Source organism: Falco cherrug, chromosome 12, assembly GCF_023634085.1.
Source record: "Falco cherrug isolate bFalChe1 chromosome 12, bFalChe1.pri, whole genome shotgun sequence".
NCBI classification, from domain to species: domain Eukaryota; kingdom Metazoa; phylum Chordata; class Aves; order Falconiformes; family Falconidae; genus Falco; species Falco cherrug.
Genome location: NC_073708.1, coordinates 18,387,729 through 18,507,872, shown reverse-complemented (window position 1 = coordinate 18,507,872; position 120,144 = coordinate 18,387,729). Strand labels below are relative to the sequence as shown.

At 43.0% G+C, this 120,144-nt stretch overlaps 1 protein-coding gene and 2 long non-coding RNA genes across 8 annotated transcripts in view; 2 read left to right on the top strand and 1 right to left on the bottom strand.

The window, feature by feature from the left end:
- Nucleotides 1-2,306: 2,306 nt before the first annotated feature.
- Nucleotides 2,307-75,430, top strand: LOC114017631 (uncharacterized). Its single transcript, XR_008734651.1, has 15 exons — nucleotides 2,307-2,849; nucleotides 5,194-5,321; nucleotides 12,417-12,518; nucleotides 13,195-13,285; nucleotides 13,367-13,647; nucleotides 17,561-17,760; nucleotides 22,203-22,244; nucleotides 23,430-23,485; nucleotides 24,810-24,976; nucleotides 26,655-26,802; nucleotides 28,366-28,485; nucleotides 29,379-29,619; nucleotides 35,650-35,807; nucleotides 67,752-67,887; nucleotides 68,650-75,430. It is a non-coding gene; the product is annotated as an uncharacterized LOC114017631 (long non-coding RNA).
- Nucleotides 75,431-93,456: 18,026 nt separating this feature from the next.
- On the top strand, nucleotides 93,457-110,215 carry LMO4 (LIM domain only 4). Its single transcript, XM_055724213.1, has 6 exons — nucleotides 93,457-93,940; nucleotides 95,166-95,319; nucleotides 97,574-97,812; nucleotides 104,695-104,791; nucleotides 105,148-105,303; nucleotides 109,449-110,215. The coding sequence occupies exons 3-6, from the start codon at nucleotides 97,577-97,579 to the stop codon at nucleotides 109,455-109,457; spliced, it is 498 nt and encodes a 165-aa protein (XP_055580188.1). The 5' UTR covers nucleotides 93,457-93,940; nucleotides 95,166-95,319; nucleotides 97,574-97,576; the 3' UTR covers nucleotides 109,458-110,215.
- Nucleotides 110,216-111,230: 1,015 nt separating this feature from the next.
- The window catches only part of LOC114017630 (uncharacterized), a 520,469-nt gene continuing 511,555 nt past the window's right edge, over nucleotides 111,231-120,144 (bottom strand). For all 6 annotated transcript variants that reach the window (XR_008734646.1, XR_008734645.1, XR_008734647.1 and 3 more), the window contains 5 exons: nucleotides 118,919-119,204; nucleotides 116,986-117,068; nucleotides 113,791-113,944; nucleotides 111,497-111,600; nucleotides 111,231-111,362 (listed from right to left, as the gene is read on the bottom strand). This is a non-coding gene — a long non-coding RNA (uncharacterized LOC114017630). The remainder of the gene's footprint in view (nucleotides 111,363-111,496; nucleotides 111,601-113,790; nucleotides 113,945-116,985; nucleotides 117,069-118,918; nucleotides 119,205-120,144) is intronic.

Genomic DNA, 120,144 nt, shown 5'->3' with positions numbered 1-120,144 from the left:
TGATAGAAATCAAATCCATGAAGAGTGGGAGAAAGCATCTTACGCTTAGATTATGTGGAACAAAAAATGTGTGCTTTTTTTGGTGTCCATTCAGAATGAGTTCACTGGCTCAGGCAGATTCCAGCCAGACATCTGTTAATACTAAAGGCTACTTCAGAGAGATGGTTGGAAAACTGAGGTTTACTTTTAGCAAAAATTGCCATAAATATTGCTTTTCCACAAAACTTTTCAACCAAGGGTTTGGTTTGGGTTGGTTTTTTTTACTTGAGACAAACTGGGAATTCTTCCCTTAAAAACAGAGCAAAACAGGAAAACACTGGTGCCCCCATCGCCCCAGCAAACGTTCTTTGTCAGTGCCCTTCTCTTTTTTTTTCCCCAAGTGTATGGAAAAATGTGTGAGAGTGTATGACAACTGTTCAGCCTCTCCCTTTTCTCAGCTGGCTCTGTGAGATAGTGTAATAGGTTTCATTCCTTCACAAGCCTTCCAAAGGGCAAGTCTTATCTTGCAGGTATTGTTGTAGGCCATGAGATCACGCTCCAATATGGAGTTTATCAAACTTGGTGTTTACTCAGGATCACCTTTGAGATCCTGGTGGCAATAGAGGTCCCTGTCCTGCATGTCAGTGGTAGTGCTTGCGTATTGTGCTGAATTAGTTTGTGCACGCTAGTGACTCTGTGTACAACAGCTTGGATACGTTTATCCAATGTATCTGACAAGTCACTTCATCTAGCAAGGTTATTTAACTTGTGTGGTTTTTTTGTTTTTAAATCTTTGTGCAGGACAAGTACCTGACAAGATGAGAATCAGGCTGCAATCAGCAGGTTTTATTAACTAAAGCTCTGCAGCCAGCTCATGTGTAACTTTGGTTCCATACCCCCTCTTCCCCAACTCACCCATCCAGGAATGTCCTCTCACATATATAGGTGCACATGTGTGTCTACACATAAATTGTCATAGTTCTCATCACTTGATCATACCGAGATAAATGGAGGGTGAATTACAAAGCCAAAAAGATTCAAAGGCAACTTTGGAAGCCAAGTTTGAAAACCTTGTCAGTAGTCAGAGGGAGCAAAGCATGCTCAGGCAGACACTTGAATGCGCTTTCAGAGCCCAGCTTCTTTGTGTATCTGAAATGGCCTCTCAGCATCTGCTGAGCAGTCCAGTTTGGCCTTCAGTCGAGGTTCGAGTACCTAGGAAGCAAATTTAAAAGAGGTTTCTGCAGTGGAAGATCCTAGTATTAAAGGTTATTGCTCCTTTAACAACAGTGTTTTCCAAGACAGTCATGTACCTTGTGACTGAGAGGAGGGAGAAGCCCTGATGTCATGGTTTATCACAGACTTTGAGAGAGTTGTTCAAATTTATTTTGGCATTTTATGTTCTGCTTACGTGCGTTGACTTCAACTCATTCTTTTTCTCATGTTTCTCATATGCACAAAAAATATGTGTTCAAAATCCAGAAGAATGTGCTTTTCTCTATAGCTGCATTGTAGACTCTCCCCCATGCCAATCTCATTTTGTTATCCAAATTCAAATAATGATTGATAAGCACAAGTCTTACTGTCTAGTTCCAAAGATACTGCAGAAGGAAATGGAGATCTGGGTATCGCAGCCATACAGGATATTCTCAAATTTCTAGGAGTCTGTGATATTCCATAGCTAAAAGCAATGCAAACTAAGTGTTGTGATAACAGTATTGGTTGTTTTTTCAAATGGGGAGCCTGAATTTAGCTATTTATGTTAATATGTATTTGTTTAATACATTGTCTATGGGTTGGTTTTTTCAGGTTAAGCAAGTATCAGTAACTTTCTAGGAAAGCAGAATATCTAGTTTTGGTGCCAAAGTATTCACATCCATCAACAGTTTGGCACCTGAGTTTGTAATTGTTGACTTTATTCTTTTAAAGCCACCTAGAAAATTGTTTTCTGTTGTTTCTTGTTATGAAAATACATTTCTAACAATTTTTTTAAAAATTGTTTCGTCTTCATATTCTCTTCCGTAATCACATCTGCAAGAAAAATGTGAGTTAGGAACATTAATCATTTGAGAGTCTTGTGTCTTAAGTCTTTGAAGACAAAGCGCTGCTTCTGCTGACTGTAGACTTTTTGCCCAGGGTGGTTTCCTCTTTCCATATAAATCAAAAAAAAAACCCCCATACTACTGTTCTTCCCAAATCAGGTGGGGGCAGGGGGAACCCTCAAGGAATAAATAGCTGTTTTTCATGTGATGCTGCTGCTATAAAAAAAAAAAAGCGCCATCAAAAAAAATCTTAGAAGATTTTTGAGAAACAATGTTTAAGCAACATAAATGAAAAGCAAACCCAAATTCCCCACCTGCCCAAGGCTGGGGCAAAACCCCACCCACATAACTTCAAAAACTGAAGGGATTCCACTCACCGAATGTCCCTTCACATTAGGAGTGTTTCTTAGTGTTCTGTGGATTGGTTTCTAGGCTCCAACTGCCAATACACCAGCTGTCTATAAATGCATCAAATAATAAGATTTATTAGCAACATTTGTTCATGTTTCAAATTCCTGTGAAGAATATGCAGGTGATAGGCAAAAATGGCTGCTGGCTGAACACTTGTCTGGCTGCCTTGAATGGCAGTAGGAAGGTTAGTTGTGGAATATTGGTGTCTGGTTCTAGGAACGATAACTTTCCAGTCTGTCAGATGACATACAGCGTAACTGAGAAGTTTAAGTAACTTCCCCACAGTTACTCATCAGAGACAGATGTTTTACCCTGCACATGTAAAGCAAGTAGACTAGCATAGATGGAGGAGGAGAATTCCTGCATTTTGCTGGCTTCTATCGTCATTATCTATCCAACAGAGAAAAGTCTTTCCATCAGGTAAGAGCTTTCTTTTCCTACTTGGGAGCACTATAGGTGCTTGTTCTTTGTAGATAACTTGGTGTAAGAGCTGCGTTAGTATTATTGCACGTAAATATTTTTATTGGCACATAAACCAATAGTGCTGCAGATCAAAAGGAAGCCTGTGTTGGTAAGCAGTATTGGCATGTGGCTGCCATAATATCTGATTATTACCAGATAGTATTGAATACAGTCCTCTTACCCTTTGCAATGTTTTCATTAGAAAATCTGGTACCGTTATTCTGTATCAGATGTAAGGCACTGAAACACAGGTGGGATTTGTCTGTCCTGAGAAACTGCATCTCCTGATCCTTCCTGCTGCCTCCATGCAGGCTCACCCCTTGCCCAGCTGCAGCGTGGGCCCTCTGGTGCTTCCGCAGGGATGCCCCGTGCAGGGGAGGGAACGGCCCAGCTGCATTCCCATTTCTGCTGGCAGCGAGAACATTGCTGCCAGCTGTTGGGTACAGCAAACAGGAACAGTTTTTAGGAACGAGGTCTTGCCTTGGTGGGTCTGCCTGCTGAGGTGCTTTGATATTGATTTGCGCTGAGATAACAACAAGACTGGGGTTTTCATTGCACTCCTAAGCCAGGAGTGCGGTGCCTGCAAATACAGCAGAGATGTTGGTATAGGTGAATGGCTTACAGCTACGCAAGAATGTTGTGGAGGAGCCAGGAATTCAGCTGAGACCTCCTGAGCCCCTGCAAGAGCTCCTCCTATGTCTCTTCGCTAGTCTTCCTATATAACTTTCTGCCTTGGCATGACTAATACTCCTAATTAATGCATGCTATCCTCTAGCATTTTAATGTAATTAAAAAATTCTTTATGTCTTAATATGGAATTTAATTTTTCTACTTGCCTGTCATGTTTCAGGCACTAGAAAGGGTCAAAGAACAGGTGTGAGGGTCTGGAGATCGCTGTATTTGCAGTACTGGCCATGAGTTATGAATCCCTCAAACTTGCTGTTGTTGGCTGAAGCCATATCAGGGTGCAAGATACTGTTCTTTGAGACTCCAAAATCAATTCTAGCCCCTGGAGTGGGAAATAAAGCAACACAGAGCAACTTTCTGAAAGTTTAAACTAACTCTTTTGACTCATTTGGAAAAGGGTCAGAACAGGAACAGCTGTCTGTGCTGGCAGTGTGACGGGATTAGAGTGCAGCAATTCCACCTGCTTTTGTCCTCCTAAGTCCAATTCTTGCTTCTGAGGTTTTGTGTGATTGGAGAAAAGGAATGACATGATTACCTTCTTCATTTGTCCACTATATTAACCGCTTTAAAAATTAAGGAGAAAAAGATCGGAAAAGGCGATCTGATTCTTTTAGACATCTGTAGCCATTGAGGACAGTGGCATTTCAGAGTCCTGTCTCGCGAATGCTTCAGATAGCCCTGTGGTGAAGTGATCAGTTGCAGGGGAGAACTGGGGAGGCACAAATAACATTGTATTATATAGAACTGACCCACTTGTGTTCCCAGACCAACAGCCCAGACTTTACTAATGTTTAACAGGGTAAAGACAGGTTTTTCGCTTCATTTTGAAAAAGAAAGCAAGCATATTCCCCTGCCCCAGCAAGGACTAGTCATACAAAACGAAAGCACAAGTACATTGGACTGAGATCATGCCAAAAAAAACCACTTTAATTTTCTTCTGTACATTCGGGCCTATGGTTAACTAAAAACATGCCCAAGAGCACCTGTGCCCTTGCCATGCTGTAATGCTCTCAAAAGGAATATTACCTTCCCCTACACTCTAAAGAAATACTGTTGGGCCATAAAAATGTGCCTGTGTAAGCTGAGGGCTGTAGCATCACATCTACTTTAGAGAGCAATTCCCCCAGAGCTTTCATTGCCTGCAGGACCAGTGCACACTTTTTGGGGCGCTGGGCCAGCAACACATTTAACCTCTGCCCAACCATTGCTGCAAAGGCCATTGTACTGTCCTCCCTGTCTCTGAGCACCCACACTGCGGTTTGTTTTTTGAATGGGAGACTTGCTCTCAGCCTCTGACAGCTCTGCCCATCTCCAGAGGGGCTGTGGGTGGGTGCCCTTCGCAGGGCAATAACTGCTTTAAGATTAACACGTGTCTCAGCGCTTGCTGCAATTATTTAGAAACCTGCATGTCAATTGACCCACGTGAAGCCAAAGAGCATATTACTAGGGGTGTGCTAACAGCACCAGTGCACTAAACCACAACTGACAGCCTGACCCAGCACTGTGCTTTAAGAGGGCAGGGCCACAAGCGTTGGAGTTGGAATTCTGCTTTAATTAGGCCATTACCTGACCTTCAAAGCTGTATTTTCTTCCTCCTCTGCATGCTACGCTGGAGGAAGGGCTGCTGGAGAAGACAGGAAGAGCCCTATCTGATCCTTATCGGGAGCGGACAAAAGCCATGCGTTGCCTTTTCCTTTTGACGTGTGCAATTAAGTTTGGCTTGTGTGGAAGAAACATGTCAAGGTAAACGGCTGTCTCTCTTTCCCCTTGCTGATCCCTGGCAAGGTCCATCACTTGCTGCTTACGTGAAAAGCTATTCAATCAGCTGTTGACAGTGGTATCCCTCTCATAAAACTTGCAGCATATCCTGATTATACACTACCGTGAGATCCCTTTGCCCAGGCAGCATATCACGTGGTGGCCTGTCACTACCGTTCGGCTGTTTTACAGGCTGAGTGCACTCCCACCTTCCTATAAAACTTTGTTTGAACCCAGGCATTTCTACATCTCTTTAACACCCACCCCACCCTTTCAAAAGAAGCTTTTTCCATTTTTATGTCTGGGGCACAGACATAGATATATCTGTGGTGCTCACCAGGAGCAGGCTGCTGTTGCCCCCACCCAAGCAATCCTCTCCCTGCCAGCCCAGCAGTGCCCCATGGCTCTGCCACCTCCTTTGGCCTCCCTGTCGAAGATGTCATGTGTCTCCTGTGTTTGCTGTGACATCTTGGTCTACTCGGGCAGAGATCTGTCCTAATGCGTTTACCTTCGGAAACTCAGTGGAATCAGTTTCTGCCCGGAACTGCTGCTGGCCGCTACCAGTGCTCAGCACACAAAGGGACAGACTCTCCATGGCTGCGTGTTGCAGGCAACTCTCATGGAAGGCAAAAGACCTGTTTAGTGTGTGTGTGTCCGTGTGTCCCCTAATGAATAGATACAAGAATTTTCTTTTTAAAGTTGAGTTCACTAGATTTAAGTAATGCTCTGCTTATGAGAAAGTCAAAAGCAAAGAAATCCAATGCAAATGCTAAGAGGGAGTTCACTTAATTCACCTTTTAGGCCAATTGCAACCACATTGCTGATAGGTTATGCCGAGGAAAGGCATCAGGCTCGCTCCGTATGCCTATCTCGGAAGCGTGTGCGTGCGTCTTTCCGGCACTGCTGGAGGGGTGGCCCCTTGCTGCTCGCAGTGTGAGCCACAGTCACAAGTCTCTGGTCATAGCCTTCATCTTGCTGCAGATTTCCTGCGCGGCCACGGGAAAGCTGTTTTAAACTCCTGCTATCATCTCCTTTGCTTTGACCAGGCATGCTGCTAATCCTTTTCCTTGTGAAGCTGAATGTGCATGAATACCGACGGTGTGGCAGGCCAGCGGCTGGGGGGGGCTCCGTCTGTCCCAGGGCTTGGCAGATAGCTTGTATTTGTCCCCATCTGGGTGCTGTACCTCGGCAAACAGTGATGCCAGTGCTCCCCAGTGCCATTTAGGACACAGTGGAGAACGTTCCAGGGAAAGATTTGTGAAAAGCTTCTTTGTTTATTTAATCACAGAAATTTGGGGTTTTTTTTCTCTGCGCAATATGTGAATGGGGATCGAGTAGCGGTTGGGCCCATCAGGGGACAGGTAATGTGTTAGAAAAGGAGGGATATTCAAAGATGAGGATAATGGAAACAGCACTGGATAATGACTGGATTTTTACAGTGCTGTTATATAGTTTTAAAAAAAGAAGTACTTAGCTCTGTTTTATAGAGGAAAATGGAGGCACGGCAAGATCCAGCGGCATCCCCAAGGGCACACAGGAAATTTTTTTTGTTGGCACTAACATACGAGTGATCTGGCCAACAACTAAGTGCTGCCGGAGAGCCGCGGGAGCGTGGCGGCCCAGGGGGACGGGGCCCGCTCCCACCCGCGCTTTGCCGGGTCCCCCGCGGCTGGCCAAGGGCAGGGGCAGCGCCAGGACCCCCGGCGGGGGGGGGGGGGGGGGCACCCGGGGTGCCGCCTGCCCCGGGGGTGGCGTGCATGCTGCTCGCCCGCCCCCCTCCCCTTGTTAGGAGGTGGCAATTGTCCAGGGACAGTGACGTGACCGGTAATCGCGGAGATCACTCTCGCCGTTGCCAAAGGGCCCGATCTTTGATCTGATGGCGCTCAGAGCTGAGCCTGGCGAAAGATAAGCCCTGAGCCGCGGAGTTCAGCCTGCATCGGCCCCCGAGCAGCTGGCGGAGGAGCGGCGGGGCCGGGCGAGCTCGGCGGGGCGAACACCGCGCCCGCCCCGCGCCCCTGCCCCTGCCCGCCGCTGGCTACCGAGCGCCCACCGACGCGGTAAGGGAGCGGGCGCCCTGACCGTAACCGCTTCGTTTCCTTTCGGGGCTCCGGTACGGCAACGGCGGGGGCGGAACCGCCGCGGGTTAGCGGGGCCGGGGCCTCGGGGCCGCCGCTGCGGAGCCGCCCGCCGTCACTAGATGGTGCCCGAGGAGCGGCGCGGCGCGGCCGCCCCCGCCCCGCCCGCCCGGCCCCGCCCGCCCGGCCCCGCCCGCCGGCCCGCCGCGGCCACGGGGGTGCGCGGTGCGCGCAGCGGGGGGGGCGGGAGCTCCCTCCGGGATCAATAGGGCCGTTGGTTTTTCTTTCCCGGGCTTAGCCCTTATTTGAAGCAAGGTGGCTTCTTTGGTGGCTAATTTTAGTGCTAAACTGAGCCTAATTATTATACCATAATGAAGGGCTGCTTTAAGTTAAATAATGACCCTTGCATTGTATTTATATGAATGAAGAATTAACCTTAAAAGGTTGCCCTTCTCAGAAAATGGATTGCACGCTCGGTTCTCTCTATTGATTAGTTTAGATATTTAAAGTGCTGCATTTTATCTCACCAGCCGCCCGGTAAATTTGTCATGATGATACTTAAAGGAGCAAATTGACGTTGTTTATGTTCCCAAACCTTTTTGGCATAGTTCTTGGCTTCTTATTGCACCTTTGAGCTATACAGCATTGTATGAAGGAACAGTGATAACCCTTCTGCTTAAATAAGCGTGACAGTATAACATCTCCATTCAGCTGAAACACGGATGAAAGGGATGCTGCAGTGCGAAATGTATATTACATTGCAGCTGATGGAGTGAGGTTAGCAGTCCTGAAGAGCTTTTCAAGAGGACTAGAGCCTTCCCATATCGAATGAAGGATGGGAGGGCTTGTCAGAATTTCTGTTCACTCCAAAAATCGGAGTTCATTTCTCCTTGGAGCTGCCAGATAACAGGAGCCATCCTAATAATTGCAAAGTACTTCAAAACTGGGTACTGTTAAGGATTTTGAATGTGACATGTGCAACTAAGCAAAAAGAGACGGCACATACACGTGTGTTCCTGTGTTATAGATTACGGAGGAAATAATAGGATGATGTAAAGTTTCTAAGTTAAATGTGGGCATCTGGCTTTCCTACTGAAGTTTTTAAACCTTTTAGCATTTTCTCCAAGAGGTATTGGGGAGTGGGAGTGGATTTTGTGCCATGATGCTGACAACAGCTGAAAATCACTCCTCTGCGTGCCATTACGGGAAGCACCGCTAGCCACGGCTGTGCCCCCTGAGGTGGGGTGTTTCCCCCACCGGTGCCCGGGGAGCAGCCTCAGCACTGCTCCCTGGCTTCCCATTTTTGGGGGGTGGGTGAGGGCTGTGTGGTGGCTCAGTGACCCGTGCAGGCTGTCCCCACCAGTGCCTCCCGTGGGGACCCAGGGAGCACAGATGTGGGTGCCCCATGTCAGGGAGCCGAAGCTTTGCAGGCACCTGCCAGGGGCTAGCTGCAGCAGCATCCCTGCTCGCCGTGCTGGGCTGGGGTCCAGCCACCCCCATCAGGCTGTACTACCCAACACATGTGAGGGGCAGCGAGCCTCCACCAAGGCAGCTGTTGCCACAGCTGTCAGTCTGTAGCGTGCTCCTTCCGTTACCCTCTCTGGTTTCTCAAGTTTGCAGATCTTCTTTTGGTCTCTGAGTGAGAAATTGCCACCCCTTTTCTAACCCCATATCCTGGCCGGCAGCAGGAATATGCACACCACTTGAATTCCCCAAACAAAATGGAAATGGAAAGTCTTCAGTTTAGTTGAAAAGAACAGCGAATTCTGCTCGCAATCTGTAATGCAATTAGCGTTATTTGACTTGGCAGCTTTCGGAGGGCCTGCGTGGGCTGCAGGCTGCGAGGGCCTGGAGTCAGCCTCCATCTAGGAAGCAGGACTTGGGAGGAACTCTCAGTAATTTTTACATCTGAAGTCTTTCAGTGTTTTTTCTCCCCTGTCTACTCTTCCCTCCACCCTCGGCGTTCGGATGCTGCAGCCGGTCCTTCTCCCCAGCTGGGAAGGGATGAAGTTGGCTGGTTGTCCAGCCCCTGCCCTCCTCCACACCCCCACCAGCCCCACAGGTGCCTGCATCCCCCCACCCAGCCAAAGAAAAATGATTTTGGGTCAGAACTCACTGAGCTGTCTGTGTTTCTGAGGCTAAATTGTTTCTTGCAAGGGAAATAGCATCAGCTCGGTGTATCTGGCTGCTAATTGCTTTAACTGGCTGAAAAGATTTCAGTCTGTTCTTGAACTGTTCATGCAAACTTAACAGAACAGCATTACCTTCAGATCCTTTCCTGTCTGCAGCCAGAACGTATGAACAAGTCTTTTGGTAAGAAAAGCAGCACAAAGTTTCAAGCTATGCTAGCAGAGGTTATGAGAGACAGGAAGTTATGGGCAAATTGATTTCACCACTGGGAAACTAGGGATTTTCCTCCTCCCTCCAAGTAATGACTGTAAAGCATGCTAATGCTATTCAACATTAGTGCATTAAAGTGTGGCCTTATTAATTCAAGACATAAAGGCAACAAAATAAGCTGTTAAATTTAAAATATAATACATATATAATGAGAAAAAAATGTGTGAAAGCTTTATTCAAATGAAAATGCAGAATTGTTTGAGCTGGTGAAGTATCTTTTGTGCTGAGTTATGAGCATATGTAATAGATTTAATTATTAATTTCTCCATTGTTCTATGCACACAGACAGGGTTCAAGGCATAGTCATTCTCTGGCTTTCATGGATCTAATTTGTATAATTATTGCCTGAATAAAGAATTGCTCTGATTCTTAGTTCACTTTTCTCCTCTCCTAAGTGCTACCTCACTGCTGCTTTCCAAAAGGAGAGCACCTGCCAGTTCTTCAAGAATCAGCTGATCACTTCCAGTGATGAGGCACGCTCCCAGTGACGTTCCTTTTCAAGCCTTTTTGTCTAAATGAATTATTGTGCATCCTTTTTAATTTTATTGAACAAATTACATTTGTCAAGGTCTAGCTTTGTAAATAAATAGCTAGAGACACATGGATGCATATTGCTGCTGTTCAAGGTCTCCTGTTCTATTTATGGAAGCCAGATGAATGTGAAACAAAAGAGAAACTTTTCTCTAAAAGCAATTATCTTTCTGCATTCCCATCAGTATAATTATATTGCAGGGAATTTTAAGAAGTCATACAAGTAGAATTGAATACTTAAAATCATGGCTGAATTGTTATGCAAAAGCTGAGCAGAGCATCTTGCCTCAATGCTAACAAAACACACCGTGGCTGGCTGTTCTCTTACACCTTTACACTGGAGATGTATGAGTATGTTCATCACAAAATAAGAACCTGAGATCCATGCTATACATATGAAAAGTATTTGTGCGAATAACTACTGAATTCCTCTCAGTTTTGAAGTGCTAATATTAATGGTTGAAATATTTTATCAGCCATTTAAAAAGTCACGGCCCTGCTCTGTGAGTATCCTTAATCATGAGTATTTTCTTTGACTTTGGAAAGACACATTGTGTTATTAAAATGGGGCATCTTCTTTTGTTATGGAAAGGTCTGCCCAGATAGTAAAAGGAGCAAGGCCCAAGAACACATAGCAAGCTCCAGGCTGCACTGATGGAAGAGTGTGGTGAAAATCATTATGTTGACCATGCTTAGAGAAAAACCATTATGACTTTTTAGGAAGCTGCAGTACCGGCACAGTTTGTAAAAGGTCACATTGTTTCAGAGGGGGAGTACAGAAGGTCTGCCAGGAGAGTAAGTTTTGTTTTGCCCATTGTTCCATCAAATTTTGAGAGCTTTTCTTGAAAATATAGTTGTATTTCCCCTTTAATTCATGGGGAAGATGCTGTCAGACCGCCAAAATAAGTATTATGGGCATGTTCTATGGGTGCTTTTACACTCCCATCAGAGCAGAAAGCTCAGCCAAAGCAGCTGCAGGGGTACTTCTTGAGGAGAAGCAAGACCACGCCTGGCTGAAAGCCTTCTTCCAAAGCAAAGGAAATGGGGGTCATGCAGCAGGGTTCTGTTACACCACAGTTAACCTCACAGCTACCACCTTCCTTTGCAGGGAGGTGCTATGGAAAGCTGAGGGTATGGAAGTGCAATTAGAAAACGTCAAACAGTCCTCATATAAGGAAGTGAAATAAAAGTGGCATGGGTTAAGTATATGATGTTTCCAGATTTGAATTTGTAACCTATATGTTTAAGTGTATATGTGCATTTAGTGCTAGAAGTAGACAGCCATATTCTTTCCAGCTAGATTTTTCCTCTTTACCTCCCTTCACTCCTGTTGTATCCAGGGTTGCTGTCTTTTTCCTTTGCTCTGCTGCCTCTTTTTCCCTCTTCCAGCCTTTCTCATGTCAAACAGGACCATGTAAATTAAACATTTTAAACTCAGCTATGAAGAAATGAGGTATTTAGCCTGACCTTGTCAAACAGCTTTAGCAAGTCAGGAAATGTTCATAACTCCCCGTGCCAGGGCAGATGGCTGCGCAAAGCTGCGCACTGAGAGATGCCCATCCCACACAGGACCGACGCTGTGCTGCACACCTATAGCAGCTCCAGCCCAATGTTTTCTTTTCTATGAAAGCCATTTTGACTACCATGTGTTTGCATTTATTTCCTTTCTGGCTCCGTACATGATTCATCCGCAGCAGGATGGAGGAGCCAGGGCAGAGCTGGGCCGCCCAGGAGCTCCTTTCCTCACTTCCCAACCCTGCTTTGGGCAGCTTTCTGGAAAGCAGTCGCACAGTGAGGTGCTGTTTTCCACGCTGCAGAAATTAACTCACCGTGCTCATGGCAGCTGGGCTCAATGTTGCTTTGCAGGGCAGGCACGCAAGGGCTATCCCCTTCCCATGCCTTGATGCAAAAGACCAAGATGCTTCTCCCTCTGTAAAGTGATAGAGGCAGCTTTTATTCACTCTGGCTTTGAACCTTGCCGTTCCCTATAGTTTACCCACAAAGCACACTGCCACAGGTCTGACGATCCTAGGTTTTAGTTCAATCCAAACCTAATCTTTTCTTCTTTTTCCAGAAGTCCCATTGGCGCCAGAGTTTTCTTGCATTCAGGCATGGGCAGGGTTACAGTAGACGGTTTCCTCTCGCTTCTTTCTGGGATCCTGTGCCAGGGCAGGAGGTATGTTTCCATCTGAGGATCCTCCCTGGGAAAGACTCTTATTTCATGGGGGGTTATGCCTGAACCATAATGGTATTTTAACTGACTTTTGTTTTTTAGTAAATTCTCCTCCCCTCTCCAATAATCTGCAAATCTGTTACCAATCAGAATATGATACGTATCCTCAGCCAGTTTCAATGGGGCTTATTTCTATTACATCTGGCAGTGTGTCCAGGGGGGGAGAAAAAAACCTCAACCAGAATTAGCTGCGCTGAAATCAGCTGAATTTTGGATGTGTTCAACCTTTTTGGCCAGACTTATTCCAGTTCATGAGAAGTAATTATCTCTTGAGCATCACATTAATATTAAAGATCCATAGGCATTAGCGTTTAGGCAATATACCTTCTTCCCAGCTCCAAAAAAAAAAAGTGGGATAATTGATGTGAACACTCTCCAAATGTGCATATGTCTTTATTTATGAATTCCAGTGTGGATTGTTTGGGAGGATAAGGCAGAATAAGGAAAAGCAGGCAAAAATGTTGAGAACTCTCATCTCCCTGGCCATTTCTGTTAGGAATAGTAATAATCTGCTGAAAATTAGTTGTGAAAGCTAACGTCATGTTAATAGCGTATGTTGCAAACACTAAATCCCTTCAACTGGTATTCTGATTTACACCTTTCCTGTTTCTTAAATTAGGGAATTCATGGTAGCTGGAGCCTGTGGCTGCCTGTGGCCAGGCTGGTTGCTGGAAAGCCAGGTTTGGACACTGATGGCTCCGCTTCCTAAGGTCGGTATGAAACTGCACCCCAGCTTCTGCCTACTGAAAGAAAAATTGCCCTCGGAGCACCCAGAATGCTGTCTCCTGCAGGGCGTCCATCAGCTGGCACACATTGGCTGTGGGGATGCTGGAGTGACCTGTCCCAGATGTGGAGGTGATGATGGCTGTGCTGTGTCCCAGGACATGGTGGCTGTACACATGGGAAACTGCAGCCTCAGGTGTTTGGATACCACTCGCATCCAAAGTGTGGCAGGACCCCACGAAGACAGCAGCGCTGCTGGCTGAGGGTTGGGCTTAAGCCACTGGGCACCCTGATGCTGACACACTCCTGTACCTTCCGTCATGACTGTGACACTTGCATCTATGCTCAGGTATGATTATGGGTACGCAGATGGTATTGCATAGCTGTAGATGGTATTGTATCACTCATCCTCCCACCGGCAGAAAATTTGATTACTCCACGCTAGCCAGCAATGTCATTACATTAAATAGAAGGGGAACTCTTTCCTTGCTGAATTTTTTATTGTGTTCAGCTTCACTCAGTAGGGGAAAACAAGTCTATAAAAGTGCCGCTAGCTTGTTTCAACTTCTGCACGTGCACCCACCTCATTTTCACACCCTGGCAAGGGGTGTCAGACACAGCCCGGCTGCCCAAGCAGTCCTGGACTGGCCCAATTTCCTGCAGAGTGCAGCGAAGGCCGTAGATATCAACTTCAAAGGTAAACAATTACCTTTTATTATCACACATGGCTTTAGCTCTACCAGTTTCAAATAGCACATAATCACAAGTCTGTGATAACATTTACTCCTGATGAGAGAAAATTCACCAAGTACTAAATTGCTGCTGAGATGACGGGAACATGAGCCAGGCAGGAATTAACTCCGATGATGAGTCAGCAGACGTTAATGTCTTGCACCATGCTGGAGACATCTGCTGAGCCGTCCACTGTTGAATCATCTTAAATATTTCTGTGTTATTACCCCTCCAGGAACAAGCATCGGAGAACTTTTGTGTCTGTGTTATATATGCATAAGCTATTTTAAAACAAATGTATGCAGGCACATAACAACTGTATGCATTTAGGTATGTAGGTAATTTTCAGCTACGGGAAGGATGAGCAACCAGCAACTATTTAAAGTAAAACATGCATGGAAATGCTAATAGCAATTGCCTACATTTGGTGTTTGGAAAGCAATAGCTTTGCTCAGTTGTGGCTCTGATGAGCCTGGGAGTGTGACCTCATGCCCATGCCATACACCCTGAACCTTCATGCAGACCGAGCTGGCCAAGCTCTCAAAGTAGGAGCTACAAGTTCACTAAGGACTCCCTGCGTATTGGAAATCAGTCCCTCCAGAACAGCTGCAGGGTGCTGTGTTCAAGTATATCATCACTTCGGCTTTTTCCAGTTTTTTCCCATATGCCCAGAATGTCAATATGTAGTTAGATAAATGTAGTAACAAGGCGCAATCAAGAGCATCAGATGAATTCGGTGGAGAGGGGCAAACGCCTTCTTAAATGAGATCCTTTTTCACTGGAGGCCCTGCAACTGTGCCGTCACATGCTGCCCTTCTGCAGGATCTTCAGCAGATGCTAAAGGCATATAACTGGGAGTGTGGAAGGACTGTACTCTGAACAACATAATCCTTGCACAATGGAAGAGGCAGAGCTTTTGTTTGATGCATTCAGCTTAACTGCTGCAAAACAACTCAGGTTGTTTTAAAGTACATTGTCTGTTCTGGCCTTAATTAATTTAAACTTTTGCATACATAGCTGCCAGATTGTATGCACATGAGAACTGCAGTAGTTCAGTGCGCATCATGCAAGGCTGCATTTTTTGAAACTCCAACTCTCTGAGGTCTGGAGGTCGAAAGTTAATTCTAGTGAGATGTGAGAGTTGTCCATGTCTGCCAAAAAAAATTGTTATTTCAGGCATTCTGCAGTCTGAGTGTCACCATTCCAACTCATGTTTTTAAGGTTTGCCCACCCGCTGAATTTTCAGATGCAACTTAAAAAGAACACCACCCAACCCACCGAATGTTTTGGAAAGCAGGGTGAAAGCAGGCTTAGCTGTTGCAGAGGGGAGGTGGGAAGCACAAGCTGACAGTGGAGCTGGTGCCCCACAGGGGTGGCTGTGGGTCAGTGGAACCAGAGACTCATGGTGCCCATCCTCCCTTTCCTTCTGTTCTCTTCCTTGCTGCCACTGATTGCCAGGGCTCAGCCTCTGCTCAGAGCAAGCCCATGGCTGCCTGCCATCTGATGGAGGTGCTTTGAGCCCATGTCCCCCTCTTCCCAGGGCCTGGGGTGGGCACAGGTGCCTGCCGGTCCCCACTAATGGACCTGAGGACCTCAGGACTTCTGAACAGGTTTGATGCTAGCTGCTTAAAATAGCTGAAAGGAAATGACATGAACATGCCCTGCACGCTGCGTTTTGCACTCAAACACTGCTTTTTCCAAAAATTAGCTCTAGCAACTCATCTTGACGTGCCCTAAAATAACAACTTAGTATTTAATGAACATTAAGGGGGAATTAAATTAACCTAAACAGTAGCTTGGTTTCAGACTTCTCAGTAGTGGCTGCATGAAAGTAAGGCAGTGTTTTTAGACCAAATAAGAAATCCATCCTTTGAGGATTGGTTTACAAGTCCTCCAGAATTTTCCATTAGGTTAATAACCAAGCGAAACGTCCTGGCGGGAACAATCACGTTCCCGCTACTGCCCAGTCATTAGAGTGCTGTGTCAGGAGGTTTCAAGTAAGTCGCAGTACTTTTCTTCTACTGTGGAAGTCTATGCGTCTCCATATTTATTTGAAAAGCTTTCTCCCATTTTCCTTCACATGCTGAATTTCTTGGGCACAGCGCATTAACTCTTCTTGAAGTACAAAATGGAGAATACAAGTGCCAGAACATTTTTGTCAATGGTTTCCAAACACTATGGAATTTCCTGCCCAGCTACATCAGATCAGCCAACAACTTTGTAATTGCTAAAAACAGCCTGTTGATTTTCCTCCCAAGTGTTTCAGCTGGCCTGGCTGAGCTTTCTCTTTTCCACTGTCTTGAGATGTTTCTCTCATTGTGCACTGTGCCGTATTTTTATGGTCAACATATCCTATAGCAAACAATTTCAGGCTGATGGCGGAAGGAGATTGGATTCAGGTTAGAGATTTGAGCCCGGGATGGGGAGCCAGGAATGCCTCAGTTCCTGGACCAGATCTGCCACTAAATCAGGAATCCACATAAAGCAAAGCCACATGATGAGCAATTGTACAATGATTTGATTTTCTGTGCAGAGGAGGAAGTGAGAGTTTCAATGCAGTTATCTCCCTGGCGTGCCTGCTGCAACCAAAGCCACAGCTACAGGTGGGCCATGAGTGGGGAGCAGGGAGCAGGTTCCCTTCAAGGGGAGGCTGAAATTTGGGAGGCTGCTGTCTAATTGGGGACCAGAAGTTTGCACCAGAGCAGTACTTGGACTGACATCTCAGTGGTAAATGCAAATAAATTAGTTAAGTACGCCTGTATGAAATTTTCCTGCTGAAAAATCCATTCTATAAAAGCATTTATACTGTATTCTTTATTGTCAGCTAATCCAGCCCAAACTCATTAAATGGCAGTGTGTGGGTTACTCGCTGTCAGTGAAATTATCAAAGGCATTTTTCAGCTGGTGCACCGGGAAAGCATGTGCTTCAATGCCAACTAAAACAATAACGAGGAAATGTTATGATCAGACTTGACCAAATGACCTTTCCCATTTTAGATTAGTTCTTAATTTCAGCACAAGGGTCATCCTGTGAGAATACTTACAATAAGTCACTGCTCACCTCTCACATGAAAAAGAAGTGACTTATTAGAAATCTCACTGTACTCATTGCAGTTAATGAGATGTGGAAAGCTTTATAATTTGATTTGCTGGACCATATGCTGTAAAGGGATACTGCTGATTTCATTCCTCCACATTTAATTTAAGCAGTATGCAATGGCTTCTTCGTATGGCTACTTATATAATAAAAATTAACTTGAAGTATAAAAAAAATACACCATTGTGGGGTTTATTACTCTGTGTGGTTGAGTTTCAAGTGTTTTTCATTGAAACATCTGTAAGTAATGTGTAGGTCTAATTTTAAATCCTGGCAAATATTTTCCATTTAACATTTGGTTTTACTGACAGGCTTGGAGCAGTGGTTTTCAGAGCTTGTCAGTAACAGATATGTATTTTCAAAGATAAACATTTTTTTAATTGAAGATAACTGTAATTCAATACCTGCTTTTCCTATCCTTCTTGTATTTTAGCGGTTGCAAGCAGCAACGCAGACACTCGTCCCGCCTCCCTGCAGCCCCCGGCCGTGGCAGCAGGACTGTGGCGGTGCAGGCTGTCCCTCATCTGGGGCCGCCTGGGGCCTGCACGGGCTCATCGTCCCAAGGGAATAAGATGACATCAGCGGGAGATCATGAACTCCCCGAGGATGTCCTCTTCAGGGATGTCCCTTCAGGTGTTTTGCCGGGGGTGGGTGCCGGCAAAGGGTGGGTTTGGGCCTCAGCCCCAGGTGCAGCTTGGCCGTGTGCCGCGCCTCAGCGGCACGCGCTCCGCTCTCAGGGCCAAGCGCGCTCGCTTGTACCGCGGTGGCTCACCGTCAAAGCTTTATTTCAGGTTATTTGATTTTTGGCTGCAGGCAAAATGAAACAGCTCAAACAGGCAGGCTGGCCTGCATAGCCCATAAAAGCGAAAACCAAGCTGACTCGTCAGTGCGCATGGCGCTGCCCGGCAAGGGCTTGCACACTCTGCTGGTTGTGGTGCTTCGTGCGAGAGCTTTAGCCGTGGCTGGGCTAAAGGCAGTGCTAGAAATACCCGGTGTGAGGCAATGAAAGGTCAGCTTGGAAGTCAAATATTAATTTCAAAATGAAGTCCTGGAAGGATGGAATTGCCAGGGAGTCACTTGTTTTACCTGAAAGAAATGCCACAGCATTACTTGCAATTAATGCCAGTGTCCACAAGCTCTAAAAATGAGGACTGTGTGTGTTTTAAACTAACCAATTGGTTAAATTTGAGATCAGGCCAAGAAATCTTGTGAAGTTGCTGCCCATGGGGGAGCATGCTGAGGGAGGCCGTGGGCCTGTGACACGGCCAGGCTGCAGCAGCTACAGAGGCACCATTTTGTAAGGTGCACAGCAAAGGGACAGCACTTGTTTGTGTCCTTCTCGCTCCGCCTCTCCCTCCCTCTACTCTTTACTGTTTCCTCACCATGATTTTAAAAAACATGTTGAATTCTACTTTCAGTGAGAAATAACAATAGTACGCTATTTCCTTTAGACCCAGACTGTCATCTTGTTGGGACCCTGAACTGCAGTAGCAGCTGGGTTCGGGTGCAGGGGGACTAGCTGTGGCGAGGGCCCATGGCTGCCAGGCACTGCGGCAGGCAGCAGCAGCACAGGGACCGCGGCTCTCTGGCTCTGCCAAACTCCCAGGGGAGTGTCAGCATTACCTGATTTTAACAGCTTTACATTTAGAGAGACAAACACGTCTTTGCTACCAAAGACAACCTGTTTCTTTATAATTTGAGCAGTGCCTTTAATGCTTCGTGATGGTTTGTGGTGTGGGTTCAGCGGCCGAAGTAAAGCTGTGGGCTCCAGCCAGCCCTCTGCGCGTCTCGGGTCTGAGTCTCCTTGGTGGGGACCCTGCCAGGGATCAAATCACAGGCCCTTCATGCACGGACCTCCGGAATAAAAAAAATAATAACAAAATCAGGTTTCAATTTTAATGCGTCCCTGTTTTCTTTCATCAGAAGTTTTGAAATGCTGCTGAGGAGGTTAGTGATAGTCATAATCTCAACCACAGTGATTTCTCATAAACATTGAGAGAAACTGCAGCTTTACTGAATATAGCGTCTGTTTTAAATGGCTGGTGGTTCACTTGTTTTTAATATGAGTACAAGCACAGAGGCAAGTAAAATCTAATGAAAGTGCTTAGAAGATTTTGTTTTGATACCCCACAGCAGCCCTGGTTTATACTGAAGGGGGAAAAGATTTCTTTGTAGCCAGGCCTGCAGAAGCCAGAAATTTAATCTTGCTCCACAACTTATTTTATTGCATTTTTAATTTTCTCTTGCATTACCCTGACCCTTTTCTATAGCTTTTGACGCCTGGTGCTTAATTACTTATCATTAGCAATGTACATGGGGGCCTTCCTGCATATTTATAAATGTGATCATTAGTACATGGGAAGACAAAGACTTCTTTAAGACCATCATTAGTTATTCTGTTTTCATAGAAATGTTCATTAGAGAAACTACCCACCTGGTTAAATAATTATAATTAAGAACTGGTAATCTCCTTTGCATTTTTAACTTGATCTTCAGGACGTGTGTTCATAGCTAAAGGAGCCTTGTTTGGCCATCTTACTGTCATGTCTTTTGATTTGAATTGTCAAGCAGATTTAAATGCTGTGTTTTGGAACTGTATACCCTAAGAATGATTTATGGAAAGATAGGTTATTAAAAAAAAAAAAAAAAGAAAGAAAGAAAGAAAGAAAGGAAGAAATCAACCCAGCAATTACCTCTGAATTCATTAACTGCGCACTGGCAGCAAGAGGTTATATAAGCCATTTACTGTAATGCACAGTATGGAGTTAAAACAAAATGTCACCGGAGCCTGATTTCTCTGCCCTATCGGTGGTACTCACTGCAGACACCCAGGCTGCAGGAGAAGACTTGCAGAAAGGTATCATTTCCATGTCATGGTATGGTATTACTTGGAAATGCCAACAATAAATGCAATGGTGTCAGTACTTCTGCTCCCAGCCATCATGGGGAGCTGGTGGGAAACCCGTCTGAAATGTGTGCACATGCCTGTCTGCTCCAAGGCTGCAGGGAAGGGAGAGCATCACCCCTCCATGCCCACGGCGACTGGCACAGGGAGGGCTCACCTCTGATAAACCACAGTGATGGGAAGAGCTTGTCAGTGGCATAAATATCATCTGTAAACAATTAAGCAGCTACTGCTCATTCAGGGCAGTTTTGAGAAGCAAAGGAAGTCTGCAATCAGTTATATCTCCAATTACCATAAAAATATATTAGCCATTCATTCATTTATTAATGATTCATCAGTTAACCACACATAATGAGCAAATAATTAGCAATGCTGTACGGTTGCCAAAATTGAAGAAGTGGTGGCATTTTAAAGATGAAAGGTTGCATTTATGTAAAAAGTCGGGTGGTGATAAAGTTAATACAGAAGATAATTATAAAAGTGGCTGTCCTATTTTAGAGGCTGAGGTCCCGCAAAACTTGCCTAATTGAACTGAAATTAATATTCTTCAAAAGCACACATGTTACTGCATACTAGTGGCTGCATTTACTCAGAGATCTCCCATCAGTAAGGTATGTCGCACAATACAAGTTAATAAAATGCCAGACAGCAAGACTGTGTTCTTTGTTTGCTCGGTTCAGGGCCTTGTGGAAAACAATAAATTGCATTCATGTCAGCCGAGGCCCATCCCTTTGCTAATTACTGTTTGGTGCTGAAATGACTTCTGTGAAATTGGGAGCATGAAGAAACACACAGCCGTACAAGGGAGGCTTTTCAGGCTACGGCAGTAAATGTGAGATAGGCCTTAGGCGCACAGATGTTAAAACAGTGAATTCCCCTACAGATTACACTAATGGAAACCCTGTCAGGGTAAGTCAAATCCGGGGTCTGTGGTCAAAATCTAATTAATGTTCCTGTACTTAAAAAGAATATGAATGCCTGGAGGTGATGAAGAACGTATAAGAAACTCGCTTGTTTGTAAAATAGCTTGTGCGGATGGCAAGCGCCGCTAAGGCCTTCCTTACGAGGTAACACCTGCTGGAGGAGCTGCTTACGCCACTTGGTGCAGTGCTGCAGGCACCGGGCTCAACCCTGCTTGGAAGTCCTGCACAAAAATGTCTGTTGGCACCTGGGCTGCCTCCCCAGCGGACAGTCATCGCTGTCATTAAACGCCCCCTCTTTGTTTGGCATGACTGAGTGGTGTTGGCATCGCTGTTTAGGAAGTACTTGTAGCTGAAGACCTAAGAAAGGGCCAGCTCCTCTTTGTGCAAAAACAAAGGCTCGCCCGTCTAGGTTGAGCTTGAGGACACTGCTGGGGCTCTTATGGCGCTTTCACAGCTGCACTGTGCATGGCCTGTGCAATAACAGAGGAAATGAATTTATAATGCAACAATCTCTTCGTTTTCACAAGCACAAAATTTCCCCTAAATACTTAAAATAACACTCAGAGTGGGACAGACCTTAAATTTTGAATAAATGAAACCCTAATCCAGTGTGTTGCTGAAACAGCTTGTTATTAAAGAAATAAATTTAAAACAGCAAGTGGTTTGAGAATTTTGGATTTAATTATTTAAATCTACTTAAGATAACTCTCTAGCACTGTGTTTGGGTTTCCTGTTGAGAGCATGTTTTCCAGAAAAGTATCCCACCCAGTGCCCTGGAAATATTAACTTTCTTATGCAACAGTGGTTTAAGCAGTAGAGACAAATTATTATTATTATTATAATAAGGCAGGGATATTGTATGGCAACTTGGTGATATTTCCTGCATGCATCCTGTCATGAAAACTGCACAGAGTCATTTGGGGGTTTGGAAAGACCACTGCTTTCTTTGGCTAAATGTCTCATGTAATGCTGCTCCAAATGCTCTTCAGGTAAGAGAGAGAGAGTAGTTCCCTTAGTAATGTTACAGAACCAGCCATGACTAACAGTACCTGAACAAGCAGGTTTTCAATTGTAAGCTAATCTGAGGTATTATATGTAATTTAATAGATAAATATTGGGAATCAGACTTTTTTCATTGCTGACTGTTATGCTTTAGTTAAAATCTACTATTTCATCTTTAAGACGTAAGATTGTCTCTTTATGCAGCATAGATCAAGAAGGCAATAAATCTGTCTTTTCTTTTGTAGGGCTGTAACAGGAGCTTCCTGGATCCTGGGTCTGCATTTAGGGTAAGAATCAGACAAATATATTCAAAATGACCTTGATCTGCACAAAACCTAGCAAAGGGACAAGAACCAGGGAGGTGCTCTTTGTCCCCAGCCATGACCCAGGCACAGGGGAAGTTGACTTCTCCCACGGCTACGAGTGTGCAGGGGAGAAAACTCCAGCTCTGAGTTATGTTTCCTTCCCCTGGGCTCATGCTGGGACAACGGCACACAACCACGCTGCATGCCAGCTCAGCCTCCCTGCTTGGCTTGGCTCCTGCAGGGCAAGCTTGCTGTATGTATCCTGTGAAGAACAAGGATGGTGGTTTTGTGTTTGAATATCCTCACAAGTAATCATTGGTGTCTCCAAGGTGGGATTCTCATCTTAACCATTTTCTTTCAGTATGTTCTCTCTGTACTGTCTGTGTTTGCAATACAACCCTTGCAGGGGAGTTGCATGCTAGTTTTGGGGCCAGGCTCTTGCTGAGTATTGCCAGCACTCACTCTGTCAGTCATGTTGTCTGCTGTGCTTCAAGTGTCACCTTTTGTCACAGGGAGGAAGCCTTTCAACTTCCCTGATGCTACTGAGGTTGCACTGATGTAACTGAATTTGTCCTTTCTGTCATGCATAATGGTGGGATCTTAGGGAGTGTTCGGCTTTCTAGCCAAAATCTGTGGGGACAAAAATAAGCAAATCCAGACTTTTGATTAACCTAGGTAAATGGTTAAAATACTACTCACAAGTCTAATGGTCAGCACAGCTGTGTCATCATCTGAATCCAACACCACCAACGGGCTCAAGAGATGGTACTTCAGCACTGGGTTCTGTCAAATTCACATGTAAGGATGGTGGTCAACCAAAACCCAAAAGTTTTGACTGGTTGTCCTCATTCAAGCATGCTCACTGACTTACTTTGTGATTATTAGCAATATTTTCTTTTATAAATAGTTTTTTGTTTTCAAGAAAAAGTAGTCCTGCAAATACTTTTTTCTTAAGGAATAATACCTATGTGTTACTTGAGGCAGATGTTGGTTTAAAGCTTAGTTCTTGCTTAAGAGATATCTTTCAATCCACTGAAAGGAGTTGATTAGTGTCCCCTAGCTGAACCATTTTTTTCCCTCTGTTGCTTTGACCCATTGATTTAATTAAGGTCTAATAAAGAGAGGGCTGAAAGATTGTTAAAAATCCTTTTTTTTTTTTTCTCACAGATCTGACCTATGCTGGTCCAGCTGTGCATTTTTGACTCACATGCCCTCTTTAATACGTAAGCACACTGATACAAGAGGTTGTCTTCCTTAAAGCCAGTTGTTTTTTTCCCCCCTCCATGATAGATAAGATTTATTTTGGTTTTAACCAAAACAAATGCTTTTCTGAAACCTTTTATTTAAGTGAAAATAAGTAATGAAAAAATAACCAAAGCAAGGCACAGTATCAAAAAGAAAAGACCTTAGAAAGCTTAGTCATGACCCTTTCTCTCTCTGTTTCCTTTCCCATTCTCCTCTTGCCAGCACAGAAAGAAGAAGACAAATAAAAACTATGGGTTTGCTTTCCAATTAAGTAACAAGAATGACTGGAAGTTTATGAAACATGGAGGGGTTTTCATTGAAAATGCTTGCTACTTTTCAACTCTGTGTCTTGCCTAGGTCAGTGTTAATGCTCAAAAAAAGTACTTCACCCTACTTATCATATTGCTAACCTCTTCTTTCCCTTCTCCCCCCACCAGCTCTGCAGGTTGCTGCTCTAGGGTGAGAAGAGCTTTTCTCAGCATGCTAATTTTGCCACTGAGCAGGCTCATCTGTATCTTGTAAAAGGGAGATTACCACAAATGTGCACCCTCTCCACTTTCTGCTTCTGCAGTAGGAGAGGAGTTCTGGTGCTAGGGCTCCTGATGCTATCCCAGCTGTGCCAGGACCGTGATGACAGTCTTCAGAAAAATAAAAAAGGAAAAAAAAGCCCCAGCTGCAACTTCAAGGAACGGTTCTGATGTGCTATTCGTGGATTGAAACAGCATTGCTATCCACAGCGGCAGTTTGTGACTGAACCTTCTTAGATGGCTCTCATGCTCAGATTTCTGTGCTGCAGCTCGTTAGCAGGAATGCTGCCTGCAGGGCTGCAGTAGGTTTGCAGTACAGCAGGATGTGCATTAAAATAAAAATCTGGTTAGTGGTGGTGTGATCCCAGTTCTGGCTGGGCAGTGGCAATTAAACCTGGATAAGAATAAGCCACCTGGACTTTGGGACTCCTGGGATGTGGCATACCACTTGCTGAGGGCCATCCCTGCCCAGGAAAGCACTAAAACAGGTGTATAAATCCTACTGTGTTCAATGGGATTTAGGCACCTGCTTAAAGTTAAGTGCTTGTTTAGAGAGTTTCCTGAATGAAAGCCTGACAATTGTGCCCAAGAGTGGCTTTGAAATTAGTTGTAATTTGCTCATCATAACCAGCTGTCATGAAGCTGTGTAAAAAGGGTTTGATTTTAGAAAGGTGAAAGACTTCCCAGGCCCTTGGCTTTTGTGTAAACACCCTTCCTGGATGCCCAGCACCCTGCTGAGCTGAAACAGCACTCTTCGGCCCTACTTTTATTCCAGGTTGCTCCGTGGTCCCACTGGGGCTGTAGCACCAGCCTGGAACTCTGCAAAGCAAACTGCCCTGTCAGCAACTGAAATTGCCTGACTGCCTCACCAGCCAAATTCCATCTGAGACAATCTCTGCAGGCTACAGCAGAGAAAGAGAAAGTCCATGTTGTATTTAGTAGGTGAGTGCAAAAAGAAAGTTAGGAGAGCAAAAGAGGGGGAGGAGAGATTTGTGTCCAAGTGGAAGAGTCAGCTGGACCTCCCACTTGGAAATATAGCAAGCACCAAGTCCTTTTGTGTCAAGGGAGTCAGAAAGCTTCAAGAGCTTTTTATTTTTAGGATTTTTTTTTTCCTTTATAACCCCTTTTTTACAACAGGGTTTGAGGGTAAACTTGAAAATAAGTCTAATGTTACAGCAACCAGTCTCAAAGGAAAAACAAAATCCAGCAAACTCAAATTACTACTTAATTCTGTATGTGCATGTTTACATGCATCATCTACTTAAGGCAAGAAGGACTGTGTCCATGTAGCTGAGAGTTATTTTTTTTTTTTTGCTCAAATATATGGTTAATTAGTCAATGGGTAATACCACTGTTGTGTAGTTCTTGGAAAGACTAAATTTGCAATTAAAACATTTTAAAGGCTTTCTTTTTGTGGAGTCCTTAGGTAATTAAGCTGAAGTGCGTATACATTTCCATATATAAATGTACTGGAGCAGTGGTAGCTGATGTAGTAGTTAAGGTCAGGTAAAAACCAGCCTTGCATTTAGAATCTTTTTTCCAGTACCTCACTCAAAACCTCCCTAAATCTAATTTAATCTTCCAGAAATGTAAGGGAAATTTGGTTTATGAGGGGAAAAAAGGGTCTTGCATTATTACCATAGTCCATCAGTCTTCCCTCAGCGTGACTCCATTCATTTTGCAATGTGTGGCTGTTCAGCATTGCCATGACTGAACTTCAGAAGACTTTTGCTAGAATAAAGCATATAATGGGAACAGTCACGTTGGGGTGCCCCCACCAAGGCGGGAGCAGGGACTTAGCCCTGCCTGGCTGCAGCCCAGGGGACTGAGGGCAGATGTAGGGGAAGCACTCAAGGCAACTTTGACAAACTTGGGAGCAAACCAGGCTTTGGGGCTGTGTCCTGCTGCAGTGCTGCTGTGGCCCGCTCCCCTTCCCAAAAACCCCTGCTCAGGCTGCAGCTTCTCTCTCTGCCTCCCGAAGCTGTTCCCTCCCTTGCAGTCTTGGTTCCTCTCCTCCTTGCCAAGTACACTGACTCCAGCCTGATCTGAAAGTTAATTTTAACAAATAACATCTTGGACCGAGCCAAGTTAGGATCTGGAGATAGGACACGCTGTGGGAAGGGAGCGGGGTGGGGGGTGTAAGAGAGCATGAACGCTCAGCCTTGTAATATGTGTGAGAGCTGATGCTCTCTGAGCAATCGAGTGCTTATTATTATTTCTCTTGGATAGGTCACCTGGGAGTGGAGGAATTTTTCATTTTAAATTAAAAAGAAATCTTTTATAATGCTCATTTCTGAAAGGAAAAAAAAACCCTCACCTCATCATGGAAGCAATTAGATGGAGGACACATTGAAAGGAGTGATTAGTTGTTAATTTTTGAGCTGTTGGCCCTGACAGAGGGTTTTTTTGTCAAGGATTTTTTTTTTTTAAAGGTGTTTTTCATATGCCTATAGTCCAAGGTTACTTCTTATTCAATAGCAATTACCATATGTCCATTACATGCTAGAGACTGCTTGAGGTAGAGGCAGTGGTCCCCATCAGAGTGTGTGCCAAGTCGAAATGCCAGCAGCTGTGTGAGCCACAGGATAATTGTTCTTATCTGCTTCTTCTTTTTTCCAAGTCCCAGTAAATGTTCTAGGGAGTAACTTCCCCCTTCCTTGATGCAACCTGAAAGTACAGCCCTCCAGTTTGTGTTTCGGGTTCTACGTCAGCCATGTCAAGATTTGAACAAGAATCAAGGAGGACAATGGGTCAGATGTAATTAAGAGGTAAAACTACTGGTGAAATAGCTGCACATTTTGGTTTTCTTTCATTCTGCCCATCAGATTACAAACCTCAGTCCCACCACCACTTAAAAAAACTAATCTGTAACTGCGAACCCTGTATAACTGCTCTATTGTATCAGATGGAAACAAACTAAGCAGACACCACAATACAAAAAAATAAGCATATTGTACCTCAGAAAAATATGGGGCTGAAAACACAGAAAAAAATGTAGTCTTGTTAAAATATGGACATGGTCCAGAGGAATAAGTAGAGAAACTTGAATGGATCAGAGTCAAAAAACACTCTACTTAATTCTTGGGGTTTTTTATTTGCCATTCAGCTTACATCAGTGTTAACATCTACTGAGAAATGCAGCCATTTACAATTTGCAGTTCAATGTGTTACTTTAATTAGTATGAAAATTAAAGGGCAACTATAGGCCAATGTGAATGATTATGGAAATACATGTGCATCAAATGCAATGCCCTCATTTAATTAATCGTCTTGTAAACTATATCGAGCACTTTAAGTCAGTTGCTGAGTATAACCACTCTATTTTAAATAACCACTTAATACTTAACAGGATGTGGAGAAAACACTATAGCACACGACTGCTTCTCAAGTTTCAGTGTCTGAGATTTTTTAAAGCTGACCCAAGTCAACCCAAAGAATGTTTAACACCCCGTGTCTGAACACAAGAAACTCTGTGATGTACAGACATTCAATTACATTTTTTAAAAAGTGAGAAACATTTTGTAAAATAGTGACTTTAGAAAACTAATTGGCAGCAGCAAACTAGAGAGTGAAGGCCAAAGCTAGAGGGGACCTTTTACTACAGTAACTCTAGTCAAAGAAAATGAAAATAAAGGCATCTTTGTTTCTCAGTCAAATTAGCTGATTAAGAAATAAAACATTTTAACATGCTTTAAATGCAGCATTAATTATTTATATGAAAAAAATTAGAGCCAGGTTCCATGAATTACACTTTGTGTATGTGAATTGAACGTTACGGGAATAGTAATCCTTTTACATTCATGCCTTACTTCATTAGGCAAAACTAAATATTAAGGGCTCTATTCATTCAAAAAATTCTTATGCATTCAGGTCACACTTTTTCTATGGGCTTTTTTTTTTTAAGAGTACAATTTACAGCTCTGATTTTTAAATATGATTCCGAAAACGCAATTTACCTCTACAGGATGGGCTCTAGTAAACAGATGTGTTTAGAAAAGGACAACAGTACAGTGGTGAGTCTTGTTTGTTATCAATGAAAATGCCTGAAGTCAGTTGTATTGTGTGACCTCAAAGCTAGTGTAATAACATAGAAATCAGAGCATTACTAGTAGGGAAGCTCTGAACTGTGAACTGTGAACCCTTTTTCCTATAGATTGATTAGTACCTAATTTTCCCCCCTCATTGATTGTTTCCAGTGACTGGGCAGTGCTTTACTCAGAGGAATGAAGAGCAGAGATTATTTACTTGGGCAGGTGTGTTCAGGGATATACTTTCCTATTTTCCATATGTGCCTGTTTTAGCAATGGTGTGTCCCATGCTTGGCTCCCCAGGAGGAGGGTCCATCCACTGAAGCTGCACTGATATGTGGGATGTAGTTAAGCATCTGCTGGGACTGAGGCTGGGATCATTAAAGTCACTTGTCTGCTCTTCTTTGAACACAGACCCATGAGGTAAGGAGCTAGTGAATTAATTAATTGTTTTGCTAACACATATGTGAAAAGAAATAAGAATTGAACTAGTTTATTTCAGCTTCTTTCCTTGGGTGTTTTGTTGCTGTTGTTTTTTCAGACTGAAGAGAGCAACAGCTAGAACTGTGCAATGATGATCATCTTTGACTTTCAAAATTATTAAAAGATTCACTTAGCACTGAAATAATAACTTTAAGAGGGTGGGGGTGGGGGAAGCAAACCCAAGCAGCAAGCAAGAAATTACAAAACAGGGATTACCCAGAAGCTTGCAAATTGTCAGCTGGCTGAATTTGAATAAACTTTTGAGAAATAAAATATGGGGAAATGGGACAAGGTGTCAGATGGTTGGGTAAGATTGATGTACTTAATAGTTTAGTTAATATGGATCAACATCTGCCTTTAGTTACATCTGCACAGCCCCCTGACTTCAGCAGAGTTGTACTTTTGTAACCAAGTTTGGACCAATGTTTTTAAATAGGCCCCGGTGCAGAATATCTGCAGAGAGCCTGTGCTGCTCAGTGCCGGTGTAACCAGGCAGCTCTGGAGAGAACAAGTAATACAATATGTTATTGTTTCTCATGTAATTTTTAAAATACATTGAGGAGTAATATATTTTTTTATAATAGGGTGCTCCCTGTCTCTTTAAGTAACTGTCAGATGTAGGATGTCCTCGTGCCAAAATGCTACGGTCTGCTCCCTCTGTGCAATTGTTAATTAAATCCATCCCTTATTGTAAAGCCTGCCTAGTCTCTTACCCATTCTGCTTATCTGTGATGCCAGATGATGCTCAGTAATTCATGGCCAACCTGCTCCCACCTTCAATAGGGCCTCCTGTGCACTGACCTTAACCAGCTTCACTTTTTGTTATTCCCAAGGAGAACGGAGCCTCGGAGGCAACAGTTTTATCAACTTTTCCTGTTGACCAGATGATGGCTCAGTGATAAACGAATGGAGTATGCTTGAGCTGGAAGTCTCCCACATGCCGTCACTCCCTACCCTTCTCTGGCTTCTGCTGCCTGCTTGAATGCATTGCTGTGTGAGGAAAGGGGCCTGTCCTCAAAGGTCACCACAGGCTGCACTGCTGCTGGCAGGCAAGAACAGCCTTTGCCTATCCAGGTAACGTTACTCTGCCAGTTATCAAGTCAGCTGAAAACTTTCTCTGCTTGGTACTGAGCTATGCCACCTGCAAGTCTTTTTACCCCACCGGTAAGGCTGATATACAGGAGCTGGTAGGAATATTTTCATAGCTGACAAGCTGTTTCCCATGAACAGTGTCAAAGATTTAAAAGCCACTTCTGGAAATGGGACTTTCTGGCAAATACAGACTAAGCAAATCTTTTATTATTACCATATGGCTAGAAATATTCCTAGAGTTCTTCTGGAAATGGGTACTGTACCAGCAGAAAGCAATATTCTGTTGGCCTGTGCATTGCCTCGAGGGTATTTACTATGGTAATAAGATCAGTAATTCATCTCCTAAAATCACTGGGAGTACAAATGCTTATTTAAGTAGATGGTATCTTGATTGCAACTGAGTCAGGAGAGGTCTTAAAGCTGCCTCTTTAGGCTACAGATCTTCTGTTAAAGGCAAAGGGCTAGTGGTTCTTGGTAAACACAAGAATATTCTGTTTCATAGCTACCTTACATTTTCAGCAATTCACAGTAGATGCACAACACATCCCTTAGCAAAATGGGTGTGTACAAATATGTCAAGAAATTATGCCTGTTGGGGCTTTTAAAAAATTTTTTCTTTCCATAGCAATGTAATGGGAAGAGGTAGAAATCTCCCTCCATCTCCAAATGGTTGGTTAGAATAAAAGAGACAGAGAAAGCCATACTCCAGCAGCACATGGAGCCATCAAAACCCCATTGTGCTGGAGGATGCAGCACCAACATAAATTAAGAGACAGCCTTGGCCCAGAAAAACAAAAAGGCAAAGATCTGAGGGTAAAATGATTTGCTTCTGCACAGAGTGGACCAGTGTCAGAGAAGTATCCTATATCCTTGAGACTCTTGCAGCTCCCAGCTGCTAGCTTACAAACACAGTGGGCCTCTTCTCTGGAAGTCCTGGAGGCAGAAGCCTCCAAGTCTTGGTCAACTGTTCGGGTTTTTTTTTGTTTACAGAAATCAAGAGAAACCATGGTTTTCTGGCAAAGGCATAGAAATGGGAGTTTAAGGACCTAGTTTCTAATCCCAAACTCTGCTGTAGGGTCTTTACAGAAAGGATGATACGATGTAGAAATACAGCAACTCACCAAATTGTTTTATTTGAGGAAAACCATAGTTTGACCTCTGAGAATCCAAAATGAGTGCCTGTAGCACTGTGCCAGGAAGGTTTCAGGTGGTCCATAGTGTTTCATATTGGTAATGTGGCATCAAAGGTGAATCACAGAAAAACTGAGCTGGAAGTACCTAAAACAGATGTTCTTTAGTTTGCCAAAGAGCCTGAACCCATAGTGAGGACATATGGCTGAAATGGAAAGCATTAGCAGTTTTCCTGCAGAATGTTGTTCTGTACTTCATCAATACTGTTCCTTCTTTGCACAGTTATTAAGCTAAATATCACTGAGGCATGTGCAAATTTGATGAGAGAAATATTTGTTTATGCTCTCTATATATTTCAGAAATTAAAGATTTTTCGGTAGGCACAATTGTGCCTTGTGAGCCAGAATTTTCACTCTAATTTTTTTCTGTAGTCATGGAGCATAACAAACATTTGAAATAACTTTCACCAGCTTGATCACTGTTGTCAGGCAGAGTATGTATGCAAATGAAACTAATAAATTTTGCTCAAGTTCTCTGGATTCCACCAGAATGTATGGAATTGTCTTTCATTAGTTAACAGCACTTAACACTTATGTAGCAATTTCCATCCTCTGTGACAAGCTTATTAATCAATGCAACACCTCTGAAAGGAGCATTGCTATGTATTCCTATTAGAGTATGAAACTTAAATTGTATGGATGTGCTCTGAAGTGTTGGTCAATAGCCGAAGAAACCTGGGTTTTGAGTTTGGAAGTCTGTGGTTTCTGTCCCATGATTAGGTCAGACTCCTTTGACACACAGACCCCTTTATGTGTTTAATAGATCAAGTGCTGCTAGGTTTAGAGCCACACATCAAGTGTGGCCATACTCTAACTTTGAAATGTGGCGATAACACAACCATTTTTTATAATTGCTGCCTAGAGGACCTGAGATGGGGATACAGCATGCTACTGCAGTTTGCTCTTTGCAGCTTTTTAAGACTTGCAGGAGCTAGAAGGTGTGTTCCAGTGCACAGTAAATAGGGTTGTGCTAAATGACCCCTGCCTTTTTTCATGCAAATAGGTGTGACAGCGTTGGGTTAACCAAGAAGTCAGTCCTGACTTGGTGATGATAATCTTGTCTAGAGTGAAATCCATTGAGTTCCCTCACCTCTTTTCTGTGCCTGCTATTGTAGGACACTAATGTACTGCTGATCTGCTCTCCTTGCAGTCAAGAAAGTGTCAGATGACAGTGTTTTCTGCCTGCTACATCCCAGGAAAAAAATGTATATTCTGTCCAATAAGCTTGGTTTGGGAAATGAGTTTTGTACACTGTTACCAGGTCTGCAGAAGCCACCAGGCAAGTGCAGTGAAAAAGGCTTCTATAAAGGGTATAATGAAAGACAAACCATTTCAGCTGGTGACTAGAGGCATATCAATAAAGATCACCTCCTGCATATATCAAGTGATTGATAGCAAGTTTGAAAGCTTTTTCAGTTCCCTGGTAGTGCCACCCAACTACAATAAAACACATGGATTTCTCTGCTACCCTTGCAGATAAACCTCCCTCATGCTGCATGTAAGAGCTTGAAGAATAAAAAAAAGGTACAGGGAGTTATTACTTTTAAGTAGCTCAGTCCATTGCTTTTAAGGGTGACAATATCTAAACTATAGCAGGAGGGGAACTGTTAAACATCTTGTTTGCTCTGTTGGTAGGCAGGCTCAGACTTTGTCAGCAGTCTGATGTAAATCAGCCTACTTGAAGGTAACAGCCCAAGATGTGCCCTGTGAGCCACGAGAGGAGCTTTTGGGATGCCAAGAGGGGAGATTTCAGACTAGAACAGCCACCTGAAAATTCACACCTCTCTGGCAAGCTCAGGAAGTGTAGTCCCTGTGCTTGGTAGCTCAACGGGGCAGACCAGGGCCATGGGCCAAACAGCAACGGCTCCCCCATACCTGCCTGCAAGGCGTAGGCTGCCATCCCATTCTCACTGCCTGTCTCCTTGATAGCTACGTTGGTGGTATTGCTGGTACATGGTTTGGCGTGGAGGCTTGTAGCTGCTTCTCTCCCTTGTGGATGCTGACTCTGACCCCTCAGCGCAACTGGTGCTTGGTCTTGTGCAGTTAATAGGAATCAATCGTTCCTGTTGAAAAGGACTCTGTGTTTTGAGGATTTGTGCATCCAGACGTGAAATATTCATAGCTAAAAGCTATGGAAGCATTATATGAGTTTTTATGGCTAAATCTGTATCTGTTTCAGTGCCTTATGCTCATGGAAGTCTTGTGTCAGCTGTCAGGAGCCCACAAACCTTGGGAGAAGTCAAGGGGCTTCTGGGAAACTCTTACTGAGAGAAATTTTATACTTAGATGCTGTTCCTTCTCACCAGAGAAGGAAATCCAGGTTTATGAGACTCCAGGATCTAGGAAATCACCTTGAAAATACCAAGGTTGGTTGATCTGCTTCATCCACACACAGCCTGTTTAGCAATTGGTTCCACCTACAAGGCTTGGGTTTGGATGTGGGTCCAAATATCCCGTAATTTAAAGGCAAGATCTTTATCCTGCTGATGTCAATGTGGTTTCTGTCACTGGCTTAACTGGGTAAGGGTCTACACTGTGTTCTAAACCAGAGTTTTAGTTTGACCTATATGTAAAGATGGGTATTAACTTGGAAGTCTGAATTTCTAGAAGTCTCTCTCTCTCAGTAATTCTTATTAAATTCACTACTCCAGCATAATGTAGCTTTCTGTTCTAATCATAGCACTGCTGTACTTGGGCATGGCACATCAAAGGTGTTACCTTGCTCTCGTAGCAGAATCTTCCTTAGGTTTGCTCACTCAAGGGACCCACGCCAGACTTCCCCAGTTCTATGCACAGGCCAGATTTTCAGCTCCCTTTTAATCTTTGGCAATTTGAATTTATATGGAAAACTTACAGGTGACAGTCTGGCTATGTTGAGACAAGAAGGATAGAAACCATGTCAGAATAGTCCCTGAAAGTCCTACGATGTGCTTAAAGCATTTCAAGAGAACCCTTGATCCAAAGTATCAAAGGGTTACAGTAAGATGAAGAAGAATTAAAACTGATGGTGTGCCAGAAAGCACGTGCAGCACAAGGTCATTACTCACCCTCGTTAAAGCAGTCTCAGTACTGTGGCCTGATCTGAAGCTTAATTGAAAAGTTTCAAATGATGCATTATAACGAAGACAAGACAGCCACTGCCCATTCCACGACCTCTGCTAAAAAAGGCAGATCAGTAATAGGGCAGAAATCTAAGCAATTGCTTGAGGATAATCAAGGCCTAATGAGGTATCCACTTCAGTCCTTCAAAGGTGGAGGAACCTCACCCTGACGCTGGAGAGAAAGCAAAGACTGATATGAGCAGGTTCCTGCATCCAGGGAACGGGCCACCTGACCAGGGTAGTCAAGGGCCTTGGCAGTGGAGGGAATACAAAAGCCAACACATATCTGTAACATGGGTTTTGAGTTGTACAAAATGTTAGTGCTGTGGCCTAGGACAGCCTCCACTCAGTTGCTGCCTTTTGCAATCATTTTCCGTTACCCCAGACCTTGACTCTTAGTGTTCGTAAGGAGCCTATCAGGTCTGAATCGTTAGTTGTGTTAGGAACCAAGACAGTGGCAATAGGAGATAGTTGACTGTCGATGTTATCAATTTTCCCTAAAAATCCACAAAAAAACCAAAACCCGTTGATGTTCCACTTGAATGTGATAATAAATTGCAAGTCACAATTACCCAAAGAAATCAGGTATCTCCTTGGCATCTTCCTCTTTTTTTTTTTTTTTTTTTTTTTTTTTTGTTCTATTATCTGTTCTAGCAGAGAGGTCAGTGCCTGTATCCACACAATTATCTCCACATCCACCTGCCAAACTGTGGAAGCTGCTCTTCCTGGGCTACTGCTTGGGCAGCTGTATTGAAGGGTTTGCATGTGCCCCTGCTTGATGAGCAGTTACAGTGTGGAATCACCTTTCAGTCTGTGGAAGCCAAATGGTTTTTCATCTTTTTGAAATAGTCAGCTCACCCATTTTAACCGGTATCTGCAGGCTGTGCTTTTGTCAGGAGAGGGTGTCCCTACAGATTTGTATCTGCTTGCTGACCAGGTTTGCTTGCTGTTCCTAATCTCTCCTGTTCTGATAAGATCTCCCTTCTGTCTTGAGATACACTAGCCATGGGAAGCTAGACCAGACAAAAACATTTTATAGGGTTTCGAGTTCAGTGACAGAGTACAGCCTTCAGATGGACTTGCTTAAAGGCATCGTGAGCAATGACAAGTTACAAAAATTGTTGAGCACTGTGGGACGTTTTCTTTGGCCTTCAAGTTCCTCCCTGATTTTAAGTACAGTTAAAAATCAAAGTACCTGCTTTCTTTGCTATGATTCCTACTTCAATTATCTTCTGCTTTTTCATGTAATTTCCTTCAACTTGAAACACAGAGACTCAAAAAGGATGCAAATATAAAGGAAAAGTTATAGTGAAATAACTAAAACCCCATTTATGCATCTCTTTGGGTAGCTGTCTTGAAGACCATGAGAGGTGCAACTGGCTTCACTGGGACACCCTTGGGTTTAGTATTAAACCATGTGTTTTGCTGAAGTAAGACCTTTAATATATGACATATGGCATCAGCTCTACAAAATATTACTGGTTGGCAGACAGCCCTGCTTCTGTCTGTTGCTTGCAAATTAATACTGTACGTCTGTGTGGGTAAATAGGTTGTCATCACCAGTGCCTGTGGTCACTGCAGGCTGCACCCACAAGCCTAAGGATTTTGCGTCTGTACTTTCCTCAAGAGGGATTTGTGTATTAAACTGCTGGTGCTGTACCTATGAAAGCAGTGACTGAGCAGTCCTGCCCAGGGAGGAACCAGTGCCACTGTGTTTTCAGGTCTCTGAGGAGCTCTGGGACATCACAGGAGGACGGGGCACTGCCAGCTGCTGCATGAGAGCTGCCATGGTGGCTGGCTGGGCTCTGCATGAGCTGGAGCCTGCCACAGCGTCAGCAGGGCATGCAGTGAAAAATAGGCTGCCTGCACCAGCCCGAAGGTACAGTGTCTAGAGGCATTTCTTGATATATTGTTTCTTGTTAAGAATCATTGATTGATTTAGCTAGTTACAGGGCTTTTTTACTTATCTTCCATGTTAATATGGACAAAATGCAGATGGAGGGATGTCTAGCATGTCTCAGGAACAGGTACCAATCTGCTCTTCTCAGGTGTCTACAAACCTCAGCTAGAGCTGATCTTTTTGATTCAAGGTTGTATTTTTTGCATCTGTTGTGGGCAGTACAATTGCCCACACTTTTCCTGGATTGTTGCAGCATTCAGACAGCTCACTGGGTCTGCTTGCTCACCTTACAGTATCTTGAGCTAGGGAAAGTTAAGGCCAGCCTTAATTTGTCTGTTCTACAGGTGGTGTGTGCATGTGGTGTGGGTGTGATGGACCATGAGCCATGGATTGGCCACTACTGGCTATGAAGGATAAGAAAAACTTCCAAAGAACTTAAGTCTGCTGTGGGGTGGGCTGGGGGAAGGAGAAAGAGCGGCCAGTGAGGAGATGTTCTACCTATATGCAATCCACTAGCTTTGCTGAGTTTTAAGTAATGAAAAGGGAAAAAAAACCTCTGACATTTTTTACAAAAATGTACATCCTAGAATCCATGTGGCAAAAAATAGGGCAGTTGAGTTATCAGTAGCTGATGAGAATATGAGAAAAGTAATTATTGTGTAGTCCTATTAATGAAATTGTACTGCAGCTCAAAAGAAAAAAAAGGAAAAGTCACCAAAGAGAGCCTGGTGAGTTACTTTCAGGGAAAAAATAGCTTCCATTATATGAATAGAAATACCAGCTTGTTAGCTTAGCAGAGAGCTCTGGACACTTACAGAAATTCAAAACATTTCCATATATCCCAGTCCAGGATGGAATTAAAGTGTTGTAAAGCTTCCCTGGAAGCCAACATTTATCTAATATGTAAGCATATTTAGATTTCATTTTGAAATGGTTGTTAAAGGCTATCCTTTGGCTGCACTCTATCCTTCCTTCTAACTATTTTTTTGAATTGTTGAACTCTGAGATTTTTATGCTAAGAAAAATGTACTTTCAGAACCAGAAATGCCTGAATGACCAGTTACAGCATGTACTAACCCTGAGAGATATCCATTGAATCTGCTCTCCTCCTCCAATTTACTTGCTGTTTTTCCAATCATGCCTTGCATTAATGTTCTACACTTAGCTAAACTGTGTGTTGTATTTTAGATCTGTTTTTGTTTTGTCTAAAATATTTCCAAATTGGCATTAAGTATTCAAGATGTAATCTCTGTAGCAGGAAACTAGTTATCAGATTCATATAAAATAACTGGGCAATAGAAATAACTCTGAGCAGAATGCATTTTTTTTCTTAGAATTAATTTAGAGGGAATTTAATGCCTGTGAAAGGTGCTGGATTGCAACATCAGAGAACTGAAGCTATTATTTAACCACAGAGCGGTTACAGGATGGGAGATGGCTTTACAAGATTCCCCATGAGGGCTGACAAAATATTTGTCTCAGGTTTGGTGCCTTTCATCTAGCTGGAACAACCAAGCTTTCATTTCTCAGTAACAGTCAGTCTCAGGTTGTTAGCTTTCACCTGGGTGACAGAGAGAGCCCTTCCGTAAAAAAGAGGGTGTGGGGAGTGTTTGCTTTTGTGATTACTGGCTAACGTTTATAATGTGGTTAAACCTAAAACCATAGATTTACTACAGCTGAGTTGGCACATCGCTGTAAGGCACAGTCCTGGGTCAGAAATTCAAAGCACACAGCATGTCCATGCTGTCCACACCACAGAGAGAGGTAGAGCTGGAACAGAAGGAAGGGGCAGATGCTGTGACCTGCACCCCACCACACGCTCTGCCACCACCCTTGCGATGCCCCTGGGCATGGCACTGCTGTGCTCGGATCCCTTCAGAGGCCCATCTTTTGCTTTCTGTTGCCACCTGTTTCTCAGAGGAAGGATGAGAGTGGTAGGCTGTAAGATGCCGTTATTGGACCTTTACCAGGTCCAGGATCTGGTTCTCATCTTTTCCTTTTTTCTTCTCTGATGTTTCCAGAATACTTATCTCTGAAGGCCACGTATGGTCTGCATGCTTTCAGTCTCAGGTCTCAGTAGTAAGGTTCCTATTAGACAGGTACAGACAGTGTGCCAACTGGTAGTCTTGCTAGCTGCAGAAGACACTGAAAAGCATTTTTCATGATACATGTTAAACTTCAATTTATATTTGCTGCTTAGTTAAATTAATATGTTTGGTGGTGATGTTTTTTACTGACTTCATGAGGAGGAGGAGAAGCGAGTAGCCTCAGGGTAGTTTTTACTAATTTCTTTCAAAGGGAGAGACTTTCACAGTACTGCCTGTGTCCCTGAGACCTCATCAGGAAATAAAATCAACCTCTGTTTTGCGTGTGCCTGGTCTCACAGGAGCAGGGTGGCGTGCCCACGTGGGATGCCCAGCAGGCTGTCCACGGCAGCTCTGCTGCTCTCGTGGCAAGGCCAGCAGAAATACAACTGTAACTGAATAGATCAATAGGCTTGTTACTGTAATGCAAAGTTGACTTATGGACAAGCCCACTAGGAACCAGTTAAAAGTTTTTTCCTCTGAAGCCACATTCTTCTACTGGTTGTGGTATGTTGGAAAAAGGCTGCATTCCCTCACACTGGAATTTCCTGTATTAGCACTACACAGGAGTGGATTTATTTTGTAGTCCTTGAGATTTCTGAGCTTCATGGATTTCACAGCTTTTACGCACCATGAAACAAAGATCTGGTTTCTACTGAGGCATTGTAGAAAGGATGAGCATCTGCTGACTCTTTGGTCTTCCAAAGATTGATGCCCTCCAAAACCAGAGGTGAACCAGTCTGGGATTATCTCACTGAAGACTGAGGTATTAGTGACACAGCTCTCATATAGTTTATGTATGCTTTTTGCACTGATTTTTGAAGCTAAATTAAATGTTTCCTTGTTTTATGTCAATTTGCACCCTAATGTACTGCTGAGGGAGCTCATGTTGCTTCTGTTGTATCGGGAATATGGTGGTTACAGTCTGTAAAATGCTAAACTAGGCCAGGGCACGAGCATCCTGCTCCAATATCTCCCGCCCTAAGCAAGTTTGTCATCCTCTGGGCTGTTGGTCTCAGTACCACAAAGGCACTGTTACAGGTTCGTTTTGTGTTGCGGGCTATCTAGAGAGGCCTGCGGACTCCTCCTCTTTTCTCAGACTCATCTGACTCCAGCCCAGCTGTGGTATTCCCACTTCTTAACTTAATCAAAATTGCTTTTCAGATATCCAACCCCAAAATTTACAGCTTCATTGAAATGGAGACAGGTTATGTAAGACTTTCTGCATAGAAATGTGTAATATATTATACTATATAGAGTTTTGCAGAAAAGTGGAAAATATCTGTTTGGTTTTGGAAATACATTATAGAGTTATTCAGATCCAACTTTTTCATTATTCTACTAATGTCTTCCTGATCTGCAAGTTTTTAAAAGCCACATTATTGGTTTAGGATTTTTTTTAATCTGAAGTAAGGATACTTTCCACCTTAATTGCATGCTAATTAACATTTTGCTTTATGGAGGATTGATATTATACAAACTGTATAATAGTCCTATCCCAGCCACCTCTCTCCCATACCTGAAGCCCAAAATACCTGTTTTCTTTATTCCCAAGGTGACTGCTGTGCTTCCCAGCAGGCCAACACAAATTTTCAGACATGTCATAGAGCTCCACAAATAGCCAGTCAAACCTCCCCCACCCAAACTTTCCTGACGGGGTCTTTCTTTTCTATCCTTACATTCTTTTTTATTAAATTTGCCTCAGTAATCAACATGTCCCAAACCTGTGGAGTGTCTTAGGTGGGAAATTTCATCGGCTGCACCTTAGAGGAGCACTGCTGTCATGTCCCTGCTGCAGCTCTCGCTTGCCTGTGCAAGGGGATGTCAGAGCACTGGCTGATTTCTTCTTTCCCAAGCAATAATTTAATTTGCAAAATGTTGTGGGTTTTTTTCTAAAATGTGTGAACTTTCCTTATTCCGTGTTCTTGAAACATGAATTAATGCTCTGTTTTCATCTGAATAGCCGCGGTATGTATTCTGCCTTTGCACACAAGCCTTCAAAGCTGTGTGGCAGGGATGGTATGAGAACACATCACTGCTAAGGCAATGAACTTAAATTTTCTGTGAGTCCCATTGATAAGAAGTTAGCAGTGGTCCTTGCCAGTCACACCCTTATTGGTGCTCAGCTAATGGCCAAGCCACCACACTTAGGTGGACGTGTCTTGAAGCACTACTTTGATTACTGAAAACTCACTGATAGAAGGAGAACACTAGAAATCAGCTGAACCATGGTGCACCCTTCCCTACAGATACAGAGTCAGGCCACATACTGTGCGCTTGGGCAGTGTGCTGGTGAGGTCCCACTACATAAATACAAACAGAACCACAGTAAAGTTTGTAATTTTCATTTAATTCTTAGTTCTTCCTCTCCAAACTTAATTCTTATCATTCGTATTTGAAACCATCTGGCCTTTAAGTCAAGAGTTAGTATTGCTCTGTGCAGTATCAAGGCCAAGCTCTGGTTTGAGCTACCTGTTTAAAATTCCCCTTGTTTTAAAATCTTGGCTGAATAGTTTTAATCACTTCTTGTTGTGAGCTGTGGTGCTGTACAGTGGGCTGCACATCACTGAGAAGCTTCAGTCTAGAGGTAGTTGCACTTCAGTGCCAAGGGAAATAATAACTGGATGGATGGAAAGCGTCTGGGATTGATGTGGTTTAAAGGTGCTGTTCGTGCAAGCTATTATCAAGGAAGGAGTTAGGGAAGAGATCCACTCTTAAAATGCAGGTGCTCTCATGCTTTCTCTGACAGATGTGTTCCAACAGTGTTTTGAATTCTGTTTAAAATTTGAAAGAGCTAAACCTTCAGGCTCTTCTCTTCCTTTCTTAAATTCATTTCCCTGTTTAGATGAAAAAGAAACATTTTGCAACTTACTTTAAACTTCCTTCAAAAGAACTTCTGGAAAAGGAACGTTCATGTGAAGCACGTAAGCTGTAAACGAATGTTAAGCGTAGCAGACAGTGATTTTAAATGTGCTAATGGACAGACATTAGACTGTAGAAATTTACCTAAGAGAAAACCTTGGATGTGGAGGGACTGAGAGGAAGGGATAAAACCCCAGCGAATGAACCAAATGATAGAAAAGTGTTACCAGAGTAAAGAGCTGTACATGCGAAACAAATACTGAAATGGGGAAATAGCATCAGCCAAAGATAATGAAAGATAGAGAACATTTCGGTTAAATAACTGATGCAGGAGTATGTACAAACACCCTGTACCAATCTCCATCTCTTTTTCTCTCTCCCCCCTTACTTTGGCATTTTTTTCCCCTGCTGCTGATGGTAGCTTAACAGAGTTAACAGCATTAATGGGCAAAGCTCCTTCCATCTAAATGTGCAACAGACTTTTTTACAGTGCTCTGTCAGATGTTTTCAGGTATGTATTTGGCTCAAGATTTCCAACAAACTGTTTTCCTCAGATAATTTTTGATTAATTTTCTTAGGCCTCCTGGCTGGTAGTTACTTTCTCTGGCTGTGTGGAAGCAGCAAAGCAATTGGGTTGAGGTTTGCATGATTTGTGAATAGGAAGGGGGGAGGAAAAAAAAAAAAAGTAGTCAAAAAAAATACCCCCACAGGAAATAAATAATGGGCAATATGTTTCCTTTTGAACTTTTTCAAATCAACCTCTGGAAAAGGTGTCATAAAGCCCCCAGAAATGAGTAACAGCACAGGGACAAAGAAAACTCTGTTACAGATGTCCCTGCAAGTCTATGAGCAAATTGTTTTTTTCTAAATAACTCCAGAACATTACATGGCCTTAACAAGTTTCCCAGGACAGGAACTCCTAGTTTATTACTTGCTCACATTGTCATCAGAAATTAATTTTGTCCCTGAAAGACAAATTGGCTGGTAGCTTATGAAGTTAAATGGAAAGAACAAGTGAGCATCTGTTTCTTCTGCATTTTGTCTCCTTGGTGTCTTACATATAAATGAATCAGAGTGTTCAAACTTAAATTAAGATCTTTGGCTAGATAAACAGTTAAAACTGGTTCCCATAGCTACCTCTCACACATAGCTGTGATTGCATTATAATCCCCTAGTAATCAGGTCTAAATGAAAGAAAGATGATAAGGGTGCTATTTTCAGTTTTCAGTACTGATTTTTATTAGCTCTCAATCAGATCAGGACTGCTTTGCCTTTCATCACATTGTGGCAGTGTTTGTAGAATCATTAGAGTAATAAAGTGTAAATCTTACCGAGGTGCATTTTTCTTGAGGTGTTTTATATAACGAAAAGTCTGAAGATTACATTGGCGGGTACAGGAAAGATTTGTTTCTGCAACTAAAGTGAGGATGTAATGTATGCTATATTCATTTATTCTTTACCCAAGCGAATACCTAATGAATTACCTTGCCGAGGTAAAACAAAAAATAAAAATATCCAAAGAATCAGCCTGTCTGAACATGGTCCTAATATACTGTATATTACAAGTACTGAGTTTAGTCGTTTTTTTAATTTGCCTTATTATCTGGTATCATATCTCTCCCTGTGCATTACCATGCACAAATGAATTACAGGCAAAACCACAAGCACTGCTATTACCAGCCTGCTGTTTTTAGTAAACTAGTGCAGCCCAATAAAACATCATGTTGCAGCAATACATAAGTATTTATTGTAGAGTAAATTTCAGCTAAACAAAAGCACACAGGGAGGCCTGATCCTGCTCTTAGGTGAGGCAGTGGCGAACCTCGACTTTGGCTCATACACCATTTGCATCTCACCTGCACCCTTGATTTGCAGTATGCTTTGAGGTAAATTTTACTTAATAGCTTTACTTCTGAAAAGTTCCCAACTGCCAAATTTAGAGGCTTCACCCAATCTTCAGAGGTGTTCCTGGGTGTTTCTGCAGGCAGAACTATCCTTTAGCACAGAAATTGCCTTGTGTAGTGTAGCAGGATTGTTTGCAGAGTTTGCAGGTGTGCCCCATATTTGCAATTAACTCCCAGTTTAATACTGGAGTGATTTTACTTTCCCATGGACTTTTTTTGGTTTTTTTTATCTGGTGAATGTTACAATGTATCATACTATAGCATAGCCATGAAAATGCCTCCCCATTTTAAATATTTGAATTTTATGTATTCTATATTTAAATGAGCAGTAAACTGTCCCAGTAATTCAGTGTTAGATATTTACAGTCATCCATACAACTGCAGGCATATTAGGTAGCAATAGAAATTAGTAAAAAGTTGAAAAAGTAAAAGCAAACAACTTTCTTGTTTTCTGTTTGATTTTAATGTACTTGAGGTAAGAACCACACCTGATTTTAGCATTAACAAGTTATACTCACTTTCTGTTCTATAAAAGGTGAATCTGTGCAGTCATCAAATAGTGGTGTTTGCATAGTTAACAAAGTCTAAGATACTGTCTGATGTTAGGACATGGAATATTTTAGGACAGGGACCATTTAATGTATACAAATTTATACCTGGGATAATTAGATATTGGTATGCACATCAGGCAAAAAAAGAATAAATCAGTTCATATGATGTTATAGATAAGGAAACAAAATTTATGTTTCAAATTCTAATCTGTTAAGGTTTTAAGATGCAGAGAGGTTCTCAGTCTAAAATGATTAATTTCCTACTAATATTTTAAACTGCAAAAAGCTCAAATTCAAACATTGTTTCAAGGCAAATAGGCAAAGAGAGTATTTTGGTCAGAAAGGTTTTGTGTGTTTGTATGTTGACACGCAAATGTAATATGTCTGGAAGATGTTGCTAAGTCTAATGACACAAAAGGGAGTAAATTGTAGAGCCTGATTATCAACAGATAACAGACATACTGTATATAAATAAATGCTCAGCATCAAAACCCATTATTGGATTAGCTATATAATCATGTTTCAGGCTGTAAGTCTGTGCTGACAAATGAACACTTTTCATTTGGCTCAAGGTCCTCATCAGCAACGGAACTAATTTTACATTCTCACCCATTAAGTGAATAAGATGTGGAAAAAGCTGTCTGCTTTTTGAAGTGTAAATTTGCTGCTACAGGCTGTGCAGACCAAAGCTCTTTTGAAGCAGTGAAATGAGATCATCTCTAGGGACGTGTGAACCTGACAAAGTTTAGGTCATTTCTGTGGAAGGTATGGCAGGGGGGGAGCCATTTGGATATGGTTTCAGTAGCGACTTATATGGGGCAATTTGGAGGATGCTGAACTTTACAAGCTTTTTGTTCAAATTTGTGAGAGAACTTGAACTGGAAGCACAGATGCAAGCTTTCAGCCCTCAGAAAGAAACCTCCATAAACATCTGAACTGGGTACTTGGCCGGCACAGTTTGGGAGTGCTAAGCAGTTTGGGAGTGCTAAGCAGGCTAGGTGCTGAGCCTCTCCTGCTCAGCAGAACTTAACCAAGTGGTTTTTAGGGGCTGGATACTTCCCCTGCTTTCCCCTCTGTACACACGCATGCACAAATGAAGATCAAGAAACTAACCTGGACTTCTTGCTGGAAAAGGTGCTGGAGGTGGAGGAACCAGACCATCACATCTCACTTTCCACCCCTGGGAAGTCCCCTAGGAGAAAGGAAAATTGCAGCTTTAGATCTCATCTGGCTGCCAGCCTCATAAATTGCAGCATGGCACCAGATTTCGTTCACCCTCTGGAAGCCCCTGGCTGCAGGGGAGCACATCCTGTCTGTGCCTGTGGGAGAGGCGTGGGGGGCATGGAGGGCAGCATGGACAGAAGGGGAAGGGGAGAGGACTCCTCAGAGGGGTCAGTAAGGATCCTCTTGGTCAGCTAGCATAAGGGGCAGGATACAACAAGCTCTAGGCCTTCCATGCTAGAGAGCAGTGTTGTGATGCACCATAGTTCAAGCGAGGGTGATGAAGATGTTGCTGACACCAGCTTAGAAGAAAAGAGTCTCATGAATATCATTTAACCTTTTAGACTTCCAGACAAGCAAAGTAGTGTTTAACCACTGTTTAGCATCATGAAAAAAATATCCCCAGGCTGTGTTGCACATCTAACCACAAAGCTTTTCATTTGCAAACCAACCAAAACTTAAGATAAGCTTTGATTGTTCATTTGGTAATTTGATTCCACTCCCTTCTCTTTGTTTGCTCGCTGGAACATGCTTGTATGGCTTAGACTTTCCGTCTTCCTTGGAAAATGTGCAGTTGTTTCATCCTCCACTTCCTGATGTCTTGTGGCCCACTAGTGGTCCACGGACCGCAAACTAAGAATGCTGTGATAATTCTGTATAGTGATGTCTGGGTACAACAAAACTGAAGAAAATTGCAGGAAGCCCAGGCTGGCATATTTGCATGAGCATATACATCCTTGCTATGCCCCTGTGTAAATGGGGGTAGTTAAATCTTAGTTCAAGCACCTTGAGCATATGGTTTTGAAATTGTTTTCCTAAGACTGATGGCTATTGAAGAGTAAAGGTGTTTGTCAGGCACTTGGATAAAGTAATGACAGGGGTTTTTTTAAATATCCTCTAGACAAACAATTGCACTGCTTTGTCCCATAGCATTTTTAACCAGGTGTACCAATATTATGAAGGAACATCTGACTGGCAGAGCTGAACAGAGCTGGGTGGGTAACCTCTGTAGAGTCTTCACCTGAAAAATAAACTGAAAAAAAGGCAGCTGAAAGAGAGATTTTGCACTCACTTCCCTGAGCTCAGCTTTCCAACTTCACTGCTGCTGCTTTGTGCCCACTAGCAAGCTCAGCTGTCTACCTGCCTGAGCACATGGACAGGAGTTTTGGCCCTTGGAGCATTCCCTCTGCAGTCAGCATCAATTATTAAGGACCACCCCTTCACTTTCCTCATCAAAATAAAGCTGTTGATAATACTTCTCTGCCTCACTGGCCTGTTATGAAAGTTAATGAGTCTGCAAAAGACTTTAAAAATATAAAACATCATGGAAGTTCTAGGCACTGTGTTTTGAAGGTCTCCTTTTCCCCAGCTTAAGGCAGAACGAGTTAAAGCTAGCCAAAGGGGATAAAAGAAACAAGAGAGACTTCATGAGTGCATCAGGGGAAAAGGAAATACTGGAGAGAAAATAGACACATTAGCAAATGAGGAAGGAGATGAAGTTAATTATGATTTTTAAATGGGTGAGCAATAGAACTACTTTTTTAAAAAGAAAAAAGTTTTTTAACAAAAATAAGGACTGACAATTAGAAAGAAGTGAAGGCCTTGTGAAAACAGGTGTTTGATTAAAAAGCAAGGGGGAGAAAACTTGTAAAACATTAATGTATGTAAGTGAGGAAATCTAGATGAAGCTTGCCTTAAGACCAATGCAAAACTAATGCTTTTTTCCAAATATTTACAAGCAGTTTGGAAAAAACATGGCAGATGGGGAAAAGTCATATCAGAAAAGAAAAAGCAACAACAGCCACAAAAAAATGCTAATGATGTTGGAAAAATGATGCTAGTGGTTACTGGCCAGTAATATTCATCTGTACTAAAAGTAAGAAGCACAACTAGAGTGAGCAGGCAAGCATCATGTCTGTTGGGTTATGAAGCCGTGCAACACAAATAAGGTTTTGTTACAGAGTTAGAAAATACAGCAGGGAGACACCAAATACATGTTGGGTCAGATCCAGAGTTGCTGCTGTGCCTCATTACACCATCAGGTCTATTTGTAACATCTGAACTTGAGTAAATCATTTGACAAAAATACCTTGCAAACTTGTGTCTGAAAAAAGAAATCCAAATCGGCTTTGATAGGAAGGGTGTCATTTGGGCTGGAAATGGCAGTATGAGGCCACACAGAAAGTGATCTGAAGACAAAAATTAAAATAGAGTCTGGTTGTAAATATGTTATGATTATTTCAGTATAAAGAATGATTAAGACATAATTATAAAAAGAAAAACAAGTTACTGTGTGAGCAGCAGAACTAGGGCACCCTGGTTCCTAGTGTGTTGAGATGCTGTAGTTGGATTCTCTGGTGTCTAGTAGGATTTTCCTGTGACAGCCCCTCTGAGGTGGGGGTGGGTCTGGCATCTCTGCAGGGACATTGGTAGGGGTGCGCTTTGTGATATCTGTGATAGCCCTGTGTGTTTGAGACCTACACAACCTCCAAATGCAACTGGGGTCAAAATGGCCAACCCTTCCAAAAGTTACAAGGAGAGGACTCAAAGAGGGTGATCACAATTTCCACATCCATTTATTGAGAACACAGATTTTAAAATCTCGCAAAAGGGTAAATTCAGAGTGAAAATTGGAATGTCAAAAATGAACAAAATGCTCTGAACTTTGAAGCTGTCCCTCTCCTGTCTCTTGTTTCCAAAACACTGCCTACGTGGAGGGACTGCATACAGATAATAGCCATACTGATCTTATTTTCATACTTTTTTCTTAGCTACTGTTTTAGAAGCTTCCCCTCCCCCACCCCTACCCCCTGCCAAAAAGAGCTATTTGTTCCCTTTTAGTGTAAAGGATTAAGGAAATGGGGAGTTTCTATACTGATCATTTTGAGACATATTATTTTTTAAAACCACTGTTCTGAGTTTGACTGTCGAACATGTACACCCAGCTATGATCAATAAAATTGCTTCTTGCAGAGAATGTGCATACAGAACTTCAGACAGGTTAAATGTGCCTGTTGTAGGGATGGGATCAATGCTAACTTGTGGTTTGTGATAGTCAGCCTTCAGTATAAAGCTAGCTCTGCAGAACCTGCTGAATATCAAGGCTATGTCTCCATTGCTGTACTAGGAACTGAAGTGAGGACAAGGGCACTATTTCTTGTCTGTAATCAGTTATCACTGGGTTACATGGGGCATCCAGTAGCTGCTTATACGACAGAAAGATGCAACTCTTTTTAAGGACATGAGAATGATATTATGGGGCTTGCTTTTCATGTTCAATTACTGTTCTTCTCTGCTCATTAATATCACAATTTTTAAAAGCTTTTGACCCTATTAGATTTCACATTTGAAAAAGATAGATGGTGGCCTGTATGGTTTCACACCAGTAGAGAGGTCACAGCACGCTTGGACTGAGAAGCAGAAATCCCCTTAAACAGCAGGAACTATGCAAGTAACACTTCAGATATGGTTTTGATAAAAGTAACTTAGCAGTTTTCGTAGCTGTAAAGCTGTCTCACAGGTGCATGGAAATCTACATAGAAATAATACTGCCCTGTTTACCATCAAGATTACAAAGCCCAGAATTAGAAAATGTAGAAGGAATGGTATGAAAATGCAGCCAGCGTATGTTTTGTAAGAGCATCAAGGCTCAGAAAGCCCAGCTCCCACTTGTAACCACTCTTCTTCCCATGGCTCTAACACAAAACTACATTTGGAGTGGCAGCTTTATAGTGGGGAGCATTACTGCACCTACAGAGCCCTTCTCTTCTGCCCCCTTTGGGTCACCTATCTGGGGAGCACCCATGCACCTTTGCCTGCTGCTGGAGTAGCATTGAGCATGAGGCTGTGGATTTGCATACTCTGACTCCTTCTGCATACCTTAAAGTCCTGGTTCCTCCCTTCCCCTGGTTTCCCCTGCAGATTTGCTTATTTCTTAATAGTGCAACATAGTATATTGTGCATTCGCTGGGAGTCTAAAAAAGCAAGACATTTTATCGTTTGGACTGTAGATATCTAATGCCCATTACGGGCTGACTAAATTTAGTAGAGTGGCAATTCACCAGACTACTAAATTTAGTTAGGCCATCCGGTCATATCATTTTACTTAGCTTAATATTGGATATCATAAGATAGGGCCTATCAAACAGTATGGCTCCAGCTTCCCCAGCTGCAGATTATATTATCATTATAGCCTTTCAAAACATTCATGCTGACTTTTTAAAAACCTTGACATTTTTTAGTTTGTATATTTTGTTACAAGTTTGTAAGGATGGTCAAAATTCATTTGGTTTTCACTCTAAAGATCACTATTAAAAAAAAAAAAGACACTGCTGTTTTCCTTTTAAGCAAAACCTTTGACATTCCCTGTTTAACTTCAATTAGAATAGGATGAATTTTATCGTCAAAGCTGGCTAGAAAAGGTGGAGTCCAATTTGGAGAGAAATTTTGCACAATGTTTTTCATTGTCTTGATGCATTTCTATTGCCGTTGAAACTCAGTTCAGTTCCAGGCAGGAAAAAAGCTTTATGAGAATTCAGACAACCTGGACTGTGACAGCAAGAAGGAGTTCTCAGTGCTGTAAATTCAAACTTGTCTTACGCAGGGTAAATGGGAAAGAGATCTTGGTAAGGATCCCATGCACAACAGCTGGAGTTATGGCGATGGGATCAAATATGACTAACAGAATGGCATGTACAAACTCATCAGCCCTGCTATAATTCTTCCTTAGTATATGGAAGGAAAATTGCAGTAGCAATATTCCGGGAGTCTGTAGACTTAATCTTTTTTGGTAGGCCTTGAAAAGGAGCCAGTGTCTCTCCATCCCAAGTCAATCATTCCTATCCAAGTAAACTGAACTGAGATCATCTAGATGCTGGTCTTCATTTCTAATGAGCTTTCACAGGAAAACAGGAAATAATAATCTTGAAAGGGGAAAAAAATGGTCAAAAATCAGCCAGAGAACATTTAAAGGTTTGTTCTGAACAAGCAGGGCTAAGAAAAAGGCCTGAGAAAAGTGTGTCCTGGGATCACTCACAGTTAAAGCACTGATTAATTAAGCAGAGGGTCATTCTTCAGAAAGACTCAAGGGCAGTTTTGGCCCTGGGGCTGTAATTTGGACACTTCTGGAGTTCTAGATACACTGAGCTATTCTGTGCCCGGCCTGTGAATATGTACATTCTTCTGGCTGAACAATGGCATCTTTATTCAAATGGGAGCGACTAAATAAGTGGCTGTGTCCTAATATGGGTGGTATTTCTTCCTGCTCTGCCTCATTCTCTGCTGCTTTCCCGTTGCCTTATCAGTGCTTTGTAGCACAACTTACAAAATGAAATCTATTCATAATGCTAAACGCCTCCCCCTTTTATAGACACAGGAAAAAAAGCCCCAAACGCTTACATATCCTCCAATTCTACAGCAGGGTGTTTACTTTTTTAAATGCAATTCTGCTTATCTGACACTGGTTTGGAAATTAATAAAATGGTGCCTGGCTTTTATTGTTTTGACTATGGGAAGGAAATTAATCCACAACTATTACAAGTGTTTGATCCAAACAAGCAGAGATAAAACTACGGTTTCAAGAAACGTTGTTCCCTGTTTGTCAGGTGTCCTAGGGTACCTGACATGTCTGATTTATTCCTCCCATGTTTAGCAGAAACACTGTCCAGGTAGATGATGCCCATTCATCTTGCTTTGTGCAGGTATTTCTTCAGGGTGGCTTTATTTATTAATATGCCTTAACTACTGTTTCTTCTTACTCACTAGGTTTAGCCCTGCCAGAGGTTAGAAAAGAGGTTGTTTGTCTGAAGAGACAAGGGTGTGGTGAAAATACTCTGTGCCAGCCAAGTGAACAAAAACACTATCTGAATTACAAAGCAGGCTGGAAAACAAAATTTAACTGATAGAAGATCTGGACACCCCCCCACACACCCCATGCTGAGAGGCAGAGAGAAAAGGAGTCCCAAGAACTGGCCGTGTACAGCTCCCTGGAGATAGGTCTGGAGAGGGGGGCTGTGCCTCCCAAAATCCTCTCAGCAGCTCACAGCAGCAGAGCGGGTTTTATAACATTACTGTGTGGGGAAAACTAATGTCAGTGTTTATGCAGTATTACTTGGTATTGTTAATAGTTAATTCAGTGAGAGCAGGCTCACTGTGCAACTGTACTGCAGAAAACTGCGACTTCACTTATGGGGACTGGGCTGCAGCACCACGCACACACCAGACCTGTCCCAAAGCCCGCTATGACTAGCCGATGGCTTCTGGAGTCGCAGGGGTTGGTGCCGTGGGGCAGACACATTACTTGTTTCCACCAAAGCTAGAACCCAGGCACCTTCCAGCTACATGTGCCTCCACAAATAGCTCTTCCTGAAATACTTCTGAATGTCCTAGGTCTGTATAACCACCAAAAGACACTGTACAGAGCACTGATTTGGTATTTCATACAAATGCAATGTCATATAAAACAGACCACCCTTAGAGTGGAGACCGGCTTCCTCTTCCTCTGTGAGAGCCCAGCCATGAGAGCAGGCAGCCACCATCCCTCTTCCCAGAGGCTTTCGCTCCTTTCCACCACCCTGCGAGTGCCAGACAGACTGGCAGCTGTGCTGGAAGGGCTCCCGTCCCTGCAACTGGGGCAGCCTGGCAGCTGTGGCCCTTGGTGGAGGCGTGAATTTTCGCAAACCATGTGGCTATCATCTAAACTTTTGCTGAAACACCTGGTGGTCTTTGGGATGGGGACAAAATGGGAGGGAAAATGACTGCCATTATTCCCAGCTGCTGGCTGTTAGGTCCCTCTGACCTGCTAAGCAGTGTGTACCGTGGGAGAAGGCACCGAGTGGATCTGCCTCCCCATGCCTGCGTGGGGAAGGAGGCCATGAGCAGGGCCCTGAAGGAGTCCGGAGAACAGAAGTTTTGCATTAGTGATGAGCGAGAGTCAGTTACTTGTATTTAAACAATACCAGGCTCTGGGGAAATCCAGATGCAGACCTGAAATACATGGCTTGGCAAAAGACTGTTGTTACTGTCACATGTCTGACCTCTTGAAAATAACATTAATTCAAAAGTTAAACGTGTTCAGCTGACAGTGATGAAGTATTTCTGTTAAGGAGGAGATTTTTCAAAGGCGCAAAATCAACTTAGCCGTGTGTTACAATTGCCTCATTGATGTCCTACAGAAGGCCTGAGTGCAGCAGATTTGGGGGCTTTCAGCCGCAGCGAGGCACTCATTGCACTGAGGGGGGTGCATGTGAGCCCCCACTAAAATGGGCTGTGTTTCCAAAGCGGCTTCTGAAGATCCATGATCTTTCTGGACACTTTAAATACAATTATTTAGGAAATTATTTCTCCTGCTTTTAGTTTCCAAGTAGGCAGTTAGACCTGGCAGCCACAGACATAGATCTTGTAACTGGCTTTGATGCAAGAGAGCAGCATTGCCATAATTCTGGAGATATCCCTTTCTTTTCTGAACTACATTGGCAGCTCATGATACCAGCATGTCAAAATGACGTTCACTCTATATTACACAGAGCGTATAAAAGCTTGTGTTTACGTTTTGTCTCCTTTGCCCTTTTCAATTCTGCATTATTTTTTTATAGTTTTGTAACTTTAGCAGTACATATTTGGGAATTTTTTTTCCATGCCTTGCCTAGCTTTATGGCTTGTTCTGGCTGAGGCATCCTTACATGATTTGATTTTACAAGAAATATAGACTAGCACATATGTATGCAATTGTTCCACAGTGAACCAATCTGTCTGGAGCACTGGGGGAAGAGATGTGTTAATACTTTCTTTCATGCTATTTACAAACTAAATTGCTAGATCTAAAAATGATGCAAAATATTAGGAACAGCAACAATAAGGTTTGCGCTAGTTAGCAGGAAGCATAAAGGTATGGTGGAGCCAGAGAAATACTCATCAGAGTAATATTTTCATCAGAAACAGAATGTCTTGTAACCGGGGGAGATAAGCACGGGTAGGCAAAACCAACTATGCTTGGAGCCAACATGCACCAGCTATAAATCACACACTGCTGAGTAAAATCTGAAAAATCGAAGCCTGATTCTTCCACCAGGAAGAGCCCCTCCCTGCTCTGAGTAGGTGCGGAGCAGAGGGCAGGTAGTGGGGACTACCAAAGTGTGCCAAAATGCATCTGCGCTGAAAGATGGAGCAGCCTGTGACACTGGCTAGGAGGAGAGGCTGAGCCATGCGCAGCTGCTGGAGACCTGCCACTCCGTCCTAATGCTGGTGGCAAGTGGCCCTCTGATGCTGGAGCATTTAAGGAAGTGGCACAAAGCCAAGTGGATTGAGAGCAGGGACCCATCGTGGAAGAGCTGGTTAGCTTTTGCCACACAAAGAAACGTGGGAGGACTTTGGTGTTTCTGAGCAGGAGAGCAGTGGAGAAAACAGCCAAGAATGCTGAGGCAGACTAGCAAACCTTGTTTAATAGAGGGTGCATTGCAGTGGTGGAGTCAGTGCTGCAAGTACCGCATACTAGGACTTATTTAAAGAGGCTATTGTAAAAGTCTTCAAGCCAGTTAATTACCGGGTTTTGTTATGTCAGGAACTCCTTGAGTTAAAGCAGAAAGAAACTATTCATGAATATGTTCCAGTTCTGTAGTTTAATGGGACAAATTTAAAAAAAAAAGGAAGAAAGAAAGAAAGAGAGAGAAACTGATAAAATTATTTAGTTCATGGAAGGATTGAAAACCCTCACAAAAAAAGCTGAAATTACATATTGTGCCCCATCTACTCTTGCATAAGCCATTGAAATTGCTGGAGACTTAGTTGGACTAATCGTCCATTGCAGTTATGCATGAGCCTTACAGAGCGCACAGGGTGCATATGGGCCAAAGCACCAGCCTATGAAAGAGAGAGGAATTATCCAATAGCATTAAAAAAAAAAAAAAAAAAAAAAGTAGATGTCCAGGTATGAAAAGCCAAGAGGCTTGGCTTGCATTTAAAAAGTATTAAGAGCAAGCGAGGAATTTCATTTAATTTATTCACCAAGTGACTTGAAGAGGTGTGAAAAAAAGACAGAAGTGACTTCAGGCAAGAGAAAACGTTCAATGGAAAACAAAAATCTATAGAGGACATTAATGTAGACTCATTCCCTTCCTGCTTACATCAGTTTTTTCCTCCGCACCTCCCTGTTTGCTGTGAAGTTACTGATGGACCATGGTTATTGCAAGCGGATTCCGGCCTAGAAATTCCATCTGATCAGAATAAAAATCATATTGCCTGCTGCATATTGAATCGAACTGCAGATATTGGAGTAAATGGCAGTTTAAAGCCTGTCTCATATTATCAGTATTCTTCAGACATTTACTTTGCTGCCTTCCACTGTTCGGAACACCCTGAAAATCACCGACACATTTACTGAATTGAGGTTTAAAAGCAACTCAGAAACACAAACAAATCATAGTTCTTAGCTCTGCTGAAGGTTAGAAGAATACTGTTGCTGAGGGGGTGCTTGCTGTGTGCATCTGAGTACCATCAAAATGACCTGTTGTGTATACATGTGTCCTAGTTTCTTTTTTATAAAGAGAGTTTGTTAGGAATTAAACCTACTTCTTGGGAGAAAAAACAAAGTCCAGCACACAAGAATACCCATCTTCCTAATTCTTATCATGCCACAGACTGAAATCCCAGACCTGCTCATATATTACGAAGCATCTTGGAGAAAGCTTTTATCGTTTTGTGCCTATAAATGCAGTAATTTCTCAGGTTATAGAGACAATGCAGGGGTTATCAAATAGTTAGTCTGTTAGATCTTTTCCCTTTGTATTAGTTGCATCTTCTCATCCCTAGTAAACTTCTCTGTGCTTGGCTTTTCAGAAGTCCCCCGAAGTCCTACACCAAGCACCTTAGATGATGATATTACTCTAATGTAGGGCTGCAGCACTGTAGAGGTCATCAGCCTTTCAATGGTGCCCTCTTCCCAGGGCTGGTTTCCTATTTAATGTCCTGCTTCCCACTCCCCCCTGCTCCTGCTCCCTTCCCCTGCCCAAAGGCTTTGTTCCAGGAGCAAGAACCCTTTGCAGCATGCTGAGCTCCCGGAGTTCAAGACATGAGGCTTTTGCTGTGTGGTTCTTTAAAGTGCTAGCTGTGCCTTACTAATATATTTTCAATGGTTGGGATTAGCAGAGCTTGTAAGAACATATCAGACCTGTCAAGTTTGCAAGTCCACTCACCACCTCCACCCTCTTACATATATTTTTAAATAGCTAATTAGGAGATAATGCCAGTGGAACCAAATACTGTCACAAGATAATGATCTTGCACCGCTGTAGAAATAGTAAGTGGAAATGTTTATTTTCAAAGGGAAGAAACACTGATCATGTGCCTAATCCTGTAATTCTTAAACAAGTAAAATTCCTGTAGATTTCAGTAGAGGCTGAGTTGACAACATCTTATTACTGTAGTAGTATTTCTGGATACCAAACGGCCGTAAGTGATGCAGTCATTTTCTCCAAATGATACTGGTGCAGTATTGGAACAGATGTTTCCCTTACCTTTATTAGCCTGTTGTATCTTCTAACTTGGAGGACAAATTTTGCATGTGCCTCATTGCACCAGCTTAGATGACTTTTTTTTTTTTTTTTTTTTTTTTGGATGTGCTTTAGGAAGCAGTGAGCTGTGGTTTGGATGAAGTTACACTTATTTTTAACTTGCTGACAGTTCATAATAGTGATACACAAGTCTGTGTTGCTACTGCAGGCTCCCTTTGGTACACTAAGTATCATCTCTGTTTAAATCAAAGATGGCCTTTCCTCTGTCCTTCAGGAATTTGGGAAACAAGGGTTGTCTTAAATCCACCTTTCAGGAATAAACCACTTCTGTTACCAGTGGACTGAAGGAGTACACACAGGCAACAGGTACGAGTTCATTAGCTGCTCTGGCATAACTGCCCCTGTGCTGCTCTTCCCCAGTAATAGATGTGAGACAATTTGGGGCAGCTTTACATCTTGCTCAGGCTCATCCTTGCATTTGTATTCCCACCAGTGGTGCTGGTGGGGGCTGTGCTGTGCAAATCCTTCCCCAGATCACCTGCTGGGGAGCCTCCAGCTCTGCTACGAGGCAGTGTTAATGGCACGAGTACATTCGCCTTTACTGCCTCCCCCCCCAGGGACGCCTTCGTTCTACTGCAGCTCTGGACTCACTTTAGATGCAGGGTTGTCTTACAGACAGGTGAATACTGCAGTGGAAATTGGAGGCAGATGCAGAGCTGCTTTCAGATAAAAGCCTGTCAATGGAAGCATGAAGGGTTTATCCTAGTCAGAATTACCTTGCACAAGTTGTTAGTGCTTCACCATGGAAGGTGGCCAGTGGTTTTTAGAAATTACTGCTGCTTTTATGATTAATGAAGATTCATCATTCCATTGGATCATCTCTAACCTGCTGTAATTGTTCTGACTTTTATTTTTTACCTTGTTCGCCAGTTCATGTCTAAATACAAGAAGATGTTTATATTGCATACATTCAGCTTTAATTGGCCCTTAAAAGAAGGTGTTGATTAGAATCTTCTCAACATCAACAGCTCGCTCGCACAACATTCTCTAATTACTGTTTATTAATTTAGTTCAAGTGGCATAGTTGAAAGCCCTGCTCAGATGGGAGAAGTAAATTGTCACTGGTATTGAATATGTAAATTATATGCCATGTAAGTTTCCATGAAGAATGTTTAAAGTTAAATGCTATGCACATAAAGCCTTCCAGTTTCATCTAACCCAGCCATATGACAGCTCTGCAAAAAGTGTCATGAAAATTTACCAGCCCTGGCAAAAAAACCTACTTGCCTATCCTTTACTTCTTTCTATTAACATAATCATGATGATAATGATAATTTATTTGCCAGTCAAAAAAAAAGTAATCATTCATGCTGGCTAGCTGGAGATTTGCAAGGCTGCCAATTGAATCTGAACTACACGTTGCCGTAGTATAGACATTCAGCAGCCTGGGTTTGTTGCCCTAGTGCAGCAACCCTTCCTTCTCTTTAATTAGCTTATAAAGTCAGAATTTCTTCAACAAAGTACTCATTAAACATTGCCTTGTTACATTACTTTAAAATGCAATTAAAAGTTTTAAGTGTGCCGTGAAGTTTGTGTGCCATTGTCAGCATCCATTGTCACTATCAGTTTCCACCCACTCACATAGATCAGAGCCTCCTGTTAAATATAGATGGCAGTTCATAGCTTTTTTATATAGACTAGGCATAACACAATATACTGATGAGGATGACCTGACTGCATCTTATACTTCAAGGAATAAGAGAGGAATGGAGGGGAGGATAGTCTAGAGAAAGGAGGACCCAGGAGTCTTCATTGTCCTTCCACCTCTGCAGTTGTCTCTCTGTGACCCTTAGCGTGGGAGTAGCTGCGCATTGCTGGGGAGTGCACTGCTTCGAAGCCTTCCCAGCAAAGCTGCATGGGAATATCACGCCGTCACTGTGTTATGCATCTGAAACAATGAGACCAGACATCGCATTAGAAGAGAAAGAAAAATATCCAATGCCTGAATGCTGCCTGGGCCGTCACCCAGTCCTCACACTCTCGCTGGCTGCTGTTATCATGAATGGCACTAATCAATTCCAGGAAATCTCTACACTAAGCATTATGTCACATGCGGTTACATCATTCCCTCTAACCTCTAGGGCTTCCTGTTGACATCTTTGGAGCTCTTCTACTACCAACTGGTATTAGAAGAAATGCCAAACGGTATTTTTAGCCATTTCTGTCTGCCAAAAGGAATCCAAATGTTTCCATTTTGCAGCTTTCACCTGCTGGATCTCATCTTTGCTTCTTAAAACAAGCAAACCTTTGTGGGTCTGCTCGGGGTCTCCCCAGGTGTTTGTGTAAAGGTTGGTGGGAGCGTGTGAGGGGTTTATTGAGACAGAAGGGGCTAATGCTTCTGCAGACTATTTATTCTTAATGTCTACCAGATTGCTAACCCAGCCTGTCAGTTGTGTAACTTCTGTTGTAACTTCCACCCCAGGAGGCTGTTCCTCTGTTTCTTTCTGAATTCTTTCCTAGGAGATGCTGCTTCCCAGCATGGGCTATGTTTCACCTCGCGCTGAATTTCCAAGCATCATCCTACAGGGCATTCCCCTCTCCCCTTGCAGGGCCACCCCCACAGCTACATAGGAGCCATTTCTCTTGGAACAGGCAGTGACACCCCATCAACTTCTCCTTGCAACCCCCACTTTTGCAGCTGCTCAGCCAAAAGAAGCAGGGCTCAAAATCTTTCCAGATCTAACTTGCAAGATTATGCCTTCTTGAAACCACTATGTTTCTTGGTTTGTGTCCTTTATTATTATTATTGTCTGGTGTATACCTTTCTTTCATTCTAACAGTTTAATTTTTGTGGCTGTTTCTGTGTTTGTTCACTGCTGCAATAGGTATCAACAACATGATTAAATTTCAGCTCTGACTGTTGCAACATAAGCGTTCTGCCTTCATTATCCACAGTGCCTAAAACTATTTGATGTCTAATAAGTTCACCTGCAAGTGTGCCTTATTTGCATGATGAGGCTAACTGGTACAGCCTGGTTGCATATTGGTCTGTGATTTCGGTTTCTCTTCGATCAGATGCATCAAACAGAAGGAACTATTAGAATTGCCAGAAACAGTATTTTTTCCTGTTAATCATGCCAGAATACTAGAAGTCCCAGGGAGCTTTACTAGACTGGAGAAGTCCACTGATAAAAGGCATGGGAGAGCTTCTCATGTCAGGTCACATACAAACCATCGCTGTGCTGGGGATAGTTGGTCTGCTTTGATGGCACAACATGTTAGGATCACATCCAGCTCCTGAGCTGGCTCTTCAGTAGCCTCCTTTGGTGAGCTGCACCTCCCGTTGCCACCAGCGCTGAGCCCATGAGGGAGCTGTGCCACACAGCAAGGTCCTCTCCCCTGGCCTATCAGGCTCCTAGCTGGTGGTGTCCTTCAGCCTTTTGGAAGCTCTCTGCCTGACTGTCCCCAGCTCACATCCACACTCTCTGGTCCTTCGCTTAGACCCGGTTGACATTTATTTGCCAGTAGTGCCTCCTTGGGCTTTACTGCACAAAGTTTGCAGGGAGAGAAAATGTGTTTTCTTACACCAGGCTTTTAGGAACCTGAACCTTTCTTTGTGTCTGAAATGGAAGCAGCAGACTTCAAAGATAAATGTAAGTAGAGAACAGCAGCTCAGTAATTGTGAGATTCATAGCAATAGTGCTGAAAACATGTCAAGCTGCCTATTTCCTTTCTGGATCAAGTTCAGGATAGGCCTGTGGGGTTTTCTCTCTTCGGTATGACTTTAAGAAATGTGATTTGCCCCACTGCAGCATCCGTTACTTCTCTGATTTCAGAACTCAGTTTCATATGTTGTGATGTGTACCAAATACCTGCATTTTCATTTAAGACAGCTTTTAATCGAGCTGTATGACCTCTGAGAACATGGAAATGTCTCTCATTGACCTGAATGGGTCCTAGACTGAGTTTTCATTTCATACCCAAACCCCACTGTTTCTTTTGGTTCTTGGGCTCATACAGAAACTAAAAAACTAAACCAAGCAGAACCAAACAAAAGAACTCTGTGGATCTCATCAGCAGTATTTGCTTTGTACATGAACAGTAATTTTTCCCTAGCACATACTTCCAAGAATTTTTTAAAATGTCATTCATACATCATCTGCCCTAGCAGACAATAGTTGTTCCAGAGCAGCTGTTGCTCTCTATTAGGTCAATGATCAGTGAACTAAACATTTTCTACTTAGGCCTTCATACGATAAAAGCCTAAGAGCTTTGAAGGAGCCATTACAGACTATTGCCTAGAAGAAATATCCATTTGAAAATTCAGCAATTATGTACTTCTATAATAGCGTGTAAAAGGAGCTCTGGACCCATTATGGGTTATTGAGTAAATAATGTATTTTTAAAAGTGTCTAAGTAATTTATATGATAGCCTGTATTGGCAGCAAAGAGTGATTGTAGACTAAACATTCTGTCTTTCTTTCTTTTTAAAAATCTCATTTAAATCCCTAAATAGCAATTAAAAAATAAATCCTTGATGCAGTTTCAGTATTTCTATAGTAGTCAATAGCTAATGGCTCTGACTTTACTCTACTGAGGCTGCCATTTTGTGCTGAGCCAGTTTCCTCTGACTTACTTTTTTTGTCTTGATTGGATAAGACAGGAGGCTTCATTATCAAATATAATATAGAAGTGTCCAGAGGCCTCCTGGAGGTCAGACTCACAGTCATCAGACCTACCCATAATCAGGAACAGCCACTAGCCAAAAAAGCCTTAAGTCCAGAGAGAGAAGACAGGAAGCTGTCAGTCCCTATTTCAGGGAAAAATTGAGGCTTGAAGAGAGGAAATACGGTGCCTGAGATCATGCAGGGGACAAAGAACCTCTGTCTCCCAAGACCAAGATTAGTTTCCCTGCTTTATATTTGGACCTTCTATGGAAAGACACAGTCTGAGACCTCGTTGCTGTGGATCCTCAGTGCTAATGCAAATGGCTCCTTTATCAGATGCCTGCAATAGTCTTGCTTCAGACCACTGCACTCAGGCCTTTCAAGCACAGACCCTGGTCAAAGCAGATAGGAAATACTGCAGTTCAAAAAAATGTATACTGCAGCAGCAACGTGCCATGAAACAGCTGTGCTGGAAAACAAACTTGTGTTCTACTCTTAAGTGTGGAGTAAGCTTTCCTTAGCCCTCCCCTTTATTTATCGTACTGCTTCATGCTGTGGCGGGGGGGGTCACCTCTGATAAGTTTCTGTCAAAAATTGACAGAGTAAATTGGAACAGTTGTTTTTTAAGAAACACTGGTGTTTGAGCTGCACTGAGTTTTGGAGATTATCTTGACATCCCAAATACCTGTTCAGCCAAGCAGCCTGTAGTGCACAGGAACACTTCTGTACTTAAATATTATATGTACACTAAAGTAATGCAACGGGCCTGACCTGAGGGGACAAAAGTAAAACAACTCTGCCTATGGTGATGTTCCACCTTAACTCTTTTTGATGGCACTTGCCCTGGCGCAAATTAAAGACAAAGTCACTTAATCTGGTGTTCTTTAACCTGTAGGTCCAAACCTGTGTTGTAACTAATTTTGTACATGAAATACCCTAACAGTCAGCAGAGAGCAGGCATCTGGAGTTTGAATTTCCTTTTTTAGAAGCTATGTAATGCCCACCTTGCATACACGTGTTCAGACCAGATCATGTCCTTTCCATAGCTAGCTATGTTCTTCAGTCACACCTCAAGAGCATCACCTTTAGAACTGAGTATGAATATATCTGTATAATTTCTCATTGTTTAAGAAAAGTGGTTTTGTTGCAATGAATGAAAATGTGGCATTTTGGCTCCCCTCTGGGGAGATGACAAGAGACAGGTCTCTGTAGCGAGGCCACTGGCACATGTGAGTATGTTTTTCATGTGTTTGGAAAGACACAAAGGAGAGAAGAAATACAGGGGTGCTGAAGAGCACATAGAACAAAAGGCAAAAAAGAAAGGGAGTGGCTTAATGTAGCAATGGTAAGGCAGTAAGAGAGAGATATGAAGTAAAAAAAATGGTGAAGGAGAGGTAACAGACAGAAATAAATGGAGAAGAAACAAAGTGAAAGGCATAAATACATTTAGGTTGTATTTGAGCAAAACGTATGTCTAAGAAAGCAATCAGTTTCTCTCACTGTTAGACTGTATTTGTCACTTAGGAAAGGACAGTTATCTGTTGGGATAATTGACTGGAGCGGTGATGAAGTTGCCGTCACTGGAGGATTTCTATGACAGAGCAGTCAAAAATCTGGGGACTACTGTCAGGTATTGGACGATCCTTTCCAGGCCTATTTTCTATGACCTCAGAGCCCCGAAGTGTATGAGTGGGAGCAGTACCTCAGCTGGGTATGGGAAACCTGCTTCTGGCCCGGTCATCTCCTTGCTGAAATTCTGTAAGATCTCACAGAGTAAACAAGGCACGTACCTGGAGATTATATCCATGAGGAAGATAAACACACAGGGGGAAAAAAAGAAAAAGAACCGGTTGATTGGCAGACAACAGTTTCTACAGAGTTATGGACCCAATGCCACAACACTTACATTTTCCTCCTCATAGGGAGGAGCCCCAATCTGCAATACACAGTTTGGCTTAGATATGAATCCAAATCCCTCACAACTTGAGATAAAAGATCCTGGGGTATTTCTTCCAAGAACAGAGTGATTAATTGCTCTACGGCGCTTTAACTCCAGATAATTCTATTCTCCCTTTCAAAGAAAATTCCCCCTAATTTCAGCCAAAATCATTCCTCGCTTCCTTTCCTGGCTTGTCTCAAATGGTGAGTGACGAGAGGACACAGGTATGAAGTGGTCTGGGATTATTCCAGACTGATGATTATTTCTATGCAAAGCACCAGTTACCATTGCAGCCCAAAACAAAGTGTAAAACAGGCTTTTGAAAGAGAAGTCTGGAGAGGGATCACATTGAGATGAAAGCAAGCTTCATTCTCCCTTCTTGTTGAGTTTTGCAGGGTTTTCCAAGGGGATCTAGCAAAGTGCAGTGTGATGGTCCCCCGCTGAAGGCAGGATGCCTGGATGGCTCCAGTACTGCCATAGGAGGGCACAGGACTTTAAAGTGACCGCTCCTTCCCCATGCAAACCTGCCGTGTATTCTCCTTTTTTCTACTCTGGGCCACCAAGTATGATGCTGGTAACCAGAGGAAACTTTTTTTCCCCTGACATTACTTTAGAGATGTTAGATTCATTATATGAGGGTGTGTATGAAATTCTGGAAGTACAATTTACGTCTGCTAAGCTGTGAGATCTTTGGTATGGTAATGACTCATTCATTGGCACCTGAGAGAGGTTTGGGGAATTCAGCAAGCTTTCAACAATCCAGTTTGAGAGATTAAACAGAATTATGGCTCACTCAGGTTTGTCCTAATTTTATTAGATTTTCGCCATTTCTAATTGCATAAACATATGCAGCCAAGTATACAGATGGGGACTGGGAAGATGTACAAGGACACTCAGGCTCCACAGTCAGCTAATTGGTGGACTAAGTAATAGGGCACTTGGAAAAAGTGATAATTTTTTTCAGAACATTTCAGGGTAAAATCCTGTCCCCGTTAAAACTGAAGCAATCAAGAGAGGAAAGATTTTAGTCATAGATTTTGCTGGAACTGGAGAAAGACATGAGAGGAACTATGCGACGCAGAAAACATTCAGAATAAAGGATCTTGGTTTGGGCAAAATTCACTACTTATTTGTCTTCACCATTGGAAAAAGATAGAATGAATTAAAAGCACAGAACAACTGGCCTGATCCATATGGTGACATCAGAAGGCTTTTGATCAGGGCTAAACACAACATAAACAATGGTTAACAATTTCAGATACTGCCAGGGCAAATGAGAAGTCATTTTGTGTGAACATTGCTATTGGTAGCAAAAGCCAAGCTGTAATGTTTTCACAAATATTTTACATTTACTTTTGGAAAATAAATCTGGTTTTGCTATGGCTAGGAGATCTCTTGGGCCACGGGTCAAAGTATACTATGGATCTTTCTGGTCAAATGATACCAGCTGAGGTACTGGCATGGCTGTTTATGTACTTTCACATTAAATAATACTGCTGTCCATATTTGTTAAGGGAATGCCGCTGATGACTTACTTTCTACAATCAAGACAGAAGGGGGCTGGAGGGAAAAATCTACACTCAGGTTTTTGGTATTGGATGGATTTCATCCATGATAGGGCATCTGCACTATGAAATTCACCCTGAATGAATGGGCATCCAGGTGTCTTCACCTCCAGGAGACAGGAGAGAACTCTCAGGCTAAATTAGCCCCAGCTGGGTGGGTTTTTTTAAAAGCTCCATGGGTAACAGACCTGGAAAACTTTTCCCTCACACTGGCCTGGGCTAAGCACACAGTGGGCAAGTGGTTTTCAGTTTTCTTTTTCTCTTGCAAAAAGCGGAGTAAACCAAACAAGTTGGTCACATATTTGGACCTGGACTTCTCAGCAAAGTTTTATCCTCTAAAGAAATCCTCTAAAAAGTCAGATTATTTAGTAAATAGATAATGAAATATTTTCTAACAAAAAAATGCAAGAGGGATTTAGTAATGTTGGGATGTAGTTTTCTGCTAATGACTTTATTTTTGCCTTCCTCCTGTTCAGGCAGTAACATGTGAACTCTGACCACATACCGGTGTGAAATTGCTGATTAACCTTTTGACTCTGACAAATGGGACTTCTCTCAACACCAACTGGTAATGGAAAAGACCATTAGTAGTTAATATTGGGACATCCCAGCTCCAGATGTCAAAAGGTTAATGAAAAATCAAGTATCTTGCTTTTGCTGGGCAACTTGGAAACCTTCCCCAAAAACATTTCGTTTTTTGTGATAAATAAGCCAGACTGCTTAAGCTGAGAAAGACGGGTGTTTTGCTAATGTGTACAGCTGTTAATTGAAAAAAAAAAATTGTTATGCTTGTTCTTCTGGACATAGATGAAAGAGAGATTTGTTGGCGAACTTTAGTTGGTCTTGAACACCCTTTTGTCCAAATACACTACTTAATAATAACGCTTTGTTCTTTCTATAACAGCCATGGAGGGATTTTGAGTGGAATACTCATTTTCTTTAAGTCATATCTGCCAGTAATCATTCCTGGCTTAAGACCAGCTGCCATTTCTTATGTTATGAAAATATAACACCAGTTTTACACTCAAAACTATTCTTCTGTAGGTAAAAGCTTTAGCACAAGCTGGTTCCCTATATCTACCATAAATGCTATTTATCACAGATTTTTGTCTTTAAAACAGAGAGAGAATGTTAAAACATTTTGATTACCCTTTCCTTACTGCTATCATTCACAAACCATCTTTTCTAATTATGGTATTAGGACATTTACATAACCGGGAAAAGGGTCCTTTAACTACATTTCTATTATGTTTGGCACTTGTGTGAAAGGATATTATATTCATGTGCATTAGAGATTGCTTATAAAAGATCAAGACAATAATAGCAGATCAGACGATAAAGGTTCCCTTTTCTCCTCCCAGACAGGCTGTCTCTGACAGAAGAATACAGTTCATCAAAAGTGTCTGCAGGTTGTCAAACTCCGTGAGATTTGGGGACACTCGAAGGCTGTCATGGCCAACAAGAAGATTTTCTGTAGGGTTCTGCCATCATTCACCCTCAGGAAATAATCACTCACTACATTCTGCATGCTCTCATGATAGAGCTCTATTTGAGAGAAAAGAGCCATTTTATCAAAGGACAATATATCCCTTCTCTTGGTCCATGCAGCTTCCATTATCAGACCATAATAAATCATATTTATGTTCTCAGTTAATAAGACTGATTACAATGCAGGTTACAGGCATGGGAAAAGCAAAGCAGGTGAAAAGATGTTTTAATGAAAATATGATAAGCAAACAGCTTCTTGTGAACATTTCAGGCTGTTATTTGTAATGATCACAGGCAATTTTTGATACATCTTCTTTAGCAATGGTTTAAGCTGCATAAATTGGCTTGCCACTTTATACGTTGAAATAGGAAGAATCCCAGTGTCCTTCTTATGTTGTCTAGAACCATTATATACATTATAAACATAAAATGAGTTTAATGTATGTGCTTTGAAAAGAAGAGGAAAACAGAAAATCAGGGAAGACTGATTTTAATGCTACTCAAAATTATTTTGAAATTTTCTACTCATCTTTGTTACTAACAGTACATTTTCCATGAAATTTAGGAATGACACGTACTGCTTTCATCTCCTTAAAATTAATATACTGCTCTCTGTTTTTTCTCAATTTCTTCAAAGTTCTTTTTAAAGCACTGTGCAAAGAGACAGAGAGAAATTCCCCACTCAATGTGTGGGCATATCTGCTATTAATGCTGAGGGAAGTTAAGTGTCTCCTTCTGTAGGAAAATACACTCCAGTGTTCAATACTGAAAAGTACCCTATTAAAAAGGTGCAAGCATGTTTAGCTCCAGCACGTGTGATGCATTCAAGGGCCAAATTCCTTAGATTTTTTTTAATGTGATTAAGTTCTTTTTTGGTAAGGTAAAAGTTCTGATATGATTTCAGCATATAACGGTACGGAGGGAAGTGGCTGATGGACTGTCTTGCTCTTGTCTTGAGAAAAGTCTTCTTTTGTTATGTTCAGCATCATACTTTCAAGATGAAGTTAGACATTTAAGTAATAATTTCCTCCTGCTGATACACAATTTTGACCAAGTCTCTGAAAGGCTACAGCACTGCAGTACACTGGTGACAAAGACTCTTTGGTGCTATGTGTCTGCGGGACCTACTCTGGTGACCGGTATTTCCAAAAAATCACTCTTAAACAAATTTTAAAGCTTTGTAATTGGCCTGGCCCTGGAGAATGACCACAAAATTCCCTTAACCCTTTTAAGCCACTTCAACAAGAGAAATGCCCACACAAGAAACAGCAAACTGTTCTTCAAAGGCAATATCCTGATATGACAACAGACTTAGATAATGTACTTCATGATGGAACTGCCTGATACAGAGAAAAACATGTTGTAACTGCCTTCACCGTGAAAGGCGTTTAAAAATGCTGCCTGCCAACTCCACAAAAACCAGATCTGCGATTTCAGTTAAAGGCCAGTGTATTGTATTTTTCATGTCAGTTTTCACTAACCTCAAACATCACTGTTATGACAGACTGTCATCCAACCAAACCAGCACTCCATTGCCATTCAAGCAGGCAGGAAGAAAGCAAACATGAAGGAAACTTGGAAGTCCAATTAGTAAGTGGAGAGTGCATGTGAGCAAACTACTTTTGTGTAGTAATACTGATTACTGAAAATGAAACACTTAAAAGAAAATAAACAAAAAGCAGTCCTTTCTGAGCCAGCGGTGTTTTCTTGGCTGGCAATTTCTCTTTGTTCTGTTTCATGACACCAGCCTCAATGGTTGAAGGGGTGTTCTGGGCCAGATGTCAATCACAATGTCTGACATAAACAAAAATAGCTAAAAAGGCACGCCAGTATCTTCCTTTTGTTTTCCCATTAGCTCCATTTTTCTTTCCATAGGCTGACAAAAAATTACTGCCTCCAAGTGAATTCAGTAATGTCACTATATATCTAATATCTAGGAGACCTTTTGTTTTAGCCTTACTGGGCTTAACCACAAAAGACGCTTGACATTGACAAAGAATCTGTCAAACATACAATGATCAGTGCAATGAAACCTCTCAAGACAGAAGGGCACTATTCTGCCTCCCTCCTGCCTCCAGCAGCAGCCTGTCTGAGCAAAATATGCTGGAGCACATGTAGCAGCTGAACCATTACAGAGCAGGCCAGAAGCTGTGATGTGTCTTGTTTAAATTGTCATAGCATATTAGTATAATTAAAACTGCCAGAAGAGCAGAAAAGATAGATGGAAATGTTACATTGCTTGTTTCTAGAGATTAACCTCGAGCTAGAACTGAAATAGAGAGACACATTTTGGATTTCTTAGACCTCTGATATGGAAGAAAACAAGCCCGCAAGTATGTCTCTTGAAGTGTGAGACGTGAAGTCATAGTTCCTGTTTTTACACAATAAAGCAGAAATAGTGTTTCAGACAGACACTCTGTTTTCTCTGTGATTACAGCTCCCGTTGTGGCTGAACTCTGCAAAGCTACCTCCTTTGCACTCTCCTTTGCCTTCGTTACTTCAAGGTCTTGACAACTGCTGGGCCTGCTGATGAGCTGCTGCCGCTGCTCTCTGCTCCCTCTCCATCTGTAAGCTTGGCTGGTGTTCCAGGTGCCCATGCATGACTGGTGGCTGCAGAGGCCACGGTGCGAGCTCCGAGGCTCAGCAATGCCCAGCAGCTGTGGCCGGGAAGCCCTCCTGCACAGGCTTCATCCCCCGGGCATGCCCATGCCTGGGAAGGGATCACACACACACCTGCTGGAGCAGGCACAAGCAGACCAGCCCTGAGACTGCTCGAGGTGCACAGGGGAGCCAGACAGGGAGCTGAGAGTCGGGCTAATGTTGTCTTCACCTAGGCTGTTTCTGCTTCTGGTTGCGAAGGAAGATGTTTGAACAATGGCTTCAATTTAAAATCTGACCTTTCAAATGCCAAGCTCCATGCTTACTTCTGTGTTGAATGTACAGATAAAAACATATGGCTTTCTAAAACTGACCCTGAAAATGATGTTCTTTTCCCTGGATTAGATGTTTCTTTCCCATGCATTATTACCTCCCATATCTATTCTGGACTAACTAGTTATGATCCAAATTTCCAGTTATGCCCTGAGTTATATCTGGTGGTGAGAAACCCATGGAGAACTTCCTGTGGATCTGTTCAGTTGTAGAGGTTGGAACCTGATCTGTCCAGAAGCTGGGGAGGACCTGAACTGGCTCCAGCAGTTCTGAAAGACAGCAAAAGCAGCACGGCTTTCCTCTGACAAAAGTGATAGTTCAAGGAGAAGATGCAGGAATCAGGTAGGTCTCATGTTCATCTCTTCTAGTATAAATGAACTGCACAGCCTTGCCCCATTTGCTGATCTGCTTTAAGTAGAGAAATGTTAAATGTGGGCCTTAAATTTTAGGTTTCCCCATATTTTCTGTATTTCCCAAATTTAAATCTCAGTTAATGACTTCTCCATATAGTGCTTCTCTTAAATTTCTGTCAGGGCCTGTAAATGTGCATAACGAGTCAAAAGTATGTTATCTGCATTTAGTGTTGGCTTTTGGAACCCTCACCACCAAGTCACCTCACTGCCATGTCTCACCTCACGTGCATTTTTATGTTGTGCCACGAGAAGAATGGAAAATAGCTATGAAGTAAAAGCAGGTTCTGCTCCCATTAAAGGCAATGAAAACTATGCTTTTACTTCTACTTACTCATAATAGCAGGGGAAAACGAAGTGGAAACAAGCACAACAAAACATCTCTGCCAGCTTTCTACAAACTAACCAAGGCTTCCACTAATGAGGTGCTCTGGCATTTTGAGAAAGACAGGTTCTTCCAGAAACGGAAAAAATATGCCGGGTTTTTCCTTCAGCTCTAAAAGGCTAGTGAAAGAGTAGCAAATTGTATTTCAAAAAAGGGTTAGCAGTCAAACTTTTAGTTCTGTCTGTGCTATTAAATACCTACAGATGCCAGGATAGTTTCTTGTCAATTAAATGCTTTTACATGTATGTTTGGCAGATTATTAAATACTGATTCTTATATACTTCACCTAATTATCTGCTGTATTTACAGGTTCATCTAAGTGACGATAAAATTCTTGAGAAAGTTATTAATTTCAAATTACAACAACAGAGTCGTTTCCAGGTCAAATTTTCTGGAAGACCACTCAATACCACAACAATTGCATAGTCTATTAAACAGAACAGTACGGTTTGTGGGAAAGATAATAGTCCAGGTCACGAGATAGCACCAGATTTTACATTATGATCTCCAGATGTCTTTGGGAACTTAATGCATCCAGCATTGGTTCAAGTCTAATCTGCATGGCAGAAATGTAATTTGTTCCAATTTTCTCCTTTCTGGGACTGTGTGAAGAAACTGTCTCCCCAAGGACTGCAGAGGACAGACCAGGGGAGTTTGGCCATGCTTTGGTAAGAATATTCACCACATTCCCAGCTGCTCCCAGAGTGCCCAGTGGTGTCACATGCAGGAAAGGAAAGGTTTCATCTTTGCTTAGTGGGACAACGCTGTGCCCAGGTCTTTCTGATACGTGCCATCAGAGCTGGCTCTCCAAATTGGCCAAGCAGGCAATTATTTAGGGCAGCAAAGTGACTGTGGCCTCACCGCTTGCTTCATCTGTGTATCCAGAGTGCTGGAGAAGCAGACTGGGCATTGTCCTGCTGCTTTGGAGGGAGGAGTTTGCCTGAAGGACTGGGGAAAGTCCCACCTAGCAGTGTCCATATTCCCATCTGGCTGCAGAAAGCTGATGAGTCTGCCCGTGACCATCAGCTTCCCATCTCAGCTGCCCTTTCCCTGCACACTTGGAGAGAACAGGCCACACTGTCCTGTCCCCAGCACACCAATGTTCCTTTATGCTTCCAGTGTCACAGCGCCGTGAGTTACAGCAGCCTGTCAACTGTTAGGCTTCTGTGACAACCTTCTTGTATTATTCTAAGCAACATATGTTGATTCACCGGAGAGAGGGTGCACTTTGCCAAAATGGGGCATCATTTACTTTCTCAGAAGCTCCTGGAGTGTCTCTGCAATGGGAAGGCAGCTCCCCTGCTGTTCTGAGGGTGCAGCTTTGGAGTTCAGTACAGCCCCCTGAGCGTCTGCTGTAAAACAATGTATTGCATCACTTCCCTGAACTAGGGACTTCATCAAGTCCACAGTATAGTGGTGTTGAGCGAGGGATGAAATCCTCCCTCCTGGCAGCCTGGGGGATATACAGCACTTTGCAGGGCAGCCCAGTATCCTGCTGTGCCCCAGAGGGTCCACAGTTGTCCAGGAGTTTCTGGTGGGTCACACAGAGTATTTGTTCCATTGCATTCCTGGTGGAGAGACTTTGTACTGGTACAGGTAGATGGTGGTGGATAACAATGCAAGGATCTAGCAGTGCATTTGCTTTCCAATTTCAGCACCGTTGGACTGGGAAGTAAAAAAGAGATCCCCAAGCAGAGCAGACGTCTGACACGACACTGCAATGCAAAAAACAAAGCTCATGGCTACTTTTTCTCCATGGAAATCTGTGCAAAAATTGTCAGTTTGGGACTTCATGAGTTTTCCTCTGGAGTCAAAAATTCAGCGTGAGTGCACAAAAGAGTGTGAGGAGAGAGCATTTTGGCTCCTTCAACTTCATGCACAAAACCTCTCAGGGTTTCAGACAGGATTTTAGCTTTTCTTGCAGTCTTCAAATGCTATGCTGTGCAAGGATGTGCTTATACATAATTTTGTAATTGAAATGGCATGTTTACTGTTCTATTTCATGCTTGATTGTGTTTTTTAAACACCTTTACTCACGCTGTTAGAAGTGGGATTATAATTAAAATGTCCTGTTGAACACCTTGTTCAGTTCAATGAAGGCATAATAGAAGTATAAATACTTGCTCTCGTTGACTCTGTGATGTCAGCACAACAAATGCAGCAAATGTCATAAAACAAATCTCTCTTTCACCAAAGCATCTGTCAGAAGGGAAGGGGAAACAGAATCCGTAGCTAGGCAAAGCGGGGACCTCTTTTTTGGTAGAAGGAAATATTTTGAGATATTATAACATCTGTGGTATAAATGTGTTAACTAAGGCATGGAATGATTGATTTAGTCAGTTAAGAGAAAATCAGAATGGAATTTGTTTCTCTGCTCACAGTTCCCTGGCCTAAAGACTAGGCAGTACTTTCTTCTTCTACAGTTGCCATTAGGAAATGCCAAGTCTGTTTGTAAAGTGTGAAAGAGTCATTTACATTTCTTATTATTCCTGTTTCCTTAAAATGTGTACAGATACACAGACTTCATGTTTTTATGGTGGGGCTGAATTACAACACAAAGTCCAAATATTTCTTAGTCAAGTGGTTACAGCACTTCTGCATAGCAAGAATGGTTTCATTTTCTCTGTTTTCTCTTGTACTCGACGTTACCATCGATGATGAGATGCCTACCCATCCTGGCAGGCAATTGTTCACTCTTAAGGAGCTTTAAATTACTTCACAACTTGAAATTCCAGGTCGGTAGGCATGTTCTGAAATTTAGCCTAATGTTTAATGCTTACTTGGGGAGTTTACTTGGATACCTTGGCTCAGTTTCCTCCTCTGACAAATGGGGAGAACAATGCCTGTGTTCCTTGTGCATTTTGACTGATGTGATAGTATTTTTAATATACTAAGTACTAGGCTCTACACTGCACATAGTCTACGAGGTTTTAGGTTTGTGTCCGTTCACTCGCTGAAAGAGGGCTCTCAAAACCAATCCCGGGATGTATATTATTTCTGTGCCAGCTGCCTTATAGGGAAAGCCCATATGATCTTTATGAAGCAGGCAAATAAGCGCACCCAAAGGGTGTGCAAATTGCCTTCTATGCCCAGTTTCAGTTCCAGCAACTTCAAGCTCAGCAGAGCAGGCAGATGGTTCACAGGATTTGGTCTTTAGAATGTAAGCAGTGAGGAAGTGACAAAGTAGAAGGGTTTTTTCTTCTGGGATGAGGGAGGGATATGGGTACATTGGGCACTCCAACCCAGTCCAGAGGAAGATTCAGCAGCAGGCGTAAGGTTACTGAACATGCAGGACAAAATGTACAAGAGCGCTGTGAAGTAGTTTTGCAACAAAACTTAGTGTATTTCTTTGAATATCTCATTATATGTACAGGTGCAGCTCTACACACCCCCACACGCTGCATTTATTTCAGTGTGTGATCATATAAATAGCTGCAGGTGCGACACTGAAGAGATACCCATGCTGAGGCATGAATATGGAGTTCCACATCTGTATTTACTGCCTGGTTCACACAATGAACTAGCGCTGTCAGTGGGTTCTCTTTCCACCTCCGACACACACTTTAGAACTAACACCGAAGGAAATTCCATCCTGGTAACTACATTTAACAGGATGTCAAGTCATAGAACCAAAATACGTGATGGGGAAGGAGTATGGAACAGCCATCATTACTTCACTGTATTGCACATGTATATAGAAAATCAGGAAGAAACTAACTCCACGTAAAGATGGCCCATCAGTTTAGTGTATGGTAATAAATCCATGAAACTTGAATTTAATGTGCCTTTTGGGGCACCTAAAACTTCAGTTGGCCTTCAGTGCAGTGGCTGGTTTCTCACTTCTGGCACACACAGAGATGGCTACTTGTCTATGGTATTGTCAGATAGTGCATCATACATGGGGTGCAAACCATGGCTGCTGCAGAAACCATGACTTTGAATCCACTGGCTTGCATGCATATGAAAGTCTCAGTCACAGCATTGCAATCATGTGAATGGCTGCATTAAACAACAACCTGATGCTAACTACCTGGCTGCAAATGCCCTTCTCCCAGTGCCAGAAATGTAAAACAGCTAACTATATAAACTGAGCACCACATTTTGCATGCAATTGCTACCCGTAGAGGCTCAAGGTTGTGAAAGTTTCTTACATTTTATAAGGCCTTTAGTGATAACTTTTGTTGTCCAAAGAGAAAAATAAACCTACCAAAGTTCCTTTGAACATTTCAGCAGCCTTTCATAGTGTTAGCTGTGAAAGTAATGGTGTCACATTCCTAATAAGGATGTATGGGAAGTGGGTTTTAGGAGTCCCTGCTGCTTTCTTTGTGGAAACTATCTCAGATGCTTTGGGATTATTTGGCAGTAACCACTTTTTGCACCATGATTTCACAGGGATCTTCTCTGTTATCTTCTGTTCAGTATATTCCTTTGAAGACCCAGGGAGAAAATGTGGAACTCGAGAGCATTCAGTGAAACCCTGTTTGCATCTCCATCTGCCTAAAGACCGGCAATGAGTTCCCCTATGACAGAAAATGTGGAGGAACCCGTAGTTCCCAAACTTCAGCGAAAGTTTTAGGTAGTGCTGTTCAGGCAAAGGAATAGTGAGAATATGATCAGTGAAGATTTCACAGGAAGCAAAGGAGGACAAAAAGCACAAATTTTTGTTTCTGATCTGAATGTCACTGCATTGTCCAGAGGGATCATGGCTGCCATCCACGGCTCATGATAGCAAATGGTCTCTGTGCAGTGGCATGGCGAAAGGGAGCAGAAGCAGTGCAAGAAATAACACTGAGCTCTAATGAAGAGTTCCGTCCAGGCAAAGTTACTTCCCTCGGAATTAGCCTGGGTATCTCTCCATGACCCATTTGGTTTAGAATCACAGCGTGTTGCAGTTATTAGGCTCTGGCAGGCTCCTAAGTAGGAACTGTGTCCAAAAGCCTTTATTTCCTCTGCTCCAATTGGGAAGAGTGTGGCAGTTTCTTTTGGTTGAGACTTCGTTATAACGATCTGAACTTTAGTCGCTGTGAGGCTAGCCCGCTGCAAAGCATTCAGCTGGGGTTACAACCAGAGGCAACTGAGCTCCAAAAGTGAGTGCAGACCGTGTCTACTTATTAAGTAAAAGGGCACGTGGAGAGCCCGTTACTCAGTAATTGGTGCTAGCTGCCAGTTAGCATTCAGGAGGACTTGCAGCATTTGTATAGACCTTGCAGTCCAGAATGGCCTGGGATTGTTCTTGCCTCATTTGCTGTCAGTATAATCAGCCGGTGGCTCTCTGCTTTGCAAAACTACCAAAACCAGATTTATTGGACTGAAAGGCACCTGGAAGTACAGGATGTCCCCAAGGAATTCAGCCAGAGGGACACGCAGGTCCGAGAGACTTTGTGGCTCCAGTGACCACTACTGTTGTGGGCTTGCAGGTTTCTTCCCCTGCCATAGGAGAAGAAAACGATGAGTGGAATTTGCAGTAGATGATACAACTGACTGCCTGATTGTGTAAACCCTTAAATAGGTCTTTAAAGATGAGGCCCTTAAGTGTTGTGTGATGCTGTGGATCACCCAAACAGGACTTGGGTATGGAGAGTCTGGAGAGATGGCCTGGGAAGTCTTTACAGAAAAGCCTGCAGAGACATTTAGGCAAAAATGTAGTTAAGTGAGGTGCATGCCACTTGCGGCTTTGACCTGGGGAAACCTTTGGTGCTCCTGGTAGCAGCCGCCGCTGTTACTCATAAGGATGCAGCACCAGGCGGCTCGGTGGGCTTCGGGGAGCACCAGCACCGGCGGCGGCAGCTCTGCTGTGCGGGCAGCGGGCTGGGCACGGCGCCTGCGGGGGCAAGGAGGGGCTCTTCTCGTGCATATTCCCTGAAATACTGTAGTTTTTTTTAAAAGAGTATACAGCATAGAGCAGTACTAGCCCCAGCAGGCTGATACGGCGGTTAAATGCATGCAGACAAGCCGCTCGCGCCAAGCAAGCAGGCTTTGTTAGCGCCTGTAAAGTTAGAAACCTGTCGCTGCGCCGTGCTTGAGGAAGCAAGTAACGCCGCGCGGGGCAGCCGGGGCAGCACCGCCCTGTAGTGGGAGTGCGGCAGCTGCCTCCGCTGTTCCCAAGCGACGGCGACGCACGGCCGCTCGGGCTCGGGCGGCGCCCCCGGTCCCGGCAGGGCTGGCGCGGCCGGGCGGGCAGCGGCCCCGCTCGCCCTGAGCCAGGCGGCGTCGGTGGGCGCGGTGCGCCGCAGCGCCCGGCAGGTGGCGCCCTTGATCGCCGAGTGGCGGGCGGGCGGGCGGGCCCGAGAAACGCATGGCGTGCCCCCCCCTTTAATTTAGGAAGCATTATAACTAGAGTGTTTTCAACTTATTATTATGCATGAGTAAAAATTCCATGAATGTGTAACATTTTCGCCTGTATTTCCCTCTTTTATAACATCATTTAAATTCCTCATTAATAATTTAGAAATGTTCTGGATTTTAATCACTTTTCTCATCACGGCGGCCCCCGCCCGCGGCAGCGCTCTCCTCCCCTGCCTGAAGGTGACACAGGGGAAGCGCCGGGGCCGGGGCCTGCGGGGTGAGCGGCTGCGCCTGCCCCTGCCCGGCTGCGGCGTTGCGCGCAGCGCTGCCATCTCCCCTGTACCGTACCTGAGGTGTGAGCAGGTCGCCATTAATAAAGATTCGGATTTTTTTTCTTTTTTTTTTTGCATCTGAGTTTAATTATAGTGGTATTTGTTTGATAGCTTGTTACTGTAAATAAAAGAGATAAAAGCAGCCCTTCACTCGAGTAGCTCTAGAGCTGTGAAATATGTACCTAATTAAAACTATTGGTGTAAGAGGCTAATAAAGTACATGTGCCTACTAGATGTCTTATTCTAATGAATCTCGGCTAATTTGCTTTGAGTGATGAATTTCGGTGTTGGTAGTAAGGGCTGAATAATTAGGGAATTTATCACGAGGTGCGGGGACTCACGAAGGACCGCGGGGGTTCGGGGCGGCACCGGGCGCAGGCCCTGCCCCAGCGGCCGCCCGAGGAGCGGAGCCCAGGCGCCAGCCCCGGCGCAGGAGCTGCCAGGACCCAGCCTGCGACCCCGGGCGGCCGGTGACCGACGGGACGGGACGGGACGGGACGGCGGGCGGGCGGGTCTGGGGCGGCCTGAGGCCCCGTGTGAGGCGTCCGTGTGAGGGCGTGGGCGCGGAGGGGAGTGAGCGCGCGCCTCCTGCGAACGCGGGCCCGGGAGCGCGCCCGCCCCGCGCCTTGTCCCGCGCCCGCCCCCTGGGCTCGCCCGGCGCGCTGAGGGGGGGCCCGCAGCGTGCGCCCCTCAGGCTCCCGAACCGAGCGCAGATGGGTTGTCTGAGGCGTTTCAGATGGAGTTTTGGTCTTGCGCCAGCAGCTAATCAAAGTCTTAATTCTGGAGAATAAAAAGGACGGGCTTTCCGAGCGCCCTCCGGCTGGTTTCTGCTGGGGAGGCAGACGGGCCAGCGCTCCTGAAAACCCTTTTGCCCAGCGCACGGGCTGTGCCGTGGGGCTGCCAGTGGCCATGGTGTGGCTGGCACCCCGGGCAGCCGGTGTGTGCGGGGGCCACCCCCCCAGCCCAGGGAGCAGCTGCACCCCGGCCTGCGGTGGGTGGGCACCCTCAAACCCATCCCGCCGTGACCAGTACCGAGGGCAGCGAAACCAACCTGCCTGGGGCCTGAGCCTGGCCCCTGGGAGCCATACAGGCCTGGTGCCAGGAAGGGTGCGTTTTGGGAGAAGCTGGGTAATAGTAAAGGGGCTGGTTAAGCAGAGAAAAAAAACTGGAAGCAGCACATATTTTTATTGGTTTTTTGCAACAGAGTAGAACAAACATCCCAAGGCGAAATGTCTATTGTAGGCTTTCCTGTAGACCCCAACAACGTGCTAAACGCTTGCACGTGCGTACATCCTATTAGCATCCCCCGTGTACGGGCCCTGCAGAGGGCCGGGGTGGCCGCGGCACTGCTGTGCCCCATCTCAGCCCAGGGCCTGCGTCAGCCTGTGGGCACCTCGTGTTGTGAGGCATCAGGGCTGTACGTACAACCCGGCCATCTGGGCTTGGCCGGCTACACCAGAGTCAGATCTGATGAGTTCAAATGACTCTGGAAGTGTGAGGCAGTTGCAGCTGTTGAAAGCGCTCCGGCAATTTCTGATGTGCACATGAATTTGGAGGTTTTTTACAAGTGCTGCATTGGCAGTTTTTCTGCAGAAGGAAATTTTCGCTATTGCTAATATCAGCTGGAGAAACAGGTGGAACTTGTTATTCTCCCTGCAAAGCCTACCTTTTCACAGGGAAGAGATCGTTGTTTTTCACGGCTGTACGATCTGTTAATGAAGAGACTGAGAATAAAATTGGGGAGAGCTGGACTGTTTCTGCCTTTGCCCCTGACTTACTGTTTGACCTTAGGAAAGTCTCTTAGTCATTCCAGAAAGCTGATCTCTCTATCTGTTAAAAAAGCAATAATAGCTATATCAAAAGAGACAGTCATCAATATCCAGAAGTGGCTTGATCTGATAAGCTAAGCTAAACACGCTTCTAAAATAAATTTCAAGTGTAAAGATCTTTAATTCTATTCAGATTCACAGAGATGGTTAATATTATTTCCTTTTTCCTTTGGCACTGAAGCAAAATGTGGCCTAGACTTAATTCTTCTGGTAGTAGAGAGGGAGTAGTCTAACCGGAGGTGACCAGTAGTAGTGCTATCTGAATGTGTCTTGCAGTCTCTGCTTTTGTAGTGAATGATGAATTAATATTCCAGAAGCACTTTGTTTTTCTATACCCTACCCCTATTTGTTAGCTTTATTCTTCTTTTTCCCAGCTTTACTTCAACCCCCTCTGTGAAGCCAAAGACACATGGCATTAGCAGTCATGATTGTGAGATCACCTGTTTAGGAACATCTGCCCAAAGAAGAAGTCTGTTTTCACTGTTTCTCACAACTGAAACAACAACAACAACAACTTGGGATGTGGTGTGCTGTTGCCTGGACAGATGCATGAAGAGAATTGGTTTGGGCCAGTTCAGCGGAAGGGAGCTGTTTATGAATGGACTGAGACGCACGGGGGACTGAGAATGTTAAGTTCAAGGCTTCAACCCTCTGGGTCAATGGTCTTTGGGACAAGGCAAAGAGGAGACAGAAGTTGAGGAGACACTGCTGTTTCGGAGTCTGTTATTTCAGGTCACAGTCTTGTCAGGTCAACAAAAGTCATACAACGTGACTGGTGCCAAAGCACACTTGATGATTGTGCATGAATATTTATCCTCTGTCTTTTTATTATCAACTTAATTTTGCATTCTGACAGACTTATCATTACACACCTTCTTTGAAGACCTACTAGACAACCCCCCCAAATGTGCTTTGTTTTATAGTACACCAGGCAATGAGCCAAAACATAAGTCTGAGGAAGCTTTTATGTCACCACCTTCTTGGAGCTTTCTTCCAGATCATCTGTGTTGTACTGGATTCCCTCCTGAGGGAAGGGGTGCAAAAGTCCCTTCCAGCTGAGCAGTGGTGACCCCAGACATTGTCCTGAGGCATTTTTTTGGGGCTGCTGTCTGGGCTGTGATGCTGCTTGCAGCAGCACATGCATTTCTTTGACTGATCATCAGTTGGAGGGTATGGATGGCCCTTGACCCCTGACCTGTGTCTCACACCCTTGTTCTAGACCCTGGTGCTAACTGGTGGGCCAGACTGCCCTTCCTTCCTCCCTTTAGCTTGTAGATAGTTCTTTGGCATGCATCCAAACCTAATGCAGAATAGAGGGAAAGGTCTTCAGGTTCCCAGAGTGTATATACACATGTGGTCAAATCCCCCACTCATTAAATTAGTATGTGCAGTGGAGACCAGCTACTGATTTATGTTTTCATCTATGCAAGGTAAATTGGATTGAAACTTCACACTGTTTAAAAAGGAGAGCTGAGATTCTTGCTTACATCTGAGTTCTAAATTAGCAGGCACATGACTAAGCTTCATGGACCTGAAAAAGCTGGGTCTGAGTTAATATGATGCCTATACCATTGATTTCGCTGGAGCCTTTTGTATCAGAAACCACATGTACACAGCCTCACATTGTGAAGCAAGATTAATTTAGCTGTTGGCAAATTATGTGCTGTATAAGTATGTTCTGTGAATGACTTGGATTGCGAATTCTACTTCTCAATATTTGCAATGCAAAGTACCAGTAACATGAACAGGGCACTACTGGTTTCAGCTGAACTTTGCAGAAATGTGAATGACAGGCACCCAAAATAAGGAGATAAATGGTGGAGAACTAAACAACATAAGGCCTACTGAGTCAGCTATTAAAAGCCTCAATCTAAATGATAACATAGAAGGTAGATATAAAAGTAATTGCAAAGGTTTTAGAGCTGTAGTCCCTCTAAAAACGCAGAAGGCGTGGCCTCTCTCTTACAAAAAGTTGATTCGTGAATATTCCCAGCTATAATTACAGGGAGCACCACAAAGGGGGTTACCAAGAATATCTCCACGTTTAAGGTGTTATTTTAATGTTTTTAAGATTTATCCACTTTTAGAACCAAAATTCTTGTTTACTCTCTTTGAATTGTTATAGCAATAGCTGAAGCAAAACAAACTTCCCATGATCTACCTACCTTGGAGAACAGAACCACTCTGGATAATAGAAGTAAATTAATGGTATGCAAGCTCAGTTTTTGATGTGCTTCCTAACTGTACCAATTCGCTTGATGCAGGTCCCTAAAGGAACATGGGTATTAAGCTATTACCCTGAAGTGAAAGCCACTGTATATTGTCCTAGTGTTCACTTGTGTGCAGTTGCTCTTCAACTTCACTCACTTTTATGTTGGTAAAATTTTTGATTACTTGGCATTTGCAAATGCTGAGTATATGAAGCTTAAGTAGCATAGATTAGAGTTTTCCATTGGACCAGAGACAGTAAAATCATGAGTCTTTTCTGTTATGGTTCCTGCTAGTTACTAACCAACCAGGAACTGTTATTTCTCCCAAGCACATAGATACACCTCTGCAGAGATTATCCTTGCACCAGTAACAAAGATATTAAAAATGTTCCTTACTCACATCAGTGAGATGTAGAGAGATGAACTTTTCTTGCACTCTATATTGCTGATGATAACTTTTTCTATGAGTCTTTCTCAAACTTAAGAAATTTGCATCTTTCCATATGTCTGGATTGGTTCCAGTCTTAAATGTTCATGTGCTCTCCTAGACCAAACACATTTCCTCCCCAGTACCTAGCCACCATTTACTAGATAAAAACAACATCACATTTTGCTTCTTGCCCCTGGTCCTTCCCCATAGCTCTGCCATCAGAAGAAACCAATCAAGCACTCCCCAACACACTACAAGTAAAGCCAGCCTGGTTAGCTCATATCCATGTTCATCACCAGGTGAAATGAATCTGGCTGACTTAGCTTAAACAGATTAGGAGTTAATTTGCGATCCCTTTTGCTAATGGAGCAGTATGTTGTGTGCTTGGAAAGAAACAGCAAGACAGTGTTGTCATCTTCCCAGAAGAGCTTCTCTGCAGTCTCAGGTTTTCTCAGCGCTCCTATCCTTGAACCCAGTCTTGCACCTGTCAGCTTTCATGCTTTTTCTGCATACTTTGCCATTATTTTTTACTTTAGTGGCCACAACTAAACATATATTTTGACGTTTTAAGTGAGTGTTCTCAGTTCAGCTTGCTTAGCCTGTCTTTATTAATTAAACTTCTGTCTTCATATTAAGTTTCTTCAGTGCATCTCTTCCAGCTTCAGCTCTTACTTTTCCATTTGCCTTCCTTATACTCTGCCATCCTTGAACTGCACTGAACTCTTCCTCGTTTCACATCTTCCTGTACAATATTCGGATTTGGTATTTCTCTGCCTAATTTTACTATGGCTGATGTGAAATTTGTCTTTGCTACGGAACCAGCAGTGAGGAGACAGGTATTTCTTCTCTTTGCTGTATTCATTCTCACTCTTACATAAAATCTCAGCTGAAAAAGGGCATTCTCTCCTGTGATTGCAACTGCACGATCTTCTTTTTCCTGCTACTCTTCCCTTTGGGATACATTTTAATACGTCATCATCCATGGTAACTGCACTGTTTATGTTTGCAGTTTTTCAATGTGCTTGGAGTTGGGGTTTTCCAGATGAGCGGTGTATTAAGATTTAATCTGAACCTAGTCAGATAATATTGACCTGCAATGAAAAAGCTGTATGAATGAGATAGCAGCAGACAGCTTAAAGCGCTGAGTGCCAAGTGCTGACTGAAAAATGATACCCCAGAAGTTTGGTGGTGGAGAGCAGATGGGACATTTATGAATGGAAAAGCTTTCTCATTATTTAAATATTGTGATATATTTTTTTTTAATTTTCCCAATTTTTTCAATGCTTGCCAGAATTTGCCTGCTCCTGTAGGGAGCTTCCAGGAGCTGCTTATGTCTTTGTGAGCTACCACATCTTGACACCAACTTCAAGGCCTCTCTGTTTTGCCACAGTAACTTGCCCAAAATTAAAACAGTAAGAACTGAACCCAAGACTTTGGATTCCTGATGCTCCTCTCTATGCCCATTTCAGCTATACTTCCCAACTGTTCAGTGTTAGCAGTCATCAGGAAACATGTATTTTGTTTCCAAAATCAGGGTCTTCTGAAACAAATCCCTAGGTATTAGAGTACTGCCACAGCTTGCAAGCCACATTGTGTTAGGGCCACAAACAATGAGTTGGCCCTTGCCCAAAGCAGCTTTTAATCCAGGTCATGTATATGGAAGATAGGCAAGGGAAGCTGCTTCCGCATATATCTGAGTTGCCTGGGTTAAATGTGGTGAATTATTTCAGCAAATATATTCCAAACCTTCCCCTTCAATTTTTCACAAGTTCCAAATTTGGATGCTGCTCTAAATGAAAAGGAACAATTAAAATGCCTTTCTGAATACATTTGAAATGAAATAAGTTTCTGTAATTTTCCTGGGCAAGCCAGCTCTTTGGAGGGGGCAAAAGTTGCAAATGGAAAAACAAACAAACAAATGAGTGAGTAACTGTGGGAGGTGCTGCCAGAGAATCAGAAACAAGCCTGGATAGAAGGGGGAGGGAAAGGCTGTTGTCCGCACTGGGACAATTTGTAGAAAACAAAATGTAGGAGAGAGTTTAAATTAACAGGGAATGAAAAAAATTCTGTCTCTGTCTCTCTCTCTCCCTCTCAATGCAGACAATCAGGCTACCAGAACTCATGATGGTGCTATTAAACAGGACGGGTTTCAAGGACTTCAAGAAAGAAAATAGAAATTCCCACTTCTATTATTCAGGTTCTTCCTTTACAGGGATTCCTACAGCTACATGAGTAGGTGAGTCCCCCTCGGTCTCAGCTGTAAGGGGGAAGAATAAATGTGGTTGCCAGATGCACTGAGTTAATAGTCAGTGAGCTGAAAAAAGCAGGACTACCAGCTACCTTTCTGCTTTCCAAATCCTGGACCAGTGAGAAATCAAAACGTAGTTTAGGTCAGCCTACAGGTATAGACTATGCTTCACCTCCCATGAACCGGTGATGGGAAGCCAAGGAAAGAGTGCTGCAGAGCTGCTGATTGCCTGCTCTCCAAAGGCTTCCCGTTAAGGGGAATCCTCAGTTGTCCATTTAGGGTAGTATTATAGCCGCACTGAGCTGCGGAGGCATGCAAGGAAGCTGCAGATGGGGCTGAGAGTACAGCTTGATACTTCTCTGTTGAGCCACCCAGTTACAGCATTATCAAATGCCTGCTAGATGCGGGTACTGAGACTGCTGGTAACAGCTAAAGGCAAAGCAGGGGGTCTGGTTTTAATAAAAACATAGTTTATGAACACCATTTTTCTTATTATAATGATAAAATGGATATGGAACAGTTACACTCCAGACCCTTATTTTTCAGTGCTATTTATTTTTTTTTCAAAACATTGAAAACAAAACAAGCAAAAGGAGGGAGTGGAAAGAAAAAAACACCAGGAAAAAAGAAAACTCCCTTCAGACAACAATCACCTTTTGAGTTAAATTCTCATGCTTGGTCTTAGCCCAGAGGGATTTGTCTTGAGTGAAGTTTGAAGAAAATCCTTTCAGCAGTTTCTGAGTTATTTAAATGTAACCATGGAGGTTTGGATTCAGATGCTTTTTTGCACTTGTATAACTCAAAAATAGCTTTGCTTTTAAACTTCTAAATTAACCCTCCTTAACTTTTCAACTTGTCACCTATCCTACTGTATGGCTTATAAAATTTTAAAGCTAATAGTATAACAAACTCAAATAATGATACTGCAGATGTTCAAATGAATCTTGGGAGGAATAAATTATAGGAGTCACAGTAGGTTGTTACTGAAGAAAGAGCGGCTGCATGCCTTAAACCATGTGTTCTTACTGGTCTGAAATAGGCCCAACCTTTTCTAGTATTAAAAAGCGTTAAGTGCGCTTGGGTGTGGATTTTAATGCTCAGTTACACATATGAAATTAAGCATATAAGTCCTCTTCCTTTTTTGTTCCTGATAACAGTGCTTCAGACTGGTCAGAACATTCTCTTAATTGTTTCTGCTTTCTTTTTAACACAATCCCGATCAACAGGACACTTCAATGCCTCCTAAATATTTATGGACTTGAGAGTCACTGAAATGCTCTGTGATTCTCTTACGGTTATTATTTTATTGCCAGAAGATTGAGGCAATGAGAGGTGAAGTGTCTTGGTCAGTCATGGTTTTTCCTTTTTCTTTTTCCAATCCTCCTGTTGCTTTCTTAGGTTCCTTCCCCTTTGTCTTCTTCCTAACATTCCTCCCTTGCTCACTCGTCCTGTTCTCACTGTCTCCTATCTGTCTTTCAGCCATCTTTCTCCATTTATTCTTCTCTAACAATTGCACTGAGAAGGGCCCATGATAGAAGGAAATGATTTTTACTTTGGCAGGAGCTTTTAACTTTTATCTTTTCCCTAAATGTCTTGGATGGGTCCAGGCAGCTCTCCCCACTTTCATCATCTCTCTCACATACCTCATGACCCTGAACTCCAGTCAGCAATCTGTTGTCTGCCATGAGAGCACCTCCCATGATACAGAGCCACCATCAGCCCAAGGTGTCGTAACACTGTGCGGTACTTTACCTACTTACCATGCTTGCTCTGCCACTTTCTAGGAACTGGACACCAGCACCAGGTTTTTCTCGCAGAATAATGACAGATAGCACTGCAGCCTTCTGCACATCTCTCCTCCTCACTCCTGTGCCCTTCCTCTCCCAAGCTTCTGTGGTTCAGTCTCCTGGCTGCTGCAATTTAGCCAAGATACAGGAGACTTGTATTTAGCCTCTGCCCGAGGCAATTTGAACTTGAATCTCTGGCCCCCTGAATTAGCACCCTACCCAAGAGATTATCAGCTGTTTTGTAAGGAGCGTGACCCACGTCCTTTCTTCGAGTGGGAAAACTTGTGCTTGGCTTGTCGGCCTTGTAGTGGAGACACTCACCTGGGTGGGGAAACCACATCTGCCAGGGCCTGCCCCCGTAAATACTTAATACAAAGTATGTAAGTATTCCCTGGAAGAGGGTAACAGAATGCAGGTTTCTTGCTCTCAGTAATGCTTTGAGAGCAAGCACATATGGCAATCCAGTTAATATTTAATTATTCCATACAAACTGGAACAACTCCAACGGGATGGATTGGAGAGAGACCCTGTTCCACAAGATCTTTTTAGTCTGTGCTGTTCTCACTTGGCTGCTGTGGGTCAGCTCCCCTCATTCCCCAGAGCAGCGATGGCAGCTGCCTCACCACCACTGGCGCGTGATGGGGCTGGGTAGTGACAGCATATGTGGAGGCCGGAGGGGAGGGAAGAGAAGGAAAAGGTGCTCCTGAACATCCTCTGTTATCCATGGCAACAGGTCTGTACCCACAGCTGAAACAGGCACCTGCCACAGCTGCCTCGGTTACCATTCTGGACAGGGGTGACAATGGATTTGCAGTGGAGGACAAAGAAGCCTGTTAAAAGACAGGGCAGCAGGCTGGGGCACTATAAGGGAGATTGCTTTTAAAGGTGGAAATACAACAAAAATAATCTTAAAAGACAAAAATCAATGCCAAAGCAGAGGAAGCCAGAATGACTTCCAGAGCTCGGCTATAGGCAGTTGTCCCCCAACATAAGCCAGACACTGTCAGTATGTGGGAGACATCCAGTAATTTTCTCTCCTACAACAATATTAGAGACATTATATATTTTAAGTGTAATGGAAAAACTAGAGCTGTAGTTCTGGGTTCCAAACGAGAACACTAGCCATTGGAAGCGATGTGGTACGAGGGGCTCTGCGTGTGTGTGTGTGTGTGTGTGTGGCTGCTCCCTTTTCTCCTAGGGATTCTATAGCTTCCTTCATTCTTCGCTTCTCTCATATTACAGAAAGAAGGTAATTTTTCCTGGCCATTTACTAAAGCTCATTAAAGACCGAAGAGAACAAACAATGCTACTCCTTAGAGACTACCATTCAAAGTCATTCTACAATTCTCTGTTCTAATACTTGAGACAAATTAATTATTCCTTAGTGAAAAGTATATAATTCCTATTCTTCATTTTTGGGGTGGGGAGTGGGGAATAATAATAGGAATTTTATATCTGAGTCGAAAGCTGTCTGTGCTGAAGGGAAATGAGAAAAAATGTGTGTTCCAAGAAGAGTAAAAGCAATTATTCTAATAATAATTCTAGGGATATTAATGTCCTTTTAAAGTAGATTGCTTTCAAATAAACACCAAAGTTGAAGGGATAGGAAAGGCTGGTTTATTTATTAATCATTCCAAAAGTGCATTTTTCTAAATGAACAAGTGCATGAGCAACTTCGCTGGCACATATTAAATTTAGTTAAACGGCAACTTGTAAATGTCTAAAAACTTCTGTAACCAGAGACTAATTTGTTTAACGTGTTGAAAATGTTATGTGGATGTGAGGAACTACATATTAAACTTCAAAGCAAAATGCTCCAGAGATTACACCATCTTAAAGACTGCATATTGGAAAGGCCTTTATACATTAAACATAAAGGATTTTAAATTCTCTTCTATTTTGAATACTTGTCAATCTGCGTGACTCATGCTTAGGATTGTAAACTGTCATTGAAGGTGTGATGTCCACGTTGTGGCCGAGACCATGACTTGCAAGGGCTGGCTTTTCTCTTTCATCTCTATTAATTAATCCTGTCTCAGTTTGCCCAGCGTACACTTCTGTTGACATCACCTTTTCCATATACTTTAAAGAGTCCCCAGAGACATCTACTGCAGAACAAAAACTGGACAGAGAATACATTTGGAAACCATTTTATTTCTCAATTACCAACCAAAACGTATGGAAAAGATTTACACTTTATCTGATTTACACAATAATTATACTTTGAAAGCTTAGAAATAAATGGCTTGATCCTGGAAATCATTAGTTACTATACCAAATGTAATTGGTGTAAACTAATGAGTTTACTGGATGGCTGACCCTTAATTACTGATTATAGTTAAATACTAGCCAATCAAAAAGGAGTTTACTTATAAAAGTACAGTATAGTATTAGCAAGAATTACATTTCCAAGTAAGCAGCTTTATGATTAGCTGTAGCACACAACTCAAGCCTGTTCAGGGCTATCAAAAGCAGCTTTTTAATAACAGTGCACTAAGCAACCATCACTCTCTTACCTCAGTGTCTATCAGACAAACAGAAAGAAACCACATAATTAATCATCTCATGCAATAGAAATAAAGCATCTGGGCTGGATCCAGGTGGGATATACATAGCCACCTTAGTCAAAACAGCTGCAAGAGTCTGGGGATTTGCTCTAAGATAGGACAACTGACATGGGGAATTCTGGCCCTCTGTGGGAGCAATATGCGGTATGGAAGTTAAATATTGATTGCGTGCAGTCCTATGTGATCCGGAGAAGCCTATTGACAAAATGGGTTTAGTAATTCCTTGAATTGAGGAGGACTCTGAGCAGATTTGATATATGGTGATAGGACATTTGGTTACTGTACCGGCAATCCCAAAAATTCAGAACTCATGATTCCTCACTATTTATTAGCTAAAATGAAAAGTAATTTTTAAAATAAAATACTAAATGGGAAGAAATTATTTTTGTTCCTGGTTGATCTTTAAGAATTAATATTTTTACCTAACAAAGAAGACTCAAAATTCCTATCAAAAATGTTGAAAGCAGATTTGTATAAAGACCATGATTCCAGAGTTGAGACTTTAAAGCAATACACCAAATATTTTGATAAAATGACGGGATAAAATTTACTTACAGTCACATCTTTAAAGGTACTTAGGTAAGTGACTCCAATGTTTTAAAAACGTGGAAATTCTCCATTTCCTAGAACTTTCTTGTGAATCCTAAACTTCAGATAGGAGACTGATATTGGAAGGCACAAGCATTAGAAGACCAAGTCTGATACACTGCCGCTACGGAGATCTAGTTGGAAGAGTATGTATTTGCTGGAGCTCTGTAGCTAGTGCGCTCTTCAAATGACCTGATGAACCTCGGAGCTGCCAGGATTCATTCTGTCAGGATTACAGGTCTCTCCCATTTCTACTTTTCTCTATGATGCTCTCTCTGGTGCTCGCCTTTCATAAAGAGCTGGGCTCAGCAGAGGACTGACCTTATCCAATGGCTCTTTGGCACAAGTGCTGCAATACTTGCCCGTTTATTAGTATAAAGATTTTCTTGAAACTCATAAAATGAAGAATGAATTAGTTTTTAGAATGTCTGCACATGGGTTAAAGTGAAATTTATGCATTTACTGAACTCCTGTAACTCCTGTTTGTGAGATGTGTCTGGGGTCAAGAGAAGGTTAAAGTTGTTTACTGCCTTCAAGCTCTGGTCTTAGAAGTTAATTCAGAGCTTTGCTGTGAGCAGCTACAGAAGAGTAAGTCCTTGTAACAGTGAACTGCGGGTTTGATGTCAAGGTCCTTGGGCCTTAATAAAGAAATGAGCTTGTTTCTTAAGGAAATCCTAGCAAGGCCTTTATGGTCATATAAAGTCATTATGCTGTTTTACAACATAACTTTAAAGATGCTTTGGAATGATCAGAGTTTCTGGGAAGGGATCATATTTTTTATTATTTGTGGGATATCCTTAAGCTGTCATAGCTATAACACTGCCACTTGGAATAGCTGCTCTACAGTTCAAAAGAGAAGACAAAAGATCTGTTGAGGTCTAAGGCAGGCAACGGGGGCATACCTGTCCGGAGAACGCTTCTTGAATTGAACGGCTCCCATGCGCTTCCTGACAATCAGCTCAAATTTTGCAGGAGCTGGAAACCTGGGGTAATCAAGGTGTTTTATTGCAATTCCACGACAGCAGACAGAGAACCTAGGAAGCTGTACAAGCCCTGCTTTTCACAGATCTCTGTTGGAGGGTTCATGGGTAAGCAATTTCAAAAGCTATAGAAAAGGAAGAAGGCATGTTTCCCAAAACATCAAGATCCTGTGAACCCAAAGACAGAGGAAACACTAAACTAGCCAAAACCTTTCCTCTCCGCCCCCTGCACAGCAGTGCTGGTAAGAACAATGCTGACATTTCTGCTCTGCTAATGCTGAGGCAACACCCTCCAGTGCAGAAGAAGGGAGACAAGGAACCATTGATTTGGGGGGAGGGGAACACGCTGTGGACAGGTTCACCCTCCCCAGCCTGCCGTCCCAGTGGCACAAAGGGAAGGGGGGCTTCTGGATGGACCGGTGGAACAAGCACTGTAGGGCCTCGTTTTCCTCCTTTTCTGTGAACTAACTGCTTCTGTGAAAGAAAGTGTCAAGCCCCATCTTGCTCATAGAAATACAACATATTTTAAAGCTGTAGTTAATGGATAAACTGTTTTCTGATTGGATGAGCCACACAATAAATCTCTTCCTGAGCCAAGTGCAATGTAGCTTATTCAGTTACAGTGAAATGAGCCACTGTCACTTTGCTGCACTTGCATACATCAGGCAAAATGCTTCCGTCTTCATCAGTCTTTTAGTGAAATAGAAATAAAACAATTGTAACAGAATGGTGTCACTGGATCTGTGGCACCTGCTTTAAAAATAAATCTCTTAGCTTTGTCTTCACTATTACTTTCAATAAATGTCCTAGCATTGCCACAGCATTTATCTAGCAGCAGGAAACCATTATCCTATGACAACAATCTATTCCATTAACATTAGCTCTTAATTGTAAGATTGTTTATAAGACGGCAAAAGCTACTGAATCATACTGGAATGATAAAAAGAGTTATGGTCATGGAGTATAGCAGTCGCTTCAGTTCTGAAAAACAACTTAAGAAAAGTAGAGGGCTATATTTTTTATATGAAAAATAATGTAATATTCTCATGCAAGGGCATGTTTTTAAATAATGGATTACATCAGCTAACTATTAAAGTATTAAAGAGTTAATGTTAAAAACTGTTACTAAGAAACTTTTGCTTTGATAAATGGTATGACTAAAATACTGAATAGAAAGCTTAGAAACTCTTCTTGAAAGCGCCCAGTCAAACAGAGAAATCATAATAACAGAAGCACATTTGTCTGGCGGAGTGAACAGAAGGAATGTTGCAAAATTGAGATATGAAGAACCTCACTGCAGAATAGAAGGAGAACTGTCGTTCTGAGTGTTTGTCATTATTGTTTCATGTCCAGTTAAGTGAACTTAAGAGTGACAGTCGTGTCATAACTACTAGCATCTATGTAAAATTCAAATCAAACACGATAGAGGCATTTCTGCCAGACACAAGTCACCAGGCTGCTCTTGCTCTTTATTTTTGTAACCCTCCATTTTCTCATACTGTGCTGGTAGCCTTTAAATTAAAAAGACAACTTCAGCAGGGGATTCCTGTAACGCTTGTGTTTCAGTTCTGTCTGTACCTTGCTTTCTCTCAGCTCTTTGAAACAACGGCTAATGTCAGTTTTCCATCAGAAACAGTCACCACAAACATCTCAATGTATTAGCTAAACACCACAAATGTCTAGATGTATTAGCTAAAACTGTGCCTTCCCATCGATGATGTATCATACAACAAAATCCTCTGAAACTCTAGGTCGTGGACTTCCCCTGAAGACCTACAAAGAAAACAGCTTGAGCAAATGTTTCTCCATTGCTTTACTATAGCTCAAGTCAGTTATCACATGGGTCTTCTCTGGATAGCTGCAAAATAGGTGGAAAAGAGTAGTCTGGACCTTTCTGTAAATTCCAGCATCGTTCAGAGGCTACGGGAACTTCACAAGAATATCGGCCCTACTGCTCCACAATGACACGTTACAGTAAATAACTAATTTCCTGGATACACTCATAACAGGCAGACATTCTAAGGACATAGGATTTGCTACTGGACACACATCTTTGAAAATAATTTCAGTGCAATTATAAAGGTATTATGTGTGGACAACACCATCAAAAAATATTAAACATGCTGTTTATTCACTCAGGCCTAATACTGATTTATTCTGCATATTTAAATTTGCTTGGCTAATTAATTAAATAATACAGGCAAGAGTTCAGTATTCATGTTCCATTGTAACACATTATTTCAGAACATTGTTTTTACTGAATTCAGGACTGTTTTCAGCAATCATACCAAACTACAGTTACAGTCTTCAAAAAATGTTCCTTTGACAAAGGAAATTTTAAAAATGGCTACAAGAAAAAAAATACACAGCTCTAAGTAGAAAACATTAAATGTTTCAATGATTTCCTATCTCAGAGGGAAAAGAAGACAAGTTTACTTTCTCTGCCGAAATTTTTTGAAGTTAATTCTGACCGAAAAGAAGTGGCAGCAATTTAACAAAAACATACTGTTATAAAATCTGATGTTCAGAAGCACAAATGATGGTGTTATAAACATGTACCTCTACATTAGGTAAGAGCATTTTGGTCAGTTAAATTAGTAGGTGGGTTTTTTTTTAAAATCCTTTCCAGTTGATCTTTCTTGTTCTGTAAACATAAAGTAGCTCAGTGGCTACTTTTATCTGTAACTTGGGCCTGTCCCATTTTGTGCTGCTCCATCCTCTGATCTGACCATTTGTTATGGTGACTGGTGAAGAGGGGCAACATGTTAATGCAAATTCTATAAAAGTGTCAGTGAAGAAAACATTTTTTTACTTGAAAGGGTAAGTTCTAATTTTTTATCAAAGGGGTTTTTTTTTCTTTTTAAAGATGGCGACATCTGAATGGTAAAAATATTCATGTTTGTATTTGTGACAAAATATCGCTCTACAGATATGACATCACAAAAATCAACTCAGTCAGTATATATTTAAGAATATCAAAATAATTGATTTGCTTAAAAAGTGCCTTATTTTATTAGACTGTGGAATGTAAATCCCCCTTTCAAAATTCATATAGCATTTCCAATTGTAAGATTGTTTTATGTAGTGAACTTATTATTACATATGCATATTCTAGTGGCCTCTATAGACTTTTAATTTAAAACATAAATTACATATCATTTCAAACTCCGATGTCTTTGACTTCAGTCACAGAACTCACTTCCAGGACTTTCTGCTGCTGCTGGCTTGTGGCAATATATCAGTCCTCCCAACAGGAATGTGTACAGGACAAATTAGTGAATGTAATTTTAGCCATATGAGGTCATCACAAATATAGCCTTAGCTCTTCCTAAAGTGGACTTCATTGTTAATATAAATATATATCTATAATTACTGACATTTATATTATTTGGCTCCTGTCCTAAGTTACAGATGCAGTGATCATAAAAGGGTCTTGCAAGCCCTTACCTAAGCGAACCATGCTTACTGATTACCTTCCATGTTTCTGGGTTCCTGTAAATAAAGTTACTCATGTATTTATAAGCAAGTCAAAATCTGTACACATATTTCCAAAAGTGAATTATCTTGCTCTTTGGGGCAAACAGTACAGTCTACTGCTTGGAAAAGAACACTGAGATTACAGCCATCCAGGATTCTTCCCAGCTCCTGCAAGGACACATACTCTCCTGTTTCACTGGATATCCAATTTAAACACTAAATACTTAACCCAGTCACATTTTTAAACTGTTTGAAGCCCTAAACCAGAAGATCCTATGCGAGTACAAGGATGCATCACTTTAAAGTAACAAACGGCTGTTGATTTTCCATCACCATTTCCAAAGAGACTGGGATCAGAGGGTTTGTTTTAAAAGCCTAACTGTTGGTTCAATATGTGTAGCTTGCAAGACACCAGGACCAGCAAAGTGCAGCATGGAAGATCTCAAGACAAAGCAGCAGCCTCAACATTTCTCTCTAATGAGAAAAGAGGACAGTCAAGGACCCATAGGAATGCAGTATTTGGGGAGAGAATCAAGACTCCTTTCATGAATGGAGAGATAACCCTGATGAATACTGGACTACCTGCTATCTTAGGGGCATGTCTAGGTTTAAGAATGATTTGGATCACAGGCTGTAACATTTTCCAGACATTCAGATTGCAACTACTAAGCCAGCAATTTTATGCTTTCCGTTCCCTGACTCCAACGGTACCGCGATATAAGCAGCCAGATTTTCTTATGCATTGTGTTTTTTATCCATTCAGCCAAAATTAACAGTCTTTGAGGAAAACGTATGCCAAGTGAATTTAAATCTTGCGGACTCAAATCGACCTAAAGTTGATGGATACATTCATGCCTACTGCTGAAATCTACCAATTATACAGAACTATGTTAACTTACCATAGAAACATCTCATCTAATAGCACAGATGATGTTGAACTAACTAATTACATTATGGCACATAGACAATGAAAAACATAACGAAGATGACAGCACAGCAACAGCAGATGCTGCACAAAAGAAAAATTAGAAAAATATTGCTCTGCAAAATGCTCTCAGTTAAGGTTTCCTCTGTTAAAATTAATCACAAAAATTAGTGAAGATCAAATTTCAGAAAAAGATATGAACATTGTAATGGTATTTGGAAGACGTCATTAAGCCATTTAAAACTCTGCTCCTTGAGAAGGTAATTCCCATTTTTCGTATCACTATCAGTTTTAAGACTAGTAAACATTTTAGTACCTATGGCAGAGTTTCTTGGTAGAATATCTTTTCCAGCAAGGAGAGGTCCTGATGGCTCTTCCAGAGTCTGAGTTTGGTAGCTTCCAGCCATTACAGGCTTAGATAATTAGACAACTTAGATTTTATTATAGCTTGGCATTTGCTCTATTCTTGTGCTCTTAGCTGTCAGAGAGCTAGAATAACAGTGACTGTTGATTATCTGTAGCATGGCTTGTTACTTTATATATTTCAAATTGTACCAGATCCTAAATAACAAATGTAAAACTGCTGAGTATGTTTAAATGTAATACGTACATGGAGATTACATCCAGATGATATATTTCATAGACCTATGCTAAAAAAAAATTGTATTATTTTTAACCACACCAGCAGTGCTCTTCCGCCTTACCTCGTGGAAGCTGTCCGCGAGCTCCCAGCCCGCTTTATGCATGGGGGCTGCAGAGAGAGACAGAAACAGACTTTTCTCCTGCATTTCAATCGTACCTGTGCTGCCATTCAAATGTCAGCGTTTTACTTGCTATATAATTGGAAACAAAACACATCTACGGTATCCTATGTTTTCCCCAAGTGCGTTTTTCCTAGCTAGGCATTTTTTTCCTTAAGGATTAAATGGTTACTGGGCGCCCGCCTCCGTGGTCCAGCCGAGGCCAGGGATGCAGAAGCGGAGGAGGCCCACAGGTGGCGATGTGGTTAACGTACACCTGGGCCGTGCTTCCCAGACCCGAGTTACCAGCCGGCCCGTCAGAGGGAAGCCGCTCCGCGCGCTCGTGCCAGCGCGTATTTGTAAATAAGCGCTGCCGGCCGGGGTGCCGTCCGCCGCCGCGGGTGCACCGCCCTGTGCGAGCCGCCGGCGGGAGCGGGTTTGCAGTACTTGGTTGGCTCGGACAAGGGGGAGCCGGCGAACTCGTGCTTCAGCCACGCTGCCATCACCGCGTATTTGACAGCAGCCGTGCAGCGGCGGCCCCGCGCGGTGCCGGGGTGCCCTGCCCCCGCCGCGCCGCGGTCAGCGCCGGCCTCTGCGCGGGCCGGGCCGCTGCAGCACCGCGGCGCCCCCCCCCCCGCGCGCGCTGCGGTGGCCGCTGCTGACGTCAGCGGGCTGGAGCCGCCGAACTGCCCGGGGAAGTTTCGCTGTTGTTGCACAGCTGCGGGCGGCGCGTGCTCTGCCCGCCCCGGGGGGCGCGCGGTGCGGCAGGGGCGCGCGTGCCCCGCGCCAGCCGCGAGCCCTCCCGACAGCGCCCAGGGAGGAGCTGCCCGCGGGGGTAACGCCCGCTAATTGTGTTGCATTTACGGGTATTTTTATCATTTCGAGGGTCTTTCTTAGCCGCACGGTACTGCCGTACTTCCGCTTATCAGGCGTGCTGCCTTAGGCCTCAAAGCCGTGCGATCGGTACGTGGGGTTTTGCAGTTCTAAGTGCCCTGCTGAGCGTTACTGCCTCTGACCGGCTGTCAGCCCCGGGCCTCTGCCTCAGGAGCGCAGCGGTCTTCCCAAGTGACGAGCCGCGCCGCTGCCGGCCAATTGCGGCAGTTTAACCCTTCTAAACCTTTACAGGGCGCTAATGATAGCGGGCCTGATCCGGACGCGGCTTCCTCAGCGAAGCGCCCCGTCGGTTTCACCGGGGGATTTCTGTAAGCCGGTGCCCGACACGGCCGCCGCCACCGGCGGGGCGCGCCGGGCACGTCCCTCACGGCCTCCTCCGCGCCCCGCCGCGGGACCCGCTGCCAGCCCGCCCCGAACGGGGCTGCGCGGCCCCGGGGGCAGGACGCGGCCGCAGCACCGGGGGGCACCGGCAGGGCGGCGCGGGCCGCACCTCCCCTCAGCGCCCCCGGCCCCGCCGCGGGGGGAGCGCCCAGCCCGCGGGCAGAGCTCCGGCGGACGACGCCGCCCGGGCGGAGTGGGCCTGCCCCCGGCGGCGGCCGAGCCCCGGGGCGGCCGGGACGGCCCCGCGCCGCCAAGTTTCTCAACTGGTGGCCGGGAGCGGAGCGGAGCGGGGCGGGGCGGGCGGGGCCCCGGCGGCGCCCCAACGGCCGCGCGCGCGCCTCTCCTCAGCGCCCGGGCGGGCGGGCGGGCGGGCGGCGCGGCCACCGCTGCCCACCTGACTCCGTCCTTCCTCTCCATTCCCCTCCTCCTCCTCCTCCTCCTCCTCGCCCCCTCCCTTTCTCTCCCCCCCCCCTTTTTTTTTTTTTCCCCTCCCCTTTCACTCATTCCTTTGTCTTCTCGGGGATTGGCAGGTTTTATTATTCCGCCTGAACAAGCCGGGGGCGGATTGGCTGCGGCGGGCTGACGGCGGAGCCGAGCCGGAGTGTAGTTGGGATTCTGCTCTGTCAGTAACACATGTGTGAGGGGCAGCGGGAGCACACGCACACGGACACACGCGCACACACACACGCACACGCGCGCGGGCGCGCGCAGGGACACACGCACTCACTCCCTCGCTCCCTCACACGCGCTCGGGCGGGCGGAGGGGCCGCCTCGCGCGTCCTGCCCGCGCCGCCGCCGCAGGATCCCCGGCAGCAGCTCCCGCCTGGCCCTTCTCAAACTCGCCGGCTCTCGCCCTCTCCTCTGAGGCGCCTCGGCGGGCCGCGGCCGGCCGGCTCCGCGCCGCGGGAGGCTCGGCAGCCGCCACAGCCCAGAGAAGGGGGCGGAGGTGGTGGGGGGGGGCGGGGGGGAAGCGGTACAAAGTGAAGCCACATTGCCAAACTTACCCGGCGATTGCAGCAGCGAGCGGCGGCGGCGCCCTGCGTGTGCAGCTCAGCGGCAGGGACTGAGCTCTGCAGCTCCCCTCCCGGGAAGCGGGAGCTGGAGGAAGGACCCAGGCAGACGCCTCTCATAGAAATATCTATATTTTTCCAGCCTGGGCTGCCCCTTACCGGGCGGGGGGCTCCCTCCAGCGCTCCCGAAAGCCAGAGAGAGGGCGAGCGCTGTGTTTGTTTCTTTGCAAGGAGACCTCCTCAGGCACCCCGAGCGACGTTGCTCCCCGGCCTTTTGCAATATAGAGGGGAAGCAGGTAAGAAGTGCCGGTAATTACCCCTTATCTCCCCCGTACGTGTGCGCGGTCGCATGCCCGCGCCCCCTGCCCGCCGCCGTCCCGCGCTGCCGCCGCGGCGGAGGGGCCGAGCGGGGCGCCCCGGGCGCCGGGGGAGCCTCGGGCCCCGGGCATTGTCGCGGCCCCCGCGTACAAAGCCTGGCGGCGGCCGCCGCTCAGGGCGGCTTTCCTTCCCCCCTTCCAGCTGCCGCCGGGAAAGGGCTCTGCCCGCCTCGGCTGTGAATGGAGGGGCCGGGGGGGGGCCGGGCGGGGGGGCTGGGGCACCCGCTTCCCCCGTAGTAAACACTATTCTGAAACAGTGGCAGAAAAGATCAAAGTGAGCTCTCTATTTCTCTTCTCTCCAATTCCCTTCCTGCCCCCCACACGGTCTTTTGTTTCAATCCAGGAGAAATCCGGTGAATCACCTAATTAAAACCAAGACATGAATTAAGCATCCATTTTTGCACTACAAATTGCCAGCTCTCCGCTTGTCCCTCCCTTGGTCTCCATTAAAAAAACACCAGAGACGCTGTTAAAAGGGGGGGGGGGGGGGCGGTATTTTGCCTTTAGCTTCCAGCTCTGCTTTCTATTTCACTGATTCCTATCCCAGGACCTAAATTGCTTGGCTGTGTAATTACTAGAGTAAGCCTATTTAACTTAAAAGCTTTTCCCCCCCCAACTCTAAATGAAACTTGATGAGGGCCCGTCCTTAGTTATCAAGGGAGTCACTTTCTGGTCAGTCCTCTTGATTCATCTTTTTAGATTTAATCAGCATTAAGGTATTGCTTGTCCTTAAGAGCTTTAGCTTAATGGGGTTACTGGATGGTTTTCTCAGTGTAACGTTTCCCGGTTTATATTTATATATATTTGCCTTCGACAAAGACGGGCTAAGGTGGTGGCATGGAGTCTTTCTTCTAAGAAATCCGGAGTGATTTAAAGCGTAGGGAAACGGTTTAAAGACTCGAAGCAGGAAATGCAGATTCATTTAGGCTGTAGCTGGAAACTGTAACAAAAGGCAATTCCTTGAACAAATGCATCAGAAATCAATTTACATAAAGGTATATGATGCGTTCGGATAAATGCAATGCTAATGGCTTTTAGAGTGGTTTTCTTTCCAAAGTCTCGGGGTTTTTGTTACAGCTTAATTGGTGCAGTTCTGGTTTATTGTGCGGTCACTGGACTTACCTCCAGGTACTCTTTCTGAGGAAATGTGTGTTTAAAATCGGTCTCAGTTCTCTTGCTGCTGCAGCCGAGTTGGGCCAGTGGCAGGAAAAGTTCGTCCTCGCTGCTCTGGAGGTATCGGTCTGAAGGTCCTTAGCAGATAGCCAGATGCCTCGGCATGAGCACATACGGCTTACAAAGGACAAAGACAAAACATGCTGCTTAATTGGCAGTAAATAACTTGATCTTTTTATAGTATAAGTGACTGGAGGAACACCGGGAGTTTATTGGACTCTGGATTGAAGGCAACAAATTAATCGGTTTAGAGTAAGCTTTATGAATTGATTCCTATATTATCTCTCGGTTGTCCTGCTTGCATAAAGCATTTATTAGAAAGTGAAAAATGCCCTTAGTAGCAGTTTTGGGGCGGCCAGAGTAACTCCAGCCGGAGCGGTGCACTTCATTATTCTGCTGCTTTCCTATGGTCGGTAAACTTTTTTTTTTTTTTTTGGGGTAACAAAGCTTTAGCATTTAAACTGCTGATCAAGGGCAGATTAGGGAGACAAAAGTTGAGTATGTTTGTGTAGGAAGTTAACAGGCGTCCTAAAGTTCAATGATCTATTATTCAGGCCAGTGTCCTCAGTCTGGAGTGTTTTCTCTTGGTGTTTTGAAGTCTCCAAAATGAAACAACAAACCACGAAAAATATAAAATCCCGATGTCGGGACGGCCGGTCCCGAGCCCCTCGTTACCGCCCCGAGCCTGCAGAGTCTCTCCTAGACTGAAAAACCAGTTTCACAACTTTACTTTTTTTTTTTTTTTTCACTCTTCACACACTTTTTTTTTTTTTTTTATAAGCAAAACAAACCCCGGGACTGTTCCTGACTTGTGAGCTGCAGCTGCACAAGCCCGGAGCGGGGGGGCGGCGGGGCGCGCTGTGCCCCCCACGCCCGCCGGTGCCCCGCCAGCTGCGCGGCCGCGGGCCTGCCCCGTGTCCCCCGGCGCGGCGGGGCCCCCGCGGGGTGCGGGGTCGCCGCCGGCCGTGGCTGACCCGCCTCCGCCCCTCTCTCCGCGCAGGCCATGGTGAACCCCGGCGGCAGCTCGCAGCCGCCCCCGGTGACGGCGGGCTCCCTCTCGTGGAAGAGGTGCGCCGGCTGCGGGGGGAAGATCGCCGACCGCTTCCTGCTGTACGCCATGGACAGCTACTGGCACAGCCGCTGCCTCAAGTGCTCCTGCTGCCAGGCGCAGCTGGGGGACATCGGCACCTCCTGCTACACCAAGAGCGGCATGATCCTCTGCAGAAACGACTACATCAGGTGAGGCGCCAGCGGCGCGCAGCGGCCAGCCTCGAGGGGCTACTTCCCCCCTGCACCCTGCCTTTCCCCCCTTGTTGCCCCCCTTTATTTCTGGCGGTGGGGTGGGCTGGCTCAGGATCGCGCCTTCATTAGGAGCGGAGAGACGTGCGGGTGCGGATGTTAGCGCCTAGCCCAGGGCGCAGTTGCGACTGCCAAGTGGAGGGAAGAGTTGAGGGGGGGGTGTGTGTGTGTGTGTGTGGAACCACGACTTGTAACTTTAAAGTGGTTTGTCAGCACAAAACAAGTCCTAACTAAAAATAAACAGCAATCAGAGAGGCTAAATTAATCTGCTTTGTTGTAGTGTTGAAGGAGAAGTGTGCATATCTGAACGGTAAATGTTAAAATAGTAGGGCTTAAATAAGGCTGTGGCAGAGGTGCTAAATAATGAAATGCCTGCCTTTAGTATCTGATTAATTATGATATTTACATAAGCACCTTTAAACTCCTTTGAGTGGAAACAGAATGACTCATTCTCTGTTCTCCTTGTGAAAGAGCTGATTAACCGTCAGTTGGAGGGCCACCGATTCTTATAGCCAAAACCAGTAGTATAACGTGTGTCCTCGCATTGTTACAGCGAGCCTTTGAACTGACGTTCTTCTTAACTTCCAGAACAGAAAATGCAGAGGAGAGGATAGGAGGGTTACACTTTTGCCCTCTATTTCTTACCTCTTTCTTTTTTGAAGTTGTTTGCTTTAAATGCCACAGATTTGGGTAAGGGGAACTAGGCCTTATTAATCTCGCATCTGTTGGGGTACAGTGAGATTACGCAGAGTATCCCTTCCAACAAGTTTCCAATATAATTAATAGAAAGAATTCATGAGGTCAGGTGCCCGTACGATCTTTTCAGGTGAACTCAAGCTACTTAAACTCATTAATTTAAAAGGAGGCATTTTGAAGGATTACACATTTAATTTGAGTAAATGGTTTGATAGACTGATGCACATGAATGCTTCAAGGAGGTGTTTTATTTCAACATTCGGTAATTAAAAAAAACAACAAAAAAGCCCCATACCTTCCCAGCATAACCAAAACAGTTAAAACAAATTGTGTTTTGTTTAAATGCTTCTGGCTTCTCATTTACAGTAAATGTCAAGAGTTTGACCCAGGTTTTTCCTTCTCCTTGATGGCAAACAAGTTCCACTTCTTTCTGGGGGAAAAAAGAAAAATCAGCCATCAAAGGTTACAAGTTTGCTTATGTTGTAAAACTTCTGTTTCACAGATCTGTGACTGTACTGATGTGTGCGTATGTTTGGAGACCTCCTTGGTCTAAAAGGACAGAGTTAAGGCTTGATTACTCTGATAGTGCAGCCTCTGTCCTGGTACGTGGCTGCATCTCCAGTCAGTTAAATAGATCAAAGACAGCCCTCACTATCTTTGAGGAATGAGAACCTTAGCTTTGCTAGTTTGAGAGATATTTTTAGAGAGAAATGCTAGAAAATCAGCACATGGTGGGGTGGGGGTGGGGGTTGTTTAATGGCGCTTTTCGGTCATCATCCTAAGCAACAAGCCTAAGCCTGGCAGAATTGTAATTAAATAGAGCAGAACGGTGTTAGGGAAAGTCTCGTTTGAAGTGGAAAAATTGACACTACTGTTAAGATGCACTGAATAGTACAGATTCATCACTCGACCAACACCATCAAACAAACCCTCATGTCTGATTACTACTAATTAAAAAGAGAAGATACGTCCACTGTATCCCAGAGGCAAGTTCAGGCAAGCTTATCACAGTCCTCTGGTTTTGTGTTGCCAAAAATTAATACTCGTTTATTTTAATGTAGGCGATTATGAATAGGATGCTTTATCAGATGAGGGTTTTGAATTGATCTCCTTGTTCTATCGCCTGACTTCTCTTTAGATCTGTGTAATTTGACTTGCAAAAATAACTCTGACAGATGCTTGCTGAAACTTGAACTGGACACCGTACACTCAAGATGGGGTAGGACGGCCTGGCCCTGCCAGGGCCGAGCTAACTTGGAGCTTTCCTGCTAGAAATGGACTTCGCAGGTTTCCACGTGGGTCCTGGTGGCATGAGCGAGGCCCCTGCCCTTCTCTTGTGTGAAATGGCCTGTTTGGTTGTGGAGGCGATGCCACCCCTTTGGCATTGACTCTCCAGTTCCCCTCCGCCATCCTCCCCCCTCTTAATTTCCTGTAGGGCTTCTGGGGTGGCACATTCCCCTCCCCAGGCCAGAGCCACGGGCACGGCTCTTAATGGGGGGGGGGGGGGGGGGGGGGGCAGGTGAGACTCTGCCAACAAAATGAGAAAGGGGATTGATGGGCCCGGCAGGCGCCAGGTGAAAGGGACCTGCCTGCTTCGGGCCAGGACCACGGGGCTATTTATTAATGAGCTTTTTAGCCGCCTGAGGTTGTACATGGGGTTTTTTGGTTGTTGTTTAAACAACACAACACTCCCCTTCCCTTCCCCACCCCCCCGGCAACAAATTAGCCGTGTAGCTACGGCCGCAGCTTTCGTTGAAAGCCAAGGTTCCTGGGAAAAGAGAGGGAGGCGAAAACCCCGGTCCCTTCCCCTCCCTCCCCACGGCGAGCAGCGCTTGCAGGGAGGGGAGCGGAGCGCAGCCCTCCCAACCTTAAGATGCCAGATAAAGCAGCAGCGTGGCAGCGAATCCGCACAATTAAAAGCTTTAATTAGTGTCTCCTCCATTTTCTCTTAGTTCTGATAGGTTTTATCTAATGAGATCTGGTCCCTGGCTTAGATCTGCTCGGAATGACGTGTCCGAAATGAATGAGAGCCGCGTCGCAAACAAAACATTTAATTAACAAAATTGGCCTCTAAGAGCGAGCAGGGAGTGGTGGGGAAGGGGAAGGGGGGAGGCTGCCCAGGCGCGTCTTAAAGGGGCAGCGCCCGCGGCCCGGCCCCTCCCCAGGCGCCCGCTCCTGGCAGCGGCGGGGGCGCAGCCCGGCCGGCCCCGTGGGCGGGGGGAGCCGGACCCGGCGGCGGGGCGCCCCGGCCGCCCGCCCGCAGCCGCAGAGGGGCCGCGCCGCGCCGGGGAGGGGGCCGCCGGGCTGCGAGTTCATTTCCCTGGTAATCAGCGGCAAGCTGCTATATTCAGGGAATGCTGTCCCTTTAATTGAACAGGCTAGGTAATTAAATGGCACTTTTCCAATAGGACGTGCTAGGTAAATCTAATAGTTGGTTATTTAATATCACTTTGAAGTCTGCCCACTCAAGCACAATGACAGCACAGGAGCATGTGAACTATTAGCTAGGAAAAAAAAAAAACCCAGGATCTCAAAAATTAATTAAATCGCATGCAATTTAGGGGGAACGTTTATCTTGATTTGTCATAACAGAATTAATTCAAGGCCTCCAATTCACTTGGGGGCAGATCTGTTACTCTGAATTAACCAAGCGTAATTTGGCTGTTTTTTTTTTTTTTTTTTTTTTTCTCCTTCCCCTTCTCTAATGCAGCACTTGCCATTATGCACAGCCCCCCTTTTAAGTATCAATAGCTTCTGGTGCTTTTAAGGTGCTTGGTCTCTAGTTATTCTGAAGTACCTTTAATGGACTTGGCTCCAGGCATAATTTCTGTGTTGCCTTTCTTTGTTACATTTAATATAGCTGGTGCAGAATTTAGATTCAATATAGGGAATGTACAGAAACACCAATCGCTTCTGGATCAGTAGGTCTGGATGTGCATTTCTCTTTGCTAGGGCTTGGAGTTACATATATATGTGGGCACAAATGTGCACCCTGTTGTGAAAGAATCAGAGCACTTAAATCTGTCTCCACAATTTTGGAAACAACTGGAACCTTATTTTGTTTCTGTAAGTTGCTAGAGATGTGTTTCTACCGATACTGAATTTTGAGCAGCAAGATGAGAAATTGGGCTGAAAAGATTTCTTGCTGCCTTCGTTCCCACTCTTGTGGAAGTTCTAAAAAACAAAAAACCCCAAACCAAAAACAAACAAAAAACCCCCAAACCAAAACACCAGGAGTGTTTGGGGGTGTGGGGAATGCTGTGTTGGAACCACACAGTAGTTAATTTAAGGTGGCTCAGTAAAATGCTGCTGAGTGTAGAAGAGCTGCCTTGTCCGTATAGGGAACCTCTTGATGTTTGTGATTGATTGCATTGCCCAAATGTTGAAATATTAATGACCTTCTTGGACTGAGGACCCAAAGAGGAAACTAAAACCAATTCTGTCATCACAATTAAAGAGTCCCCTGGCTTTAATTAGCCTGACCTGGGGTATCTCTACCCATTGCTGCAGTTAAAGAGAAAAGAGCCCATTAAAGTCCAGTCTGAGACCGATAGCTACTTAATTGAGCACCTAAAGCCTCAAGCCTTTTAAATCAAATACTGTCCTGGACAGTCCCCCCGGTTAGATAATTAGCTCTCCAGCCTCTCAGAAACCATGTGAAACAACTTTTTCAGTAACGAATAGTTACTGTGGAAGACTTCCTTTACTGGTAAGGAGGAATAACATTTTTTTAAAAGATAGACCATTAACAGGAAAAAGGTTTTTACAGAACAAAGCCGTAAAACTAGAGAAGGAAGAATAAGCTTCATTTTCCTGGTACATAATAGAAAGCTGTGGAAACGTGTTCTGACTTGGCATGTAACTTTTAGGAATTTTAGCAGAAGATTCGGCTGAAGTGACTTTCCAAACCAGAATTGTTCTGGGAACATGCTTAGGGAAAACCTAAGATGTGTGGAAAGCCTCTGGATGAGTTTGACTTCATTTATTAGGATTCACAGTCATTCAGGGTGCACGACCACTTCTCATCAGAGAGAATTGTATAACAAATGAATGCTTGATGAAGACAAGTAGTGCAATGAGATCACTGTTCTGAAAGCTGTGCTTTCAATTGGGTGGTGCAATTGTATGGGGATTGCAGGAAAAGAAACCACTCGCTACGTTCAGATTCTCCTGGACAAGTGACAGTGTCTGTTCGTCTTTTCCTTCCTTCCTCCACCCTACCCAGCAATACCCTTGAAGCTACCCCCTTGCCCTAGGTTTTCGGATCTTTGCTCTAGAAATGTAACAGTGCCTTGCTGCCTCCTCTTGCAGTGCTTCCTGTGCACCTTTTCTGTGTGCCAACTTCATTGCTAGTAACAATGGAGGAAGAAAAATGCGTATCGTAAAGCTTTGGAAGTAACCTCAATACATCACGTAACTACTCGGAACTGGTCCTGATTTAGAAGATGCCCTAATAATGGACCCATAGTTTCCAGACAGTTTAGTCCCTTTGGCTGGAGGTCCTGACAATGTATTAGTTCAGCTTTCCCTTTGTAACCACTGTGATTCTGCAAGAACGTGTCAATGTGTCGTGGATCTCAGACTAATTAGTTTTGAAATGGAGTTTTGATTGAACTCTTCAAATCGATGCTGCTGCAAAATTTGTTTCTCAGCTTCCTATTAAAAGCCATCTTAAGGGGCAGTTTTACTACTCTCTTTGTCGTTCAGTCGATACATTTAATAACAACTTACAGGCTATTTTCAATAAAGTGGCGACAGCAAATTAGTACTTTGAACATGACAAGCCTCCTCTGCAAGCTCAGATTCTGAAAATTCAAAGCAATTATTTTTATACAGAGGCACGCTGCAATCATTCAGATTACGGGTATTCTGTTGTAATGCGTCTCCTAGGTTGACACAAACAGAATTTTATGACTTTATTTGGACAGGAAGGAGATGCAAATATTAATATTTATTATGACACCAATACGCTAATTTGTAAATCCTATTACTATGTTTTACATCGTGCAGAAAAGTGGGTCTGTGACCCTGCCAGCTAGTTCAGTTTCCTTTTTTGCTGCAAAATGATTGTAGTAGTCTTTATAAATATTTGTGTATATTAGAGACACGCGCAAAAGCAAATAAAGGTTTTCTAATTCTAGCTAACGCAGCCTGTAAAAGTAGAACTCAATAATCATTATTGTATTATATTTTGAATCGATGCGTTGTGCCTTTAAATGGATTTGAAGAATTATGTATATATTTTTCTTCACCACTCTTCTGCCTATTTCCCCCCTCCCCCCACTGCGTGTGCCCCCCCAATGGCAGATGTTGTGGTCTCATTTGATTGCATAGGAAAACTGCAGTGATACAGCAAACACCCAGAGAGATATGATGACAAATGGGTCCAGATCCCGGTAAATTACTTTCTGCTCAAATCGAAATTTCATTCAGTTTGTTGCTAGCAGAGATGAAGTAATCTAAATTGTGGACTCAGGAGCAGATAGGGGGAAGTTGGAGCAAGCATTTCATTATCAAGAGAGAGAGAAGGTTAGGATGAAAGAGATGAGCAGAGGCAAATCTAAAGTGTTGACACCATGATTGAAAAGGTTAACCCATACACATTATATATCAACCTGGATAGCAGAGAGTTTCTAATGGAAACTCTGCGCTGATGGAGGTTTACTGGAGTTTCAATACACTGAGCATGATGTCTTCTTAGATATACAATCAAATCCTCTTAACCCTTTTGATGACTCATATCTCAAGATATGATTAAAGTACAAAAGAGTTCTTCATATAATTTCAAGGACACAATGCATTTAAACTCCAGTCATGAATTGTATCTTTTTTTTTTTTATGATGAACCCAGTAATCTGATAAAATGTGTGTAGTACAGAATTGTTTGTGTTTCTAGAGGTGTAAGTCAATATTTCTGATTAAATCCTGTGTAGCCACATCCAAGGTAGGGTGAAGGCACCAGTTGTTACACAAAACCATACTTTTTCATATTATGACACGTAAGCAAGTTGGAAGACAGGGGTCAGAAGTCTGAAATAGTTGTGTAATAAACCATTGCAGTGATGCGCAAAAATGCTCAGAGCCTCCTGTGTATTAAATTATTCATGATCATCACCTCTGTTTCAGGTTATTTGGAAATAGTGGTGCTTGCAGTGCCTGTGGACAGTCCATTCCTGCTAGTGAGCTGGTCATGAGAGCACAGGGCAACGTCTATCATCTTAAGGTGAGGGGGTTTTCCTGTGTATTTCTTTTTAGTAGCCGATTAGTACTGCCGTGCTTCTTTAGTATAAAAATCTGCATTTGCTTATGAATGAAATGCAAAGCAATAACTAGAAATATGAGTATATATTATAAAGCTTCCCTCAGTGTGTAGCTTTGTTCCCTCGTAATCGGTAAAACTATACTTGAGTTATGTACTGCATAGTCCCAACAGGTAAGACTAATGCCATATTTGGAGATGCTAGAAACCAAGCAGCTCCATATCTCAACTGTACTTGCAGTCTCTGAAGTGTAATTTTCAAACCTGCAGCATACTTAATTTGTGCTGTAGTTTCACTTGCTGTCTCTTTCCTTTTTCAGTGTTTTACATGCTCTACCTGCCGGAATCGCCTGGTCCCCGGAGATCGGTTTCACTACATCAATGGCAGTTTATTTTGTGAACATGATAGACCTACAGCTCTCATCAATGGCCATTTGAATTCACTTCAGAGTAATCCACTACTGCCAGACCAGAAGGTGAATACTCAACAATTACTAATAAGCTTTATTAGAGCTAAATGAAGATCAATTTCTTTTCGTTCTAATAGCGGACATTCCCCACCCCTGCAAGGAGACCCTTAAGTAACTGAACTTACCCTACATAACTTAGGCATGGGGAGAAAATATTAACCCCTTAAATACGACATATAGGGTGGGTCAGTTTATTTTGGTTTGGGCATGTGTATCTGTAAAGCTGTTGAACTCCTTATGTACAAAGCGAAATGGAGAGCATGCGTTAATATAAACTCTTAACAAAGAGAAGTATTTTATTTCATAATCTTGAAATTAAGGGCTCCAAGAGAGCAGGTTTCTGTGGGAGAAAAATTAGATCCTTTAATATGGAAATAAATGTCTTGTGAAGAGAAGGTTCCTGAACTAAACCAATGCATTTCACTTTAATATTAAGGTTTTAGTTGAGGAGGCATGCTGGGGTACTCTTTCAGAAGTATTTTCTTGTCTGTTTTGTATGTCATAACTCAGATTTAAAAACCAAAGTGCTATTTTCTTATCGCTCCATAACACTAATAGCTCAACTAGAGATTGTGTATCTCTGTGGTTGATAGCTCTTGGTTTCTAGCTAAATGAGTAAATAATGACTGTACAAATCATATAGAGAAAAAGGAGGGGAAAAAAATTCAGATCAACAGTTGTCCTGTAACTCTGAAACTAGATAGTTTTAGATCTATTTTAATCTCCTTAATAAGTCCTAAAGCTATGCAAGTGAGTGCATTTTGATAACTGCTGTGCCTAATTTGTAACAATTACTGTCAACCTTGAGTTAAGAGACTGTTCATTCCACCCTGGTCCAGAAAAGAGTGAATGTATGACTCTTGCACATAATTTTATTCACATCATATTTCATACTGATTATGTATTGATGACATTGATTCATTTACTCTTTACAGCGCCACTTGCATGGATATTAAATCTTATTGACCACAGATGAATTTTAATTTCAGATTGGTGATAGATTTTTCCATCAGCTCTGATAGTATATTTGACTTTTTCATCATTAACCCAGGCAATCACACAGCACTGAGTTATTGCAATGAAACAAAAAGTGCACACTTCAGTTGGTAATTCTTTATAGATTTACAATAGGAACTTCATTAATGTCTGTAAGGATCACAAAAAATAACATTTATCTGCAAATAGGAATTCGGAAGATTAAAAAAATCTGGGACAAAATGCTAGGCTGATCTATTCTGTAATGTACAGAGTATTTTTTAGTGCTTTTAGTTAGCAGAGAAATACGTCCAAGAAAACACAACCTGTTTTTTTCATTTCCATGATTTTTTTGTTGTGTTGCTACATTTCAATATCTGTGTTTGCTTTTTTTTTTCTCTGCATAAATTTGCTGATTAATTTTAAGTATTATTTCAGGTCTTATACAGTGAATGTAATTACATCAAAATAAAGCATGGACCTTTTTTATTTACTTAATTTGTCAATCGAGGTGATGAGGGAGTTGAGTACAAAAGTCCTATATAGTTAGGCAGAACAAAGATAATTAAGATTGGAGGAGAATGTGCAGCTTCTTCTCAAGGAAGTACAAATACAGTTAAAGATTCATAGATTTATGCTGTTGTGAATTTTAATGAAACAAATCTGTAATATAGACTAGCTAGCAGTGAATCTGTTAAATGAATATTTATAGGTATCCCATTTCAAAATATAGGTAAAACCATTCATCTTTATACACTGCAGTAAAAGGTTTACCATTCTGAGAGAGTGGTTTATCCACTTGTCTTCTACGAATGTAAAGTTTAATGTAACTTCAAATAGGTGTCTAAATTGTCATTTAGTTTTATCAGTTTCTTACTATGCCTTAGCAAAACATAAAAATGATTTAGTTGCAATAAAAGCAGTAGACATGATGAGGAACATAGAACATGGAAAAGAGAAGTAAAATTGGACCAGGCTTGCAGAGCTCACAACTGTAGACACCTGGTAGAAGCTAAATGCAGAGAAAATGGTGAGAACAGGCTTTTATTAGTTCCTGTCACCGACTATTAAATGCATTGCTACAGTCCATGATGAGGCATTGAAGAGGTATTAATTAGGGAGATGGCTGGGGGGAGAATTTTTTTTGTGGTTTTTTTTTGTAACGTAATCTCTCTAGGAAATGGTGTAAGCTTTCCTACTGAGAGGAGAACCCCACCTGAACCCCAGAAAACTGGAATGTAATTGAGGAGACAAGTTCATAATTCATAGATTTGTCAGGTTTCTGGAGTTTTAGAAGCTACAGGGGCAATTGCCAAACGAGTCGGGGTTTTGATGTTGGCTTTTTAGTAGTCTAAAGATGTTTACATCAGAGATGTTTTCCAGAAAGCTGTGTATTTTAGGGCCGCTAATTAAAAATGTTCTTCCACTATGACAGAGTTGGCTGTAACAGATACTTTTTGTTAAATGTTAAAGATCAATCAGTCTCCAGGTTATTCTGCTACTGGAGATCATAGACGTAGAACATTCACAGGGTTTTTTATTAAACTGAAGAGATTGAGACATACTGCCAGCATTAAAACACATTTTTGTTGTGTATGTGAAGGTGGCAGTTACGAACTCACTATTGTCTTAATATGGTTCACAGGTTAATACCTATGGGTGATCGGTGCAGGCAGAAAGGGTTGCATGACCTAACTTTGTTTAAAAACTTGCTTTTCTTTTTAAGGAAGCAAATGCAGTGACATTGGCTATTCCTGCCTTTTGCTTCCCTGAGGCAATTAATGCATGTCAATTGTAACTTCCCATGGCTTGCTGTGTAGTTTAAAAAAAACCCGTTTTCTCCAAGCTTGGTACTGCTTGCCTGCAGAACGCAAACTCTTAGTTTGTGACGTCCTGTGTGCTGTTTCATTTGGAGGGGCTGTATTGTCGAGAATTCTCTATGCTTTTTTGGTAGCGGTAGTATTCCTGTAGTATTTCTTATTTGCAATGGTATTACCACCTACTAAAATTCAATTTTCCACCAGTTGGCAATGTTTGTAGCAAACAGTTGTCTTCAGCTTCTATACTTTTAAATAAAGTATGAGTTAGATTACGTATCTCAGAGAAGATCTGAAAAATCTTCTAGTTTACATATCACTCAACAATTCCCTTGTAGTTACATAATTGGTGTTGTCTGTGTCCATAGTAGAAGATATTTGATGCTCATTTATTAAATATGCTTGCTGGCTGCTCCCTAATCTTTGTTCTGGACAGACAAATTACCTTTCTCACACTGAGCTTCAGCTCTGGGGAATTAAACCTCCAAGCTTCTACTACTTTAATTAGCTTGAAAGTGGGGGGTTGCAGTTACTAATAGACCTCAGGCTTTTAGTAACTTAGAGAAAGGGTGAAAAAAGAACTTCCTGGGAAGCACAAAATGTCATTTAAAACCCATAAAAATCTAATATATATTATTTCATTTTGGTAATTGCAAACAGATTGTATTTGAAGACTTTGGATGATCACTTCTATTTTATCCGTGAAGGTTTAGATTTTTATTGAGTTAGACACTTTTAATTATCACAATTCATTAACACCAGTGTGAAAGCACGTTTGACTTCATATATTAAAATGTTTATGTAACATTAACTAACACACCAGATGAGGAATTTTAAATGGGGAGGGGGGGAATCCTGAAATATCTATATTTAGCTCTTGTGCAATGCAGCATATTAACCAAAGTTGCCTTGGGAGGATATTGGCTGTACTTCTTATTTGCTTTACACACTATTTCTTCCAATTATAAGATCATATTACTGGCTTCTTCAAAGGCATGGCATAATGTTTCTTCCCTTTTAAAAGGGGCCCAGAAAAACCACCTTATTCACTGTACAATTTGTTACCAGAAAGTACACTTACTTATTGTTGTCGTCGTCGTCTCTCCCCACCCCCCCCACCCCCACCCCCCCCGCCCCTTTTAGTAGTGAAACCACGGAAAATGTTTGCTTTTTGCTATTTGAAGTTGAAACATTAGCAGTGTGAATGGATAGTGTAGAATGCCTTAATCAAGTCACAGTTGGAAAGTAATCTAATAAAAAAGAGATTAGTGAATAAGGAAAAGACAAAAGCAGTCATGTTGTAGTTTCCTATCTCAAATTTAGTATTCTAGCTAAGATACCCATTTTTATTTCTTACAGGTCTGCTAAAAGGTCAGAGTAATGCAGAATGCGTGCCTTCATCTCAAATTTTGTTCATCACAGATGGATCCCATGTCTCCAAGTAGACAAGTCACCTTTGTAGCTAGCATCAATGCCAGCTCCATACCATTGCACCTTCTTTATTCTTGATTGCCCTTCCCACATTTATTGGTGTATTAAAATGACTGAATATGAACATTAAGGACTCCATGAACCTGGGCTAATGGGAGACTGTAGAGAAAATGAAAAAAGATCCACCGGAGGACATCTGGGGGGGGGCGGGAGGGTGGGGGGTGGGGGGGGGAAGATGACTAATGAAGCTAATTAAAAGAAGCATTGAAATCTGCTTTCTACCCTCATTAACAATTAGCAGGGCACTGGCCAGTTTGTACCCTGTGTTTTACCTTAACAACATTCTATTTGCTCTTTGTATATTTAAGTGTTGTAAGGAAATGTGTTTCAATCAAACTGAACATGAGATAAAGATGTGGCTTTTGTGATATTCTATCACAAACACTTTTATTGTATCTCTGTAAAATACAATGTATGTATGCATGTAAGTGTTTTTGTCCTAATGTTGCTACTTCCCATGGCAAAAAAAAAAAAAGAAAAAGGAAAAAAAAAAGTCAGGCTCATAGCAGCTACTGTGTAGAAATTTTCACCTACTTCTAATTTGCTGAATGAAGAAAAATCTTTTATTTGTGATATTTTCAGAGACATTTGCTCTAGTATGGTGTATTTAAATAATAAAAAAGTAAAACAAACAACTCTGAACTGAGTATGGGTTTTAGAAGCTTTGCTTTTATTATTTTTTTTTAAAACCCTACGTTCAAAACATTATTCTGAAACTGTAACTTATGCAGTCATTACCTTAATTGTCAATTACCTTTAGAAGTAGCTTTTTGGTTTGGACAGGTTTTTTTTCTTACGCCAGTAAAGAATCTGTTAAACTACTTAACCATGCTACTTTTGGCAAGGATACAGAGCACTACTTCAAAATGATCTTTATTTTTCATTGAGAATCTTAATTCTGGTAACAGCAAGTACATTATAATTCATATTGCAGTGAATTATGGTACGCGTGTAGGTATCGTGGTCTTTTTCTATCCAGTTCCTTTCTGCAGAATCATCTGTGTTAAGGGTGTGCATGTGTCTGTGAGTGTGCAAGCATGAGAGTGTATGTATATACCATGAAAGGTCAAAGAATAATAAAATAAAAAAAAGTCTGTACCCCATGCTGAGCACTAGAATTGAGTATTCGTAAAAAGGAACACAAAAGCTATTCCAGCATAAAGTTGTGTTTGCTGTGGTAAGAGACTAACTTTTCAATGCTGATAATCCTAGGGAAAGAAAAATGCGTTTCCCGGGCTATTTCCAAGAACTAACTGATCTCAAATATGATCTGTTCTCTGGAAGAAGGGAGCAACTTCATTTAGTGGGTTTTTCCCATCAGCTGCTCAGTGGTAGAGCTGTGCAGAATAATTTCAAGAAAAAATTCTGACTTTTCTTGTTTGCAGCAAGAATACTAACTCAAATCTGTGGCTTTGCGTGGCTATGCTATGCCTTCCGTCAGGAAACTGCAAGCACCTAGAATGTGCCTCTGCTGCAATTAATAACAAATCAATATTAACTACTCTGTTGGAGAGTAATACATCTGAAATACATGATGATTACGTTTTCTTTTTTAATTCTGTTTTTGAAAAGGTGTTCACTGTTCAGCGTGCTCAGTTATGGAATGAGCTTGACTGACTTTTGTTGTGATGCCGATACACAAAAAGCTGATTTATAGATTTGTCTGTCTAAACAACCAAAAGCAGATTTTTTTTCCTTCAGATTCTACTTCGTGACCTCTAGTATATTGGAGGTCTGCTGAATTTCTTCTCTTAACACTTCAATGCTTGAGGAAAAATAGGACTGTTGCAGAGAAAAGAAAACGTCATAATGTACAGTATCGGACAAATGTACAGTAAAGACAAAAGAATACTTGCATAACATAAAGCAATAAAATTACTGAAGCTATACATGATTTTTTAATTAAATGCACTTACCTGTTTTTTAAGTAAGTTTCTAAGCTTTTTGATCTGGCATTAAAGTCTTTAGGTAGAGTTGTGCAAATTGTGCTGCTTCAATATCTTTGCAAAGACTTGAAGTCCTATGAATACAGAATTCAAGTATTAGTGAGACTGTAGGCATCTTTTTATATTCTTTCAGTATAAGCATTCAAGGTACAGCGTTTAAATCTAACATGTACAGATCTTTGGTTGTCCAATATAACCTAGAAGTGCTAAGAAGATAGCTAATAACTTCTAGTAAGTAATGTAGTATAGCATTTAGTGATGTAGAGGTTGAAGTTCATTAACGGCTTTAAATAAACTATTATATGACTCGTTTGTAAAGCACTGCTACCTATTTAATAGCTTACTTTAAAAGCATTTCTTAAAGTTGCAGACCTATAAGATTACAAATGTCACTCATGTTAGCATAATCCACATGCAAGTGATGAAGCCTTTGCTTTGATGTGCTAAATTGGAGGAGGACTAATGGAGCTATGAATATACAATAGAACATATTTAAGTAGTATTCTTGCTTTAGGTAAAACACTTCCTTGAAACCAGAGGCGTTTCAGACAATAAAACAGGCTTTAATGGGGACGGTAGGTGTGGATAGAAGGCTACTGGAAACACTTCCTTATGTGAAAATCATTTTTTTAGGAGATCAGTAAAGAAAAACATGTATTTGTTCACCTTTTATCACATGCATTTGCTACACTGTGGCTGAAATACACCCTCTGCATTTAGCGCCACTGAAAAGTCATACAAATAATCATTCAGTAAAAGCTTCCCTCACTTTCAAAAATGAATGCTGTTAAAAAAAAATCAAAGGAAATATTACTAATCTGAAATCATCCCCATGAACCTGGATAAAATGCTCTGTCTATACTGCATCTAAACGTCTCAATCATATAAATTGTCACTCTTATTAATGAAACAATTTTGTAAAAAGATTGCCCTCTAAATGGGTTTAATGTTTTTACCTATCCAGCTGTCTAGTTATGAGATTTACGCATCCTGGCAGGCAGTGGGACATTAAGCGTTTCCAAACCAAATTCTGTTTGCAACAAGATACTGTCTTTTCAGTCCTACATGATTTATCTTTAAATATTTTAACAGGTTATGCAGTATCTTATGAAATATAAAATAAGAATGTCTTACCAAAATGAAGCCTATGAAATTAAGTCACGTCCTTAGAATATTAACCATACTGAGTTTCTCTCCCTTTTGCCCTGTTAGTTAACACCGATAAAATTTGCATAATCTAATTTTAGGGTAAATACTTAAAAAATTTAAAAATCACATATGGTCATAGTATGACTTGCTATCAGGTACCGTCAAGAATTTCAAAAGATCATTTTATTATTTATTTTTTTTTAAAATCAAATTCTTTGGCTGGTAGTTACATGTCAAGTGTGAGGCTTTTTGCAAGGATCTACATTCTGAACAGCTCTATTAAAATAACAAAATTGAGATTGGAGCATATATGTGTATATATATATGTATTTTAAATATATTTCTTCAGTGTGAAATTATGTGTTCCAAGTCTGATTTCACTGCTTGAGCCTCCTGTACATGAAGTACCAGGTCACCATTGTTGCTGCTTGTTACTTTCAGTACCAGGTGTATGCCTATTGTCAGTCCAGTTAAGCCACAGAAGAGCTTACTGCAATTAAATAGCAATTTGTTTCTATGAAACTGCAATTAAAGTATTACTGATCAGCCATTTTAGATTGGCAGCGCTTTGACTGCATGTTAAACAGTGAGGAGCTCTCCATTTCTTTTTGCAGTCTGAGCTGCGAGTAACAGTGAAGTGTAACATGCTCACCTATGTCCCTTGTCAAGTTGAAAGTATGAGTCCTCCGTAAAGCACTCTGATCTCATCACGAACACGCTGAGAGCAATGACAAGTCAGGGCTGATCTCTGTAAGTTGAACTTGCAACTTACAGGACCTGAAGTTATTACTGTTTTCTGTTCCTGTGTGAGCAGGGATGTACACGCTTCCTACAGGGGATGTTTTCAACTTCAGATTGATTCTGTTGAGAATGGGCTGCAAGTTGTGGGCTGCAAGCCAATAACGTACTGCAGGTCCTGACTTGTTAGAGCTATGTAAACAGGGCTACTATATCTCTTTAATCACAACTAATAAAAGACTAGAAGAAGCAATCAATTACCTTGTAAGTTGTTGGTTGTGGTATTTTTAATAAAAAGCAGAAGTTCATCTGACATGGCTATTATTTTCACACTCGTGGAACAGATGAACCATTTTAAAGCAATCGAGCTGGCTTACCTGTGCGTGCCCGGGCTTTGCTGGCAACCACTGGCCCGTGACCGTGAAGTTCTTGGGAAGCCACGGTGCTCCTGCCCCCAAAGCCAGCAGCACCCGCCAGCTTCTGCCTTGAGCCCCCTGCCAAGCTTGTAGCCATTCGTGGTTGACTTGAAATCTGAAATGTAAATTTTTGGTGCAAATTAAAAACTTGTTTGTAAGAATTCAAAGAGGAATTAACTTTGTAGTGGTAATTATATTTCTTAATTATCGCCATATTTTGACAAAGTCTGAGACATGTTGACTGTAGTTCCTGCATTTTTGCACAGCCGAGGCTGTAGACATCCTCATTCCTTCGCCAGAGGGGATGACATCACACCTGTGGCATGCATGAGATAAGTGTTGCTTCATTTAGGAACGGCTTCCTGCCTCTTGGAGATGTTCCTGGGGGGGGAGATGGCTTCGGTCCTAGTCCTGCAGTGTGACCCACCGGCATGGCTGAGTGCCGCCGAGCAAACCGCTGTGTCAGATGGCAGATGGGTGCCAGGGGTGGCCGTAGGTGCCAGTGAGTGTGGGCCCTGTGCCCCGGCGAGGAGCGGGTGACCCGCCGGCCCTGAACCCGTCGTGCAAACGGCCCCGCTGACAGCCAGTAATTCATTCACTGGCGGGGACTGGTCATATGTCTGCACCCAAGGCCTGAAAAAAGTCCTGTTTACTGGAGACAGACGTGACTGTGTTGAGGATTTTGGGTTTTTTTTTCCCCTCCTCTGCGGATATTCCTTAACAAGTCAGGGTCTGTTGTGTTTCTTCCTTCAGCAGTAGTTCTAGCATTAAGTTCACAGTTTTTGGCATGCAGGAGGCTACACAGTTCAAGGGGGAGACGATAGGCTCTAAGACGGCAGCCAGTGATGTACGCCTGCCTCCGTCCTGCCCGGTGGCTCACGTTGTCTTTCTGCCCCTGCTCACCTCCTGCTTGTCCACTGAAGGGCAAGCAAGGGCTTGGCACCACAAAGGCTGGAGCTGTGGTGGTCTTTTTTTTTTTAACAAGGCCTCTCAGTGCTACTGTATTAAAAGTAATAAATTGCAGCATTTTAGTGACTGGAAAGGCATGTGCAGGCCATAGCGTGAAGTGTTTAGCCGGGTCAGAAAAGATATAAAGTCCAGTGGCTGAAACAAGAGCTGTCCCTGTAACAGGGTGATGCTTTAGGAAAGCTATGCGGGGGCTCAGGCCCCTGAAAGACCAGTCCTGAAAAGTCCTGGGCTTTCCAACAGTGAAGCACTCGTATGCAGGAAGGCTGGAAATGTTAATAGGTGCTGAGTAACTTTTGAAAAATTTGAGCTTAAACTTCTTTCATATTCACCATTCTAATACAGGTCTCATAGACCATTGTGCCATTTTCTTCGCATGTGTAACATCACTCTCACATTTTTGTAATCATTTTATCTATTTAAGTCGGTTCCTGGCTACATTGGATGTTCACCTCAGCTTACGAACACTGAGCATGAAAGTAAGGGGTTTTATAATTATTAGAAATGTTTTAAAAAAAATATTTTGCTTTTTAGGATCTTTTATTCACTGCTATGTATTTAGCTTCAAAAAACCCAAACCAAAACAAAAAATCTCAATAATTCTTGTTGAAACAGCCCTACAAACAATAGCATTAAGCCCAAAACTAAGCTTTAGACATTCTTGCCCCAAAGGATTTTATTTTTTTGGTGCAAGAGAGCTATAACGGAGAGAAAATGGACATTCTGAAAAGACTTACTCCTTCTGGTTGGGTCCCAGACCCAGTGAACATGCCCACGAGGAGGGAGCTGTGCGAGGTTGGCAGCATGAAAGCAGCCCGCGCAGACACCGCCTGCCCCGGTGCCTTTCTCCCCTCTGGTGCTCATTGCGTCCTTTGCTCTTAAGGGAGTGATGGCTGTTGGGCAAGCTGAAGCTTTCCGTGCGCAGCCAGGTTCCTCTGCAGCTAAACCAGCTGATGGTTCTTTCTCGCATTGTTGGAATATGCTGTTAATTACATTTTGAAATATCCATATACTTTTCCTCTTAGGGGATCTTACAAGCAAGCTTTTCGCTAACAACTTCTGTGGTTCGCCATAACCTCTCGGAATAATCATCGGTTCCATTGAACTTATGCCAGTTGTTTTGTTAAACTAAATTGAAAGAACAGGGCCTATATTAATTCTCGAAAGGCAAGAGATTGCCCTGTGATTTGGGGAAATCTTGATTGCTTACAATATGAATAAATGAACAAGGCAGATATTAACTTTACACCTGACTTCAATTTCTTGAGCAGTGGAGAAATGTCCAGTAGGAGGAAAACCAATCCAGCTAAAACTCATAAGCCAGCCATTAACAGGCTAATTTTATTGTACTGTAAAATCATCAGCTGCTTATAGAAAACAAAGGGGCAATGAATGCAGTATTTGTCTTTTATTCTTAGAAAAAAAACCCTTAAGATCAAACAGCCCCTAAAAGACTGAGCTGATATGCATCCCACGTACATATTTTTGGATATCCTCTCATATTCATTCTACTGATGTATTTGATAGGTAATTATATCAGCCATATCAAGATGCTGATACCAAATAGTGGAAGACTTCAGTGTTTTGCCATAAAGCTTATATCCCTAGTTACTGCACACTCATCATCAGACTCGGGATCTGCAGCAATCATTCCGAAACTGTAGTTGATATTTTTGTGCTTACACCACATTTAAAAATTATTATTCTTGCTTCATCAGTTAGTCTTTTTAGCTGCCTTGAAAAAAAAAAACCATATTGCAAATGAGCTACTATTCTTATTTGTTGTTTTAAGAAGGGTAAGCGCTGAAGTATTCAAATGGAACAGATTATACCTTTAATTACATCCAAACAGGATGCTGAGCTGATTTTTCTATTTTCCGTTTAATTGCTATAGTTCAAAAAGATATTGCAAATTTGTAGATGAATTATTTAAGCATAGCCTTCTGGCCTCTGTGTTTACGAAAGAGACCAAAGGGGCGGGGTGGTGGTGGGTTTGTAAGAAAAAATTTAAAGGGGAAAATTGCCACTTCCTTACATCTTGGGGGAGATGTTTTAGCTGGATAGATGTTTTATGCTTTCTGGGAGTATCTTGGGACTCCATGGGATTTGTTTGTATCCCAACAACCACACTGGGACGCCCCCCATCCTGCCCCATGCCGTGGGTAGCAAAGTGCTATTTTTTTCTCTAACCTGCTCACTGGTGAGCGCCTTTGCTTCACGGATGCAACTCCAACCAGCTACCCTTTTCGTGGATGTGCTTGATCTCTGTTCTCCTACGTACAAAATGAGAATAATGAAAGAAAACACAATTCATCACTTCTTAAACTAAATATATTTCCATTTTGTTTGCATACGAGTGTGTATATATCATTCACCGTATATATTTAGAATATGTACTATGACATTACAGCCAGTGATAAATCCTACTCGCTTACTATATGTGTTATTTGCTGCAACATTAAGCTCAGTAAGAATTTTATATGTAACTTGTACCAAAACTAAATATATTGAGGAATTGATGCACAGTTGTAAACAAGAGCATAACTTCCCGCTTCAACACAGTCAAAGGTGGCAGCTTGTGTGGCAATTCTTTTGTAAACAATTGCAGACTTTCCAAAGAATAAGCCAGTTAATTAGATTTTTAATGATGTTTTTTAGAAAATAGCATTCTTGGAGGGGACGGATGGACCCTACAACACTAACAAAAAAAGTAAACCTAAAGCCTGTACTGTATAAAGAAATGCCATGCGTGAAAAACTGAATTGTGCTGGGCCTAGCTCTTTTGCTCCCCCCACCATCTTTTTTTCCTTCTACTGAACTTGCCTGTGTAGAGTATTTTTTTTTTATAGCTCTACTGTGAATTCAAAGAAAGATGACACTGGCACAATCTTTTAATTTTTTTTTGGTGGATTATCTTATTTCATTATTTTCAATAGTGCTAAGTATGTGCTACCCACTTAGAGAGCTGATGCAGTGCATAGCAAAGCTCAAGATGTCCTCTTAAATACACAAAGCTTATGCAAGGCTGTGACACAAGTAGGTTTTAAACGCTAGCAGTGTTGGCAGCTTTGAAGGGCTGATACAGCCTTGCTGATACGTCACAGGTTATATGGAGAGATTCAGGGAGAAACTGAACTAGCTGGAGTAAGAGTAGTACACAACTTTTATTGATGAAGTTCAGGGGAAAGAGGCACTGAGGGCAGCTGTATTAATCCCATAATAACTTGAAATATAATCAGTATATTGCTGCAGGGATGGCTAGGGAGGGAGGGAGGTGGAGGTGTCAGGGTTTAAGTTCACAGGCTTTCCCAGTTCATTAAAAAGTGAATCAATCAGAGAAACAGGCTGGCTTTTCAAAGGGCTGGCAGTTGTGAACGGGCTTCGGACGTTGGGAGGCACGCAGATGGTGCGCCCGTCCTCGCGCAGAGGCTGCTGGAGCTCAGCAGCCATCCATTTGAGGAGCCGGCTGTGTTTTACCTTGCTCAAGCTAGTAAAATGTGTTATAATGTGCTAGGGGAGATTCTGGCTGGATTTTGTGAACTTAAAAGCTAGGCAGTGTTGGTGCTGTGGGCCATTTAAAGGTGATGCTGATAGATGTTTATAAAGGGAAAAAAAGTTTTGTTTTGTAATTTCTAGAGTGGTGGTTTAACCAGCAGGCAAATGGGCAGAAGGCATCTGCCTACAGGACCCCTCTTTGTAGGCAGCTGGTATAGTAATTAGCTCATTACTATTAATTTTTGCCATCCCTGGACTGATCAGTGATGTATTTAAAAAAGAAAAAAAGTGGAATTCATATATCTGGATCTGGCATTTCCCACATCCTTTTGATGAAGCTGGTGCATGTACACAGACCGGGGAACGTCCTCAGAGAGTGAGCTTACTCACACCCACGGGCACCCGGAGGTTTAGGACAGAATGCCCTATATTTAAATAGGACTCATGACTTTTTAATTACTGCACAGGGCTCAGTGAGAACACATGGTTGTCCAAACTGGTGTGCTGTGATTGCTCACCAGCGGTATGGGAGCACGTTTAATCAGTGGTCTATAGCTCAAGTGAGAATGAGCACCCACCACAGGCACCGGTCGGAACACTGACAGACAGACGGTATTTCCATACGAACCTCAGCCCTGTGCTGGGAAGATGGTGTGGAAAGAGCCATGTCGTATGGATGACTGATACAGGCTGAAAAACATCCATGTTAGAAGGCAGAGGTGTCAGTGTGTCCTGATGGCTTCTTAGGGGGAAGCGTGTTCCTTTGAGGACATCTTTTCTGGAATGCAAGCCCAAACTTCATCAGCCTCCGACGAGCTCATCCCCTGCCCTTTGCATGGATCCTGCCTTGCTCGCAGCAAGCCAGGGACTGCCCTCAGGTTAATTAATATTATTTCCACTGGTTGCTGGAGGAGCTGTGGAGAAGGGGAAAGACATACTTTGTCAGTATGAGAGTAAGAAAGGCAGGCTTTTTGTTGCCAGCACTTGCTTTTAAATCATTTTTGCTTTCTAAGATGTTTATAACAATATGAAAAAACCAAATGTACCTATTGTTTTGCCAATCTTCAAGGCAAATGTTTGGCAAGAGCATATTTTAATCCCACCTGCCCATTACTTTGAGGTAGCAAAAACCTTCTTTGAGTATGCTTAGCCACAGCCCAAACCCCTCCACACCTCTATGAGGTGGCTTAAAGCACAAACTAGGCTGGCTCCACATCATCCTTCTTGCATTCATAGGTCTTTCTAAGGACGATTCCTGAGCTACAGCCCAAGGCTGGTGAGTAGAAAGCATACTTTCTGGTTTAATTTTTAAGTTTCTTGTAGAGTGTCAGTTTCAACCACCTCCCCAAAGTTACAATTTTTCTAAATGTTAATTTTTTCTTCCGCTTTCCTTCCTCCTGATGCCCAGCCCAGCCTTGCTTGTGTGTCAGTCTGCTCCGAGGACTTGTGTTCAAACGGATTCACTGACATGCTAACGTGGCTGGGAGCTGGCACTCATGCGGGGCTTGGGGCAGCTCGTAGTGGCTTGACCTGTTTTTACTGAATCAGTTCCAGTTCAGCAGAAGTGGGTCAGGCTACCTTCAGGACGGTGATCCAGAGCTTCACAAGAACTCGCCACTTTGGCAAAGCGGAATTTAAATCAGCTGGAGAATAACCTCAGAAAAGCAGAGATGTCACTGGCATCTCCTTCGCACCACAGACACCCCCTGCTATAAACACCGCGGACACTCGTGCCTCCAGCACAGCTTCCCTGGCAGGGAGGGGTGGGAAGCAGTGCTGGAAGAAGGGCACTGCAGCTCACCTGTACATCGCGGCTCCTCAGTGTCCTGGCAAGTGAGAGCAAGCGCACCCAGC

Excerpts from the sequence above, each read along its gene's own strand:
- LMO4 (XM_055724213.1), top strand. The coding sequence starts at position 97,577 with ATGGTGAACCCCGGCGGCAGCTCGCAGCCGCCCCCGGTGACGGCGGGC. Across the intron at positions 97,813-104,694 it reads TGCAGAAACGACTACATCAG|GTTATTTGGAAATAGTGGTG; the intron begins GTGAGGCGCCAG and ends CCTCTGTTTCAG. Across the intron at positions 104,792-105,147 it reads GCAACGTCTATCATCTTAAG|TGTTTTACATGCTCTACCTG; the intron begins GTGAGGGGGTTT and ends TTCCTTTTTCAG.